At 44.6% G+C, this 144,179-nt stretch overlaps 1 protein-coding gene and 1 non-coding gene across 5 annotated transcripts; both read right to left on the bottom strand.

The window, feature by feature from the left end:
• Positions 1-65,730: 65,730 nt before the first annotated feature.
• Positions 65,731-113,595, bottom strand: ANKRD46 (ankyrin repeat domain 46). Of its 4 annotated transcripts, XM_038745483.1 has the most exons (6): positions 113,502-113,595; positions 95,001-95,213; positions 88,274-88,372; positions 83,806-84,148; positions 78,793-78,951; positions 65,731-67,447 (listed from the first exon to the last, which is right to left on the bottom strand). In XM_038745483.1, the coding sequence occupies exons 4-6, from the start codon at positions 84,114-84,116 to the stop codon at positions 67,231-67,233; spliced, it is 687 nt and encodes a 228-aa protein (XP_038601411.1). In that variant the 5' UTR covers positions 84,117-84,148; positions 88,274-88,372; positions 95,001-95,213; positions 113,502-113,595; the 3' UTR covers positions 65,731-67,230. The 4 variants fall into 4 exon arrangements, with proteins under 4 accessions (XP_038601411.1, XP_038601413.1, XP_038601412.1 ...); XM_038745485.1 differs by lacking the exon at positions 88,274-88,372; XM_038745484.1 differs by lacking the exons at positions 95,001-95,213; positions 113,502-113,595 and adding an exon at positions 93,155-93,234.
• Positions 113,596-126,155: 12,560 nt separating this feature from the next.
• LOC119928046 lies at positions 126,156-126,293 on the bottom strand. Its single transcript, XR_005451005.1, has one exon. It is a non-coding gene; the product is annotated as a small nucleolar RNA SNORA7 (small nucleolar RNA).
• Between the last annotated feature and the right edge of the window lie 17,886 nt (positions 126,294-144,179).

Genomic DNA, 144,179 nt, shown 5'->3' with positions numbered 1-144,179 from the left:
CAGCGCTTATGGGGTGCAGAGAACTGCACTAGACATCTAGGGGAGTATGACACTACAGAGTTGGTAGACACCTTCCTTGTCCACAACGAGCTTACAGTCAAGAGGACTGGGATGGTCCTAAAATAAACCTAGCTGGAGGCAAAGGTTAGAGGCAGGGAGACCAGTGGAAGAGGCCAGATCTGCCTAGAAAGTCACTTCATTTATTCACTGTACTAAGAGCTCGGAAGATGTACTGCGTGGCTCAGTGGAAAGAGGCCGGGCTTTGGAGTCAGAGGTCATGGGTTCAAATCCCAGCTCCGCCAACTGTCAGCTGTGTGACTTTGGGCAAGTCACTCGACTTCTCTGTGCCTCAGTTCCCTCATCTGTAAAATGGGGATTAAAACTGTGAGCCCCTCGTGGGACAACCTGATCACCTTGTAACCTCCCCAGCGCTTAGAACAGTGCTTTGCACATAGTAAGCGCTTAACAAATACCATCCTTGTTATTATTACAATACAACAATAGACATATTTTATTAATGATGTGTCTATATAATTCTATTGATCTATTTTGATGCTATTGATGCCTTTCTGTTTGTTTTGTTTTGTTGTCTGTCTCCCCTCTTCTCGACTGTGAGCCCGCTGTTGGGTAGGGATTGTCTCTGTTGCCGAACTGTACTTTCCAAGCGCTTAGTACAGTGCTCCGCACACAGTACGCGCCCAATAAATATGATTGAATGAATGAATAGTGGATTAAGCACAGGCCTGGCAGTCAGAAGGTCACTCCCCTCCTCTGCCGCTCACCTCCTCACTGGGCCTCATTCTCGCCTGTCCCGCCGTCGACCCCCGGCCCACGTCCTACCTCTGGCCTGGAATGCCCTCCCTCCTCACATCTGCCAAACTAATTCTCTTCCCCCCTTCAAAGCCCTACTGAGAGCTCACCTCCTCCAGGAGGCCTTCCCAGACTGAGCCCCCCCTTTTCCACTGCTCCTCCTCCCCTCCCCATCATCCCTACTCCCTCCCTCTGCTCTACCCCCTTCTCCGCCTCACAACACTTGTGTATATTTGTCCATATTTATTATTCTATTTATTTTATCAATGATGCGCATATATCTATAATTCTATTTATCTATTTTGATGTTATTGATGTTATTGCTTTGTTGTCTGTCTCCCCCTTCTAGACTGTGAGCCCGTTGTTGGGCAGGGCTTGTCTTTATCTGTTGCCTAATTGCACTTTCCAAGCGCTTAGTACAGCACTCTGCACACAGTAAGTCCTTAATAAATACGATTGAATGAATGAATGAACAGACACATTCTCTCCAGCCATCATTATCATCAGCTTCCCCGGGATATATTCTTCCTCTAGCCTTGCTAGGCTGAGCTGAGAGAATGATTAAACCCACTTGGCAAGAATGGTGTTGACAGGGTAAGGTTTCATTAGCCTGGAAGAGGAAAAGGAAGGTATTTTCACTATGGGCACCGTGACCCTGTTGATTGTGTAGCAATGCACTGGGAAGTCATTCTTGCCGTTGGCAATGAAGAGAGCATTCCTGTATGGTCTCAGATGGTCTCTCTTTCCCTCCCTCTGATATTAAACAGAAACCAAAACCTTTGAATCTTTTAAAGCGGATTAATCTAATTCATCTGGGGAAGACAAGACAGACAAATAATAAGTATGACTGTTTGAATAATTCTAATTAAGTGCCTACTGTGTTCAGGGCACCGTACTAAGCACTTGGAAGAGTACAATACAATCGACTTGTCAGTTAAGGGGTGCTCCCCCCCGCTCCTCTGTGATCACCCCAGAGGACTCCGCAAACTGAGCCCCCTTTTTTCTCTCCTCCTCCCCATCCCCCCAGGCCTACCTCCTTCCCCTCCCCACAGCACCTCTATATATGTTTGTACTGATTTATTACTCTATTTATTTTCCTTGTACGTATTTACTATTCTATTTATTTTGTTAATAGTGTGCAACTAGCTTTACTTCTATTTGTTCTGAGGACTTGACACCTGTCCACATGCTTTGTTTTGTTGTCCGTCTCCCCCTTCTAGACTGTGAGCCCGTTGTTGGGTAGGGACCGTCTCTATATATTGCCAGCTTGTACTTCCCAAGCGCTTAGTACAGTGCTCTGCACACAGTAAGCGCTCAATAAATACGATTGAACGAATGAATGAATAGGCAGACACGCTCCTTGCCCTAGCAGGGATTTCACAAACTAGTGGGGGGCTTACAGTTTTAATACACATGACAATAGACATTGAAGAGAGATTTAAACTCTAAGGCCCCCACTAGAGAGATTTCCCGGGGTGAGGTAGGGTAGGGTTAGTTGGAGAAAGCTACTTGAAGGAAAGGGGCTCTTGAAATTGCAGTTTGAAAGAAGGAAGCGAATAGATGAAGCAAGACAGAAGGAGGAGGCTGTTTAAGCCCTGTCAGTCACTGAGTGGCATTTGAGCTGTGCGAGGCATGCGAGGTGGTTTGGGCAAAGACTCAGAAACGGGAGAGGGAGGAAATAAGCATTAGTGGGTTTGGAAATGGCCAATCTGGCTATTCTGGAGAACACAGGGGGCAACTCAATGTCCAGTAAATGCTACTTTGTTCAGTAAGAATATTGGAGGGCAGTGGTGGCAGTGAAGAGAACATATTGATCTCCAAATTTAGAAAAATGCCAGCTGATCCCTTTTTGGTGGTGGGCATGCTAACATTTCCCCTACTTGTTCACCCTCCTGAATCAGCTGTGCAGTTGGATATGTACCCTTTAAGAACTTGTTATTCACCCCACCGTCAATACTGTCAGGACTTATGTACATATTTGTAATTTATTTTAATGCCAGTCGACCCTGTAATTTATTCATATTAATGCCCATCACCCCCTCTGGACTGTAGGCAGGGAACATGTCTACCAATGCTATAGTACTCAATTCTCCTAAGAGCTTAGTACAGTGTTTCTCAAGAAACTCCAGTGGCTGCCCATCCATCACCGCATCAAACAGTAACTCCTCACCATTGATTTTAAAGCGCACAATCATCTTGCCCCCTCCTTCCTCACCTTACTACTCTCCTATTATAACCCAGGCCGTACACTTCACTCTTCTAATGTCAACCTTCTCCCCGTACCTCTATCTCATCTATCTCATTGCCAACCTCTCACCCACAACCTGCCTTTGGCCTGGAACGCCCTCCCTCCTCAAATCCAACAGATAATTACTTTATACTTTTTAAAATAAATTATATATTTATTATTTAAATTACATTAGGATAATTTCAAGATCTGTAGGTAAGTGCTTTGTGGTTGCGGGTGGGATGAATATCAAATGTCCAAAGGTCACAGCTCCAAAGGCCTCAGTACTTCACCTTTCACGGGAGGTCAGAATTCCTTAGTGCTCCACAGTAAAATGGTTGGAGATGGGTTGGACAAGAAGAGTGTGGAGAGTGCTTAGCTTGGCCTAGTGGGAGGAACATGAACCTGGGAGTCCTGAGTTCTAATCCCAGGTTTGCCCCTTGTCTACTGTGTGACCTTGAGCAAGTCACTTCAATTTTTCTGTAAAATGAGATTTGAGACTGTGAGCCCCATGTGGGATGAGTAACCTTATTTGTTTATATCCACCCCTGTGCTTAGTGTAGCGCCTGGGATGTATTAAGTGCTCAACAAATGCCACAATTATTGTTATTATTATCTCAATCCTTGTCCCCACCTCTTTTCTCAAAGGACCATTCACCACCAAGGCAGTCCTGTTGCTCTAATTTTGATGAGTGATTGCCCAAACCACTCTTACAGACCCAACGACACTAGCAGCCAAAAACCAGAAGTTGACTAGAACCCGTAGCTTGCCGCAATTTAGTTCCTCCCCAACCTCTCTGATATTAATGGTCTTCCAAACCTTCTCTACCTCCAACACATTCCAGCTAAACATAATAATAAAAATAACTGTGGTATGTGTGTAATCACTATGTGCCAATAAGCACTGGGGTGGATACAAGCCAATTGGACACCATCCCTGCCCCACATGGGGCTCACAGTCTAAATCCTCATTTTACAGAGCAGTGAAGTGACTTGACCAAGGCCACACTGCTGACAAGTGACAAAGCCAGAGTTAGAACCCACGACCTCCTGACACTTTTCTCCAATCCTGCCATATCAGTTGACATTGAGGAAGCAATGAGTCATATAATGGAAAAAAACAAAGGGGGAAAAGTGGACTGCAAGGCAGAGGATCCTCTCTCAAAAAAGTTACATTAAAAAAGAGTAAGAGAAAGCCCATTTCCGACAGATTGATAGAATCCTCTTCGGCGATGCCTGTCTCTTCATGCCCGGGGCTTTTAAAAACACTTATATGTTCTCAGTACAATCTCCTCTCCACTGCTTGCAGTTATTAGACTAGTTCTGTCTATCATCAGTCCATTCCCCTGACCTTTTGATGGCTTTTTTTTTTTTGGTTACATCATCACAAGCCCCAGATCTAAAGAATAAGTAAGTTTTCTTCTATCCTGGAATTCACATAAATCCCCAGTAGGTCAGCTGGAGTGGTTTATGTAACTCTAAAACCAGTTGTGAGAAGGAATAGCTCTACTTTCATGTATTTATTTAAACTAGACTTCTTCTGCCAGACAATGATCTAAAAATATCTCCGACGTTAATGGAGAGAAGAGCTTCGGAAACTTTTCAGTCAGCCATCAGGGTTTCAGTGAAACCTTTTGTCTTCATCCTAGCCCTTTATTCATTCCATTCATTCATTCAATTAGTAATAATAATAATAATAATGGCATTTGTTAAGTGCTTACTCTGTGCAAAGCACTGTTCTAAGCACTGGGGAGGATACAAGGTGATCAGGTTGTCCCACGTGAAGCTCACAGTCTTAATCCCCATTTTACGGATGAGGTAAGTGAGGCACAAAGAAGCTAAGTGACTTGCCCAAGGTCACACAGCTGAGAATTGGCGGAGCTGGGATTTGAACCCATGACCTCTGACTCCTAAGCCCGTGCTTTTTCCAATGAGCCACGCTGCTTCTCCAATTGTATTTATTGAGCTCTTACTGTGTGCAGAGCACTGTACTAAGCGCTTGGGACAGTACAATATAACAATAAACCGACACATTCCCTTACAGTCTAGGGGGCGAGACAGATATTAATATAAATAAATGAAGTGCTTACAGAGTAAATTACTAAGGCTAGGAACACCCTCCCAAGCACTTAATACAGTGTTTTGCACACAGTAAGTGCTCAATAAATACAATCGAATAAATCTGATTGAATGAATGCCGGCGGGAATGAGGCTGAGTTGATGGTCTATGGACCACCTGTGAGTCAATCAGGTTCTCCAATAACTTATTCAATATTGGGAAGCAGCATGGCCTAGAGGATAGAGCATGGGCCTGGGGATCAAAAGTTCATAGGTTCTAATCCAGCTCTGCAACTTGTCTCCTGTGTGACCTTGGGCAAGCCACATCACTTCTCTGGGCCTCAGTTACCTCATCTACAAAATGAGGATTAAGACTGTGAGCCTCATGTTGGACAGGTCTGTGTCCAACCCGATTTGCTTGTATCCACTTCAGCGCTTAGTACAGTGCCTGACACACATAGAAAGTACTAAATGAATACCACAATTGGTGGTATTGGTGGTCATTTTCAATAGTAATAATTATGATATTTGTTAAGCACTTACAACGTGTCAAGCACTGTTCTAAGCACTGGTGTAAATACAAGCTAATCAAGTCGAGCACAGTTCCTGTCCCAATGATTCTTGCAGTCTAGATAGAAGGGAGAATAGGTATTGAATCCCCATTTTGTTATTATTATTATTCATAATATAGTATGAATAATATATTATTAATATATTATGTGTTATATATAACATAATATATATTGTTAAGCACATAGTAAGTGCTTAACAAATACCACAATTATTATTATTACTATAATTGTTGTTCATATTATATTATATAATTATAATTATATATAACTATATAAGACAAGACTCCTCCTCGGGAGATGAGCCTCACTTCACAGAGATCTAAGCCTCTGGACCCCAACATGGATGCTTCTTCTTTAGCAGCCTGTTGTGAGCTTCTTCCCCCCTGATTAACTAACCTCTCCTGCTTTTCCCAATTCTTCACCATGATTGGCAGTATTCCAATCAATCAATCAGCGGTATTTATTGAGCATTTACTATGTGAAGAGCACTGTAATTAGAGCTTGGGAGAGTACGGTACAACAGAGTTGGCAGACAGGTTCTCTGCCCAAGAGGAACTTACAGTCTAGGGAGGGAGACAGACTTTAATATAAACAAATAATTTATAATATATAATTGAAACCCAGATGAGATCACAAGATAAGGGCCTAGTAGTATTGTAGATTAGCTTGCCCCAAGAGAGGGGGTCTACAGGAATGAGTTTTAACCTGATTTAGCAACAGCTCAGGCTTCCTCCCAGCCCCCAGAAACACCTTGACACATTTTTTGTGACCCCTTGAGAGTGACATCCCCTCATGAGACATTTTTCCTCACTGATAAACAAGTTATAGTTTGGTCTAATTCTGGTTCCTACATTTGTGACTAATTGTAATTTATTTTAGTGTCTGTCTCCCCATCAGGACTGTAAGATTCTTTTGGGCAGAGATTGTGTCCACCAACTCTGTTGAATTATAATCTCCGAAGGATTTAGTATAGTGATCTGCAGAGAATATGTGCTCAATAAATATCATTGATTGATTGACCGAAAAAAGAACTGAGTTTTAAAGGACTGCCACAGGTAGGGAGTGGGAGGCAGAGGAAGAACCAGCGGAAAAAAACTAAGCACTGTGAGAAGTAGCATGGCCTAGGTGAAAGAGGATGGTCCTGGGAGTTAGAGGATGTGGGTCCTAATCCTAGCTCCACCGATTACCTGCTGTGGGACCCTGGGTAAGTCACTTCACCTCTCTGGTTCTCAGTTAGCTCCTCTGTAATATAGAAATTAAAGCTGTGAGCCCATGTAGGACAGGGACCATGTGCAACCTGATTAGCTCAAATCTACCTCAGCTCTTAAGATGATGCCTGGCATGCAGTAAGTGCTTCACATATACCAGGGAAAAAGCAAAGAATTTTTGAAGATCCTCCGTAGATCAGTGATTATGTTGTATCTGGAGAAAATAAAAAGATTTAAATTCATCTAAATCTTAAAAGTTTCAACAAAGAGATTCAGTGTTCCCATTGCGTTTCAGGAACTCTACTCAATGCTATGGGGATTTTCCCTAATTCAGTAAGGAAAAAGTAGACACTTCCCTTTTAGAGTGCACAATTTCATCTTGTACGTTGGCAGGATCCAATTGCCAACAGTCCCATCGTTTTCACTGTCAGTTCTCATCGAATCTCCTTGGGCGGCTCTCTCGGTGCCCTTCCAACCGAACTCAGGAGCATATTTTTACTTCCCCACTGATCTAATCGCACAGATCAGATGTTTTGTGTTTTAACCTCTCCCCAAATACATTTGGATCCCTTTTCTTGTACCTTCAAGCTGAGTATCTCAGAGACGGGTAGAGGAGAAAATACATCCAGTCTTAATCCCCATTTTACAGTTGAGGTAACTGAGGCACAGAGAAGTGACTCTCAGGCCTGTGCTCTATCCACTAGGCCACTTAATGACTCCTTTCTGATTGCAAAGGTGGCCCCTTTCATTAACAAGCCATAGCTGAAGTCGTTATGAATTAGTGTATATCTTTCAGATTTATCCACAGCTCAAATACCGGAAATACCATAAAACAATCATTTAACTTGTCTGTGCCTCAGTTTCCTTATCTGTTAAATAATAATAATAACAATGGCATTTATTAAGTGCTTACTACGTGCAAAGCACTCTTCTAAGCGCTGAATGGGATTTCAATACCTGTTCTTCCTCCTGCTTAGACTGTGGGCTCCGTATGGGGCAGGGAATTTATCTGATCTGATTATATTGTGTCTATCCAGCCTAGCACAGTGCTTAGCACACAGTAAGCACTTAATAAATACACCAATTATTATTATTATTGTTACAGGCCCTCTCCAGTACATAGTCAGAAGAAGGCTTTCCCTGTGTTCCTGATACTCCTAAGAAACCAGACTCATGCTCGGTTTATAGCAGAATTCCTGTAGCTGGGCACCCGCAGATTTGTTTCTTTAGGGCCCTTCCTTATCCCAAAGCCTCTGCTTTACATCAAACTGTAAAGTCCTGGGAATCCCCAAGAAAAGCTGCTCCACCCCTTCTCCTTTCTCCCCTTCATTCCGCTTTTGGGGAGGGGTGGAGTATCAGGGAAATGAAGGGAAATTCTGCTCAAAGTGTACCCTAACTTTAAAAATCTCAAAAAGCCGCAGATAAAATCAGAGATCTTTGACAAGAACCCCCAGCGTTTCATGCATTTTTAAAGTGCACATTTCAGTATTAATGAGGGAGGCTGGCATTTGCTCCTGAGATTTTAGTTGTGCTTTGCAAATAGCCTGTCTTCTAGTGCCCCTGCTAGATGGATAATTACTTATTTAAACTTGTCTTTTTTCTTTCAATAAAGATGCATTTTACAAATGATTTCCCTTCTTAGTACAATGTCTGTTAGCATCCCCCAGAGATAAAAACATCTGTATTGAAGTTTCTGTTGCCGGTCACATTTATTTCCGATTGTCCGTGCCATTCTGCTTCCCAAAGTCAACCTAAAAATATAAACCCAAGGTCATGGTCAGTCTGGAAAATACCCACTAAAGCACTATATCCACTCCTCTGCCAGAACAGGATGTTGTTTCCAGATAGAGGATGTTGATGCTCAAGTTTAGGCAAAAGGCTGAGAGAAGGTAATGCCAGAGAAATGGTCCCGCAGTTGAGTCAGGGTTTATTTCCCACACTAAGAAAGAGAGTTGCCAAGTCTTAAGTATTATGAAAAGCTGAGCAGCAAAAGCAAGCAACATATTTCCAGTTAAGAGGCATTCCAATTCCTAGCTTTTACCTGGAAAACTGGACCTTTCTTCCTTTCCTCCTGCCTTCATTCCCCAGCTATTTCCCAAAATCAGCCTTCCTGTTGGGAATCAGCTTGTTATGTGTACTCTTCCAAGTGCTTGGTACTGTGCTCTGCACACAGTAAGTGCTCGATAAATCCGACTGACAGACCGAATGACTCTCTCTTTACTTCACCTTTGCATATATGAACTCTCACATCATTTCCAATCTATTCTGTTTTTCTGGGAACATACTCTTATAATAATAATAATAACAACAATGACATTTATTAAGCACTTACTATGTGCCAAGCACTGTTCCAAGCGCTGGAGAGGTTACAAGGTGATCAGGTTGTTCCACGGGGGGCTCACAGTCTTAATCCCCATTTTACAGATGAGGTAACCGAGGCACAGAGAAGTTAAGTGACTTGCCCAAAGCTGACAATTGGCAGAGGCGGGATTTGAACACATGACTTCTGACTCCAAAGCCCATGCTCTTTCTACTAAGCCATGCTGCTTCTCTAAATAATAATAATGATGGTATTTGTTAAGTGCTTATTATGTGCGAAGCACTATTCTAAGCGCCGGGGTGCGGGGGGGATACAAGGTGATCAGGTTGTCCCACGTGGGGCTCACAGTCTTAATCCCCATTTTACAGATGAGGCACAGAGAAGTTAAGTGATTTGCCCAAGGTCACACAGCTAAGTGGCAGAGCTGGGATTCAAATCCATAACCCCTGACTCCCAAGCCCGTGCTCTTTCCACTGAGCCACGCTGAAGACTCTGATTTGTAAATAGATGTTTAATAAGTCTTTAACACGCACTGGTCAACTTTTAAATCATTGGATGCCATCTCATATTTTGAAGTAATTTTCTCCCTCAACTCAACAAAATTATAATAATAACAGCTGTGGAATTTGTTAAGCACTTACTATGTGCCAAGTACTGTACTAAGCGCTGGGGTGGAAACAAGCAGAACAGGACACAGTCCCTGTCCCACATGTGGCTCACAGTCGTTCATTCATTCAATCATATTTATTGAGCACTTAACTGTATGTAGCGCACTGTATTAAGCGCTTGGAAAGTACAATTCGGCAACAGATGAGACAATTCCTACCCAACACGGGCTCACAGTCTAGAAGGGGGAGTCTTAATTTCCATTTTACAGAGGAGGTAATTGAGGCACAGAGAAGTGAAGTGACTTGCCCAAGATGACACAGCAGATAAGTGGTGGAGCAGGGATTAGAACCCAGGTCCTTCCGACCCCGAGGCCTGTGCGCTATCCACTAGACTATGCTGTTTCTACTTTGATAACTTTAGAGCACAAGAAACAGCGTGGCTTAGTGGGTAGGGCACCGCCCAGTGAGTCAGAAGGAACTGGGTTCCAACCTCGGTTCCGCCACATGTCTGCTGTGTGACCTTGGGCAAGTCACTTCCCTTCTCTGGGCATCAGTTACCTCATCTGTAAAATGGGGACTAAGAGTGTGAGCCCCATGTGGGACAGGCACTGTGTCTAACCTGACTACCTTGTATATACCCCGGGGCTTAGAACAGTGCTTGGCACTTAGTAAGAGCTTAACAAATTCCATAATTATTATTATTATTAGAGTGCCCTTTCAGTGTGATAAAGCTTTCAGTGGTTGCTTTTATTTTTCACTAATGGGTAATATGGATCAATGCAGCATGGCATGATGGATAGAGCACAGGTTCTAATCCCAGCTCTGCCACCTGTCTGCTGTTTGGCCTTGGGCAAGTCACTTCACTTTTCTGTGCCTCAGTTACCTCATCTGTAAAATGGGGATTAAGACTGTGAGCCCTCCACCTGTTTTGCTTGTAACCACCCCAGTGTTTAATACAGTGTTTGGCACATAGGAGGCACTTAACAAATACCATAGTAATAATAATTATTATATAATAATATTTTATTTTATTTTATTTTAATATAATAATATTTTAATAATATATTAATTATTATTATTATTAATGTAATCCAGCCTCACCTATATATGTCGGGGAGGTCTGCAGTCCCCACTGGACCCTGAACTTCCCCAGTGCAATCCCAAGAAGGGGAAGCAGTGTGGCATAATGGATAGAGCTCAGGCCTGAGAGTCAGAAGGTCATGGGTTCTAATCCCTGCTCTGCCACTTGTCTGCTGTGTGGCCTTGGGCAAGTCACTTCACTTCTCTGGGCCTCAGTTACCTCATCAGTAAAACGGGGATTGAGATTGTGAGACCCACCTGGGACAGGGACTGTGTCCAACCCAATTTTCTTGTAATCCACCCCAGTGCTTAGTACAGTGCCTGGCACATAGTAAGTGCCATTATCATTATTATTATTATTAAGTGCTTAACAAATACCATATTTATTTTTATTATTATTATTATCTGTGGCACTTTCTCTCAGGAATACTTTCCTTTCTGGCAGCATTCCCAATCCAGCCTGTGTAGGATTAGAAGCTGCTTCCACTGAAGCTGCAGGAGATCAATTATCTAGTGATTGAATGTGAAATAATGGTTGACACACCGGCATGATTAGTACACGTTCCGAGCCTGACCTCAACTTCACCATTGTCCTCTGTGACCTTTGTCAAGATATTTCATCTCTAAAGATACCTAGTTTCTCACTTGCCGCAGGGCAGGAAAACTGTATTAACATGTTCTGTCAAATGCCTCAATCCTTTAACAGAAAGGCTGTGTATGTATAGCAAAATACTCTAGTGGTTAATGAATGAACCTCACATGTCAAATCAGGTCTACTTATGAATCAGAAAGGAAACTGAGCATTTTGCATTTTTGACATTATTTTCCAGTGCTTACATTTTTACAGAACAAGTGCGCCTCACGAAAAAGGGGGATTATGTTATTTGAAAATATGACTAGTCATGTAGTATGTTTTTCCCATGGAAAGTGTTATTATAATTACCGAATTTGTTAAGTGCTTGCTCTTTGTCAAGCATTGTTCTAAGCGCTAGGGTAGGTACCAGGCCATCAGGTCAGACCCCATCCCTAGCCCGACATGGGGTTCACAGTCTAAATTGAGATCTGTGCCCAAATCTCTGAAAAAATCAAATACCGCTAAATGACTGCTTGATCTTTATTAAAGTATTTTGAAACATACCATCCCGACTAACGGAGAAGCTGTAATATGATTACAGATCTATGAATGGCACATAGTTAACGCTTAATGAGAACCATAATTATTATCATTATTATCTAGGCGTTCTACATGTCATGGAGTAACTGTAACCTGGAGTTTGCCTGTTCGCCCATCACAGTTTCATTTGCAACAGGGTGCGAACTTATTCATTTTTAGGTCTCTTCACACATTCCAGCCCGTCACGGCCTTGTTCCAATGCCTAGAGAAAGTCTGGAGATACATTATCTGGAATGCTAGGGAATATAACTCTCCATCTATGATGGCACTCCCAGATGCTTCGGAAATATTGGCCCCGTGGCTATACACCATCGAACAATCATTTAATGGCATTTTTGAGCACTGACTTTCATTCATTCATTCATTCATTCGTATTTATTGAGCGCTTACTGTGTGCAGAGCACTGTACTAAGCACTTGGGAAGTACAAGTTGGTGACATGTAGAGATGGTCCCTACCCAACAACGGGCTCACAGTCTAGAAGGGGGAGGCAGACAACAAAACAAAATATGTGGGCAGGTGTCAAGTAGTCAGAATAAATAGAATTAAAGCTAGATGCACATCATTAACAAAATAAATGGAATGGTAAATATGTACAAGTAAAATAAAGAGAGTAATAAATCTGTACATACATATATACAGGTGCTGTGGGGAGGGGAAGGAGGTAGGGCGGGGGGGGATGGGGAGGAGGAGAAGAAAAAGGAGGCTCAGTCTGGGAAGGCCTCTTGGAGGAGGTCAGATCTCAGTAGGGCTTTGAAGGGGGGAAGAGAGCTAGCTTGGCGGATGTGTGGAGGGAGGGCATTCCAGGCCAGGGGAAGGACGTGGGCTGGGCGTCGACAGTGGGACAGGAGAGAACGAAGTACAGTGAGGAGGTGAGTGGCAGAGGAGCGGAGGGTGAGGGCTGGGCTGCAGAAGGAGAGAAGGGAGGTGAGGTAGGAGGGGGCGAGGTGATGGACAGCCTTGAAGCTGAGAGTGAGGAGTTTTAGCTTGACTTAGTACTAGGTGTTTTACTAAAGGCTTGGGAGAGTACAAAACTAGCAGGACAAATGGTTCCTGCCCTCGAGAAGCTTACAGTGGATAGACTGAAACAGATCCATAAAAGTCAGTTATGAAACTGAAGTGTTAGAGCAGAGGGGGAACCCCTATCTCTAACCTCATCTCCAATCTCACCACCTTGGGCTGCTGCAGTGGAAAGAAAAGCAAAGCCTCCTGGGATGTCTGTATATATGTATACCTGTATATATGTATATATGTTTGTACATATTTGTTACTCTATTTATTTATTTATTTTACTTGTACATATCCCTCTTATACTGTGAGCCCACTGTTGGGTAGGGACTGTCTCTATGTGTTGCCAATTTGTATTTCCCAAGCGCTTAGTACAGTGCTCTGCACATAGTAAGCGCTCAATAAATACGATTGATGATGATGATGATGATGATAGTAAGCACTCAATAAATACGATTGATGATGATGATGATGTCTGACATGCTGGATGAAAATCCAGAACTTTCCCAGCGATTCTCGGGTAGATAGGTCACTGATTAATAATCTAGATCAGACCAGTCCTGCCTCCCATGGATGAAGAGCCCTGTCTCTGAGTCCAGTCCTCTGTCCAGCTACTAACCCCCAGAAGTCCCAAAATGGAACTGTCATCACTAGCCATTAATAATAATTAATTAATAATAAAGCCCCCCTTTTCCTCCGCTCCCCCTTGTGCCCCATTACCCCGACTCTCTCCCTTTGCTCCCCCACAGCACTTGTGTATAAATGTACATATTTATAATTCTATTTATTCATATTAATGATGTATATATACTCTATATTGATACTATTAATGCTTGTTTACTTATTTTGATGCCTGTCTCCCCCCCATCTAGACTGTGAGCCCATTATGGGCAGGGATTGTCTCTGTTGCTGAATTGTAATTTCCAAGCGCTTAGTATGATTGAACAAATGAATTAATAATAAGTGTGGTATTTATTAAGTGCTTACTGTGGGCCAAACACTGTTCTAAGCGCTGGGGAAGATCCAAGATAATCAGGTCCCACATGGGGCTCCCAGTCTGAGTAGGAGGAACACATATTGAACCCTCATTTTGCAGATGAAGGAACCTAGGCTCAGAGAAGTTAAATGACTTGCCCAAAGTCACCCAGCAGGCAAGGGGCAGTTCCAGGATTAGAACTCAGCTCCTCTGACTTTTAAGTCTGTGTTCTTTCCACAAGGCCATGCTGCTTTTCTATTAGTTGTGTGGAGGGGGTGACCGAACTATTCTGGTTAGGTCTTTAAAAACTCCATGCTTCAGGAAGAAATATTAGACGATTTGTATAGATGATACCTGCAATCCAATAGCTTCTAATAGCTAAGGGACAAATGTAATACTCTACTACAGTTTTATAATGAAGACACTCCTCTGGCCACTCACTATTCAGTAAAGAGTTATGGCATTACTGCAGGGAGGTTTCACGTTTCTAAGACTTCATTACTTTCATGCAATATCCTGTAGGGTATTTTTCAGTGAGCTAGAATATGCAGTACTATTATAAATAATTAAAACTGAACTGCACTTTTTAGAAATAAGCTGAATACAGCCTATGTGATGCAACAGTTTACATGAGGATCTGTTTATTTGTTTTTTTTGTTTTGTTTTGTTTTTATTGGCATTTATTAAGCGCTTACTATGTGCAAAGCACTGTTCTAAGCACTGACTTACAGACTATGGCAGATTGCAATGAGGGTCTCCATGACTAGCTTAAATTTCAGGGGTCCTGTATCTTTTAATACGTTGAACAGCAGTTGCAAAATAAAGCTTTTCCCCTACAAATGAGCTTTGAGACTTAGTGATGTCCAGGCACCAAATGAGATGCCCAAGGGCAAAATGAATGGGATGTAAATATATAAAAATTATATTTGTTAACTGCTTAGTATGTGCCAAGCACTGTACAAATTGCTGGGATATGTATGCTGGGATAAGTACAAGATAATCAGGTCGAAAACAGTCCTTGTCCCACTTGGGCTCAGAGTCTTAATCCCCATTTTCCAGATGAGGTAATTGAGGTGCAGAGAAGTAAAGTGTGACTTGCCCTAGGTCACACGGAAGACAAGTAGCAAAGTCTCTTAGAACCCAGGTCCTTCTGACTCTCAGGCCTACATAATTTAATTTCATCAGCATAAACTCATCATGTTATCTGTATTTACTACAGTGCCTGCCACATAGTAAGCGCTCAACAAATACCATTATTATTGTTATTATTATTTCAGTCTTTGCTGACAGGCAATATAAATTGCTTATAAGGGTTTGCCTGTAAGGAAAACAAAATGTCAAGGCATTCACAGAGTCATTGGAGGAGATGAGCTAATATAGACTCTGATACCCATGAGCTTGGTCCCTGTTATATTGTACTCTGCCAGGCGCTTAGTACAGTGCTTTGAGCACAGTAAACGTTCAATAAATGTGACTGAATGAATGAATGAATGAATGGTCTCAGCTGTATGGGAGAGCCATAGACATTCTGTGTCCTTTGGAAGCAAGACTCGGGGGTCACTGGGCTGCAGTTTGCAGCCTCCCTAATCTGAATTCTGGATAATCTTAAAACCCCCAGTAACGCCTGAATCCATAACCAAGAAGTCAACTAATTATGACCTTTTAAAAAAGTGACATTAGATCATAACTTAATGTGTTCAGAGACTATGTCTATCGTGGTTATTTTTTCAGCTAGCTTTTTTAAATGAAATTGTACAAATTTATGATAAAAGCCATCTGAAAGCTAGGTATACCAGAATTTTAAATATAGGCATGTCTCAGAGACAGCTTTTAAAACACTTTCCAAACATCAATTCACCACTCACTTGGGAAACAGGTTTGCTAACCCAATTTTGAACAGGGAAAACTGAGGCCTGGAATATTGCCATTTATCAAAATTCCATAAAGGAATTTCAACTACTTAGTATAATGCTTTGCGTACAGTAAGCGCTCAATAAATACGATAGACTGATTTTTCTCAGCTGCCGAACTCAACTTGTTTCAGGTACTGACTCCGTTCCTTCATTTCTCTGAATCCATTTCTCAAAGCCCAAGTCATCATGAAGGAAAGGAAAATGGTTAATAATTAACCCCAACCATTAGAATTCTAATTCAGTTCTAATCCTACCCTTGTCACTTGTCCTCTGTGTGACCTTGGTCAAGTCACAACTCTGTGCCTCAGTTATCTGTAAAATTGGGATTGAGATTCATGAGCTGTGAGCCCACTGTTGGGTAGGGACCGTCTCTATATGTTGCCAACTTGTACCTCCCAAGCGCTTAGTACAGTGCTTTGCACACAGTAAGTGCTCAATAAATCGATTGATTGATTGATTGATGAGCTCTATGTGGGACATGGACTGTGTCAAACCTGATTAACTTGTGTCTACCCCAAAGCTTACTTAGTAATAATAATGATGGCATTTATTAAACACTTACTATGTGCAAAGCACTGTTCTAAGCACTGGGGAGGTTACAAGGTGATCAGGTTGTCCCACGGGGGACTCACAGTCTTAATCCCCACTTTACAGATGAGGCAACTGAGGCCCAGAGAAATGAAGTGACTTGCCCAAAGTCACACAGCTGACAATTGGCAGAGCTGGGATTTGAACCCATGTCCTTTGACTCCAAAGCCTGGGCTCTTTCCACTGAGCCACACTGCTTCACCTGGCACATAATTAGTGCTTAAAAATATTATAAAAAATTATCACAGTGAAATGTACAAACTTGAGACTGGGGCTCTGCTGAACTGCCCAAATAATAATAATAATAAATAAGGTACTTGTTAAGCATTTAGGAACTGTACTAAGCACTAGGATAGAGACAAGATAATCTGGTTGGAACCAGTCCCTGTCCCACATGAGGCTCACAGTCTTAATCCCCATTTTATGCCTGAGGAAACTGAGGTACAGAGAAGTGAAGTGACTTGCCCAAGATCATACAGCAGACAGGTGGTAGAGCCAAGATTAGAACCTATGTCCTCTCTACTCACAGACCTCTACTCTTCCCACTACGCGTAAGGCAGTTAGGCAAATTTGGTTTCTCTGGAGGCAGTGGTCATTCTGTGGTTCCTAAACCAACAAAATACAAGGAACACAATAACAAAGTAATAATAATTGTAATCAGTGTGGTATTGTTAAGTGCTTACTATGTTCCAGGTACTGTGCTGAGCTCTGTGGTATGTACAAAATAAGCTCCCTGTAGACTGTAACCTCACTGTGGGCAAGCAAAGTGTCTGTCACATTGTTGTGTTGTACTCTCCCAAGTGCTTAGTACAGTGCTCTGTCCAAAATAAGAGCTCAGTAAATACGACAGGACGATTGAGGGATAATCAGGTTGGACACAGTCCCTGTCCCACATGGGGCTCATGGTCTTAATCCTCATTAAGAGAAGCAGTGTGGCTCAGTGGAAAGAGCGTGGGCTTTGGAGTCAGAGATCATGGGTTCAAATCCCGGCTCCGCCACTTGTCAGCTGTGTGACTTTGGGCAAGTCACTTCACTTCCCTCAGTTCCCTCAGCTGTAAAATGGGGATTAAGACTGTGAGCCCCCTGTGGGACAACCTCATCACCTTGTAACTTCCCCAGCACTTAGAACAGTGCTCTGCACATAGTAAGCGCTTAATAAATGCTATCGTTATTACTATTATTTTACAGAAGAGGAAACAGGTCGAGAGAAGTGAAGTGACTCACCCAGGGTCTCACAGCAGACAAGTGGAGGAGGTGGGATTAGAACTCAGATCTTCTGACTCCAGGGCCCATGCTCTTTCCATCAGGCCATACTGCTTTTGTTTTATTTTGTTGACTGCTGTTATTTAACTTGATCCCACCAGGGTCCTCTTAGATTAAAAAAAATGAATTCATGACTAACTTTTCTAGAAACATCCCATTTAAAGGCAGGAGGGGGCAAAGAGAGAGGAGTACTACATACCGCAAGGATAGAAGCAGCATGGCATAGTGGATACAGCACCGGCCTGAGAGTCATAAGGTCATGGGTTCTAATTCTGCCCCTGCCACTTGTCTGCTAATGTGACCTTGGGCAAGTCACTTCACGTCTCTGGGCCTCAGTTACCTCATTTGTAAAATGGATATTGAGACTGTGAGCCTCACCTGGGACAGGGATTGTGTCCAACCCGGTTTGTTCATATCCACCCCAGCGCTTAGAACAGTACCTGGCACAGAGTAAGTGCTTAACAAATACCATATTTATTATTATTATTATAAAGGAAAGGATGGAAAGTTATTTTTATTTCCAATGTCACCTCTAGCCTACCACGCCTCCATCTCCACAGCTGCAGAATGGGGATAATAGCTGCTGTTCCCCTAACTACTTAATAAAGATACGGCGAAGGAGAATGAAGTAATGTCTGTGGAACAGCAATGTCGACATGAAGAAAAAAAAGTCCATTGTAAATTCCCCATCCCTGCTGGTGTGACTCATCCATCCTAACAGGAAGCCGAGGTGGGAGGTGGGGTTTGATGGCTGATCAGGGCTGATGGATATCTGGAAAGGGAAAGGGGAGGCAGGTTCCTCCTTACTCCCCCCGGGGCTAAAATGACTACTGAAAGCATGAGATGGAGAAAGAAGGTGCCGTATTCTGGGTGAGTGGGTGGCTTCTAGCTGCATTCCTTCTACTGCTGAGGGCCTTCTTGAAATACACGGCATTATCGTTGCCAAACCTCTTTAATTTTTTAAGCTCTCATGATCTCAGGCTGTTTGCTAACCTTGGAAACCATTGATGTTGAAAAGCAGAGGCCTGGGAATCGGAAGGAGGCCTTCTTGAAATACACGGCATTATCATTGCCAAACCTCTTTAATTTTTTAAGCGCTCATCATCATTATCAATCGTATTTATTGAGCGCTTACTATGTGCAGAGCACTGTCTCAGGCTGTTTGCTAACCTTGGAAACCATTGATTTTGAAAAGCAGAGGCTTGGGAATCGGAAGGAGCTGGGTTCTAATGTCGTCTTTGCCACTTGTCTGCTGTGTGACCTTAGGCAAGTCACTTCACTTCTCTGGGCCTCAGTTACCTCATCTGTAAAATGAGGATTACGACTGTGTCCAACCTGAATGGCTTGTATCTATCTCAGTGCCTGACGCGTAGTAAGCACTTAGATACCCTACAAAAAATTAGAGGGGGCATAATATTCAGCCGCAAATATTCTCTTCAGCCTGCAAAATTGGCCCCAGCCACTTTGACCAAAATCACTAGCTCCTCCTCCCTGTGTCACTGAGATAAGAAATCACAAGCATCTGCCCGTGACCAGTGTCATCAAGAGTTTCCTACACAAGAAGTCCCTGAAGAGTTTCCTAGGAAAAATAGGATAGTAGTAAAATAAAATAATAATAGTACGGGAATAATGTAAAAGGCGGAGCTTATCCATTTTCGCTTAAATGCACTGACTAGGTTATCCCATAAGCTCACCCTGCTTGCCCTTGTTCTCTGGGCACATCCTTCTTTTCAGAGCTGATTTAGAGCTTCAGAACAACTTTACATCCAGGACAGAGCCTTATGAGTAGCTCTACCATAGACATCTGTTTCTCCCAGTGCTGAATAACAGGCATGGCTCAAGATTCTGTATTCTGGGATGAGCGAACCCAAGGCATAATAATAATATAACAATGTAATATATTAACAATAAGTAGTGGCATTTATTAAGTGTTTATATGTGACAAGCACTGTTCTAAGCACGTGATAATCAGGTTGGACACAGTCCCCGTCTCACATGGAGCTCACAGTTCAAGTCGGAGGGAGAACAATCAGTGAATCAATCAATCAATCATATTTAGTGAGAGCTTACTATGTGCAGAGCACTGTAATAAATGCTTGGAAAAGAACAACACAGCAATATAACCGACACATTCCCTGCCCACAACGAGTTCACAGTCTACAGGATGAGCTCACAGCCTAGAGAACACACATTTAATCCCCATTTTACAGAAACAGAGCACTTAAATAACTTGCCCACGGTCACACAATTGGCAAGTAGTTGATCTGAAATAGAACTCAGGTCCTTCAACTCTCAGGCTTGTCCTCTTTCCACTAGACCAAGCTGCTTCCCTAACCTCTCAAACTAAGAGGGAAAAGTGAGGAAGATAAGGATCTTTAAAAACACAAGTGGTCCACTTCCACTTAATAAAGCTCTTAACCCTGAGAAGCTCGTTAAATAGGTGAGGCCTGTTAAATGGTCATCTGAGCCCTGCACCGATGTGCTTTCATTTCACCCCTGGCTCATCTGAGTCCATGGGGAGAGAAAGACTGGCAACTCCAAGATGGCTAAACATGTTGCTTTTGCTTTGACTGCTGCATTGCTACAATGTAGGGTGGCAAAGTGTTCCTAGCAAAATCTACAGTATATCATACCCCGACATTTCCGATAAGTTCAGAGTGCGGAAGAAAATACTGATGGCGAGCATCTCTGTTGAAGTATTGAAAAATCGACATGCTCAGGCTCATGAAAAATGCCTTTTTGCCCTCTCAGAAAGAACCCTGGCTCAACCTGCCTGTTCCTCAGACTTCTCAGCCCAAGTAGCTTGAAAGACATGGGTTGGGGTTGAGTAGGTGAGTAGAGGAGCGAGAGTGGAAAAGGAATACGGAGGTCGGCAAAGTTGGAGTAGTTCTGGAAGTGAAGTTTTAGGAGAAGCAGTGTGGCTTGGGAGTCAGAAGGGCCTGGGTTCTGATCCTGACTCTGCCTCCTGTGTGACACTGGGCAAGTCATTTCACTTCTCTGGGCCTCATTTCTCTCATCTGTAAAATGGGGATTAAGATTGTGAACCCCATGTGGGCCAGGGGTTGTGTCCAATCTGATTGTCTTGTGTCTACCCCAGGGCTTAGAGCAGTGCCTGGCAAAGTAAGCGCTTAACAAATACCACAATTATTATTATAAGGACCTGGGTTCTAACCCCGGTGTCTTCTGTGACCTTGGGCAAGTCGCTTCACTTCCCTGTGCCTCAGTTACTTCATCTGTAAAATGGGAATTAAGACTGTGAGTCCCATGGCGGGACAGGGACTGTGTCCAACTGGATTACCTTGTAAATCCTGGCACATAGTAAGCACTTGCCAAATACCACTAAAAAAAAGTGGAACCAGTAGCAGGCTGGGGAGCCCATTAAAGGGAACATAATAATAGTAATAATAATAATAATAATAACTGTGGTATTTGTTAAGCACTTATTATGTGCCAAGCACTGTTCTAAGTACTGGGGTAGATATAAGATAATGGGTTGGACACAGTTCCTGTCTCACATGGGGCTCACGGTCTTAATTCCCATTTTACAGATGAGGGAATTGAGGCACAGGCAAGTTAAGTGATTTATCTAAATGTCAACCAGCACCCGCTGTTGGGTAGGGACCGTCTCTATATGTTGCAAACTTGTACTTCCCAAGCGCTTAGTACAGTGCTCTGCACAAGTAAGTGCTCAATAAATATGACTGACTGACTGAATGAATGAATACATGGAGGAGCCGGGATTAGAACCCAGGTCCTTCTGATGCCCAGGCCGGTGCTCTTTCCTCTAGACCATGCTGCTTCCATAAAACACAAGAAATGTTGTTATTATCCCAGACCAATGGCCCGGTCCTATATTTTGTCCCTGACAGAGGTGATAGAATACTTGGTGGAACCATGGGAATGTTGCCCATCTTACCGTTCATCCAACATCCTCAGTTTTACTTCTGGCATCATACCATGGAAGACTCATCCATGAAATGTAGCCAACCCTTTCTTGAGCCTATTGATATTTTTGGCTGGCATAACTTCCTGTGCTTATATATTTTATAAGCGTCCCACTTGCTGTGTAGGGAAGTGTTTGCTTTGTTTGTTTGAACTCTCATTTCCCATCCTGGTATTGTGGGATTTGATGAACAACAAACGATCTACACCCTTCCTAATCTTGTACCCCTCAATCAAGTACTTCTGCACTTTCACTCTTCCAGACCGGAGTGCTAACCGTTCTGATCTCCACTCTCCCGATCACCTTGACTGCCCTTGGTTTTCCTGTTGTGTTGGGTTTTGTCTCAACAAATTATGAGATTGATTTCCCTGGCATGGTTTGCACAGAGAAGGGCCAGGTGTGACACCGTCTCATCAGTCTCGGTGGAGATGTCTCAGTGCAGATTTCTGACACCAGAAGGTAGATGCTTCGATTCAGTTGCTCTATATTAAATATGAATGAGCAGCGTGGCTCAGTGGCAAGAGCCCGGGCTTTGGAGTCAGAAGTCATGGGTTCAAACCCCGGCTCCGCCAATTGTCAGCTGTGTGACTTTGGGAAAGTCACTTCACTTCTCTGGGCCTCAGTTCCCTCATCTGTAAAATGGGGATTAAGATTGTGAGCCCCACATGCGACAACCTGATCACCTTGTATCCTCCCCAGCACTCAGAACAGTGCTTTGCACATAGTAAGCGCTTAAGAAATACCAAAATTATTATTATTATTATTCCTACTGAATGAAATCAAACCTTCTCCAGTTCGATTATGTTCTCCCTAAGGTGGCCCTCCCAGAACAGAACATAATGAGGATGCAAAGATATCACCAATCACTCCCAATCTCCTCTCATTCTGCAGTGAAAAGAAATATTGCCTATTTGGTGAGAGTCTCTTGGGGTTTGCCTCTATTGGTCCCCCAGCCTTATTTTGTCTACCAAAAGAGGACCAGAAGGTTACCATTGACTAACCCCTGCCTATCTTGCTTTGCTTCGTTTCTACTACAACCCAGCTTGCACTCTTCACTCCCCTAACGCTAACCTTCTCACTGTAACCTCGATCTCATCTATCTCTCCATCGATCTCTCGCCTACGTCCTGCCTCTCGCCTAAAACGTCCTCCCTCTTCATATCTGACAGTCACTCTCCCCCTCTTCAAAGCTTTAATGAAGGCCCATCTCCTCCAAGAGGCCTTCCCTAACTCTTCTCCCACTTCTTTCTCACTTGCTCCTTTTATTCATCTCCCATCTCTTATGTACATATCTGTAATATATCTGTATTAATATCTGTCTCCCCCTCTAGACTGTAAGCTGCTTGTGGGCAGGCAATGTTTCTATTACATTATACTCTCTCAAGTGCTTAGTACAGTGCTCTGTACATAGAAAGCACTCAGTAAATATGATTGACAGACTGACTGATGAGCATCCAATGGAGCAGTTAGATATATGAGTGCGGATAAGTATATATATGAGTACATATATATACCTGTATATATGTTTGTACATATTTATTACTCTATTTATTTATTTATTTATTTATTTTACTTGTACATATCTATTCTATTTATTTTATTTTGTTAGTATGTTTGGTTTTGTTCTCTGTCTCCCCCTTTTAGACTGTGAGCCCACTGTTGGGTAGGGACTGTCTCTATATGCTGCCAACTTGTACTTCCCAAGCATTTAGTACAGTGCTCTGCACACAGCAAGCGCTCAATAAATACGATTGATGATGATGATGATGATGATGATGATGGATGAAAAGAGCCAACGGAGAATTTGTCCGCACATCCTTCTTCCTTCCCCAAGATTTCAGTGAACTGATTTTCCCCCACCATTAGGAAATCTGCTCATCCTAACCTTATTTAGAGATGACAAATTCCAGCATCGAAGATAATGAAGAATCATTTTATTCCATTCTCAAACTGCCATAAATAAAATGTTCAAAGTACATGCATTTTAACTTGAACTTTTGACCTGTGCCAATTGAACTAAAGCTACAATAATTTAATTACCTGAATGGTAATCAAATTATTTATTCTAAGACTGATGACGAAGATAGGGTTTGCGGCTAAACATACGCATTGGACTACGGAATCGATGTTCGCTTGTGTTTGTGTTTTCATTTATCTCATTGCCGGGGTACGTCAGTTGAGGTTCAAACATAACTGGTAACAACAGCTATTGGAATTTTTTTAAAAGTCATTAAACTTAGAACAATTAAATACTTTAGAAAACTAAAGTTGAGTAATAATGAAACATTCTGATCGATCTGAATTAATTATTCTTTTATGAGATAATTCTATTATATAGTGCTTAGGAGCTGTTCTTTGCTATAGTTTAACTGCATTAGTTGCACCATAAATTTAAAAAAAATTCTCATGCTACTCAGTTAAACAGAAATTTAAAATTCAATTGTATCTGACCAGAAGCACTGTCTTGCTCCTGGAATTCAGTGACCTTCTGAATAATACTTTGATGAAATAATAAAATATAATTTTGGAACTCACTGTGGGCAGGGAACATGTCTGCTAACTCTGTTGGGCTCTCCCAAGTTTTAAGTACAGTGCTCTGCATGTAGTAAGTGCTCAGTAAATATCGGTACGAATCTCGACTCTGCCACACGTCTGCTGGGCTACTATGTGCCAGGAACTGTACTAAGCGCTGGGGTAGATACAAGATCAGGTTGGACACGGCCCCCATCCCACATGAGGCTCATGGTCTAAATTGGAGAGATTATTTAATCTCCATTTTACAGATGAGCGAACTGAGGCACAGCAAAGTGAAGTGACTTGTCCAAGGTCACACAGCAGGCAACTCACAGAGTGGGGATTAGAACCCAGGTCCTTTGACTGCCAAGCCTGTGGAAAGGCCCCGTTTCTTGTTGTTTGCTCCATATCTCTCTATAGCTGAAAAGATCTAGGGTTGCTCTCTGCATTGCCCCTCCATTCTGCGTCTTTCTCTAGCCCTGCCTTTCCCATTTGTGGTGAGTAACGTGTTCCTCTACTAAATGCTGAGAAGTAGCATGGCCTGGTGGAAAAAGCCCAGCTTGGGATGCAAAAGGACCTGGGTTCTCATCCCAGTTCCACCACTTGTCTGCTGTGTGACCTTGAGCAAGTCACTTCACTTCTCTGTGCCTCAGTTACCTCAACTGTAAAATGGAGATTCAATTCCTATTTTCCCTCTTACTTATACTGTGAGCCCCATGTGCGATAAAGATTGTGTCCCACCTGATTACCTAAATCTACTCCAGGGCTCAATACAGTGCTTGGCACATAGGAAGTCCTTACCTCATCTGTAAAATTGGGGATTAATAATAATCCCCAATCTTTTAATCTTTTAGACTGTGAGCCCACTGTTGGGTAGGGACCGCCTCTATATGTTGCCAACTTGTACTTCCCAAGCGCTTAGTACAGTGCTCTGCACACAGTAAGCACTCCATAAATGCAATTGATTGATTGATTGACTGATTAATAATAATAATGGTATTTCTTAAGTGCTTACTATGTGCCAAGCACTGTTCTAAGTGCTGGGATAGATGCAAGGTTATCAGGTTGCCCCAAGTGGGGCTCAAGGTCTTAATCCCTATTTTACAGATGAGGTAACTGAGGCCCAGAGAAGTGAAGTGACTTGCCCAAAGTCACACAGCTGACAAGTGGCGGAGCCGGGATTAGAACCCATGACCTCTGACTCCGAAACCTGGGCTCTTTCCGCTTGCTGCTTCTACGACTGTGAGCCCTATGTGGGATAAGACCTGTGTCCAACCTGCTTATCTTTGTATTCATTCAATCATATTCATTAAGCACTAACTCTGTGCAGAGCACTGTCACTTATATCTACTACAGTGCTTAGAATAGTTCTTGACACATAGTAAGCACTTAACAGATGCCATCTTTGACATCATCATCATCTTAACACATACCATTATTATTATTAGAGAAGCAGCATGGCTTAGTGGAAAGAGTCAGAGGTTGTGAGTTCTAATCCCGGCTCCACAACTTGTCAGCTCTGTGACTTTGGGTAAGACACTTCTCTGTGCCTGAATTACCTCATCTCTAAAATGGGGATGAAGACTATGAGCCCCACACGGGGTAACCTGATTACCATGTATCTACCCCAGTGCTTAGAACAGTGCTTGGCACATAGTAAGCATTTAACAAATATCATTATTATTATTAACATGAATAATAACAACAACAACAATAATAATAATAATAGTCTGCTTAGATGCCCCAATTGCAGCTGAATGATGCTGTCACCTCTTCAAAAACTGATCAAACCATATCCAGGAACATCTACTTGAAGGGAATTTTTGGTTTAGGGCCCTTTTTGCCACTGGTCCAATCAGTACCCTAACTGTACCCCAAAGTCTCACTCACTATGAGCAACAATACCCCGAATCCAAGTTCATGTTAGATTTCTCACGTAAGAGAAACGCAATGGGGGACCCACGGGAAAAAGTGAAGCTTTGCAGATTTCAAGTTCAACGGCTCAGCTTATTTATCCACCCAGACCATTCATCTGTATAAAGGTTTAGATTCAACCATATTAAAATTTACGACCAGGAATAGTCCATTCAAATCCTTTGGACGTTTATTCTGTTCTACGTCTTTCCCTGAACTTTCGATACTTAGCTTATTTTTATAAAGCTCTAGATGGAAATGGTTCTGGTTAACAGCCCTACCCTGCTCCCCAGAGAGTTTCTGCATATGTTCCCAGGAATTTTTATGTGGTGAAAATAGAGGGATTCGTGAAAGCAAAACCTTGAGGATGCCTTTAGGTGGAAGGATAGTTTCTTTTGATTATGCACACTATGAACTTTATGGGTTTTCAGAAAGCTTTAGCCCCAAACACTTTCCATCAGTGTTCAGTACAGTGCTGGTCAGAGTTTAATACATGTAGTAGCATGGAGTAGATAGAGCATGGATCTGGGAATCAAAAGGTCATAGGGTCTAATCCCAACTCTGCCACTTGTCTGCTGTTGATTTTGGGCCAGGCACTTCAGTTCTCTGGCCCTCAGTTACCTCATCATAAAATGGGGATTGGAACTGTGAGCCCCAGATGGGACAGGGACTGTGTCCAACTCGATTTGCTTGTATCCACCCCAGTGCTTAGTACAGTGCCTGGCAGATAAGTGCTTAACAAATACCACCATTATTATTATAGTGAATGCTTAATAAATGCCACAAGCATAGGTCTTGAGAGAGTACAACCTAACAGAGTTGGTAGACATGTTCCCTTTTTTTTTATGGTATTTGTTAAGTGAATCACCGTGGCCTAGTGGATAGAGCATGGGCCTGGGAATCCGAAGCACCATGGTTCTAATCCCTGCTCCACCACTCGTCTGCTGTGTGACCTTGGGCAAGCCATTTAACTTCTCTGTGCCTCAGTTTCCTCATTTGTAAAATGGGGATTAAGACTGTGAGCCCCACGTGGGACAACCTGATCACCTTGTATCCCCCCAGCGCTAAGAACAGTGCTTTGCACATAGTAAGTGCTTAACAAATACCATCATTATTATGATTATTCTCTGGCCTCAGTTATCTGTAAAATGGAGATTAAGCTGTGAGCCCCATGTGGGACAGGGACTGTGTCCAACCTGATTTGCATGTATCTACCCCAGAACTTACTACAGTGCCTGGCACATAGTAGGTGCTTAATAAATACTATCATTATTATTATTATTATTATGTGGCCGGCACTGTTCTAAGCACTGGAGTAGATATAAAGTAATCAGGTTGGATACAGTCCATGACCCACATGGGGCTCACCATCTTAATCCACATATTACAGATGAGGTAACTGAGGTACAGAGAAGTTAAGTGATTTGCCCAAGGTCACATAGCAGACACTCCCTGCCCAAAATGAGCCCACAGCTAGAGGAATTGGTGATATCAGTAATAGCCTGTTTGGGATAAGAAAAGTCACAGTGCATTTTGCACTGGCTTCAGAATAGTAGAAATCCACTAGATTGTAACCTATTTGAAGGAATGGATCATGTCTATTAGCTACATTGTACTTTCCCCGGCCCATAGTACAGTGCTCTGCATAGAGTAAGTGGTCAAAAGTCACTCAATCAATCCTTAGTACAGCACTGGGCATAGAGTGGGTGCCCAATTAATGCCACTGATTGATCAAAAAGGTTGCAGGGACACTTCCTCAAAGGACCAGATTGGTCCATGGCACACTGGGAAAATCCCAGGAGACCCTGTCAGTGTGGACCAATTTGGGCCATAACTGACTGTTAGCTGCTCATAGAAGCTCCTATACCTCCTCTCTCCTCCCCTCCCTCACTGCCATCTTCAACCCCTTACCCTTCAGCGTGGCCTTGCCCCCTGCCTTTATTCTTTAATTCATTCAATTGTACTTATTGAGCGCTTACTGTTTGCAAAGAACTGTACTAAGTGCTTGGGAGAGTACAAAATAACAATGAACAGATATATTCCCTGCCCACATTGAGCTTACAGCCTAATAATAATAATGATGATGGCATTTATTAAGTGCTTACTATGTGCAAAGCACTGTTCTAAGCACAAGGTGATCAGGTTGTCCCACGGGGGGCTCACAGTCTTCACCCCCATTTTACAGATGAGGTAACTGAGACACAGAGAAGTTAATTGACTTTCCCAAAGTCACACAGCTGACAATTGGCAGAGCTGGGATTTGAACCCATGACCTCTGACTCCAAAGCCCGTGCTCTTTCCACTGAGCCACGCTGGGGGATAAAGACATCATATAAGTAAATTAGAGATATGTAAATAAGTGCTGTGGGGCTGGGATGGGGATGAATAAAGGGAGCAAGTCAGGGAGACGTAGAGGGGAGTGGGAGAAGAGGAAAGTGGGGCTTAGTCAGGGCAGACCTCTTGGAGATGTGTCTTGAGTAAGGCTTTGAAGGTGGGGAGAGTAATTATCTGCTGGATGTGAAGAGGGAGGCATTCCAGGCCAGAGGGAAGAAGTGGGCGAGGGGTCGGCGAGACAGATGAAATTGAAGTACAGTAGGAAGGCTAGCATTACAGGGAGGAAGTGTGCGGGGCTGGGTTGTACTAGGAGAGTACTGAGAAGGGGTAGGAGGGCGATTGAGGGCTTTAAAGACAATTGTGAGGAGTTTTTGTTGGAACAGCATGTCTCCCCCATTTTAAAACGTCTCTCTTTTAAAAGGAAAGGCGCCTTCATTCCTATCCAAAATCCTAGAACGGACTGGAATCTCCTCTCCACCTTCTGGACCCACTTCACTCTGGCTTTTGACCCCTTCACCCCACAAACAGTGTTCTCTTCAAGGTCCCCGATAACTCCCTCCTAGCCAAGCCCAAAGGGTTCTCTCAGTTGTTTTTCACACCATGGACCGCTCTCTTCTCCTCAAAACACTCTCAGGGATGCAGTTTTGCTGAGCTGTGTCAGAAGAAACCGTTCGCTCATACTCACCACGAACCTAGTGGTGGAACCGGTGAGAATTGACGGAAAGTTTTCCTTCATGCGGGGTTTCATAAGAACAGAAGCCCCAGGTTTCTTTTTTTAATGGTATTTGTTGAGTGGTTACTATGTGCCAGGCGCTGTACTAATCGCTGGGGTAGATACAAGTTAATCAGGTTGGACACGTTCCATGTCCCACATGGGGCTCACAGCTTTAATCCCCATTTTACAGATGATGTAATTGAGACACAGAGAAGTTAGATGACTTGCCCAAGGTCATACAGCAGACAAGTGGTGGAGCCGGCACTCGAATCCAGATCCTCATGACTCCTAGCCCCCTCTTCTATCCACTAGACCATACTGCTTCTAACGGCAAATCTGTGAGAAATGAAGAGAGTTTAATTTATCAGTTTCATTCCAACTGTCCTACTCACTATCAATCTATTAGGCTCCTAATAACAACAAATAATATATTAATAATTTGAAAATTTTTCAGTTCAGTCCACGATCGAATGGATGAGTACTAAGGGGCTCATTCTCACGAGTGAGTTTGCCGAACCTAACTTAAAAATTTCCTCCCAAAGAAAAGGCAGCCCTTAATAAACAAAGACACCAGACCTTCAGGCTCTAGCGCTCTCAAATTCCCGAGGCCTAATCCATGTTGCTAAAAGGAGGCGGCCTCTTTCACACTGATTTTTAACAGCTTCCTGCAGGCAAACATCTGGAGAAACCAGCCTGCAGGCTCCCCTGTCAGCGGAATTCCATCGGTTCCTGATTAGCAACCCACAGGAACAGAGAGGGCAGAACTGACATTAAAGATATGCCGAAGCCCAGTCTCCAATGTTGCGATTTAGCAAGAGGCCATTGGAAGATGATAACCACCGGCAGACCGGCCTACTGTGTAGCAATCAGAAGTGGTTCAGAAGAGTGGAAGATCAAGAGCTGGATTAGAATCGTATCGGCTGCATCTTGAGGTGTCACAGTGTGGAACGGGTTTTTGGGAGCGTTTCGGCCTTTCCAAGTACACCCACACACAGATAGGAGCTCACCATGGGTAGCGTAATATTAAATACAAAGGACAGCTCCTTTCAGTGAATAATTTTCATGAATAATTTATCTCAGATTTTAATCAAATTGGGCTTTAATTTTCTAAGTGAGGTCTCTTCTCCCTTTGCTGTTTGCCGGAGGAGAGTGGGAAAAGGCTTTTAGCAATCTAGATCCTGATAATGGAGCCCAGGAGTTTTGCCTGAGACCAGAGTCCGCTAATTAGATCCTTCCCCGTTACCCTCTGACCCTGCTTGTGTGCATGGAATGTTTTTTCTCGAGGAACTGCTGTCGTATTTGGGGATACAAAATTTCCACCATCAACCTTCAGTCTGGAGGGGTCCTGTAGTAAGCAAGGCCCATAGATCATAACCTCCCTGTGGGAAAGGATCGTATCTGCCAACTCTGTTGCATTGTACTTTCTCAAGAGGCTTAATGCCATGCTTTGCACACAGTAAGTTCTCAATAAATGCCACTGATTGACTGATTGATTGCTTCGTAAAACCAGATTACCATATATCATCTCCAAATGTCAGTGAGAAAGGTTGTTAGAGACTGGAAACTGAGTGTGGTGGTGACAGGCCTGGCTAGAGGGATTGTGGGGTAATGTAGGTCACAGAGAAGCAGTGTGGCTCAGGGGAAAGAGCACGGGCTTTGGAGTCAGAGGTCATGGGTTCAAATCCTGGCTCCTCCTATTGTCAGCTGGGTGACTTTGGGCAAGTCACTTAAATTCTCTGTGCCTCAGTTACCTCATCTGGAAAATGGGGATTAAGATTGTGAGCCCCCCATGGGACAACCTGATCACCTTGTAACCTCCCCAGAGCTTAGAACAGTGCTTTGCACAAAGTAAGCGCTTAATAAATACCATTATTATTATTATTATTGTTGGTGACAGAGGCCACACTAGGCCTGGGCTGAGAAATGTTGACGGGGACTGGAAAACTTAGTGTCATAATCATAGGCCTGGCTACAGGAATTGTGGATAACGTAGGTCACAGTGTTGGTGATAGACAAGGAAGTTGAGTGACCACATTAGGCTTGTGTTGACAGTGACTGGATGCTAGGCAGGAAGGGTCTCAGCCCAGAGAGAGGAAGGAGCCACCAGTAAGTAGTGGGCTTCAGGACTCTGTTGTCTGTCTTTTTCCAGCTATTGGCCCCCGGGATGCCACCTTTGCCGATCTCTTCCATTCTTCTCTGAGGCCTGGGGAGGTCTTTCCCAATCTGGGAATGGAGGGGGAAAGAGAAGTAGGGGTGGGGTTAGCTCCTCAGGTTCCCCAAACCTTGGAATCTGGGACATTTCCCCCAACTCCCTCCGGAGTACGCCAGCCCTCAGTTTGCATCAAGAGGCTAAAAACACCCACTCCATCTCAGCCTAAAACAAGTGTCTCTTTTTTTGGAAAAACTCCTGCTTCATACAACAGATCCGAGCCTCATCAGGCAAACTGATCATGGCCTAGATTGGCCTTCATTGCTGAAGAGAGGCAAAATGGAGGTCAAGTTCCTACCCTGTGTAACCCTATGGCTATAACAGATTTGGTTTTCATTCTGAGTTATCTTGACCCACTTGGTCCAACCTGAAACGGGAATGTTGAAATCAGGTGCTCCAATCAGAACTCCAAACTGAGCTTTTACCTACAGGATCTAAGAGGATCCAGTTTTTCTAATGTTTTCCTAGGCAAACTTCACAAACAATACATGAATCACCACCTTCACATTTCCCAACTTCCTCTCCATTTAACACTACACAATACATTCAAACAGGAAGCAAAAGATGCCTGAGTCAATTTATATTCCCAAGGCATTATTCATTCTAAAAAGCAATGTTCTCTTTCCCAGTGACGTGTCATTTCTGTGATATTCCTGACCAACATTTTTAAGAGCTCACTCTTACCTCTGTATCTTGACATAAGCCATGCATGGCGTATGATTAGGAAATAAGTATTTTTTTCTGCAGTTTTGAATATTTGCTAAGTTCTGGAAAACAAAAACTCTTGAGGATGGTTTATTATCAGTTTTTGCACTTTGCAGCTTGAAAAGCTTTAGTCCCACGACATTTATATATACATCCGCAATTGATTTATTTATATTAGTGTCTGTCTCCCCCTCTAGACTGTAAACTCGTTGTGGACAGGGAATGTGACTGTTATGTTGTTGTGCTGTACTCTCCCGAGTGCTTAGTACAGTGCTCTGCACACAGTAAGTGCTCAATAAACACGATTGATTAATTTGTCCCAATTAATCAGTCGTATTTATTGAGCGCTTACTGTGTGCAGAGTACTCTACTAAGCACTCGGGAGAGTATGCTAAAACAGAGTCGGTGGACACATTTCCTGCTCGCGTACCCACTCTTGAATCAGTTGGGATTTCTAACTTACAGATCTGGCCCGTTTGTAAAAATCCTAATATATTGTTCAGGAAGGCTCAAGGAAACAGCTTCAGATGGCCTGGAGAAATAATGATCTTATCAGGTGGCTTTTAAAAATAATCATTCAAGCATGCTCGGCCCATCATCGTAAATCTGCCACCTGGCTGAAAGGAAGTTTGCAGAATGATTTTTCTGTCATACCACAGTTGTTTTTGAAAGGATGTGACTTCCCTGAACGCTTTCCAGAACATGTGCTGAAGAGTTTCTGCCTCTTGTGGCACTGACACCTCCCCTCTCTAGCCTAGAGTGGCTGTTGTCTAGTTTTCATGTGGGAAATGAAGGGGTGCAGCTGTCAGAGGAGAGAGGGTCAGTAATGGAGTGGCCAGTGTTATCGAGCCCCATCGTTCCACCTGATATTAGCCCAAGGCAGGCCTGAGGATTTGAGGCACTTAGCAAGGGACAGGCTTAGGGGAGAGCAGGGACAACCTAGAAAAGCTAGGGGTGACTACCAAACGCCACAGGCCCATCGCCGGACCTTCCTTGGGCTAGACTTGAGGGAGTAACTTTCAATGTAGCAAAAGTGAAGTTGAGAGAACGAAAATTGGAGGCCCGCTGCAATGGATTCAGGGAAAAGAAGTTTCATTCACCAGCTAAATTAAAGCAAGTGGATCAAACTCATTCATTCAATCATATTTATTGAGCACTTACCATGTGCAGAGCACTTGGGCTGACCTCAAGTCTATTAGGGGCTCGACCCTGAATTCATTAAGTGTGACCCATTTACTGATTCCCAGGGGTATTTTTTAGTCTAACAAAGCTCCTAAAGCCAGAGGTAGCTTGAAAAATTTTGAAACTGGGTTAAAATCTGTTGTTTGTGATTTTGGAAACTGTGGTGGGTGGAGGAGTCGGGGTAGGTGACAGGGGTGAGTGATTGCAACAGTCATGAACGAAAGAGTTCGCAATTGCTTCCTTAAAAAGGAATGAGCGTGAATAGAAACCGACCTCCCTATAAGTGGAGTTGTCCTGGAACCAGCGGTTCTAAGTAAGAATCCTATGTCTTTTGGTTTTTCTGACTTCCAAGGGAAATAAGAAGAAGGAAAATAATAGGTTTGCCAGGTGTCCCACATAAACAGGATTGTCTCCTACTTTATTGTCTTGTTCCAATTTCCCGGAAAACTTTGTCAGGAAGGATACAGAACAGTACTGTTTTAGAGTGACCCAAGTCAGATGAGGCAGTATCACAACTAGTGCCCCGTATTTTCAAAACCGAAATATGGCAATCGTCAGAGAGCTAACAATTCAGTGCCAGGAAGGAGTACGGGTTTAGCAACTTCCTGTTGACTTAGTATGTGAAGGTATCCGTGAAATGCAAATCATCAACAACAATGTTTAACTGCAGAACACAGAGGTGGGCCCTTGGGAAAGTACTGTACAGTAAAAGTAAATGAATGAATCTAATCTTGCCTCCGCCACTTGTCAGCTGTGTGACTTTGGGCAAGTCACTTCACTTCTCTGGGCCTCAGTTACCTCATCTGTAAAATGGGGATGAAGACTGTGAGCCTCCCGTGGGACAACCTGATTACTGTGTGTCTACCCCAGTGCTTACAACAGTGCTTGGCACATAGAAAGTGCTTAACAAATACTTAACAAATTATTATTATGTCCAAGACTGAGCTCCTTATCTTCCCTCCCAAACCCTGTCCTCTCCCTGACTTTCCCATCACTGTAGACGGCACTACCATCCTTCCTGTTTCACAAGCTCACAGCCTTGGTGTCATCCTCGACTCTGCTCTCTCATTCACCCCACACATCCAATCTGTTACCAAAACCTGCCGGTCTCACCTCCACAACATTGCCAAGATCCGCCCTTTCCTCTCCATCCAAACCGCTACCTTGCTGGTTCAATCTCTCATCCTATCCCGACTGCATTACTGCATCAACCTCTTTTCTGATCTCCCATCCTCCTTCCTCTCCCCGCTTCAGTCTATACTTCAGTCTGCTGCCCAGATTAGCTTTGTACAGAAACACTCTGGGCATGTTACTCCCCTCCTCAAAAATCTCCAGTGGTTACCAATCAATCTGCGCATCAGGCAGAAACTCCTCACCCTCGGCTTCAAGGCCGTCCATCACCTCGCTCCCTCCTACCTCATCTCCCTTCCCTCCTTCTCCAGCCCAGCCCACACCCTCCTCTCCTCTGCAGCTAACCTCCTCACTGGGCCTTGTTCTCACCTGTCCTGCCGTCGACCCCCGGCCCACATCCTTCCCTCTACTCAGTGGACACTTGTCTCTGCTTGATTCCCAGGCTACCCCTTAAACATCAATCCCTTGAAGTGTGAGCCCCATGTCGGACAGGGACTGTGTCCAACCTGATTGTCTCATATCTACCCCAGTGCTTGGCACATGAAAATAATGGCATTTATTAAGCGCTTACTATGTGCAAAGCACTGTTCTAAGCACTGGGGAGGTTACAAGGTGATCAGGTTGTCCCACGGGCCTCACAGTCTTAATTCCCATTTTACAGATGGGGTAACTGAGGCCCAGAGAAGTGAAGTGACTTGCCCAAAGTCACACAGCTGACAATTGGCAGAGCCGGGATTTGAAGCCATGACCTCTGACTCCAAAGCCCGTGCTCTTTCCACTGAGCCATGCTCCTTCTCAAGTCAGCACTTAATAAATAACACAGTTATCGTTATTAGTATTAACCACTTTTCCCTCTAGACCGTAAGCTCGTCATGGGCAGGGACTGTGTCTACCAACTCTATTGTATTGCGCACTCCCAAGCCCTTAGTACAGTGCTCTGCACACAGTAAATGCTCAAAAAATACCATTCACTGATTCTGTAGTCTCCCAAGTACTATCGAGAAGCAGCGTGGCTTAGTGGAAAGAGGATGGGCTTGGGAGTCAGAGGTAGTGGGTTCTACTCCCGGCTCCACCACTTGTCTGCTGTGTGACCTTGGGCAAGCCACTTAACTTCTCTGTGCCTCAGTTACCTCACCTGTGAAAATGAGGATTAAGACTGTGAGCCCTCCGCGGGACAACCTGGTTACCTTGTATCTACCCCAGTGCTTAGAACAGTGCTTGACACATAGTAAGCGCTTAACAAATGCCATCATCATCATCATCATTACTTACTGTAGGGTTTGGCACTCAGTAAATACCACTGATTGGCTGATTGAGCAGAAGACGACAATTAGCAGCTGCAGAGAACAGAGAATGTGTACTTCAACTGAGGCATAGGTGAGTGACAGAAGTAATAATAATCATCATCATAATAGTGATTTTTGTTATTTAAGTACTTACTATTTCCCAGGCACTGTACTAAATAATAATAATAATAATGATAGTATTTGTTAAGCGTTTACTATGTGCCAAGCACTGTTCTAAGAGCTGGGGTATATATAAGGTAATCAGGTTGTCCCACGTGGGGTTCACAGCCTTAATCCCCATTTTACAGATGAGGGAACTGAGGCACAGAGAAGTGAAGTGACTTGCCCCAAGTCACATAGCTGACAGGTGGCGGATCCGGGATTAGAACCCACAGCCTCTGACTCCCAAGCCTGGGCTCTTTCCACTGAGCCACGCTGCTTCTCAGGAAAATTAGCTGCCAACAATTGTACACATACAGCAAAGCAAAAAATCACAGATGCAACAGTTAAACGTAAAAGTAATAGCTGAATAAATTCATTCATTCATTCAATCGTATTTATTGAGCGCATACTGAGTGCAGAGCACTGTACTAAGCGCTTGGGAAGTAAATACATGGAATGGACAGCTATACCATACGTGCTACAGGCGGCCAATGGGAGGACATGAACACTATTTACATGAATGTCTGTCTCCCCGTCTAGATACAAGACAATCAAGTCGAACACAATCCCTGTCCCACGAAAGGCTCACAATCTTCATCCCCATTTACTGCACACAGTAAACGCTCGATAAATACAATTGATGAATCGATTTTGCAGTTGAGGTAACTGAGGCACACAGAAGCTAAGTGACTTGCCCAGGGTTCAGATAGGAGGCAACTGGCAGAGCCGGGATGAGAACCCAGGTCATCATCATCATCATTAATCGTATTTATTGAGCACTTACTATGTGTAGAGCACTGTACTAAGCGCTTGGGAAGTACAAATTGGCAACATATAGAGACAGTCCCTACCCAACAGTGGGCTCACAGTCTAAAAGGTCCTTCTGACTCTCAGGCCCGAGCTCTTTCCACTAGGCCAAGCTGCTTCAGCTTGTCTTGATCAATCAGTCAATCAGTGATATGTGTGGAGCACTGTACAATGTCAATCAGTGGTATTTATTGAGCATTTACTATGTGCAGAGTACTGTACTAAGCGCTTGGGAGAGTACAATCCAACAGAATTGGCAGACACGTTCCCTGCCCAAAATGAGTTTACAGTTTAGGGGAGGAAACAGGCATTACTTGACGAATCTTAATTGTCACTGGCCTCTGAGACTTGAAGTGGGTAGGACAGACGTGATAATCAGCGTGCCACAGAACGTATATAGTGGGATTTAAGGCCCATCAGAATAGTGAAACGAGCAAGCACAAGTCTGGGAGTCAGAGGGATGTGGGTTCTAAACCTGTCCCTGCCACATCTGCTGTGTGACCTTGTGCAAATCACTTCACTTCTCTATGCCTCAGTTACCTCCTCGGTAAAATGGGGATTAAGACTGTGAGCCCCACATGGGACAGGGACCGTGTCCAACCTAATTACCTTGTATCTGCCCCAGAGCTTAGAACAGTGCTTAACACAGGGTAAGCTCTTATCCAATACCACAGTTATTATTATTATTGGGTCTATCCCCTCCAAGAAAACTCCTGTCCAAGCAGTTCAGCCTTGGTTTGGTATCCAGGGAATGTTCTGTTTGTTGTTGTCTTGTATTCTCCCAAGCACTTAGTACAGTGCCCTACACACAGTAAACACTCAGTAAATATGATCGAATGAATGAATGAATATCCAGACAACCGTCAGAGGCAGGACTGTTCATTGATTAGGCTGAAACAAAGGCTTTGGGGACATTTCATTCCGGTTTCTTGATTCCCATCCAGCTGAGATACTGAATCATCATCATCAGTGAAATTGAGTGGGTACTGTGAGCAGAGCACTGCGCAGAACACTTGGGGAGAGTACAAGACAACAGAGTTGGTAGATACATTTCCCACCTACAATGAGCTTAAATCAACCACTTTGTCTTCTTCCTCATTTCTTTTTCTCCAGAATACTTCACATTTTGATTATCCAGCCAAAGACAAGTCATGAGTTGACCCTCTCTGATTCTTTTCTTAGAATTTATCACAAAAATGTCATAGCTTAGGGTTTTTTTTTCCAGATTTCACAATAGATCCTGGGTGAGCTCGTCAGAGCCTAAAACTGCAACTCGAAAGGTCATTTTAAACTTCTCACTTTTGACCTCAGTCAACAAACGTGACCCAATGGCCAATGTTTGTAGTTCCTATTAGCCTAGGGAAAGACTTAATAGCTGAATGTGAAATACTTAACCATTATCATTATCAAGTAACAGTGACATGTGACTGCAAAAAATCCCAGTCTGTGGAAGAAGAATGAGGTGTCAGCACTGACAGGAAAAAGAAAGCAATCATCTTCAAGTATTTGAAGAGTAATTATTAGGAGAATGTGGCTGTTTTCATCTTTTCACTATCAATCGATCATATTGACTGAGCACTTTTTATGGTAATTATTAAGTACTTACTATGTTCATGTGCCAGTATTATACAAAGAACTAGGTTAGATACAAACTAATCAGGTTGAACACAAGGCCATGTACCACATAATGCAAAATCCAAGTACATATCCCATTATATTAATCAATGAATCCTATTTATTGCACAATTACTGTGTGCAGGGCACTGTACTAAGCACTTGGGAGAATGGAGTATAACTTGTTGCCTGCCCCTCAAGAAGCTTATACTCTAGAGGTGGAGAAAGACATTAAAATAAATTATGGCTGTGTACATAATCAATCAATCAATCAGTATTTATTGAGTGCTTACTATGTGCAGAGCACTGTACTAAGCACTTGGGAGAGTACAATACAACAGAATTAGTAGACACGTTCTGTGCCCATAATGAGCTTAAAGTCTAGAGGGGGAGACAGACATTAATATGAATAAATAAGTAATTTATAATATATAATTGAAAGATATGTACATAAATGCTGTGGGTTTGGGGGTGGGGTGAATATCAAATGGCCAAAGGTCACAGATCCAAGTGCATAGATCATCAATCGTATTTATTGAGTGCTTACTGTGTGCAGAGCACTGTACTAAGCGCTTGGGAAGTACAAGTTGGCAACATATAGAGGCAGTCCCTACCCAATAGTGGGCTCACAGTCTAAAATGACACAGAAGGGAGAAAAAGCCAGGGGGAAAGAGGGCGTCCTCTCAAAGATGTCACCTTAATCGTGCTTTGAAGTTGGAAAGAGTGGTGGTCTGCTGTATATAATAATAATAATAATAATGGTATTTATTAAGCACAGAGGCACAGAAAAATGAAGTGACTTGCCCAAGGCCACACAGCAGACAAGTGGCAGAGCCAGAATTAGAAGTCAGGTCCTTCTAACTCTCAGGCCCATGTTCTATCCACTATGCCATGCTGCTCCTTCATAGAGAGCTCACAATCTAGAGAGGGAGATAGACTTTAAGATAAATTAGCAATGCATACATAAGTGCTGTGGGATTGAGAGTGGAGTGAATATCAAGTGCTTAAAGGTCACAGATCCATGAACACGGGTGATGCAGAAGGAGGAGGCAGTAGGGGAAATGAGGGCTTAATCCAGGAAGGCCTCTTGGAGGAGACGTGATTTTTAATTCATTCAATCGTATTTATTGAGCGCTTAAGGTTTAGAAGGTCGGGAGAGTGGAGGACTGTCAGATGTCCGTTAGGAAAGGTGAGGGAGTTCCAAGCCCGAGGGAGGGCATGAGGAAAGGGGTCAGTGGTGAGATACACGAGATGGAAGTACAGTGAGTAGCTTGGTTTTAAGCTTCAGAACTGCCTCCTACTCTGCTTGGGACTTCAGATTTGCTCAGCTGCAACTTGCAAAATCGTTTATGCAGGACGGTAAACAGTACTATCTATTGTCCCAGAGAAATGTGAGATTTGCCTTGTACTTCCTCCAATCAAGATGTTTCAAGGGCAAGGCCAATCCTTGAAACATCCAAACATAAATGATGCTTCCTGGGAAAGTTTTCATCTGTGTGTGAGTCCAGTTGCTTCACAGACTGCAGTGAGCCCACCCGTAAGAAGCTGTGAAGCTCCTCTCTAGCTGCTACCCGCTACATTTGTCCGCCAGGTTGAAAAAAAAAAACGTCCTGATTATTTTGAATCTTAGAAGGTTTGAACTACATCACTCAGCATTAAAAAATAAACTAACGCCAAGAATTTGGACGACCTTCCCCACCTCCCATCCACCCCTGCTGGCTGCACTTCACTAATATAGTGTGTCCGGCACTGGGAGATTAAGCAATGGACTCCTATCCTTTCTCCAGAGAGGCCCTTTCTCTTTCCAGCAGCCTTCTCCCTTACGGCAGTGAGGCTCGTATACCATTCTTTCATTCATCGATTCAATTGTATTTATTGAATGCCTACTGTGTGCCAAGCACCGTACTAAATGCTTAGAAGAGTAACACTATAACAATAAACAGATACATTCCCTACCCCAAATGAGCTCACAGTCTACAGGGGGAGTCAGACAGTAATATATCTAAATAAATAAATGACAGATATATAAATAAGTGCTATGGGGTTGAAGGGGGAGGGAGGATGAATGAAGACAGCAAGTCAGGGTGATGCAGAAGGGGGTGGGAGAAGAAGAGAGGAGGGCTTGGTCAGGGAAAGCTTCTTGGAGAAGATACGCCTTCATTAAGGTTTTAGTGGGGGGGCTGAAGAGATAGATAACTTCTACTTCCCAAGCGCTTAGTACAGTGTTCTGCACACAGTAAGCACTCAATAAATACGATTGATTGATTAAGGCTTTGAAGAGGGGGAGAGCAATTGTCTGTCTGATATGAGGAGGGAGAGCATTCCAGGCCAGAGGCAGGATGTGGGTGAAAGGGCAAGAGAGAAAAGATCAAGGTACAGGGAGAAAGTTAGCACTAGAGGACACACAGTAAGTGCTTAATAAATACAACTAAATAGATGAATGCATGCATTTCCATACGATAGAGCTGGAATTGACTCTGGGAACCCTGACTCAATTACAGCTTGATCATTTCCATTATAGTAGGGCCGAGATCTATCAATCAGTGGTGTTTATTGAGCTCTTATTGTGTGCAGAGCACTGTTCTCAGCACTAGGGAGAGTACAGTAGAGTTGGTAAACACAGTCCTTGACCGCTATCATCATCAATAGTTACGAATAAAGATGAAGGTGCCTGAAAAATAGACTGTCTTCCCATCACCTTAAGCTCATCGTGGTAAGGAAATGTGTCTATTGACTCTGTTACGTTGTAGTCTCCCAAGCGCTTAGTAATAATAATAATAATTGTGGTATTTATTAAGTGCTTTCTCTGTGTCAGGCACTGTACTAAGCACTGGGGTAGAGACAAGACAATCAGGTTGCACAGAGTCCCTGTCCCATATAGGGCTCCCAGTCTCTATCCCCAATTCACAGATGAGGCAACTGAGGCATAGAGCAATGAAATGACTTGCCCAAAGTCACACAGCAGACAAGTGGCAGAGCTGGGATTACCAAAGTCACACAGCAGACAAGTGGCAGAGCTGATTTAGAACCCAGGTCCTTTTGAATCCCAAGCCTGTACAGCAGCATGGCTTAGTGGAAGGAGCACGGGCTTGGGTGTCAGAGGGCGTGGGTTCTAATCCCGCTTCCACCACTTTTCTGTTGACCTTGGGCAAGTCACTTCACATCTCTGTGCCTCAGTTACCTCATCTGTAAAATGGGGATTAAAAATGTGAGCCCCACATAGGACAAGTTGATTACCCTCTATCTACCCCAGCGCTGAGAAGCAGCGTGGCTCAGTGGGAAGAGCCTGGGCTTTGGAGTCAGAGGGCATGAGTTCAAATCCTGGCTTCACCAATTGTCAGCTGTGTGACTTTGGGCAAATCACTTCACTTCTCTGGGCCTCAGTTCCCTCATCTGGAAAATGGGGAAGAAGACCGTGAGCCCCCCGTGGCACAACCTGATCACCTTGCAACCTCCCCAGCACTTAGAACAGTGCTTTGCACATAGTAAGTGCTTAATAAATGCCATTATTATTATTATTATTGGAACAGTGCCTGATACATAGTGAGCGCATAACAAATACCATAATTATAGGACCGCACTGCTCTGCACACACCAAGTGCTCAATAAATTTGATCGATTGATTGATGGACTCCCCAGAAGGGAGAGCCTCCAGCCTTGCGGGGGATGACATGAGGCAGACTTGATGATGTGCAATCAATTGGCAAAGAAGCTGGCAGATATCTGGGCGATGACGTGGAGGTTCCGAAGAGAAAGCAAGCACAGAAAAGGGAATTCACTGCACACCCTGTTAGAACCCGGGGAAATTCTTTCTCACTGCAGTTAACACTGTGTGTACTGTTCTCAGGAGGAAATGGGAATTTCCTTCTAGGAACAATGCACCACTATCTCTACGGGAAACCCGTAGGCAGCTTTGCGAGAAGAGAGGAGAAATTCACCCCCTTTCTTGCACCGATGACATACGTTTCCTGGTGTCACTGAACAACGTATGTGTACACACACTTGCACAAACATGCACATTGTCAGTCTGATTGCAAAATACCCTGAGTTGCCCTTGCCTAGGTGGTGACTGATTTCTGTCCCAGCCAACTGTTGCTATACCTCCCCCTTGAACCCTCTTGGAAGATCTGCAGGACCCTGGGGCGAAACAGAAAAAAAGAGAAATTAAATGAAGGTCGATTCGGCGGTGGCCGAAACCTGGGAATCTGGAGCGGAGCCTAGGCCTGGAAAAGGGGAATCAGTCACGAGTATAGCCGATCGTTTATTTGTTTATTCGGTTGTTTATTTGTTTATTCGTTCGTTCATTCATCCATTCCTTCATTCGTCCAACCGTCCATCCATTTATTCATTCGTTCGTAACGTTTTGAGCATTGCACTGGGCACCTGGGAGTCGAGTACAGTGTTCAAGTACATGAATGGGATCATCAGCTGCTGGGCCGGAAGAAGCTGAGGGGCTTTAGGTGAGAGACTAGGGCTTTTACAGCAGTTGATGCCGATTATGGGCAGCGAAGGAGAAATAATGGGGTGGTTGAAACAGACGTAGGAGGAGAGCGTGCTTGCATATTTCCCCTCTAATCTGTAATCAATCAATCAATCAATTGTATTTATGGAGCGCTTACTGTGTTCAGAGCACTGTACTAAGCGCTTGGGAAGTACAAGCTGGCAACATATAGAGACGGTCCCTACCCAACAGTGGGCTCACAGTCTAGAAGGGGGAGACAGAGAACAAAACCAAACATACTGACAAAATAAAATAAATAGAATAGATAGGTACAAGTAAAATAAATAAATAGATAGAGTAATAAATATGTACAAACATACATACATATATATAGGTGCTGCGGGGAAGGGAAGGAGGTAAGATGGTTAGAACCAGTGTGGCCTAGTAGAAAGAGCATGGTCCTGGGAGTCAAAAGACCTGGGTTCTAATCCCAGCTCAGCCACCTGCTTGTTCCATGTGTGACTTTGGAAAAGTCACTTAATTCATCTGTGCCTCAGTTTCCCTAGTGGCAAAATGGGGGTTCAGTCCTACTCTCTCTTCTATTTAGATTGTGAGCCTGATGTGTAGAGGGGCCACGTGTCTGTCTTAATTATCTTGTATCTCCCCAGGTGCTTAATACAGTGCTAGGAACATAGTACTTAATAAATACCCTAATAGTAATGTTGTTATTATCATTAATACACTCCTGGTGGGCAGAGATCATGCCTACCAACTCTACTGTACTCTTCCAAGCACTTAGTAGTGTTCTGCACACAGTAAGTGCTCAGTAAATATACCACTGAGAAGCAGGGTGTCTCCGTGGAAAGAGCCCGGGCTTGGGAGTCAGAGATCATGGGTTCTAACCCCGGCTCCGCCACTTGTCAGCTGTGTGACTTTGGGCAAGTCATTTCATTTCTCTGAGCCTCATTTATCTCATCTGTAAAACAGGGATTAAGACTGTGAGCCCTATGTGGGACAACCTGATCACCTTGTATCCTCCCCAGTGCTTAGAACAGTGCTTTGCACATAGTAAGCGCTTAACAAATGCCATCATTGTTATTATTATTATTAGCAAATACCATTATTATTATTATTTTACTGATTGATTGACATTGATATAGTGGGTAAAATCCTCCAACATTCATTCATTCATTCATTCAATCGTATTTATTGAGCGCTTACTATGTGCAGAGCACTGTACTAAGCACTTGGGAAGTACAAGTTGGCAACATATAGAGACGGTCCCTACCCAACAGCGGGTCACAGTCTAGACTGACTGTGGAGGAACTTGGCAATAGGGTCACAGGAGCAGAGGAAGCAGGAGAGGAGGAAGAGGAGAAGAGGAAGAGTACAATAAGCTTGATCTGTGGCTGAAGGCTGGCAGATTGGGTTAAACAGAGGATATGAAATCAATCAATCAATCAATCATATTTATTGATCGCTTACAGTGTGCAAAGCACTGTACTAAGCGCTTGGGAAGTACAAGTTGGCAACATATAGAGACGGTCCCTACCCAACAGTGGGCTCACAGTCTAGAAGAAGAAAGAAGCAAGATGATTCGGAACTCTCAAGAAGGTGGAAACCTGCAAGTAGTAATGACTTTTAATTGCAACCCCACTAGGTGGAATTCACTGTTCCAAGCTCTTGGGAAAGTACAACACAAGCAAGTGATATGTCTTGAGTAGCAGCGTAGCTTAGTGGAAAGAGCACAGGCTTGGGAGTCAGAGGTCATAGGTTCTAATCCTGGCTTGCCACTTGTCTGCTGTGTGACTCTGGGCAAGTCACTTAACTTCTCTGGGCCTCGGTTACCTCATCTGTAAAATGGGGATTAAGACTGTGAGCCCCATGTGGGACAACCTAATGACCTGTATCTTCTCCACCACTTAGAACAGTGCTTGGAACAGAGTAAGCGCTTAACAAATACCATCACTATTATATGTCTTGCCCACAAGGCATTCACACTCTAATAAGTAGGGAAGAGAGAGTGAGAGTGAGAGAGAGAGAGAGAGACAGAGACAGAGACAGAGACAGACAGACAGAGAGAGAGAGAGACAGAGAGAGAGAGAGCTTGATGCTAGGGAAGATCTGATTAGATACATCTGAGAGATTTCCCTCTTCCCAGTTTTGTTTTGTTTTTGGTACGTTGTAAAGTGCTTAGTTTGTGTCAGGCACTGCACTAAGTGGCAGGGTAGACAGAAGCTAATCAGGTTGGACACAGTCCATATCCCACATGGGGCTCACAGTCTTAATTCCCATTTTACAGTAGGTAACTGAGGCCCAGAGAAGTGAAGTGACTTGCCCAAGGTCACACAGCAGAGCTGGGATTAGAACTCAGATCCTGCTGACTCCCAAGCCTGTGGTCTTTCTACTAGGCCAAGCTGCTTCCCATTTCCCTCTGTACCTATCAAGCACTGGGGTGGCCTTGATTCATTTTCACTTTGTCATCATCATCATCAATTGGTATTTATTGAGCATACATTTTGTGCAGAGCACTGTACTGAGTGCCTGAGAGTATTTATTTATTTATTTATTTTACTTGTACATATCTATTCTATTTATTTTATTTTGTTAGTATGTTTGGTTTTGTTCTCTGTCTCCCCCTTTTAGACTGTGAGCCCACTATTGGGTAGGGACTGTCTCTATATGATGCCAATTTGTACTTCCCAAGTGCTTAGTACAGTGCTCTGCACACAGTAAGCGCTCAATAAATATGACTGATGAATCCTATGTAATGGTAATGAAAGGGGCTAACGTGGGTTGAAATCCTCAACGGGGATAGGGTAAGTCAACTTGGAAACAATTTTTAAAAAGGATTGAAACTAAAGCCCACATGTTTCATACTGGGTTTCTTCCGGCTTCTGGGACTCACTGCTTTCAGATTCTCACTGCTGAGAAATTTGGGAAAGGCTAATCAAGTAGTGAGGGCAAGCAGGCTTTTTGGTCGTTTTGATCAATCAATCAATCAGTGGTATATATTGAGTGTTTACTATGTGCAGAGCACTGTACTAAGTGCTTGGGAGAGAACAATACAATAGTGTTAGCAGACCAGTTCCCTGACCATAATGAGGTTATCAGTCAATCAAATAATGGCATTTATTATTTATTTATTTCTCCTAGACTGTGAGCCCACTGTTGGGTAGGGACTCTCTCTATATGTTGCCAACTTGTACTTCCCAAGTGCTTAGTACAGTGCTCTGCACATAGTAAGTGCTCAATAAATACGATTGAATGAATGAATTTATTGAGCTTTTCCTGCGAGCAGAACAATGGACTAAGAACTTAAGAGAAGACAGTACAGTAGAATTGGAAGACCTGATCCCTGCCCAAAAGCAGCTTATAATGATAATGATAATAATAATAATGATGGCATATGTTAAGCTCTTACTATGTACCAAGCACTGTTCTAAGCACTGGGGTCAATACTAGGCAATCAGGTTGTCCCAGTGGGGCTCACAGTCTTAATCCCCATTTAACAGATGAGGTAACTGAGGTACAGAGAAGTTAAGTGACTTGCCGAAAGTCATACAGGTGATAAGTGGCAGAGCAGGGATTTGAATCCACGACCTCTAACTCCCAAGCCAAGGCTCTTGCCCCTAAACCAAGCTGTTTATCATCTACAGAGAAGAGAAGCAGTGTGACTTCAGTGGAAAGAGCACAGGCTTTGGAGTCAGAGGTCATGGGTTCAAATCCCGGCTCTGCCAATTGTCAGCTGTGTACTTTTGGCAAGTCACTTAACTTCTCTGTGCCTCAGTTACCTCCTCTGTAAAATGGGGATTAAGATGGTGAGTCCCCTGTGGGACAACCTGATCACCTTGTAACCTCCCCAGTGTTTATAATAAGCGCTTAATAAATACCATTATTATTATTACAGAGGGAGACAGATGTTAAAATAAATTATTGATAATGGAAATGGTACAGTATAACCTTATACTGTGGCATTTCATGTTCTAGACTCTAAGCTCATTGTGGGCAAAAAATGTGTCTACCAATTCTGCTATATTGTATTCTTCCAAGTGTTTAGTACAGTGCTCTGCATACAGGAAGCGCTCAGCTGATACCATTGATTGGCTGATCGATTGAAGCAGCCCTGCAGAGAGTCTCCAAACCTGCCCTAACCCTTGACCAACCTTTCCCAAACTTCTCAGCAGTGAGAATCTGGGAGCAGTGAGCCTCAGAAGCCTGAAGAAACCAAGAGATAAGGGTCGTATATTCAATCCTTTAAAAACGTCCTATTTCAGTGAAAATTCAATAAGTTTAAGGTCCTGAAGCTAAAGGAGGAGCTAAATCAAAGACTAAAGGAATACAGATCCTCAAAACATTTTGAAGGTAAGAGAGAAGGTTTTCGTGGTGGGAAGAAAGTAATTTTTAATACTTGCCAAAGGGATGTTTCCAAATTTTAGGCAGAGCTTGCCTCTCCCCTGAATCCAGTTACTTGGCCATCCTCAGGAAGTGTGTGAAGAAGCTCGGTCTGCCCGCTGAGACTTGCCCGCTGAGACTTCCCGCGATAGCTTCTCAGCATCTGACCTTCAAAATCCTGTGAAAGCCATGAGAAAATGGCTATTAGATTCATTCATTCATTCATTCAATCGTATTTATTGAGCACTTACTGTGTGCAGAGCACTGTACTAAGCACTTGGGAAGTGCAAGTTGGCAACATATAGAGACCAACAGCGGGCTCAAAGCCTAGAAGGGGGAGACAGACAACAAGACAAAACATATCTAAAAAATAAAATTAATAGAATAAATATGTACAAATAAAATAGAGTAATAAATACATACAAACATAGATACATATATACAGGCATATGGCTTCCCACAATGAACTCACAGTCTGGAGGGGGGGGGGGGGGGACATTAATATAAATAGGTAGATAAATAAATAAATCAATTACAAATATACACATCCAGATTACAGCACGCCTGCTACAGGAAGGGACAAAGAGAATAAAGAAGAAATTTTCAAACTTCTCTGGATGACACGGTGTCTTTAAGGGACACCTGATATCTCTTAGAGGCCAAATAGTGAATCAAGAAAGAGGTTCAGGCAGGGTCCCAGAGGCCCCTTCCCAAATGGTCCCCAAAAGATACACAAGCTTGCTTTGCTTATGCTATTTGTTAAGCGCTTACTATGTGCCAGGCACTGTACTAAGTCCTGGGGTAGATACAAGCAAGTGTCCCACATGGGGCTCACAGTTTTAACCCCCATTTTACAGATGAGGTAACTGAGACACTCCTAGGCTCTTCCTGTAGTAGAATATAACAGAGTTGGTAGACATGCTCCCAATAGCGTGAATTTGCCCTGAATTAAGGAGGAGTGTTAAAAGGAAGGTGGAAGTTCAATGAGAATTGATTTCATTTTGAAATTGTAATAATAACAAATGTGGTATTTGTTAAGCCAAGCACAGTACTAAGGCCTGGGGTAGATACGAGATAATCAGGTCCCACACAGGGCTCTCAATCTAAGTAGGAGGGAGAAGAGGTATTGAATTTCCATTTTTTGGACATGGGAACTGAGGCACAGAGAACTTAATTGACATTGTAATAATAATAATAATGGTATTTGTTAAGTGCTTACTATGTGACAGGCGCTGTACAAAGCACAGGGGTGGATATAAGCAAATCAGGTTGGACACAACCCCTGTCCTATGTAGGGGCTCACAGTCTCAATCCCCATTTTATAGATGAGGGAACTGAGGCACAGAGAGTTATTCACTCTGCTCTCACTGGTTGGGATTCTAACTTTCTATGTCAACATGCAATGGGCCACGGAACCTATTCTAGATCTTCCTTGATAGAAGGCTTGAAGTCTAGTTCTCTCAAGAGGAATCACCTTGAGGTTAACCGACGTTTTGTCTGAGAATGGAGAGCCGCTTCCAAACAATTAACTACTGGATTTTTTGAGAGTTTACTGTGTGCAGACCACTGTACTAAGCACTTGGGAAAATACAACACAATAGAGTCGGTAGACATGATCCCTGCCAACACAGAGCCTTCTACACTGTAAGCCCATTGTTGGGTAGGGACCGTCTCTGTATGTTGTCCACTTGTACTTCCCAAGTGCTTAGTACAGTGCTCTGCACACAGTAAGTGCTCAATAAATAAGATTGAATGAATGAATGAATAATACTAATGGAGGCATTTCTTAAGCACTTATTATGTGCCAAGCAGTGTTCTAAGCGCTGGGGTAGATACAAGCAAATCCAGATGGACACAGTCCTTATCCCACGTGGGGCTCACAGTCTCAATCCCCACTTTACAGATGAGGTAACTGAGGTACAGAGAAGTGAAGTGACTTGCCCAGGGTCACAGAGCAGACACGTGGCGGAGTCAGAATTAGAACCCATGACCTTCTGACTCCCAGGCCTGTGCTCTATCCACTAAGCCATGCTGCTTCTCATCTGGAGGGAGAGACAGATATTAAAATAAATTATGGATAGAGGAAATAGAAGAGTGAAAGAATTCGCACATAAGTGCTGTGGGGCTGGAGTAATTATTGATGTGCTTTGCACCCTCGCAGAGACTGATGCAGAGAGAACCATGAGTAGAGGAAATGAGTGCTTGGTCTTGGAAGGCCTCTTGGAGGAGATGTGATTTTAGGAGGGTTTTGACGGAGCGGAGAGCGATAGGCTGTCGAATATGTGGGCTGTTTCTCAAGAACCTCCAGTGGTTGCCCATCCATCGCCCCGTCAAACAAAAACTCCTCACCCTTGGCTTTAAATCATTCAATCACCTTGCCCCCTCCTACCTCACCTCGCTACTCTACTACAACCCAGCCCACCCACTTCACTCCTCTAATGCTGAACTTCTCTCTGTACGTCTATCTCGTCTATCACGCCACCGGCCTCTCACTCACGTCCTGCCTCTGGCCTGGAATGCCCTCCTTCTTCAAATCCGACATAATTACTCCCCACTCCTTTAAGCCTTACTGAAGGCACAATTCCTTCCTGATGCCTTCCATAACTAAGGTCTCCTTTCCTCTTCTTCCACTCCCTTCTGCATCGCCCTGATTTGGTCCCTTTATTCATTCCCTCCGACCCAGCCCCGTGAGATTTATTTCTATATCTGTAATGTATTTATATTAATGTCTGCCTCCCCCTCTAGACTGTAAGCTCGCTGTGGGAAAGGAATGTGTCTGTTTATCGCTGTATTGTATCCTCTCTAGCACTTAGTACTGTGCTCCTCACGCAGTAAACTCTCAATAAATACAATTGAATAAATGAATAAATATAAAGGGGAGGGAATTCCAGGCCAGAGGGAGGACAAGAGTAAGGCCTCTAAGCGGGAGGATAGACAAGATAGAGGAACAGAGTAGGTTGGTGTTAGATTAGAGAAGGACTCTAGGAGAGAAGGATAACCTGACAAGAGGCTGACGAGGAACATATGACAGATTTCGAAGACAGACAGGGTTGGGACCGGGACTCGGCTGGGGCCGTGAAGGGGAAGGAACGGAAGTGGTGGAAGGGACTGGGAAACATTTGTGTGAAGGGAAAATATTTTTCTAAAGCCCTCTGCAAGGCTGAATACGTGTAAGAAAAACAGAGGGAGGGAGGTAAGACAGAGTGTCTGCCACAAAACCCCATCAGTGGGGGGAGAAGAGAATGGCCAGGTATTAACCAGATGGAACCGGAGGGTGGAAACTTGAATCACTCAGAGAGCTTCTGGGTGACACTTGCGGCTAAACACCTTGCGGAGATCTGAAGCCAACCAGGCCGGAGACTTTAAACAAAAGGCCTTTGCTTTTTAGAGCGGCGAACAGACGCACTTCTCGGCTCCGGAGAAGCATCCGCAAGGCGATTTTTCAAAGTCTGTCTCCCTTCCAGCAGGACTCGGAAGTTAGAAAAGGACAGGAGGGAGAGGCTGGCGAGGGATTTTTCACCACAGAGTTGGGCACGTTGCTTCAAATCTCTTGGAGGTAATGGGGCTTCCTCGAGCCTAGAGCGGGAGAGGAGAGCAGAAGAAAACAATGCTGAGAGTCAAAGGGGGAGGTGGAGGAGGAGGGGAAAAGAGAAAGAGGGAGAGCCAGGCAAGAAGGAATAAATACTGGTATCCAGCCTTTTTGAAAGAAGAGCCTAGCACCTAATGCAAGAGATGAAGTGTCTTACATGAAAAGCTCACATCCCAGAAAATGAGTCAGTTACAGAGACCCATGTTGTTGGCTACAAAATCCTTAATCATGAGAGCACTGGCTCAGGACTGACATTTTTTTATAGGACTATTCTTTGAGTTATAACAATAAAACAGCCTTTTTTGCCTTTGTTAATCCATTAGCAGGCTAATGGATTGGAAAGAAATAGAGGAAGAGGGAGAAATCTACCTAAAAGCAAGGCAAGAGCTCAGTTTGTGTAATTTTTCCCACTCGCTCCAGATCTTTCCATTTAAAAATTCAAAAAAAGCAGTCATCTGTACGCCAAAGGGAGGAGTCAACCTAGAACATAATCCTGACCACATCAATCAGAGGCCGTGTGGCCTAATGGATAGAACCTGGGCCTGGGAATCAGAAGGACCTGGGTTCTAATTCTGCCTCCACCACTTGTCCACGGTGTGACCTTGGGCTAGTCACTTCTCTGTGCCTCGGTGATCTCAGCTGTAAAATGGGAATTGACAGTGAGCCGCATGTGGGACATGGACTGTGTCCAACCTGATTAGCTTGCATCTCCCTCAGTGCTTAGTACAGTGCCTGGCACGCAGTAAGTGCTTAACAAATACCATTAAAAAAAATCGGTGGTATTTAAGGAACACTTCCCGTATGTAGAGCATTATACTAAAGCCATGGGAGAGTGCAGCATGGCATATTAGATAGAGCACAGGCCTAGGAGTCAGAAGGTCATGGGTTCTAATCCCGGTTCTGCCACATGTCTGCCGTGTGTGACCTAGGACAAGTCACTTCACTTCTCTGGGCCTCAGTTACCTCATCTGTAAAATGGGGATTAAGACTGTGAGTCCCCCGTGGGACAGGGACTGTGTACAACCTGATTTTCTTGTATCTGCCCAAGTGCTTGGCTTGTAGTAAGTGCTTAAAGAATACCATAATTATTATGATTATTATGGTACAGCATTCATTCATTCATCCAATCTTATTTATTGAGCCCTTACTGTGTGCAGAGCACTGTTTTAAGTGGTTGGGAGAGTACAGTACAGCAATACACAGTCACATTCGCAGCTCGCAATGGGTTTACAGTCTAGATTAGGAAAGACAGACACAGAACAGTGCTTTGCACATAGTAAGTGCTTAATAAATGCCATCATTATTCATTCAATCATATTTATTGAGCGCTTACTGTGTGCAGAGCACTGTACTAAGCGCTTGGGAAGTACAAGTTGGCAACAGATACAGACAGTCCCTACCCAACAGCGAGCTCACAGTCTAGAAGGGGGAGACAGACAACAAAACATATTAACAAAATAAAACAAATAGAATAAATATGTACAAGTAAAATGGAGTAATAAATATGTACAAACATATATACATAGGTGCTGCAGGGAGGGGAAGGAGGTAAGGGGGGGGGCGGGGGGGGGAGAATAATAATCATTATTATTATCAAAGAAATAAATAAAATGACAGCTATGTACATAACTGTTGTGGGGAAGAGAGGGGAGGAGAGCAAAGGGACCAAGTCAGGGTGAAGCAGAAGGGAGAGGGATTTGAGGAAAAGTGGTGTTTACAACAGAGTTGGTAGATACATTCCCTGCACATAAGGAATTTACATAAAATTATTATATTAACATCTGTCTCCCCTGCTACACAGTAAGCTCCTCAAAGGCACAGATTGTGCCTACCAACTAATAATACTGATTGTTACTATTATGGTACTTGTTAAGTACTGTTCTAAACTTTGGGGTAGATACAAGTTAATCAGGTAGGACACAGTCCCCGTCCCACGTGGAGCCCACAGTCTTAATCCCCATTTTACAGGTGAGGTAACTGAGGCCCAGAGAAGTCAAGTGACTTGCCCAAGGTCACACAGCAGGCATGTGCCAGGGCCAGGATTAGAATCCAGGTCCTTCTGACTGTTGGGCCCATACTTTAATCCACAAGGCTTCCACAACAAGAAGCAGCGTGGCTCAGTGGCTTTGGAGTCAGAGATCATGGGTTCAAATCCCGGCTCCACCAATTGTCAGCTGTGTGACTTTGGGCAAGTCACTTCACTTCTCTGGGCCTCGGTTACCTCATCTGGAAAATGGGAATTAAAACTGTGAGCCCCTCGTGGTACAACCTGATCACCTTGTAACCTCCCCAGCAGTTAGAACAGAGCTTTGCACGTAGTAAGCGCCTAGCAAATACCATTATTATTATTATTCCTTATTCTCCCCAACACTTATTACAGCGATCTGCACAATGTGCTCAATAGATACTATTGATTGATTTGAAAAGTAAGAAGGAAAATAAAGGAACTATATTCAGCCTGGTGAAGCAGCTATTAAATGGGTGTGTGGTGATTTTCCAAGCCCCTGAGGGCCACTAATGCAAAAGGAGGAGAAACTGGATAGGGTGATCCCAGAAATAATGGTTTCAGGCACTGTTTAGGCTGGACACTGGTAAACCAAACAAACTTCGAGACGAAAGCATTTTGGACACTTGGACTCTGGAACTCGAAGGCAGAGAGAAATCGTTCCAGCCTGCAGATCACTTAAAAATCAAAATATGCTCTCCCACTGAGTGGGCAAGGGAGATTATGGGGGTAGGGAAACTTTGTAACTGTCTTTTTTTAAGAGTGCCTTTCTTTAAGCAAAAACGCAGCTGCTTGCCCCCAAAGACTCGCCTTAGTCAGTTGCAAACAGCTATTTACGACTTCTTGGAATTTTCCAAACGAAATAACTTTTTTTTTTTTTCCAAACCCCTTGCTTCACATCTGAAATCCAATATCCATGGTGCCTGGAAACAAACAGCATTACATCATCTGCCGAGGGATTTGTCGTTTTAGACGATGATGTCCGCCGTTTGTTTGATCAGCCCGACGGGAATCCCATCCTAAACCGGTTAAAAACCGAGGAGTATTATGATCTAATGAGGGATATTTTTTTTCCCCCTTTTTTAACAACTCTGATAGGAGAGGGTGGGAGGAGTAGGCTAAGGAATCCCAGACAATCTGAAGGAACCACGGGGAACGGGAGGGGAAGGGCCAGAATACTAGGCCTGACAACTCCATCTCAGTGGTCAATCAATCAATCAATCAATCGTATTTATTGAGCGCTTACTGTGTGCAGAGCACTGGACTAAGTGCGTAGGCAACATTCCTGACGACAGGCTGGGCGAAAGAGGAGAAAATCAGGGGTGGAGAAGAGCACGGATTAGGTGATCAGAGCAATGCAGGTGCAATTCAGGAGCCCGGGCTTGGAAGTCAGAGACTGTGGGTTCTAATTCCGGCCCCGCCACTTGTCTGCTGTGTGACCTTGGGCAAGTCCCTTGACTTCTCTGTGCCTCAGTTACCTATCTGTAAAATGGGGATTACGACTGTGAGCCCCACGTGGGACAACCTGATTACCTTGTATCTACCCCAGCGCTTAGAACAGTGGGTGACACATAGCAAGCACTTAACAAAATACCATAATAATTATTATTAATTCATTCATTCATACAGTAGTATTTATTGAGCACTTACTGTGTGCAGAGCACTGGACTAAGCGCTTGGGAAGTACAAGTCGGCAACATATAGAGACAGTCCCTACCCAACAATGGGCTCACAGTCTAGAAGGGGGAGATAATTATAATAATTATCAATCAATCAATCATATTTATTGAGCGCTTGCTGTGTGCAGAGCACTGTACTAAGCGCTTGGGAAGTACAAGTTGGCAACATATAGAGACAGTCCCTACCCAACAGTTATGGTATTTGTTAAGCGCTTACTATGTGCCTAGCACTGTTCTAAGCACTGGGGCAGATACACGGTAATTGGATTGTCCCTCGTGGGGCTCACAGCCTTAATCACCATTTTACCGATGAGGTAACTGAGGCACAGAGAAGTGAAATGACTTGCCCAAAGTTACACAGCTGACAAGTGGCGGAGCTGGGATTAGAACCCACGACCTCTGACTCCAGAGCCCGGGCTCTTTCCACTAAACCACACTGCTATTAATATTATTATTCCAATCGCCAACTGGGTTGTTATCTTCGTGTCCGATACCAGTTACGGGAATAAGGTCCTTGGGTTCACGTGGGTCCATCTGTCTCCCACATACGAATCTCGCCAACTTCCATGGAGGTAATCAATTGACTGATCAGTGGTATTTACTACGCGCTTACCGTGTGCAAAGCTGTACTGAACGCTTGGGATCATACAATACTGTTTATAATAATAATAGTGATGGTATTTGTCAAGTGCTTACTATGTGGCAAGCACTGTTCTAAGCATTGGGGTAGATACAAGCTAATTAGGTTGGACACAGTACCTGCCCGACATGGGGCTCACAGTCTTCAACCCCATTTTACAGCTTAGGGAAATTAGGCACAGAGAAGCTAAGCAACCTCCCCAAGGTCACACAGCAGACAAGTGTCAGAGTCCAGATTAGAATCCAGGTCCTTTTTACTCCCAAGCCTGTGTTTTATTCACTAGGCCACGCTGCTTCCCTTAATGATGATGATGATAGTAATAATAATAATAATTTGGGATTTTTTATGTGCTTGCTATGTGCCAAGCACGTTTCTAAGCACTGGAGTATGAGAGCCCACTGTTGGGAAGGGACTGTCTCTATATGTTGCCAATTTGTACTTCCCAAGCGCTTAGTACAGTGCTCTGCACACAGTAAGCACTCAATAAATATGATTGATGATGATGATGATGATATACAAATTAATCTAGTTGGACACAGCCCCTGTCCCACATGGGGCTCACAGTCTAAGTAGGAGGGAGAAGGATTAACCCCCTTTTTTACGGTTGAGGAAACTGAGGCACAGGGAAGTGAAGTGACTTGCCTAAGGTCACGTTGCAGACACGTGACAGAGCTGGAATTAGAACGCATGCTCTCTGGCTCTTGCCAGTTACAATCTTTCAATCCCTGCCCTCCAGGTGCTTACAGTCCAGTGAGGATGACAAACATTAAATTACAGGTAGGGGAAGCAAACGAATTTAAAAATAAGTGCCTAAAGGCCAAGAACATGGGAGACAGGGTGAGTACTTACATGCTTAGGGAGTAAAAACTTAGGTGTGCAGGTGAGGCGGGGGGAGGAAAAATAGGATGGGGAGATGGGAGATTAGGCTAGGAAGGCTCCCTGGAGGAGGGATGATTTTAGCAAGACTTTTTTTTGATGGCATTTATTAAGCACTTACTATGTGCTAAGCACTGTTCTAAGCTCTGGGGAGGTTACAAGGTGATTAGGTTGTCCCACGTGGGGGCTCACAGTCTTCATCCCCATTTTACAGATGAGGGAACTGAGGCACAGAGAAGTGAAGTGACTTGCCCGAAGTCACACAGCTGACAATTGGCAGAGCCGGGATTTGAACCCATGACCTCTGACTCCGAAACCCGTGCTCTTTCCGCTGAGCCACGCTGCTTCTCCTTGTACTTGTACCCCTTGTACTTCTCCTTGTACTTCCCAAGCGCTTAGTCCAGTGCTCTGCACACAGTAAGCGCTCAATAAATACGATTGAATGAATGAATGAGCCCGCTGTTGGGTAGGGACCGTCTCTATATGTTGCCAACTTGTACTTCCCAAGCCCTTAGTCCAGTGCTCTGCACACAGTAAGCCCTCAATAAATACGATTGAATGAATTAATGAATGATCTTGGCTCTGCCTCTTGTCTTCTGTGTGACCTTGGGCAAGTCACTTCACTTCTCTGGGCCTCAGTTCCCTCATCTGTAAAATGGGGATTAAAAGCGTGAGCCCCATATGGGACTATGGACTGTGTCCAACCTGATTAGCTTATATCTATCCCATCGCTCAGTACGGGGACAAGCACATAGTAAGCACTTTAAAGATACCATAAGACAAAATAATGGAAAATGGTTAAAATAAATAATAATAATAATAATAATAATAATAACAATCATGATGATGATAGGTGTAGATATCTATGCAGTGCCAAGCTCCTCACCACTGAGGCTCTGATCCAGCATCAAATTCGGGACATTTCCCCCTTCCCTTCCCATCTGCCATTGTCTGGGAAGAGCCTGGCCTAGTGGAGAAGCAGCATGACTTAGTGGAAAGAGCATGGGCTTGGGAGGACCTGGGTTCTAATCCCAGCTCTGCCATGTGTCTTCTGTGTGATCCTGGGCAAGTCGCTTGACTTCTCTGAGCCTCAGTTACCTCATCTGTAAAATGGGGATTAAGATTGGGAGCCTCACAAGTGACAGGGACTGTGTCCAACCCTATTTGCTTGTATCCACCCCAGAGCATAATACAAATACCACAACTATTATTATTATCATTATTATTATTGTTATTATTATCATCATCATTAAGAGGCCTGCCCTATGGGACAGGCAAGACAGGCAGGAACTGGCCACAGCTCTGTGTTTCCTTAAGCTCTCCATCGTTGGGGCTCTGGAGTCCTTACCATGATGCCTCCCTCTTCCTTTCCTGCCTGTCGGTGCTGGGGAGAATAATAATAATAATAATAATTGGCATTTGTTAAGCGCTTACTATGTGCAAAGCACTGTTCTAAGCGCTGGGGAGGATACAGGGTGATCAGGTTGTCCCACGGGGGGCTCACAGTCTTAATCCCCATTTTACAGACGAGGTAACTGAGGCCCAGAGAAGTTAAGTGACTTGCCCAAGATCACACAGCAGATATGTGGCGGAGTCGGGATTCGAACCCATGACCTCTGACTCCAAAGCCCGTGCTCTTTCCACTGAGTCATGCTGCTTCTCTATAAGCCCTGTCCCCGGGGAAAGGAGGCAAGCAGAAGCATGTCTTCCCAACCCGTTACAACACTGGGAAGGGGCTGACTGTTTAGACCAAAGGGAGCATCAACAGGAGCATCGACCAGCTAATAGTAATAATAATGGTACTTGTTAAGCGCTTACTATGTGCAAAGCACTGTTCTAAGCACTGGGGGGGGATACAAGGTGATCAGGTTGTCCCGCGGGGAGCTCACAGTCAATCCCCATTTTACAGATGAGGTAACTGAGGCACAGAGAAGTTAAGTGACTTGCCCAAAGTCACACAGCTGACAATTGGCGGAGCCGGGATTTGAACCCATGACCACTGACTCCAAAGCCCGGGCTCTTTCCACTGAGCCACGCTGCTTCTCTGAGGTAACTGATGAGATGAGACGAGGTAACTGAGGCCCAGAGAAGTGAAGTGAAATGCCCAAGGTCACACAGCAGAAATGAGGTGGAGCCGGGATTAGAACCCGTGACCTTCTGATTCCCAGGACCGGACTCTATCCACTAGGCCACACTGCTTCTCCCTCACTGCAGCTATTTTACTGCCCTATTATCTTCTGTTACTGTTATTACACCATTGGTTCTTATGGACTTTCCCCAGTTATTAATTTCCTCTAGACTGTAAACTCTGTAATAATAATAATAATAATAATAATAATAATAAATAATAAATTATTCATTAGGCATTTACTATGTGTGAAGCACTGTTCTAAGCATCAGGGTAGATAATAATAATAATAATAATGTTGGTATTTGTTAAGCGCTTACTATGTGCCAAGCACTGTTCTAAGTGCTGGGGAGGTTACAAGGTGATCAGGTTGTCCCACGGGGGGCACACAGTCTTAATCCCCATTTTACAGATGAGGGAACTGAGGCCCAGAGAAGTGACTTGCCCAAAGTTACACAGCTAAGCGGTGGGTCTGGGATTTGAACCCATGACCTCTGACTCCAAAGCCCGGGCTCTTTCCACTGAGCCAAGCTGCTTCTCTAAGATGCAAGGTTACCAGGTAGAATCCAGGACCTATCCCACCTGGGGCTCACAGTTTTAATCCCCGTTTTACAGAAGATGAGACTGAGGCCCAGAGAAGTGAAGTGATTTTTCTGAGGTCACCCAGCAGACAGGTGGAGGAGCTGGGATAAGAACCCAGGTCCTCCGACTCCCAAGCCCGTGCTCTTCCGACTCTTCCGACACTTCCTTGTGGGCAAGGAACGTGTTTACCAACTCTATTATATTGTATTCTCCTAAGTGCTTCCTAACAGTACAATAAATAACATCCGATTAAATGTACCAAATAATCAGACATCATCATCATCATCATCATCATCATCATCAGTCGTATTTATTGAGCGCTTACTATGTGCAGAGCACTGTACTAAGCTCTTGGGAAGTACAAATTGGCAACATATAGAGACAGTCCCTACCCAACAGTGGGCTCACAGGCTAAAAGGGGGAACAGTCTAAAAGGGGGAATAATAATGATGGCATTTATTTTAGACTGTGAGCCCACTGTTGGGTAGGGACTGTCTCTATGTGATGCCAATTGTACTTCCCAAGCGCTTAGTACAGTGCTCTGCACATAGTAAGCGCTCAATAAATACGATTGATTGATTGATTTAAGTGCTAAGTGCAAAGCATTGTTCTAAGCACTGGGGGGATACAAGGTGATCAGGTTGTCCCACGGGGGGCTCACAGTCAATCCCCATTGTACAGATGAGGTAACTGAGGCACAGAGAAGTTAAGTGACTTGACCAAGGTCACACAGCTGACAATTGGCGGAGCTGGGATTTGAACCCATGACCACTGACTCCAAAGCCCAGGCTCTTTCCACTGAGCCACGCTGCTTGAGACATCTTATTCTCAATGAGTAGACTTCTAAGCAGGGCCGCATTTCAGGGTTTGGGGCAGTGAGGGAGGAGGAAGGAGACACATTGGACCGAGGATCCATGATCGTGGAAAAAGTGGAACTACTTTGTCACTTAATGGGTGGTTAGAGAAGCAGCGTGTCTCAGTGGAAAGAGCCCGGGCTTTGGAGTCAGAGGTCATGGGTTCGAATCCCAGCTCCGCCACATGTCTGCTGTGTGACCTTGGGCAAGTCACTTAACTTCTCTGAGCCTCAGTGATCTCATCTGTAAAATGGGGATTAAGACTGTGAGCCCCACGTGGGACAACTTGATCACCTTGTATTCCCTCCAGCGCTTAGAACAGTGCTCTGCACATAGTAAGCGCTGAACAAATGCCATTATTATTATTATTATTATTGTTATTATTATTATTATTACTATTATTATGTGGAGCTTGTTACCACAAGCACATGTACCAATGGAAAAAAACACCAGGAGGCTCAAGAAAGGTTTGGAGAAATTAATGGAGAAGAGTGATCAGAGGGAAAATAGGGATGTTGGTTCATTCATTCATTCAGTCGTATTTATTGAGTGCTTACTGCATGCAGAGAAGCAGCGTGGCTCAGTGGAAAGAGCCGGGGCTTTGGAGTCAGAGGTCATGGGTTCAAATCCCGGCTCCGCCAACTGTCAGCTGTGTGACTTTGGGCAAGTCACTTAACTTCTCCGGGCCTCAGTTCCCTCATCTGTAAAATGGGGATTAAGACTGGGAGCCCCCCGTGGGACAACCTGATCACCTTGTAACCCCCCAGCGCTTAGAACAGTGCTTTGCACATAGTAGGCGCTTAATAAATGCTATCATTATTATTATTATTATTATTATTATGCAGAGCACTGTACTAAGCGCTTGGGAAGTACAAGTTGGCAACATCTAGAAATGGTCCCTACCCAACAACGAGCTCACAGTCTAGAAGGGGGAGATAGACAACAAAACAAAACATGTGGACAAGTGTCAAGTCATCAGAATAAATAGAAGTAAAGCTAAATGCACATCATTAACAAAATTAATCGAATAGTAAATGTGTACAAGTGAAATAGAGTAATAGATCTGTACAAACATATATACGGGTGCTGTAGGGAGGGGAAGGAGGTAGGGCTGGGGGGATGGGGAGGAGGAGAGGAAAAAGGGGGTTCAGTCTGGGAAGGCTTCCTGGAGGAGGTGAGCTCTCAGTAGGGCTTTGAAGGGAGGAAGAGAGCTAGCTTGGCGGATGTGTGGAGGGAGGGCACGGTTAGGAAACACATCTACCAACTCTGTTAAATTGTGCTCTCCGGGATTGATTTTTGCATTATTCGCCCAGTCATTCAAGCCTATTTATTGAGTCCTTCCTGTTTATAGAACGCTGTACTAAGCGCTTGGTAGATTACTATACAACGCAGCTGGTAGACATGTTCCCTGCCCACAAGGAGCTTGTGGTTTAGAGGGTTGGCTGTTGTGGTCGCTTTGGTATTTTACGAGGCCACTGGTGACAGTATTTGTATCTTTGTTGAAATATAGAGCTGAAACGTGTGTACTGCAATTCTTAACACTTGTAAGCTCCTTGAGGGCAGGGATCACGTCTATCAACTCTGTTGTACCCTGCCAAGAGCGTAGTACTGTGGTTTGCATACGGCAAATGCTCAATACCACCGATTATTGTTGTATTGTCCTCTCCTGAGTGCTTAATGCAGTGCTCTGCACAGAATAAGCACTCAATAGATTCGACTGAAAGAATGAATTGATATCCTGTCCTTTTATGAGCTGAGAAGTGAGAATGTCAGCTGATAATGACAGTTCTACTGTGAAGAGATGGACATTCGTTGACAATGAAAATACAGTGGGAGAGCTTCATTCATTCAATCAAGGGTACTTTTTGAGCGCTTACTGTGTGCACAACACTGTACTAAGCTCTCGAGAGTGCACTAGAACAATAAGCAGACACAGTCCCAGCCCACAACGAGCTTACAGTCTAGACCAAATGCCATGGAAATCATGACTGTGATTGGTTTTCTACTATGGAGAAATTGCCAGAGGTTGAATTTACATCAATCAATGGTATTTAGTCATTCATTCAATCGTATTTACTGAGCACTTACTGTGCAGAGCACTGTACTAAGCGCTTGGGAAGTACAAGTTGGCAACATATAGAGGCGGTCCCTACCCAACACACGGCGTATGGAACACCGTAGTAAGAGCTTGACCCAATACAAAGGATTAAGTACATAAGATTCCTCCGGCTTTCTTATTAGCCCATCTTTCTGTGCAAATTCCATATTATTTAATAAAGAAGACAATGTCACGAAGGAGCACAAAAGACCAGTTGAGAGGATTCAAATTTTTCCCAGATGGTAATGTTATGTGGAGGGAAAATGTGCATAATGATAATCTGTTCTTTACGTTTCTGGCTTTCTCCAAATGGAATCAAATCCTAAAATCTTCCAGACTTATCCTTTTGTAATTCTGGTGTGGCTCTAGGAAAAAAATCTTAAAAGCATCTAACAATACTTGAAAAAAGCACCATTACTTTTGGGTGATTGCAGCTAAGAAATAGCTTAGCTCTTTTTGTCCTAGCAAGAAATTACCTTCTTCTTCTCCTTCCCCTCTACCTACACAATTCTCCCCTTCCATCAAGATGAGATTTTTTTCCCCACCATCTGAGATAATTGTTGGAGGAGTCCTGAACTACTCCAAACATAAAGCAAACGCCTTGGATCTATTATGTGCATGGCAAATGCTTCTCTAATAAAAACTCAAACAACAACCCTAGAATAACGTGCACCAGTTTTACGATGGGAGCGATGTGAAGTGCAATCATTACACATTTATAAATGATCTTTCTTGGGATGTAGCCAACAGCTCTGCACAAAACATAGGAAAACAGACTTCGATGTTCAACAGAAATGTTTGAGAAAGGCTTGAGGTTACAGATATAAACATAGACAGTGAATGGGGTTTTTGAAGTCTTGGCCGTTTTGTCGCCCTAGGGTTTGAACTGTATCAATAATATCTTAGCTTTAACAGAAAATTAGGTACCTGAGCCAAGTAAAAGACAAAAAGCTTGAAGAAACCGAAGCTGGAAGTTGGGTCAATTACTGAAAGGTGAAAAAACTAGTATAACATTGTTGGATAGTTAACCCTGAGAAGCAGCGTGGCCTAATGGTCAATATTATTATTATTATTATTATTATTATTATTATTATTATTATTATTATTATTATTATTATAGATGAGCCTGGGAGTCAGAAGGAGCTGGGTTCTAATCCCGGTTCTGCCACTTGTCTGCTGTGTGACCTTGGGCAAGTCACTTCACTTCTCTAGGCCTCCATTACCTCATCTGTAAAATGGGGATTAAGATTGTAAACCTTCTTTGGGACAGGGATAGTGTCCAACCTGATTGATTTATATCCACCCCAGCTCTTAGTACATTGCCTGGCACATAATAAGCACTTAACAAATACCATAATTATTATTAACCCCTGTAGCATGCTGATCTGTAAATTGTTTTCTCAAAGCATTTTGGGAGGCACTTTGCACTTGGATTTGCACCATTTTTTCACCCCACTCTTAGCCCCTCACCGGTTACGTTCCTCTCCATAATTTATTTTAATGTTTTTCTCCCCTTCTAGACCTTAAGCTTATTGTGGGCAGGGTACAGGTCTACCGACTCTGTTACGCTGTACCCTCCCAAGTGCTTAGTACAGTGCTCTGCACACAGTAAGCGCTCAACAAATACAGCCAATGAATTGACGGAGGCCAACCTATAACTGCCAAAGGAGAGAAACGGCGCTTGCTTGGAAATGCTTTATAGGAAGCGAAAAGGTTTTGCACTTAAAAATACAGCTGAAGAGGAAACTGGGTCTCTACCAAATCCCCAGTTGCTCAAGAAATGGATTGACCTACAGAGGATAGAGTAGCAGTATTTTAGGATTATGCCAGGGAAAGAAAGTCAGCTATACATTCAGCTTTTGTTCATTGTGAGGGTCACCAAAGACAGGGTTAAGAAGTTCTTTCTGCTGAAAGGTGTTGCTTCATGAAACAGGACATACCTGCTCATGGACTTCATTAATCTAAATATTTGCACACTGTACAACAGGTAGGCCCAGAAAAGCAGGTTATATTCTCATGGTCCTACTGAAAAGACTTCAAACTCCACACTGGGCCAATCTCCCTCCCCTCCTGCCCCCCGACCAAAAAAAAAATATTTCCATTGATTAGAACACCGAGACAGGCAGCAGCAGTGGCCCAGGTGTCTTTCTTTGCCCAGAAGGCCAGATGCCTGCTCTGCAACCAGAAACAACACACTGAGTTGAGGTAACTGAGGCACTGTACCAAGTATTTGGGTAGATACAGGCAGACCGAGCTACCCTCGACGCCGGTTTCGAAGTCGACCCATCTGTGTTCGAGATCCCCGAATCCTATCACATCCAAGGCAATGGTAGAAATATGCACCAGCAAGATGAGGATTATGAAATCCTGCAGTTTGCCATTCAGCAGAGCCTGTTGGAGTTCAATAGGAGACAACCCAGCTCGCACTCTCCGCTCCTGTGCCCCTAACCTCCTCACTGGGCCTCGTTCTCACCTGTCCCGCCGTCTACTCCCGGCCGACGTCGTCCCCCTGGCCTGGAATGCCCTCCCTCCGCACATCTCATCATCATCAATCATCAATCGTATTTATTGAGCGCTTACTAAGTGCAGAGCACTGTACTAAGTGCTTGGGAAGTACAAGTTGGCAACATATAGAGACAGTCCCTACCCAACAGTGGGCTCACAGTCTAAAAGGGGGAGACAGAGAACAAAACCAAACATACTAACAAAATAAAATAAATAGAATAGATATGTACAAGTAAAATAGAGTAATAAATATGTACAAACCTATATACATATATACAGGTGCTGTGGGGAAGGGAAGGAGGTAAGATGGGGGGGATGGAGAGGGGGACGAGGGGGAGAGGAAGGAATGGGCTCAGTCTGGGAAGGCCTCCTGGAGGAGGTGAGCTCTCAGTAGTGCCTTGAAGGGAGGAAGAGAGCTAGCTTGGCGGATGGGCAGAGGGAGGGCATTCCAGGCATCTGCCAAGCTAGCTCTCTTCCTCCCTTCTGAGGGCTCACCTCCTCCAGGAGGCCTTCCCAGACTGAGCCCCCTCCTTCCTCTCCCCCTCCCCCACCCCCCCACCCTACCTCCTTCCCCTCCCCACAGCACCTGTATATATGCTTGTACAGATTTATTACTGTATTTATTTTACTTGTACATATTTGCTATTCTATTTATTTTATTTTGTTGTCTGTCTCACCCTTCTAGACTGTGAGCCCTTTGTTGGGTAGGGACCATCTCTATATGTTGCCAACTTATACTTCCCAAGCGCTTAGTCCAGTGCTCTGCACACAGTAAGCGCTCAATCAATACGATTGAATGAATAATTAATGAATTAGGAAATATATGAATCCTAGGCCAAATCAAACGTTTCAAAGTTTCCAGAATGTTTTCACAGAAAAGGGGAAGCACAAAGTTTTCGTTTGAAAAGAGCCACTTAACCTCTGATTACCAAATGTCTGCGCTCTCTATCACTGATGTTGGTTCCCAGCAACCAAAGCCTTTGTAACGCGCTCTTAAACTGTTAGAGTTGTGTGAAAAACAGAATAGAGAGCATAAGAATTGACCCAGGAAACTTTCAAGGAACACAGGACTAAAGAAAAAATGCCCATTTGCTTTGCAGAGAGAATAATAATGTGAACATGTATGCAAAATTCTCAAATGCTTGGAAGAACACCACTCAGCTAAGCACTTAGAAAATGCAGGGAGTACGGCAAATCAAAGAACAAGTATCTTTGATACAGTCCGTCCAAGGAGATATAAAAAGATGTTCACTTTATGCTCTCCAGTCCTATAATTAAGCAATGAAGAAATACATTCTAAAAACAAAATGAATAAAGGTAGATATTGGCGCAGAAAGAAAACGGACTAAAGTGAAATACCATCTTTGGAAAATACACATAAAATAAAACACCCCATGCTTGGAAAACACATGCCACATTTATTGGAGATAGTAATGTATGCTTAGAATAGGATTACAGAAAGGATGTAATTTTTAAGGAAACATTAATTCAATATATTTGACAATCTATACTTTTTAAAAAGTGCAACATAACTGCATTTAGAAATGAATGCGATCTGTCAATTTTGCTTGCTATTTCCTGACTCTCCTCAGACTGACATACACCACGTTTCAGGGGTCTTACAAACCGGGGACTTAGGAGAAGGCTTCCAGCCTGTTATTTCTGTTACTGTTTCGTTTATGCCAAATGGAAGTTTTGCTTTCATTTACAGCTAACACAGAAACAAGAGTATATATACGAGCTTAATAATTCAGTAGAAATCTTCTAGAGAGGATAAAGCCATGTAAAAGAAGCAGCCTCAACGACATTTAGAAATACAAAACAGGAAAACTATATCAAAACATGAAAAGAGTATTAGAGAAAGGTGCCATTTTGACCAATGATAATTTCTAGATCTAGAAGTGTGACGGATTAGCCGTCTGTTAAGGAAAGAAAACTATTAATTTTTCAGTACAATTTTCTAGCTTCGCTCAGGGAGCGATGGTTAACAGGATTTCACACCATTCTTTGTTAACAATCTGATAATTTGATTCATTCACTCCGTGGTTATTAACAAAGTTGTTCCCTGATTGAGTGGAAAGCTGCAGGGGAAGGGAGAGCCTGGGAGCCGGATTTCAGTTTATATAGCATTGCCAATTAGAAAAACCTCATGATCTCCTCAATTGCTCAACTCTGTTAACTCAGAAATATCCCTCCAGTCGATGCTTTGTGAGAACCCCTGACACCAATGTGAAAAGTATGAGAATAACTCTAACAAGACTGCACATTTACCTCTGAACAACACAGTCCCCTTGTGCAGCAGAAAGAAATAACTTCCCCAAAGAGTTCTACATACAACCAAATACTCAGGTCCGCTTTTTCTCCTGTCATTAAAGAGAAAATGGGCTAAACTGTATTATTATGGATGGATTGAAGAGTTTGGAAGTCAAATGGTCAAAGAAACTGAAAAATGAGAAAAAAAAATGGTTGTTTTTGTGAGGCTATTATTCAAGCAAGTTGACAGCAAAAAAACACTTCATTGTCATAAAAAATTAAATAACTACAGTTTGACGATCAACTGTAAAGGAAATTCAAAAGGAAGGGCTGAGGAATGAAGTTTTCTCCCAAAGGTTTGCTTTGTCTGTGACTACAAAGGAAACACTTGAGTGCGCCTGAGTGCTTTGCAACATTACTGTGGTGTTACATAAAGATGTTTCCAGTTCAAGCTAAAAAAAACAAAACACCTTCTAGGGCCTCCTCTCACGCCCCTTGCCAGAAGGCAAGAAAAGTGCTTCAGAAGAGGAATCTCTCTCCAAATAATCGAGCCACTCTTCTTTTTGTGGAAGCTAAGCTATTTAGCCTTCTTACCGGGATACCATTTCTGGGTCAAGGGCTCGTGACTCTTCTCTTTCGTTCAAACGCTGCATTTGCATCGGCTGAGGCTGCTACTCTCAGACTTTACGGAGAAACTGGACATGTCAGAAGTGGCCTCAGATGCCAGTGGATGGTGAGTTTAAGGGAACACATTTCTCTCCGGGAAGGAAATAAAAGGCAAACCGTACGTACAGCTGCCGCTGACGTGCACTAGGGATTTTGAGACGCTTCAAACCAACCTGAGGCCTGGGTGAAGGTCATGGGCCTTAATGGACCAGTTCAGGCTGGTTTTCTACAAAGGGGAGAACGCCGCTGACATAGTAGGCGATTCCAAGAGACAGCAGAGCAATGACGATGATGAGGAGCAACACCCTCCAGAAGCCCAGATCCTCCACAAATTCTTGCCATGTGGTGCGGAAGCTTGAAAACACTCCTTCCCCTTGCTGCAGATTTGGATTCAGCAGGGAATGGCTTTCCATAGCACTGAAAAAAAGGAGTGGGAGAGTGTTATCAGTCGAGAAAACACAGGTATTCTTCGGGGATTCCTAGAAACCATTCACTCAATCAATCAATGGGTACTTATTGTGTGCACAGCTCTGTAATAATAATGTTGGCATTTGTCAAGCGCTTACTACATGCCAAGCACTGTTCTAAGCACTGGGGTAGTAGATACAAGTTAATCAGGTTGTCCCACGTGGGGCTCACAGTTTTACAGTTGAGGGAACTGGGGCACAGAGAAGTTAAGTGACTTGACCAAGGTCACACAGCTGATAAGCGGCGGAGTCGGGATTGGAACCCACGACCTCTGACTCCCAAGACCGTGCTCTTTCCACTAAGGCACAGTGTTTCTCTAATGGTATTGGTTAAGCGCTTACTATGTGCCCAGCCCTGTTCTAAGCGCCTGGGTAGATGAGAATCAGGTTGTCCCGCATTGGGCTCACGGTTTACATCCCCGTTTTCCAGATGAGGTAACTGAGGGCACAGATGATACAAGAGAATCAGGTTGTCCCGCGTTGGGCTCACGGTTTACATCCCCATTTTCCAGATGAGGTAACTGAGGGCACAGAGAAGTTAAGCGGCTTGCCTAATGCTTGGGAGAGTACAACAGAGACGGTAGACACATTCCCTTCCCACAGTGAGCTTACAGACTCGTATTTATTGAGTGCTGTGTGCAGGACACTGAACTAAATGCTTGGGAGAGTACATTACAACCGAGTTGGCAGACACGTTCCTGGCCCAAATTGAAGATCATTTTGTTCTTGCATTCTAGAATAATAATAATAATAGGCACTTATTAAGCGCTTACTATGTGCAAAGCACTGTTCTAAGCGCTGGGGAGGATACAGGGTGATCAGGTTGTCCCACGTGGGGCTCACAGTCTTAATCCCCATTTTACAGATGAGGTAACTGAGGCCCAGAGAAGTGAAGTGACTTGCCCAAGATCACACAGCAGACATGTGGCAGAGTCGCGATTCGAACCCATGACCTCTGACTCCAAAGCCCATGCTCTTTCCACTGAGCCACGCTGCTTCTCTAAATAATGATGGCATTTGTTAAGCGCTTACTATGTGCAAAGCAGTGTTCTAAGCGCTGGGGGGATACAAGGTGATCAGGTTGTCCCGCGTGGGGCTCACAGTCATCATCCCCCTTTTTACAGATGAGGTAACTGGGACTCCGAGAAGTTGTGACTTGCCCAAGGTCACACAGCAGACATGTGGAGGAGCCGGGATTCGAACCCACGACCTCTGACTCCAAAGCCCATGCTCTGTCCACTGAGCCACGCTGCTTCTTTAGAAGAATAAAGACCCATCCAAATCCATACACCATAGGGAAAGAAAGCAAAATCAGAGACATCCACCCCCAATTCAGTTGGCACTCCTAGGCCCTCAATCCCTCAGCAGTTTGGAAGGCACCGCTACAAGACTGTGAGCCTGTTGTTGGGTAGAGATTGTCTCTATCTGTTGCCGAATTGTACTTTCCAAGTGCTTAGTACAGTGCTCTGCAGACACTAAGCGCTCAATAAATACGACTGAATAAATACCAAGCCACCGAGTATTCAAAACATCACTCCTCCTGACAAGTTCTCCAAATGAAGATCCTGAAAAAAGGTGAATTGCCACTACTACTAATAAAAATAATAATAATTGTGGTATTTGTTAAGTGCTTACTATGTGCCAGGCACTGCTCTAAGCACTGGGGTAGATGCAAGGTTGTCAGGTTGGACACAGTCCCTGTCCCACATGGGGCTCATAGCCTTAATTCCTGTTTTATGGATGACGTAACTGAGGGCCAGAGAAATGAAGTGCTTGCCCAAGGTCACCCAGCAGACAAGGGGCAGAGCCGGGATTAGAACCCAGGCCCGTGCTCTATCCACTAAGCCATGCAGCACTCCCAGATGCGAAGGCCGAATATGCAGTAAAATCAAGTGCTTTCCCCCATCTGGAATCCGACTTAATGATTACATAAATGAAGAGGATAAAGTCTGACCCTTAAAACTGCATCATCTGGCTGCCCATACGCATTTTGTCTCTAGTTGGTCAGTCAATCGTATTTACTGAGCGCTTACTGTGTGAAGAGCAACCGTACTAAGCGCTTGGGAGAGTACAATACAACAATATAACAGACACATTCCCTGCCCACAACGAGCTTACTAAAACATACTGGGTTGTGGAACAATCAGAACAAGAGAACGAAATTATTTGCGGTGTGCTTCTATCCCACGTACAGAACTTAGTCTTAAGATCCCTGGGAAACGCCATTTCTCTGTAATGAAAATCCCCCAGGAAATGGAAAACATCTGAAACCAAGTTTAGAAAAGGGTCTCGTCAGTTCATTCGTTCAGTTGCATTGATTAAGTGCTTACTGTGTGCAGAGCACTGTACTAAGAGTTTGGGAAAGTACAATATAGCAATAAACAATGACCTTCCTTGCCCACCAGAAGCTTACAGTCTAGAGGGACGGGAGGCAGACATCAATACAAATAAATAAAATTACAGATAGATACATAGGTACTGTGGGGCTGCGGGGGATAGAGGGGGGCGGGAGAGCAAAGGGAGCAAGTCAGCGTGATGCAGAAGGGAGTGGAAGATGAGGAAAAGGGGGATTTAATCTGGGAAGGTCTCCTGGAGATGTGTCAGTTAACTTTTTCATAATCATAGATGCACTTATTCAGTATCAAAACTACCCGATTTTTCAGGTAGCCTATGCTTTCAGACCTCACAATCTGAATCTTTGTGTTGCTAAAATGGTCTGCTAGAAATCTTTATTTGGCTGGGGAGAAGGGGCTCTGCAGAGAGCAGGTGCTGGCTGGGAAGGGGAATCAATCAATCAATCGTATTTATTGAGTGCTTACTGTGTGCAGAGCACTGTACTAAGCGCTTGGGAAGTACAAGTTGGCAGCATAAATACATGGGAAGATACATGCATGAGGGAGAGGGAGCATACTAGGACAGGGCACGCCATTATATCTGTCCTTCCTCCAGCTGGGTACCGTCACAGTAATATCCACTCAACTGAACCGTTGGGGAAGCAAGGACGGAGGAGCGGTGTGGCCAAACGGACAGAGCACGGAACGACCTGGCTCCGCCACTTGTCTGCTGCGTGACCTTGGGCAAGTCACTTCACGACTCTGTACCTCAGTCCCCTCATCTGTAAAATGGGGATTATGACTGTGAGCCCCATGTGGGACAGGGGCTGTGTCCAACCTGATTACCTTGTATCTACCCCGGCGCTTAGAACAGTGCCTGACACATAGTAAGCGCTTAATGAATACCATAAAAAGAAAAGAAGCCCCGGCTCCGCCAGTTGTCAGCTGTGTGACTTTGGGCAAGTCACTTCACTTCTCTGTGCCTCAGTGACCTCATCTGTAAAATGGGGGATTGAGACTGTGAGCCCCACGTGGGACAACCTGATCACCTTGTAACCTCCCCAGCGCTTAGAACAGTGCTTTGCACATAGTAAGCGCTTAATAAATGCCATCATTATTATTATTATTATTATTATTAAAAGAAGGGGCAGATGAAAGATAAGCAGGAAGGAGCAGTATGGTGACACACCCTCAGCAGAGCCGACACTATCCCTGGACCCCGCTGGGCAAATGTTCAGGACACCTGGCCCTGGGGTGAGGTTTCAAATAACCAAATCTACACTAGAAAAACGTCAGTTTTCCAAAAACCTTACAAGTGAACAAACTAACGACAGGGACGGCTTGACGCCTGCCCTCCTTAACATCCATCCTCAGGCCTAGGGATATTCATTCATTTAATTGCATTTATTGAGCGCTTACAGTATGCAGAACACTGCACGAGGTGCTTGGGCGGGGGGGGGGGGGGGGTCAATATAACAATAAACAGACCCATTCCCTGCCCAAAGTGAGCTCACGGTCTAAAGGGAGAACATCCGTCCCTGCATCCTCCTTCTAACGTTCCTAATTTTTACCTGTAAAAACCTCTTGCAGATTTGTGGTCTGTCTCTGTGTCCCTGTCCCGTCCTGCAGCAGAACAGCTGGGGTGGGGTTACCCCGACGGGGGTCAGAGCTCTGCCAAGGACTCCAGCCAAGCTGGAGAAATGGAGAGGGTCTGGGGGCACGGAGCGGGCTTCTCGTCCACATGCAAGAGCCCAGAGAGACTAAGCTGTCTCCGGAGAGACTTTCTTCGGGGGACTCTGGTCTCTCCGGCCTAAGGCGGTCTCTTCCTCAGCCTGTGGCTCCCACAGATCAGTCCTCGGGCTCTGGGAAGCCCCAATCCATGCTGCCAGTATGAGCCGGAGTTGCTCTGTTGCACCTGCTATTCACCGGGCCCTCTCCCCTCCAGCATTTATGTACATGGCCGTATTTTCTTTATGCTATTTGTTAACACTTACTGTGTGTAAGGACTGTTCTGAGTGCTGTCCAAGATAAAAGTAATAATAATAATAATGGCATTTATTAAGCGTTTACTATGTTCAAAGCACTGGAAGTAGATCGGATAGAACTCCTACGTCCACTAAGTAGGAGGGACAACAAGGGAGAATACTTGGGAAGCAGCCTGGTGTAGTGGATGGAGCACTGGGCTGGGTGGCTAATCCTGGCTCCGCCACCTGTCTGTTGTGTGGCCTTGGGGGAGTCATTTCACTTCTCTGGGCCTCGGTTACCTTCCCTGTAAAATCGGGATTGAGACTGTGAACCCCACATGGGACAGGAACTATGTCCAACCCAATTTACTTATATCCACCCCACTGCTTAGTAGAGTGCCTGGCACCTAATAAGCACTTAACAAATACCACAGTTATTATTAAACAAGTATTGAATTCTCATTTTACAGTTGAGGAAACTGAGACACAGAGAAGTTAAATGACTTGACCAAAGTCACACAGCAAGTGGCAGAGCTGGAACTGGAATCCAGGTCCTCCGAATTCCAGGTCTGTGCTATTTCCCCTAGGCCATGCTGCTTCGTATTTATTTTTCGCGCTGCTTATTTTCAGGTCTGTCTCCCCATCAAGACTGTAAGGGTCTTATGGCCAGGGAACAAGTCTACCAACTCTGTTGCATTATACTCTCCCAAGTGCTTAGCACCTGTATATATGTATATATGTTTGTACATATTTATTACTCTATTTTGCTTGTACATATCTATTCTATTTATTTTATTTTGCTAGTATGTTTGGTTTTGTTCTCTGTCTCCCCGTTTTAGACTGTGAGCCCACTGTTGGGTAGGGACTGTCTCTATATGTTGCCAACTTGTACTTCCCAAGTGCTTAGTACAGTGCTCTGCACACAGTAAGCGCTCAATAAATACGATTGATTGATCGATTGATTAGTATGGTGCTCTGCAGACAGTAAGCTCTTAATATATACCAAGGACTGACTGATCGCACACATGAAGACCTCTCAAATCTCTGTGCCAATCAAGCTGACATGAGTCCTGTTGGGAAATCCAAGGTTCGCCTTCAGGAACCAATTCTGAAGTCAGAGCGCAAGGATATTAGCCCCAACTAATTTGGATCAAGAATGAATATTTCTCCCAGCTTGAATTGAAAAAAAAAAATCAGGTACTTCTGGTTTTAAAAAAAAAATTGGTTTGGATTTATAAAGTACCCCTGAAAAACCCAATCTTAATGTTAATGCTGTTGCCATGACTAAGTTAAAGTAGCAACAATTGCCTGGCAGGGAAATTCTCTTTTAATCACCCCTTGGAAAGTTTATTATTCATGCTTTATTTTTCCTGTCAAGCACCACACCGTACTGAGATTAAGCCTCACTGGTAGGCTGGAGTGTTAATGAGGCAGTGGGCCATAACAGGGGGGAAAGAAAGGAAAAGTCAAATAACAGCATTAAAATTGCTACATTTTTCTATTTTAAAATTTGCTCCTGCATCTGAATGGATGTTTTTATAAGCCAAAAAAAAGTGTAGGGACTAATCACGCTGAAAAATGCCAAAGGTTCCATTTAATGAGTACTTTAAAGGAATACAATAAATACTTCAAATTGAGCTGCTCAAAGCCTCCTGGTTAATGGGCAATTCATTCTTGAGGTAATTTTTTCAGACAAAGGTATCCTATAGATTTCCAGTACATAAAGCCAAATGCGAGCAATGAAGTCAAGATATTTATTATTAAATATTTGAGATATTTAAGGCTAAATGACAGCAGTAGATAGTTGAATCTATGCGTCTGCCTTGGTCTATTAGCTTCATGGTTTTACCCCTCATGATTTTCCATGGCAAAGAAATCTAAAATGACATCCTGAAAGATGGAAAAGTTTAGGAAAATTATCTCAAAGGAACATGTATCACAAATCCCTGAGGACCCTAATTCTTCTAGCAGAAACTAGGCACAGCATAATGTTATTTTAACTACTTTTATGCCATTCTAATTGCGGATCTCCTAAAGTGAGAGCTGCATTCTCACAGAATCCTGTTAGGGAAAACTTATGATGTAATTGTGGTATTCGTTAAGTGCTCACTATCTGCCAGGTACTGTACTAAGCGCTGGGGTGGACTCAAGCAAATCAGGTTGGGCACAGCCTCTGTCTCACGTGGGGCTCCTAGTCTTAATCCCCATTTTACAGATGAGGTAACTGGGGCCTAGGGAAGTGAAGTGACTTACCCAAGGCGACACGGCAGACAAGAGGAGGAGCCACAATTAAAACCTATGACCTTCTGACTCTCAGGCTCTAGCCACTATGCCAAGTTGCACTGTGAGCCCGTTGCCGGGTAGGGACCATCTCTATATGTTGCCAACTTGTACTTCCCAACCACTTAGTACAGTGCTCTGCACACAGTAAGTGCTCAATAAAAACGACTGAATGACTGACTGAATGAATGTAGTCCTTATCCCACGTCTGTCACTGTATGCATATCTCTAAACGCTCTGGGCATGTTACTCCCCTCCTCAAAAATCTCCAGTGGCTACCAATCAACCTACGCATCAGGCAAAAACTCCTCACTCTCGGCTTCAAGGCTGTCCATCGCCTCGCCCCCTCCTACCTCACCTCCCTTCTCTCCTTCTCCAGCCCAGCCCGCACCCTCCGCTCCTCTGCCGCTAATCTCCTCACCGTACCTCGTTCTCACCTGTTCCACCGTCGACCCCCGGCCCACGTCCTCCCCCTGGCCTGGAATGCCCTCCGTCCGCACATCCCCCAAGCTAGCTCTCTTCCTCCCTTCAAATCCCTACTGAGAGCTCATCTCCTTCAGGAGGCCTTCCCAGACTGAGCCCCCTCCTTCCTTTCCCCCTCCTCCCCCTCCCACTTCCTCTCATTCATTCATTCGTATTTATTGAGCACTTACTGTGTGCAGAGCACTGTACTAAGCACTTGGGAAGTCCAAGTTGGCAACATATAGAGACGGTCCCTACCCAACAGCGGGCTCACAGTCTAGAAGGGGGAGACAGACAACTAAACAAAACATATTAACCAAAAAAATAAATAGAATAAATATGTACAAATAGAGTAATAAATCTGTACAAACATATATACATATATACAGGTGCTGTGGGGAGGGGAAGGAGGTAAGGTCGGGGGGATGGGGAGGAGGGGGAGAGGAAGGAGGGGGCTCAGTGTGGGAAGGCCTCCTGGAGGAGGTGAGCGCTCAGTAGGGCTTTGAAGGGAGGAAGAGAGTTAGGTTGGCGGATGTGCGGAGGGAGGGCATTCCAGGCCAGGGGGAGGACGTGGGCCGGGGGTCAATGGCAGGACAGGCGAGAGCAAGGCACGGTGAGGAGATTAGCGGCAGAGGAGCGGAGGGGGCGGGCTGGGCTGGAGAAGGAGAGAAGGGAGGTGAGGTAGGAGGGGGCGAGGTGATGGACAGCCTTGAAACAGAGGGTAAGGAGTTTTTGCCTGATGCCTGAGTTATCCCCTTCCTCCCCCTCCCTATCCCCCCCGCCCTACCTCCTTCCCCTCCGCACAGCACCTGTATATATGTTTGTACAGATTTATTACTCTATTTATTTTACTTGTACGTATTTACTATTCTATTTATTTTATTTTGTTAATATGTTTTGTTTTGTTGTTTGTCTCCCCCTTCTACACTGTGTGCCCGCTGTTGGGTAGGCACCGTCTCTATATGTTGCCAACTTGTACTTCCCAAGCGCTTAGTACAGTGCTCTGCACACAGTAAGCGCTCAATAAATACAACTGAAATAAAATAAAATAAATAAATATGATTGAATGAATGAATGACTGTAAATTCCTTACAGGGAGAGATTGTGTCTATCAGCTCTGTTGTACAGTGTTTTCCCGAGCGTTTAGTACAGTGCTCTGCACACAGTAAGTACTCAAGAAATGCCATCCGCTGACTGACTGATAAGCCCGACCATTTCTTCTGATATTGTACCTCACTTTATCCAGGTAGATAAATGTGTGCTGGCTGAAAACTGTTCCCTAACTCTGCCCTCCCCTTCTGACTAAATACTGACTAAAATACTGGAAAATCATTCATTTGTTCATTCAATCCTAATGATCGATAAATAAATATTATTTATCAATCACATTACTATTATCAATATGATTGATAAATAACATGATACATATATCAAACTAAATAAGGGTATAGCTCTTGCGTCAGGTGGGTGCGGGAAAAGAAGGCTCGGAAATGTTTCCTAAGAAGAAGCAAGTGCCTAAGAAGAAATGTTTTCTGAGAAGCAGTGTGGCCTAGTAGATAGAGCCCGGGCCTGAGAGTCAGAAGGACCTGGGTTCCAATCCTGGCTCTGCCACTTTGTCTGCTCTTTGAACTTGGGCAAGTCACTTCGCTTCTCTGGGCCTCAGTTCCTTCGTAAGAATGAGGATTAAGACCGTGAGCATCCCCCCGTGGGACAGGGACTGTGTCCAATCTGATTAGCCTGCATCTATCTACCCCCGGCTTAGTTCAGTGCCTGGAACCCAGTAAATGCTTAACAGATATCATTAAAAAGAAAAAGAAAAGGAGGGTTGAAAAAAATTAAATATCTTTTTTTTTTAAAAAAAGCTACTGAAGATGAGAGAACTCACTGCCCGGGGAAACCTGGGCCAGATGGCACAAAGTCGAAAAAAGGGGGTGCCCACCTGCTTTGCGAATGTATTGCCAGGCACCTTTCCCTTCCAGCCACCTGCTTTCTCGGATCTCTCCTGAACGGGTGGGATGGATGGAGCAGAACTCTGCAGCATGGCTCGGAAGGGGGCACTTCCTTCCTCAGACACTGCCGATGGCCTTCTGTCACATTTCCATCGGGAGGGAGTGTTTGGCAGCCCACTGTTTTTGTTTTTAATGTGGGGGATCAAAGACAGGTTGGCATGGAAAAAAAAAACCTGCTTCCCTTCGGGAATACGCAGAAGGAAGACCCTTCGTTCTGCTTCCTCTTCCACTATTTCGTATTCTTACTTGTGGGTGGTCCGTTTTTAACGATCCTTTCTGAGGTGCTGGCCTTTGATATCCGAAGGACACTACGGCAATCTTGGAGTAATGAATGCGGTGGAAGTGTTCCACACAAATGTATGTTGGGGAGTGGTGGTAATGGTCTCTAGAGGAAATAAACTTGGAAGGCCTGGGGAGAAGGAATCTAGGAAATGAGGGTGGGAAGGAAAGGCATAAAGAAATGGACAGATGAAGGGAGAGATGTGGACCTTTAAGAACAACAACATTAAGGGAATCCCAAACTGGTCTAAAAAAGACTGAAAAAAACCACACACGGTACTAAAAACAGATACACTGCTTCTACTTCCAGACATCATCAACATATCAATAGTATTTAATACTAATTAATAATAATGATTACGGTATTGTTAAGCACTTACTATGTGCCAGGCACCGTACTAAGTGCTGGGGTGGATGCTAGCAAATAGGGTTGGACCCAGGCCCTGTCTCACGGTCTCCATCCCCATTTTACAGATGAGGTAACTGAGGCCCAGAGACACGAAGAGACCTGCCCTAGGTCACACAGCTGACAAGTGGCCGAGCCGGGATGAGAACCCATGACCCCAGATCCGTGCTCTACCCACTCTGCCAGCACTGACCCTGGGCACTTGGGAGAGCACTTGGCTTTGGAGTCCGAGGTCATGGGTTCAAATCCGGCTCTGCCAATTGTCAGCTGTGTGACTTTGGGCAGGTCACTTCGCTTCTCTGGGCCTCAGTTCCCTCATCTGTAAAATGGGGGTGAAGACTGTGGGCCCCCTGTGGGACAACCTGATTGCCTTGTAACCTCCCCAGTGCTTACAACAGTGCTTTGCACATAGTAAGTGCTTAACAAATACCATTATTATTATTATAAGAGTAAGCAGACACATTCGAGAGGGGCTTACAGTCTAGACACCCACAGCTTGTCTTATCCAATGGGGCAGGGCTGTGTTCCCTTTACAACCTGGCTCCCCATTAAGTCTTTACTTCCCTAAGAAAACCCCACCTTCCCAGGAAAAATATCAGGAAGAGAGCACAAAGGGTAGGTGCCTCACCAACTCACCCTGGGGACTGAACCTTCCTTTGTTATGTTGCTCAATCCGGGCATGGATTTACAGCTCTGTCTTTATCCCACTTCCTCCCAAAGCAGCCGGGGAAGTTGGGGGGAAAAACAAGAGGGAAAGAGTGACCCTCCCTCCTGCACTGTATTCCCATCCCAACACCGGGCGATGGACATGAAACCCTGTCAGCCTTTACATTACGACAACTTCACAGAAGCCTGGGGTTGAATGTCTACTCCACTTCTTCAGTGGAGAATACTCCACTTCCTTAGTGAAAAGCACTGTGCTGTGTGTTGGGGTAGATGCAAGCTAAGCAATGAAAAAAAGGTTCTATTTTAACTTGCTTTGTAGAGAACCAGTCCAAAACCCTGAGCAGCTTATTAATAATAATAATAATTGTGGTACGTGTTAAGCGCTTACTATGTGCCAGGCACTGTACTCAGCGCTGGGGTGGATACAAGCAAATCGGGTTGGACACAGTCCCTGCACCACATGCCGCTCACGGTCCAATCCCCACTTTAGAGATGAGGTAACTGAGGCTCAGAGAAGTGAAGTGACTTGCCCAAGGTCACCCAGCAGACAAGTGGCAGAGCTGGGATTAGAACCCATGACCTTCTGACTCCCAGGGCCATGCTCTATCTATTACACCATGCTGCTTCTCAAGCTTGGCATTTTAATAGCTTTTGATGATGAAAAGACAATTCACTCGATCGTATTTACTGGTCGATTCAATCGTATTTAACGAGCACTTACTGCGTGCAGAGCACTGTACTGCGCGTTTGGGCGAGTACAATACAATAATAAACAGACACATTCCCGAAGCTAACGAGGTAAGACAGAAGGAAAAGGTGAGTGCACGTTTCAAACGACACGAATGTCCCCGGTCATTTCTCATTTTTTTAAAGTTAATCTTCATTATTTCAAGTACCTTTCGCTTTCAGCCGTCTGCATGGTCTCCAGCTTGGAGTGAGCTCCTCTGTTAAATCCTTTCACCTCCTGCTCCTCCAAAGACTCCAGCAATCGGATGACATCTTTATTCACTCCCCTGCGCTTGGCCAGAACCAGGGGTGTGGCGCCTTGGTGGTTGCTAAAAAGACCCACAAAAATAAAAGCTTCAGGATCATCATCATCATCATCAATCGTATTTATTGAGCGCTTACTATGTGCAGAGCACTGTACTAAGCACTTGGGAAGTACAAATTGGCAACATATAGAGACAGTCCCTACCCAACAGTGGGCTCACAGTCTGAAAGGGGAAGACAGAGAACAAAACCAAACATACTAACAAAATAAAATAAATAGAATAGATATGTACAAGTAAAATAAATAAATAGAGTAGTAAATATGTACAAACATATATACAGGTGCTGCGGACAAGGGAAGGAGGTAAGAAGGGGGGGATGGAGGGGGGCGAGGGGGAGAGGAAGGAAGGGGCTCAGTCTGGGAAGGCCTCCTGGAGGAGGTGATGGGAACGGTGCTGTTCCTTTTGCACTAGACTGATTTCCTCTGTCTCAACTTTGTTGCTGACGTGTACTTTCCCAGCGGTTAGTACAGTGCTCTGCACAAATACAACTGAATGAACATCAACACAACATTTACTTTCTGTTGCCAGGGTGCCTCCACTGAGAGTTGGAGGTCAGTGACCACTTCGGTCTAGTCAAAATAAGCAGCTCCTTCTAACTGAATAGTCGATCTTTAACCTGAGAGCTGAATTGTTTAATCTACTAAGTTCAAGATACTTTTAAAAAACCCAAGAAATTTAAGGAAAGGAGTAAATTCCCATCAGCCAACAGCTTGTCAGGGGAGAGGGTAATGCTTGCTATATTTTGAAAGTCCAAGAGACCCAAACTCACTTCTGGATGCCATTTTCATTCTGCTGGGGTGGGAGCTTGGGGTAGGGGGAGAGGGAGAGAGGGAGAGAGGGAAAGAGGGAAAGAGGGAAAGAGGGAGAGGGAGAAAGAGAGAGAGAAAGAGCGAGAGAGAGAGAGAGAAGAATGGTCTAAGAATGAAACAGTCCTTGCTAAGAGCTTTTGCCAAAGAGCTACTTGGCCAAGGATTGCCTTCTTGAGAGAGAAAACACTACACATTCAGAAACAAATTCAAAAAAAAATCCCACCAAAGAACTGGGTCAGAGGGAAAACCAAAAGGCCACCTTGGGAGAGGGTAGGAGTGGTGAGAACCCCCGCCAAACCCAGCATTTTGGGCCTCTCCTTTCAGCAGAAGGAGGAACAAGTCAAGGATGCGACCTCGGCGATTGGGCCTGGAACCATTTAGTAAGGAGGGATCCTTATTGAACCCCTCCACCATATGCCTTGACTGGGGCTACACTAAGAGAAGAAATGAAACCCAGGGAAGCAGTGTGGTCTAGTGGAAAGAACACAGGCCCGGGAGTCAGAAGGGCTTGGATTCTAATCCCGGCTCCGCCACTTGTCTGCTGCGTGGCCTTGGGCAAGTCACGTCACTTCTCTGGGCCTCAGTTACCTCCTCTAGAAAATGGGGATGAAGACTGTGAGCCCTAGCTGGGACGGGGACTGGATCTGGCCCGATCATCTTGCGCCTGTCCCAGCGTTTAGGGCGGTGCTTGGCACACACCGAAAGCACTTACCAAATACCACAATCAGGGGAAGCACTTTGGCCTAATGGATATAGCACGGGCCTGGGAGACAAAAAGACCAGGTTTCTTATGCCGGCTCTGCCACTTGCACTAATAATAATAATGACGGCATTTGTTAAGCGCTTACCATGTGCAAAGCACTGTTCTAAGCGCTGGGGGGGATACAAGGTAATCAGGTTGTCCCGTGTGGGGCTCATTTTACACTTCTCTGGGCCTCAGTCACCTTATCTGTGTAAATCCAACCTGATTAACTTTATCTGCCCCAGTGCTTAGTATAGTGCCTGGGACGTAGTAAGCGCTTAAGAATACCATTTTAAAAAAAAAAGATAGTGAAAAAGGGAGCTAGAGGCCAAATTGCTTCGGGGTGAATCAGACCATGTGAGCAGAACTGTGAGTGCCGGGCTCACAGGCTGGTTTTTCCCACAACCGTCACTGACCAGTTTGGGGAGGCTCACCGAAACTGGTCTCCTAACCCAACAGGGCAGCTGCGCCTCAGGGGCAACCTGGCCAGACTGGATTTCATCATCATCATCATCAATCGTATTTATTGAGCGCTTACTATGTGCAGAGCACTGTACTAAGCGCTTGGGAAGTACAAATTGGAAACATATAGAGACAGTCCCTACCCAACAGTGGGCTCACAGTCTCAAAGGATTTAGTCAGGCCCACGTAAATCTCTAGAGCTGCAACTCAAGAGAGGTTGTGCGTCTGTGTCTCCTGAAGCCTGAACTGAGGAATAATTATCAGCGATGATCACCATGGTACTTGTGAAGTGCTTACTGTGTGCCAAGCGCTGTCTTAAACAGTGGGGTAGATACGAGTTAACCAGAGATGGACATGGGGCTCACACTCCCAATCCCCATTTTCTGGGTGAGGTAACTGAGGCCCAGAGAGGTGAAGTGACTTGTCCAAGGTCACGCAGCAGACAAGCGGCGGAGCCGGGAGCTGGCAAAAAAAAACCCACGCCATAGCGCTGTTTACAGAAAGGTGAGGGAACCATTTCTAGCCTCCACCAAGAGTGAGGAATCTAAAGGAGGCAGCTCGGGCCGGCCAATTCCCACGCCACCCCACCTTTTTGCCTCCTGTGGCCCCTGCAGAGACAAACCTACTGCTGTTTTGTTCCAATTCCAGAGCTCCACGGCCAAACAACAACAACAACAGCGTGGCTCAGTGGAAAGAGCCCGGGCTTTGGAGTCAGAGGTCATGGGTTCGAGTCCCGGCTCTGCCGTATGTCTGCTGTGTGACCTTGGGCAAGTCACTTAACTTCTCGGAGCCTCAGTTGCCTCCTCTGTAAAATGGGGATGATGACTGTAAGCCCCACGTGGGACAACCTGATCACCTTGTGTGTCCCCCAGCGCTTAGAACAGTGCTTTGCACATAGTAAGCGCTTAACAAATGCCATCATCATCATCATCAACAACAAGGAATATCAGATCTCCACCCAGCTGGGGCTTAAACATCCAGTCTCAATCTTAATGTAGCCTGACATCTCTCACACCCGGGGTTTGCCTATCAGTAATTAAGCAGCCACTTCCCTGGGTCATTAACATCTCTTGTTATTTTCACAAGTTTAAAGAAAAAATCTCACCCTGCTTTAGGATGTGCATTTCCAGAGCTGCTCCCTGCCTCCGAAAGATCCATTCATTCATCCAACCGTATTTACTCAGTGCTTACTGCCTGCAAAGTACTGTACTGAGCGCTTGGGAGAGTACGATATACCAAAAAACAGACACACTCCCTGCCCACAATGAGCGTACAGTCTAGAGATTTCTAAAAAGGATCACCTTGTCCAATATGCCATACAATCTGTCAAGAATTGTTCACCTGGGCAATGAAAGTGGTTCGATTGGGCAATGAAAACAATTCATTCAATTGTACTTATTAAGCGCCTACTGTGTGCAGAGCACTGTACTAAGAGCTCAGGAAGCAACATGGCATAGTGGATAGAGCACGGGCCTGGGAATCCGAAGGTCATGGGTACTAATCCCGGCTCCACCACTTGTCTGCTTTGGGACCTTGGGCAAGTCACTTTACTTCTCTGGGCCTCAGTTCCCTCATCTGTAAAATGGGGATTGAACCTGTGAGCCTACAGAAGGCAGGGTCTGTGTCCAACTCGATTTGCTTGTATCCACCCCAGCACTCAGTACAGTGCTTTGGCCTATAGTAAGCGCTTAACAAATGTCGTAATTATGATTATTACTACAATAAAATAAACAGTTACGTCCCCCGCCCACAATGACACTTACTGAGCGCTTACTATGTGCAGACCACTGTTTTAAGCATCCAACTAACACTCCACAAAATGAGGTCATCAGGGATGTAGGGGAGAAATTTGCTTTCAGAGGGGCTGGGGTGAATAATAATAATAATAATTACTGAGCATTTACCGTGTGCAGAGCACTGTACTAAGCGTCCGACCAGCACTCCTCAAAATGAGGTTATCGGGGAGGGCGGGAAGAGATTTGCTTTCAGAAGGGGCCGGGGGTGAATAATAATAATTATGGCATTTGTTAAGTGCCTACTATGTGCCAGGCACTGTACTAAGAGCTGGGGTGAATACAAAGCCTATCAGGCTGGACACAGTCCCTGTCCCGAATGGGGCTCACAGTCTCAATCCCCATTTTCCAGATGAGGTACTCAATGGAAAGAGCCCGGGCTTTGGAGTCGGAAGTCCTGGGTTCAAATCCCGGCTCTGCCACTTGTCAGCTGTGTGACACTGGGCAAGTCACTTAACTCCTCTGTGCCTCAGTTACCTCATCTGTAAAACGGGGATGAAGACTGTGAGCCCCCCGTGGGACAACCTGATCACCTTGAGAAGCAGCGTGGCTTAGTGGAAAGAGCCCGGGCTTTGGAGTCAGAGGTCATGGGTTCGAATCCCGGCTCCACCACATGTCTGCTGTGTGGCCTTGGGCAAGTCACTTAACTTCTTGGAGCCTCAGTTACCTCACCTGCAAAATGGGGATGACGACTGGGAGCCCCACGCAGGACAACCTGATCACCTTGTATCCCCCCAGCGCTTAGAACAGCGCTTTGCACATAGTAAGCGCTTAACAACTGCCATCATTATTTATTTATTACTTATCCTCCCCAGCGCTTAGAACAGTGCTTTGCACATAGTAAGCGCTTAACAAATGCCATCATTATTTATTTATTATTTATCCTCCCCAGCGCATAGAACAGCGCTTTCCACATAGTAAGCGCTTAACAAATGCCATTATTATTGTGAGGCAACTGAGGCCCAGTGAAGTGACTTGCCCAATGTCACACAGCAGACAAGCGGAGCTGAGATTAGAACCCGTGACCTCCTGACTCCACCCATGAACTTACCAGATATCAATTTTGAGTCCGTTGGAAACTAGGAACTGGATGGTATCCACGTGGCCGCAGAGGTGGAGGGCCGTGTTGCCCTGGTAGTCGGTGGCCAGGAGGTCGGCTCCAAATTTGTGCAGCAGCTGGCAGATGTCCACGTTCCCGCGGGCGGCGGCGAGGTGGAGGCCCGTCCGGCCCCGGCTGTCCCGGATGTTGGGGTCGAAGCCGCTCTCCAGGAGCCGCTTCGAGTAGTTCAGATCCCCGTCGATGCAGGACTGCAGCAGGGGCACGTTGGTTTGGGACGAGTCGTTGACGAAGACGTACGACATCGCGTGGCTCCCGGGAGCGAGGCCCGCCGCGCCTGCGGGGATAATGATAAAAATAATAATGAGGGTGGCGGTATTGGTTAAGCGCTTGCTATGTGCCAAGCACCGTACTAAGTGTGAAAAACTGCAAGAGCCGTGAGATTCCCTGCCTCTGTCCCGGAATACCCGTCCTCCTCATATCAGACAGATAAGTACTCCCCCCGCCTTCAAAGCCTTATTGAAGGCACATCTCCTCCAAGAAGCCTTCCCTGACTGAACCCTCCTTTCTTCTCCCACTCCCTTCTGCTTCGCCCTCATTTGCTCCCTTTATTCATCCTCCCTCCCAGCCCCACAGCACTTATGTATATCTCTTTAATTCATTCATTTTTCTTTAATGGCATTTATCAAGCGCTTACTATGTGCAAAGCACTGTTCTAAGCGCTGGGGGGATACAAGGTGATGAGGTTGTCCCACGTGGGGCTCACAGTCTTCATCCCCATTTTACAGATGAGGGAACTGAGGCACAGAGAAATTAAGTGACTTGCCCAAAGTCACACAGCTGACAAGTGGCGGAGTTGGGATTTGAACCCATGACCTCTGACTCCAAAGCCCGGGCTCTTTCCCACTGAGCCATTATTTATGTATATTGTTGTCTGTCTCCCCCTCTAGACTGTGAGCTCGCTGTGGGCAGGGAATGGGTCTGTGGTTGTCCTGCACTCTCCCAAGCACTTAGTACAGTGCTTTGCACAGAGTAAGCACTCCATCATATGACTGAATTCCCTTCTTCTTGCAACAGGTTAAAGGTATGAGCGCAAATTCTTTCGCTTCTCCCCTCCAACCCCTGCAAATGAATCAAAGTCCAGAAAATATGATAATTCTTAAGTCTTCTGATAATACTTAAGTCTTCCGATAACAACACTTTCTTTTCCTCTCTGCTGGAGCAAGAACCCACAGTGAAGTTACTCCAAAGGTCTCCTTCCCGGCCATTCATTCATTCGTATTTACTGAACGCCTACTGTGTGCAGAGCACTGTAGTGAGCATCTGGGAGACTACAATACAACAATAAACAGACACATTTCCTGCCCACAACGAGCTTCCATGCCCTCTCTGCCTGCTGGTCATTCGTTTCGTGGAAGGGGTCGGTCTCTGGGGCTTCACAATCCAGAGGCAAAACAGGCAAACTATGACGGCAAACGTTTGGAACTCAGGTTTATCCCAGCATTTCCATCATCATCAATCGTATTTATTGAGCGCTTACTGTGTGCAGAGCACTGGACTAAGCGCTTGGGAAGTACAAGTTGGCAACATATAGAGACAGTCCCTACCCAACAGTGGGCTCACAGTCTAAAAGAGAAGCAGTGTGGCCTACTGGATAGAGCACAGGCCTGGGAGCCAGAAGGTCATGGGTTCTAATCCCGGCTCCGCCACCTGTCTGCTGTATGACCTTGGGCAAGTCACGTCACTTCTCTGGGCCTCAGCTCCCTCATCTGAAAAATGGGGATGAGGACTGTGAGCCCTATGTTGGACAGGGACTGTGTCCAACCCGATTAGCGTGTATCTACCCTAATGCTTAGTACAGAGCCTGGCACACAGTAAGCCCTTAACAAAATACCACAATTAGTACCACCTTAATAAGCGGTCACCTTTAAAAACTCAAAGAAGGGAAGACTGAGCTTTCCATCTGGCCGGCTTCATTATCGTACCAGAAATAGTACCACTTAATCTAATAGGATTTCCTCTCATTTATCCGTTCCTTATTTACATCTCAACTTCCTCAGCATACAGCAGAGGCAACCAGAAAGCTTCTCTGGATAAAACAGCAAGGAGAACAACAGGTAAACCCTTTGGGAAGTTACTCTCCCTTTAGGGGAGACCATGGATCCCGCGTGGCCTCCAGAGTCTCTGAGATGCGGAAACACTGAGGAGAGCAATGAAAATGGCTCTCAAAAGTCAATCGTATTTACTGAGCCCTTACTGTGTGCAGGGCACTGTACTAAGCGCTTGAGAGAGGACGATGCAACGATAAACGGACACATTCCCTGCCCACAACGAGCTCTGTGCTCTCCAGCTCTCAAAAGCTGGAGAGCACAGAGGAGTTAAAGCTTGAAAATGACGAGAGTAGTTGCCAGCAGAAGAAGAGACCCGGGAGCAGCATTAAAACTCCCTCAAAGTAGTAAATGAGGTTTTGGAAAAAGGTAATCACGTAAAGAGACTGCGGGAGGAAATGGACTGAAATTAGGGGGAAGAGTTCAAGCTAGGTAATAAAAAGACCTTTCTCTGGTGAAGAGACTGGAGTAGATTACCTACGCCACTGGAAATCTTAAATAAAAGAACCATCTGTGGGGAAACATTCAGATACAATTGTGTTTGAAATGATGGCCTCAAGGGCATTTCCAGGTTAATAATTTTGGGATAATAAATTAATCTTTTATGGCGTTTGGTGCTATTCTGTGCTACATGCCATTTTTCTCAACTGTGTCTACTCTACCCGACGAGGTGATTTTTTAAAACCTTTCCCACCTAAGGAGAGACAACTGTTTAAGAAGGAATTTGTAACAACATTTCCTGTGAGCTGACTGCACGGCTGGCACTTCACTCCAACTCACATTGGACTATTTCCCACTATAAGGGAACAATCAAGCAATGGTATTTATTGAGGGCTTACTATGTGCACAGCACTGTATTAAGCACGTGGGAGAATACGATTCGGCAGAATTCACAGACAAGCTCCCTGCCTGTAATGGATTTACCGTCACCATAGCTCAAAACATTATTTTACGACACGGCTCATCACCAGACGTCTGGAGAGCTGGAAGGCTGTGTTGCACCAAAAGAATGGAGAAAACAGTGATGAAGAAACAATAACTATAATAATAATAATAATAATGGGATTTGTTAAGCACTTACTATGTGCCAGGCACTGTTCTAAGTGCTGGGGTGGATACAGCACAAGACTGGGAGTCAGAAGGTCGTGGGTTCTAATCCTAGCTCCGCCGCTTGTCTGCTGTGTGACCTTGGGCAAGACACTTCACTTTTCTAGGCCTCAGTTACCTCATCTGTAAAATGGGGATTGAGACTATGAGCCCCACATGGGATAGGAACTGTCCAACTCGATTTGCTTGTATCCACCCCAGCGCTTAGGAGAGTTCCTAGCAGATAGTAAGCGCTGAACAAATACCATCATTATTAAGAAACTCCTTCCCTGGAAGCTGGACTAAAGTACACTAAAATGCCTTCTGCACTTAGAACAGTGCTTGGCACGTAGTAAAGCACTTAATCAATCAATCAATCATATTTATTGAGCGCTTACTGTGTGCAGAGCACTGTACTAAGCGCTTGAGAAGTACAAGTTGGCAACATATAGAGACGGTCCCTACCCAACAGTGGGCTCACAGTCTAGAAGGGGGAGACAGAGAACAAAATAAAACATATTAACAAAATAAAATAGAATAGATATGTACAAGTAAAATAAATAAATAAATAAATAGAGTAATAAATCTGTACAAACATATATACATATATACAGGTGCTGTGGGGAAGGGAAGGAGGTAAGATGGGGGGGATAGAGAGGGGCACAAGGGGGAGAAAAAGGAGGGGGCTCAGTCTGGGAAGGCCTCCTGGAGGAGGTGAGTTAAGGTGAGCTTAACAAATACCATTATTATTATTATTATACAAGCAAATCGGGTAGGACACAGTCCCTGTCCCACGTGGGGCTCACAGTCTTGATCCCCATTTTACAGATCAGGGAACTGAGGCCCAGAGAAGTGAAGTGACTTGCCCCAGGTCACACAGCAGACAACTAGCAGGGCCATGATTGGACTCTTTGACTTTCCAACTCCCAGGCCCGGGCTCTATCCACTATGCCATGCTGCTTCTCCAATCTAGCTGGTGTTTCCTGTTGCAAAATAAGGAGAACTCTTGTGACCAGCAAGCTGGGATTCTTCTGAATACTGGAACCCACGAAAGAAAAGCCTTTCTTGCCTGTTGCCTAACCAGAATTAGGGTGGTAGAAATACATCTCGTATGTTCCCCTGCGTCCTTGAAAAACTCAGCTAGAATGGGCCCAAAGACAGATAATGTTTTCACCAGGGTCACAGCACTGAATCTGCCCTAAAGCAAGGTCATAACTCACTTTGAGGTCTCAAGAACCGTGCGGAAGCCGACAGAATAAAATGCTCACTTGTATGTATGAAAAGTAGATCTTTCTTTCAGTGGTCACTCGCCTGTCTGGATCTTCAAGATTGATTAACAAAATGCCCTGTAGAGTGCCAGCTTGGACCTACAATAAAAAGATAATTTGGTTGAAAGAAAGGTACAGCCTGCAAAAGAACCTGATTTTTTAATTATTATTATGGGTATGGTATTCGCTAAAGCGGTCCTGGTCAAACACGGCTCTAAGCATTCATTCATTCATTCATTCAATCGTATTTATTGAGCGCTTACTGTGTGCAGAGCACTGTACTAAGCGCTTGGGAAGTACAAGTTGGCAACATATAGAGACGGTCCCTACCCAACAGTGGGCTCACAGTCTAGAAAGGGGAGACAGAGAACAAAACATATTAACAAAATAAAATAAATACGTACAAGTAAAATAAATACAGTAATAAATACGTACAAACATATATACAGGTATACAGCGTTGGGGTAGATACAAATTAATTACGCTGCACCCGACATGGGACTCACAGTCTAAGTTTAATCCCCATTTGCCAGTTGAGGAAACTGAGGCATAAAGAACTTAAGTGACTTCTCCAAGGTCTCACAGCAACCAATGTGTTGGCAGGGTTGGGAATAGAAACTAGGTCCCTCTTCCTCCTGGGCCCACGCTCTTTCCACTAAGCCACGCTGCTTCTCAACTCCTCCAGAGACATATAAACATTTACGTTTCGGTGAAACATAGGTGTTTCTATATCTGGCGGGGCACAGGGGAGTTTTGAAAGAAACCAAGAGACAGAGGCCAGAGAGGTAGGAGGAGAGTGTCAGAGAGACCAAGGTTATAAGCGACTCTGTTAGAGTTTGCATGGAGACGGTCTCTGGTGACGATTCGTTCACATAGGGTAGAGACTGTCTCTATATGTTGCCAACTTGTACTTCCCAAGCGCTTAGTACAGTGCTCTGCACACAGTAAGCGCTCAATAAATACGATTGATTGACTGATTGAATAGCAGGTTCAGACAGGACTAGTAGGAGGATGACGGGGTGTCAGCTGGATGGTGCAGGGGGGTTGAGAGAGGGTTGTTTAGGAAAGGAAATACCGCTAGACGTTGGCATGCTCATAGTAAGCGCTTAACAAATGCTATCATTATTATATGAGAGTAAGCAGCTGAAGATGGCCATTGGGAAGAGAAAAAAGTGCGAGTGTTTTGGGGGTGTTTTCTGTGGTATTTGTTAATCAATCAATCAATCGTATTTATTGAGCGCTTACTGTGTGCAGAGCACTGTACTAAGTGCTTGGGAAGCACAAGTTGGCAACATATAGAGACGGTCCCTACCCAACAGTGGGCTCACAGTCTAGAAGGGGGAGACAGAGAACAAAACCAAACATACTAACAAAATAAAATAAATAGAATAGATATGTACAAGTAAAATAAATAAACAAATAGAGTAATAAATATGTACAAACATATATACATATATACAGGTGCTGTGGGGAAGGGAAGGAGGTAAGATGGGGGGGATGGAGAGGCAACAGTGGGCTCAGAGTCTAGAAGGGGGAGACAGAGAACAAAACCAAACATACTAACAAAATAAAATAAATAGAATAGATATGTACAAGTAAAATAAATAAACAAATAGAGTAATAAATATGTACAAACATATATACATATATACAGGTGCTGTGGGGAAGGGAAGGAGGTAAGATGGGGGGGTGGAGAGGGGGACGAAGGGGAGAGGAAGGAAGGGGCTCAGTCTGGGAAGGCCTCCAAAAAAAGAAAGCATTTTGGTATAACAACTAGAGAACTGGTAATGTCTTTCTCCATATTACAGTTACTAGCACTTACTACGTGTCAAACACTGTTCTAAGCGACGGGGGTGGGTGTGGTCCTCAAGCCACATGGGGCTCACAGTCAAGGTAGGAGGGAAAACAGGTAATGACTCCCCATTTTACAGTTGAGGGAACTGAGTCACTGAGAAATTAAGGTCCCACAGCAAGCAATTGATGGAGCGGGATTAGAATCCAGGTCCTCTGACTCCTAGGCCTGAGCTCTTTCCATCAGGCCACACTGCTTCTGTAAGATGTGTACCGCCAGGGTCAGAGGGGTGTGGATTTCAAAACCTGAACTTTTCGAGCTTCAAGATGACTGAACATCCTTATACATTCAGAGCATCTGGATTTGGGCCAGCTAGTCAGGGTTGCAGCATGGCTCAGAGGAAAGAGCCCGGGCTTGGGAGTCAGAGGATGTGGGTTCTAATCCCGGCTCTGCCACCCGTCTGCTGTGTGATCTTGGGCAAGTAACTTCACCTCTCTGTGCCTCAGTTACCTCGTCTGTAAAATGGGGATTAAGACTGTGAGCCTCACGTGGGACAACCTGATTACTCTGTATCTACCCCAGCGCTTAGAACAGTGCTTTGCACATAGTAAGCACTTAACAAATACCATTATTATTATTATTACTATTAATCCCTGGCACGATAATAATAATAATGGCATTTATTAAGCGCTTACCATGTGCCAAGCACTGTTCTAAGCGCTGGGGAGGTGACCAGGAGATAATAATAATAATAATGGCATTTATTAAGCACTTACTATGTGCCAAGCACTGTTCTAAGCGCTAGGGAGGTGACGAGGCAATAATAATAATAATAATAATAATGGCATTTATTAAGCACTTACTATGCACCAAGCACTGTTCTAAGCGCTGGGGAGGTGACAAGGCAATATAATAATAATGATGGCATTTATTAAGCGCTATGTGCCAAGCTCTGTTCTAAGCGCTGGGGAGGTGACAAGGCGATAATAATAATAATAATAATGGCATTTATTAATGGCTTCAGTACCCAACCAGAGCTGCTGATTCCTGTACTATCTATCTTAGTTCAATTACGCTGGTGTAGCCAACTTTCATCAGAGGATTTCAAAGTGCCAATATACTACATTCTTTAGGGGGGATAGCGTGGCCCTGTGGAAAAAGCCTGTGCCTGGGAGTCAGAGGACCTGGGTTCTAATCCTGGCTCCGCCACGTGTCTGCTGTGTGACCTTGGGCAAGTCACTTCACCTCTCTGGGCCTCAGTTGCACCATCATTCAATTCTCCTCCCTCCACTGTAGGCTGGGAGCCCCAAGTGGGACGGGGACTGTGTCCAACCTAATTATCTTAAGTCTACACCAGTGCTTAGTTCAGTGCTGGGCACATATTAAGCACTTAACAAGTACAATTGAAAAAAAATAATAAAAGGCACCATAAAAATGTTGATACACTCAGCCAGAAAATAACCCAAGCCAAACGCTTAGTACAGTGCTCTTCACATAGTAAGCGCTCAATAAATATGACTGACTGAATGAATGAATCTAAATTCACTACAGCTCACTGGCTCACCTTGGTCCGCGGCAGTGAAATCGGGATATCAGATGACCTCCAAAAATACACCAAGAAATAAGCCCTTGTGATAATAATAAACACTTTAGACTCTTCAAGCCCTAAAAAGAACCATAAGGTACTAATTTTTCAACGTTATCTTAACTCAGGTCCATAAGCCAAAGAATGGAAGAAATTGGGCTGGGCCTTAAACAAATCTATTTATAACTCTATTTATTTATTTATTTATTTTATTTGTACATATCTATTCTATTTATTTTATTTTGTTAGTATGTTTGGTTTTGTTGTCTGTCTCCCCCTTTTGGACTGTGAGCCCACTGTTGGGTAGGGACTGTCTCTATATGTTGCCAATTTGTACTTCCCAAGCGCTTAGTACAGTGCTCTGCACATAGTAAGCGCTCAATAAATAAGATTGATGATGATGATGATGATGAAATCTAGCTGGGGCCAAAAAATAAAAAAAAAGAAAGCATTTTGGTATAACAATTAGAGAACTGGTAATGTCTTTCTCCATATTACAGTTACTCGCTGCCGGTAAATGTTTATCACTGTGCCACTAGTAAGCGGGAGAAGTAGCTGGTGAAAATTTTACGAGCTGGTAACTAAATTTTGCCCATTTTTGGGGAACCTTTCTGCATGGCTGCTGAATCTTAATACAGCAAGAAGGCTGAAATAAAGATGGAATCCAGGAAAAGATGAGACCATTTTATGGTGCAGTGACAGATGAGTTGCAGAAAAAAATGATACAACAGTGACCACATTTAGCTGGCAGTTAAGCAAACAGTGATTTCCCCACTCCCAAGAGATCCCGCTGATCTTATTTTGATACTGTGCGTCCAGAGAATCACTTATATTTATCCTGTCCTTTTGTAATTACTTTAATTGGTACGGGGAGGGGTCTAATTGCGGCAACTGGAGATATTCAAACTGTTATACAACCACCGCGATTCAGATGTCTAAATCTTATCGAGCTAGGATGTGCCCGTTTGAAAACAGAAAAACCCAGCTTTCTTCTGACCAAAATTCCACGGCAATCTTATTTATTGTGGCTTCGCATTACGGTAGCCTGAGTCTACACAAATATAATCAACTCAGTTCCCCTGTAATGCAAGGACTGCCTTCCCGCAGAAGTCCACGTTAAGGAAAACCTGAGTTGTAGTACTCTGTGTCCAATGCTGCACCCACGCTCACAATAGTTTTGTTTTTTTTTTTTCCCCAAACCGCATCACGTTGTATCCAGAGAGACGTGGGTTGGTAGAAGAATGTTCTGGCGCATTCTCGCCAAAATGCGTTCCGGCAGAACTGAATTCATCTCTTTCGCTCGAAAGCGACCAGAGAACCGACCCAGAACGGGACTTAAATTTCACTAGCTATCACGAGACGTCTGCCCTTGTACCCTTTTGGGGTGGACGGAGGGAGAAGGGGCTGGGAAATCAATCTTCAGCTGGCCTGTGGTGAGCAGGATTCAGTTTTTTGACCGGTTGTACAAGGAAGTCGCCCTACTGAAAAGTCAACAAAAATTTACCGCAAATCTGAAGTCAACATAAAAGGAAGCAGCGTGGCGTGGTGGATAGGGCACTGGGCTGGGAGACAGAAGGTCAGGAGTTCTAATCCCGGCTCCGCCACTCGTCTGCTGTGTGACCTTGGACAAGTCACTTCACTTCTCTGGCCCTCAGTTACCTCCTCTGTAAAGTGGGGATCGAGACTGTGAGCCCCACATGGCACAGGGACTGTGTCCAACATGATTTGCTCGTCTCCCTCCCAGTGCCTGGCACACAGTAGGTGCTTAACAAATACCATCATTATTATTTGCTTAATTACAACTTTATTCTTTCACCAACACTGTATTGGGAACTCTTTAAGTGCTTAGAACTGTGCTTGGCACACAGTAAGCGCTTCACAGATACCATCATTAACTCAAGAAAATCCTCTGCAACATAAGCTGGATTGTCCAAGGGACAATGGGAAATGAATTCAATTAACTAATAAAAAAAGCTAAATGAGGAAACTAGTTTCTTCAGGTTAGTAGCATGCCCATCAAACAGTAGAAGTCAAAGAGAAAGTCACTACTCTTTCACCCACAGGATCAACCCGATATACTCGATCAATCGATGCTATTTACTGAGCGCTATTTACTTGTTGCCAACTTGTACTTCCCAAGCACTTAGTACAGTGCTCTGCACACAGTAAGCGCTCAATAAATATGATTGATTGATTGATGTGAAGAGCACTGCTGAAATCCCAAAATGAAAAGCGAAGCTTATATTCTATATTAGTCAACCAATGGTCACTCAGTGGTACTTGAGAACTTACTGTGTACTGAGCATTTGGGTGAGGACAACAGAGTTGGTAGATACGTTCGCTGCCCGCAAGGAGCTTTACGGTCTAGAGGGCGAGATAGGAGGCACAAATCAACCTGGGTTGGGGATCAATCAATCGTATTTATTGAGTGCTTACTGTGTGCAGAGCACTGTACTAAGCGCTTGGGAGAGTAGAATCCAACAGAGTTGGTAGACACAGTCACCCTCTAACTGTGAGCTCATTGAGGGCACGGAATATGACTGTTTGTTGTTGTACTGTACTCTCCCAAGCCCTTAGTTCAGTGCTTTGCACACAATTAGCGCTCAATAAGTAATAATAATTATTATGGCATTTGTTAAGCACTTACTGCGTACTGAGCGTTGGGGTGGATACAAGCAAATTGGGTTGGGCACAGTCCCTGTCCCACGTGGGGCTCACATTCTCAATTCCCATTTTACGGATGAGGGAACTGAGGCCCAGAGAAATGAAGTGACTTGCCCAATCAATATATATGAATGAATGAATGAACGAACACGTTCCCTGCCCACAAGGAGCGTCCAGCCTAGAGGAACAGTCAGCCTCCAGAGAGAGTCGGCACGGCTCAGGATGGAGACGAGACCGAGCCAGACCACATTCTTACCACCCCCGTTCTGTCAGTCGGCCAGTCCTATCTATGGAGCGCTTACTGGGTGCAGAGCACTATACTAAGCGCTCGGGAGAGAATATGGGTCTGTGGGGAAGTGGAGTCTCGCTGCGGCAGTGTGAGATACCTCATTTGCTTCTCACCCCTCTCCTGCAACGTCTGGTCTTCGAAGGACAGCCGGGCGCCTTTAATCGCCATGGCTCCCTCCTTCTTCCCTGCATTTCCGCTACCAGTAAATTTGTAAAACTTTCGGCCCTGGAGGTCGCCCCGCTTATGATTTTACTGAGAACAACCTAGTCGATACTGCGCGGCTTTAATTCCCGGCGAACTGCTTACGCCTTTTTAACTGAAAAACGATTCAGTCCCGTTTCCGATTTCACAGGAAGTGACTGGGTTTCTGTCCTCGCTCTTTCTAAATGAACCTTACCGGCTGGGCTCTCTGCCTTCGCTTCCCTCTCGCCCTCAGGAAATCCAGGAGCGCTAAATCGGGAATGCCGGGACTTGGTCGGAGGAGCCGTCCGAGACTACTGAAGTACTCTTCTCCTTACGGTACCGGAAACCATTTCGAGATTTAGGCGCCTGGAGCCTTCGACTGTTTGGGAAGCTTCTTTCGGAAGGTGGGAGCGCGGTCGCCGGGCACCTGATGGAAAGTAATTGTTTCTTTAATAAAGCAGCTTTTCTTTTGTTATATAATCGTAACCCTTCTGTGAGTCAGTGGTGCCACCCTCTGGCCCCAAAGGTTTCCTGTTCGGCTGCTGCAAACGGAACCGCGTGAAACTGGAATTGTCTTTGGCTTTTTCCCGGCTCCTTCACCTCACTTTTTCCCCAGATGGGATCCTAAGCAGATGATAATAATAATAATAGCATTTATTAAGCACTTACTATATGCAAAGCACTGTTCTAAGCGCTGGGAAGGTGATCAGGTTGTCCCACAGTCTTCATCCCCATTTTACAGATGAGGGAACCGAGGCCCAGAGAACTGAAGTGACTTGCCCAAAGTCACCCAGCTGACAAGTGGCGGAGACGGGATTTGAACCCATGACCTCTGACTCCAAAGCCCGGGCTCTTTCCACTGAGCCACGCGGCTTCTCCATTGGTGGGCAATGGGAAAAGCAAAGCTAAACTTCCACGACGCTTTAGCAAAGTATCTTTCTCTCCGTTAAACGGTTCACTTTACAGAAATCCCCGAATATCTCCAGACCGTAAGCTCATTGTGGGCAGGGAATGGGTCTACCTACTCTGTTGTATTGTACTCTTACGAGAAACTGTGTAAAATAAATACTTATTTATTTTACTTGTACATATCTATTCTATTTATTTTATTTTGTTAGTATGTTTGGTTTTGTTCTCTGTCTCCCCCTTTTAGACTGTGAGCCCACTGTTGGGTAGGGACTGTCTCTATTTGTTGCCAACTTGTACTTCCCAAGCGCTTAGTACAGTGCTCTGCACACAGTAAGCGCTCAATAAATACGATTGATGATGATGACTGTCTCTATATGTTGCCAACTTGTACTTCCCAAGCGCTTAGTACAGTGCTCTGCACACAGTAAGCGCTCAATAAATACGATTGATTGATTCTCTGTGCCTCAGTTCCCTCATCTGTCAAATGGGGATTAAGACTGTGAGCCCCACATGGGACAACCTAATTACCTAGTATCTACCCCAGCATTAGAACAGGGCTTGGCACATAGTAAGCACTTCACAAATACCATTATTATTGTGTCTCCCCCTTCTAGACTGTGAGCCCGTTGTTGGGTAGGGACCGTCTCTATATGTTGCCGACTTGTACTTCCCAAGTTCTTAGTCCAGTGCTCTGCACACAGTAAGCGCTCAATAAATACGACTGAATGAATGAATCAATAAGTACAGTGCTCTGCACACAGTAAGCACTCAATAAATACGATTGAATGAATGAATAAGTACAGTGCTCTGCAAACAGTAAGTGCTCAATCAATACCATTGATGATATTTATATATATACATACACGGATTCTGTACTATTTAACTATGTACACACACACACACACACACATATAATGCATATATAGTTTCAGGGTGTGAATGCATTTTCTCACTGTGGGCAGGAAACGTGTCTACCATCTGTTATACTGTACTCTCCCAACCACTTAGTACGGTGCGCTGCACACAGTAAGTGCTCAACAAACACCATGGAATGACTGATTTATTTTTAACAGCACGGAAATTCTCGGCAGAAAGAATCCTCCTGATCCTCTTTGACCCTCGAGCTCTTTCCACGATTTCTTTCCGCACAGGTCGGGGTACTCGGGGGCCGCATTTGCAGACTAAAGGGGCGCATGCATTGGGATGGCTCGCAGGGGCACAGTTTGACCTCGACTGGGGCGGTCTCAGCTCAGGCTTCTGACGTCTCAGGGGCACCGTGAATGTGGTCTGCTCACCCTCTTGGGCGTGACATCGCTTGGAGGCCAAACCAAACAGACCCTCCCATGCTCAGGTTTCCCAACACCTACCAGAAGAGTGTTTCCAAGTCGAGACTGAACCCGAGTGTGTGTGCCCAGCTGTCTGACACTTAGAGGCCTGAATCTGGCCTGGCTTGACCTCATTCAATCAATCACTCATATTTATTGAGCACTTGCAGTGTGCAGAGCCCTGTACTAAGTGCTTGGGAGGGTACAACTCAACAGCAATAATAATAACTGTGGTATTTAAGTGCTTCGCTATTTGCCAAACAGCCACATTCCCTGCCACAACGAGCTTACAGTCTGGAAGGGAAGAACAGCCATTAATACACATACGGATATGTACATAAATGTCGTGGGGCTAGGAGGGGGGATGAATAAAGGGGGCAAGTCAGGAAGACGCAGAGGGGAGTGGGAGAAGAGGAGAGGAGGGCTTAGTCAGGGAAGGCCTCTTGGAGGAGATGGGTCTTCAATAAGGTTTCGGAGTGGGGGAGAGAGTGATTGTCTGTCGGATTAGAGGAGGGAGGGCGTTTCAGGCCCAAAGGAGGACGGGGGCGACTGATCGGCGGCGAGACAGACGAGATCGAGGTACAGTGAGAAGGTTGGCAGTAGAGGAGTGAAGTGCGTGGGGTGGGTTGAAGTTGGACAGCAGCCACATGAGGTAGGAGGGGGCGAAGTGATGGAGGGCTTTAAGGCCAATGGTGGGGAGTTTCTGTTTGATGTGGAGGTGGATGGGCAACAGAGTTTCTTGAAGGGGTGGGGAAACATGGCCTCACAACCGGGGGGGTGGGGGTGAGACCTCACACAAGGGTCAACATGGGTAGGGACGGTCTCTATATGTCGCCGATTTGTACTTTCCAAGAGCTTAGTACAGTGCTCTGCACACGGTAAGCGCTCAATAAATACGACTGAACGAATGAATGAATATTCGGTGGACTGGTCCACAAGGAATCTTAGTACCAGTTTCACACAAGGACTTCCTCCCAGCGTGGCCTGGTGGAAAGAGCCTGGGGTCAGGGGAATCTATATTCTAATCCCAGCTCCGCCACTCATCTGAGGTATGACCCTGGGCAAGTCGCTTCACTTCTCGGTGGCTCAAGTACCTCATCTGGGACACGGACTAAATCCAACCAGACTAGCTGTATCTATTTCAGGGCTTAGTACGGTGCCTGGCACAGAGTAAGCATTTAACATATATCATAAAAAAACCTAAAATAAAAATAATACACAAGTGGACACAGAGAAACGGAGAGACACAAAAATATGCACATGTAGGTAGATCCACAGACACACGTTTGAATGTCCATAAAGCAGACCTCAAATGTAGCGGGGAAGTTGGGAGGTTCAGGGGGACACAAAGAAGAGAGAAAGGGAAGAGAGTAAAACTAGGGCAACAGGAAGACTGAAAAGGAGACATGTGAAGACACTGGAGAGAAGGAAAATCCCAGGTCGTCATCCGTGGGGAAATTACTAGATGCCAAATGCCTGATATTACAGCACAAAAGGCTTGCTGGCCATTAACGGATTTACAAGATCAAATTTTGGACCCTCACACAAGAGCATCAGAGGAAACAACTCTGGGAACGATCTGCTTGACCATTTTGTTCCTTCTTGTCAGTGTGGGATGCTTTTTTATTTAGTCCTCTCCAGAATAAAATGGCCATGACAAAAGACATCATCATATTTTATTTAACCAGGCCTGGAAAAACCCCAAGGTCCCACTCAACGGGCAACTAAAAATTGGGGCCTGGAGCTGAAAAACAGCAAAGACAGAGTTAAAAGTGGGAGAGTCGGGTCAGTGACTTGCAGGGAGCAAAGGACAGAGGAGAAAGGAAGCAGGTGGGGGGGAGGGGAGGCAAGTTAATAGAGTAAAAGACAACAACGACAAAAAAAAAGAGGGATAGTCAATGCCAGGGAGAGGCTAGAGAACAAAGGTGAAGGAATGGGTAAGGAAAGAGAGGCAGGATTGAGAGGCAAAAAAAAACTGGGACGAAAGAGTCGCGGAAGCGGAGACTGCCCCAAACTCCGTTATGATCAAGGGGGTGGAGGGAGGCTTTGGAAAAAGGGGTCTTGTCAGTCAGTCATTTGTATTTATTAACTGTTTACCATATGCGCTATGGTAACTATGGTAACTAAGAGCTTAGTACAGTGCTCTGCACACAGTAAGCACTCAATAAATACGATTGATTGAGATGCAGAGCCCTGGGAGAGTATGATACAACAGACACAATCCCTGCCCACAATGGGCTTAGAATCTAGTCTTCCTTCCCCTCTCCCCCTCAGCCCCGTCGCTCAGGCCATGGACTTTCCGCGGGGCCTTTGGTGACATCCATAGAGTCCTGCTGGGGCCAGACGCGGCTAGGGAGTCTCAATCCCATCCAAGGAGGTGAGAAAGGTGACAGTATTCTCGGGTGAAATTAACTGGAGACAGGTGAATAATAATAACAGCATAATAACAATTGTGGTATTTGTTAAGTGCTTACTATGTGCCAGGCAGCGTACTAAGCACTGGGGTGGATATAAGTAAATCAGGTTGGACACGGTCCCTGTCCCACATGGGGCTCACAGTCGTAATCCCCCTTTTACAAATGAGGTAACTGAGGCCCAGGGAACTGAAGTGACTTGCCCAAGGTCACCCAGCAGATAAGTGGTGGAGCCGGGATTAGAACCCAGGTCCTTTGACTCCCGGGGCTGTGCTCTATCCACTCGGTCAGGCTGCCTTCCATGACCTTCACCTGCTTTTCCAATGCGGTAACGAACGGCATTTAATGGTTACGGCATTAACGCTGTGACGAAAGCGACATTTCGCTGTCTCTTAAAGGATTAACTGTTCCGGAAATCTCCGTCTTGAACATTTACACGATCGCCTAGATTATTATATTTTAAATGTTCGGAGGCTGAATCTCATTTTATCTCCTACTTTTACCTGCAAATTCTCTAAGACACTGTGCCTTTCTTTATTGTTTGCACCCGCGTGGCTTGGTGGATAGAGCCGGGCTCGGGAGTGAGCAGGGCGTGGGTTCTAATCCCGGTTCCTCCCCATGCCCGCTGTGTGACCTAGGGCAAGTCACTTACCTTCTCTGGGCCTGTCACCTCATCTGCAAAATGGGAATTGAGAGCCCCATGTAGGACAGGGATTGTGTCCCACCTGATTAACCTGTAACTACCTCAGCACTCAGAACAGTGCTTGGCACATAGTAAGTGCTTAACAAGTACCGTAGAAGCAGCGTGGCTCGGGGGAAAGAGCCCGGGCTTGGGAGTCAGAAGTCATGGGTTCAAATCCCGGCTCCACCGCTTGTCAGCTGTGTGACTTCACTTCTCTGGGCCTCAGTTCCCTCATCTGTAAAAGGGGGATTAAGACTGTGAGCCCCATATGGGACAACCTGATCACCTTGTATCCCCCCCAAGTGCTTAGAACAGTGCTTTGCACATAGGAAGCGCTTAACAAATACCAAAATTATTATTACTATTATTACCATAATTACTAACTATTACCGGCTGTTAGAACATTTAATTTTGATCGGCGGCAGCTACACCAAAGGCTGGGGGACTAGAATAATAGTCTGCAGTTAGTAATATCAGACGGACAATTGTGGACATTGTGCTGGTGGACTGCAAAAAAAGTAAATGAATTAAACTGTGCCCTTTTGCGCTGGTTCTCAAGAGTCCCATTGTTAAAGGCAAGAGACAATAAAACTAGGGCTCTGTGTTCCATTACCACAGATGAAGGACACCTGCTAATAATCAGAAAACGGGGACCAAAGCCGGCACCCAAAGAGTAAAGTAACTTCTGCTGCGGAGGAAATGCCCAATAATTTGAAATATTTAATCATTTCAAGGCGTCTATAGTCATCTAGACTGTGAGCCCTTTGGGGGCAGGGATTGTCTCTGTTGCTGAATTGTAATAATAATAATAATTATGATAATAATGATGGCATTTGTGAAGCGCTTACTATGTGCGAAGCACTGTTCTAAGCGCTGGGGGGGATACAAGGTGATCAGGTTGTCCCACGTGGGGCTCGCAGTCTTAATCCCCATTTTACAGATGAGATAACTGAGGCTCGGAGAAGTTAAGTGACTTGCCCAAGGTCACACAGCAGATACGTGGCGGAGCCAGGATTAGAACCCATGACCTCTGACTCCCAAGCCCGGGCTCTTTCCACTAAGCCAGGCTGCTTGTAATAATAATAATAATAATGGCATTTATTAAGCGCTTACTATCTGCAAAGCACTGGTCTAAGCGCTGGGGAGGTTACAAGGTGATCAGGTTGTCCCACAGGGGGCTCACAGTCTTCACCCCCATTTTACGGATGAGGTAACTGAGGCACAGAGAATCAATCAATCAATCGGTCGTATTTATTGAGCGCTTACTGTGTGCAGAGCACTGTACTAAGCGCTTGGGAAGTACAAGTTGGCAACATACAGAGACGGTCCCTACCCAACAGTGGGCTCACAGTCTAGAAGGGGGAGACAGAGAACAAAACAAAACATATTCACTAAATAAAATAGATAGAATAAATAGAATAATAATAATAATAATAATAATAATGGCACTTATTAAGCGCTTATTATGTGCAAAGCACTGTTCTAAGTGCTGGTGAGGTTAACAAGGTGATCAGGTTGTCCCACAGGGGGCTCACAGTCTTAACCCCCATTTTCCAGATGAGGTAACTGAGGCCCAGAGAAGTTAAGTGACTTACCCAAAGTCACACAGCTGGCAGTTGGCAGAGCCGGAATTTGAACCCACGCCCTCTGACTCCAAAGCCTGGGCTCTCTCCACTGAGCCACGCTGCTTCTCTTGTACTTGCCAAGCGCTTAGCACACTGCTCTGCACACAGTAAGTGCTCAATACATACAATCCAATGAAGGAATGACAACATATCGGTGATTAAAAATGTCATCTTCTGAGCGCTCGAGAGAACTGGAAATTTGCTACAGAAAATTTAACACATTCCTCTCCCAGAGACGCTAACTGAAAAGCCTTACAGGTGTCTGCCCCTTTTCCTGCCCTCCGAACTCTTCACTCCAATCAATCAATCCATCAGTCGTATTTATTGAGCGCTTACTGCGTGCGGGGAACTGTACTAAGCGCTTGGGAGAGTACGACACCATAATATAACAGATACACTCTCCGCAGCATCTAGCTTTAGCTCTTCAGGGAAGCAGCACGGCATAGCAGATAGAACACGGGCGTGGGAGACGGAGGGTAATAATAATAATAATAATAATAATAATGGCATTTATTAAGCGCTTACTATGTGCAAAGCACTGTTCTAAGCGCTGAGGAGGTTACAAGGAGATCAGGTTGTCCCACGGGGGGCTCACAGTCTTCATCCCCATTTTACAGATGAGGGAACTGCGAAGTGAAGTGACTTGCCCGAAGTCACACAGCTGACAGTTGGTGGAGGCGGCATTTGAACCCATGACCTCTGACTCCAAAGCCCGGGCTCTTTCCACTGAGCCACGCTGCTCTGCCCCTTGTCTGCTGCGTGACCTTGGGCAAGTCACTTCACTCCTCGGGGCCTCGGTTATCTCTTCTGTAAAATGGGGATTGAAACGCTGAGCTACCCGTGGGACAGGGACTGTGTCCGTCCTGATTTGCCTGTATCCACCCCAGCGCTTAGTACAGTGCCTGGCACATAGTAAGCGCTTAATGAATACCGTGATTATTATTATTATTATTGTTATTCACGTCCTTCCAAATGTGCCCACCTACTCTTGGATTCCATCATCTCATCTCTGGAGCCCTGGATACTTTTGCGGATTGGCCCGGCTCCGCTCTTTGGCTGAATCAGGCGTATGAACTTCTCTGTGCCTCGGTTACCTCATCTGTAAAATGGGGGTTAAGACTGCGGGCCCCCTGTGGGACGGGGACTATGGCCAACCTGAGAGAAGCAGCGTGGCTCGGTGGAAAGAGCCCGGCCTTTGGAGTCGGAGGTCATGGGTTCAAATCCTGGCTCCGCCAATTGTCAGTTGTGTGACCTTGGGCATGTCACTTAACTTCTCTGGGCCTCAGTTACCTCATCTGTAAATTGGGGATTAAAACTGTGAGCCCCATGTGGGACAACCTGATCACCTTGGATCCCCCCCCAGCGCTTAGAACAGTGCTTTGCACATAGTAAGCGCTTAACAAATGCCATCATTATTATTATCATTAGCTTGTGTCTACCCTGGCGCTCAGTACGGTGCCTGGCAGTGTGGCCTACTGGGTAGAGCCTGGGAATCAGAAGGACCTGGGTTCTAATCCCGGCTCCCCCACATCATCATCAATCGTATTTATTGAGCGCCTACTATGTGCAGAGCACTGTACTAAGCGCTTGGGAAGTACAAATTGGCAACATAGAGACAGTCCCTACCCAACAGTGGGCTCACAGTCTAAAAGGGGGAGACACATGTCTGCCGTGTGTCCTTGGCCAAGTCACTTCACTTCTCTGGGCCTCAGTTACCTCATCTCTAAAATGGGGATTAAGAGCGTAAACCCCATATGGAACAGGGACGGTGTCCAACCTGATTACCTGTATCTATCCCAGCCCTTAGAACAATCAATCAATCAATCGTATTTATTGAGCGCTTAAACTGTGTGCAGAGCACTGGACTAAGCGCTTGGGAAGGACAAGTTGGCGACATACTAGAGACAGCCCCTACCCAACAGTGGGCTCACAGTCTAGAAGGGGGAGACAGAGAACAAAACCAAACATATTAACAAAATAAAATAAATAGGATATGTACAAGTAAAATAAATAAATACATAGAATAATAAATCTGTACAAACATATATACATATACACAGGTGCTGTGGGGAAGGGAAGGAGGTAAAAAGGGGGGATGGAGAGGGGGACGAGGGGGAATAATAATAATAGTAATAATAATAATAATAATAATAATAATAATAATAATAATAATGGCATTTATTAAGCGCTTACTATGTGCAAAGCAGTGTTCCAAGCGCTGGGGAGGTCACAAGGTGATCAGGCTGTCCCCCGAGTGCTTGGCTCATAGTAAGAGCTTCACAAGGCCCGTAATCGTTATTATTGCATATAGCAATAGTAAGCGCTTAACAAATACCATTAAATAAAAAAAGGGCTGAAATTTGGTGACATTAATGGAGGCCGGAATGGGGGCGTGGAATTCTCCCTCTGGGGTTGAGAAAGCAAGGAAGAAAGTAGGCTGTGTTGCCTCTGGTTGGGTAGGGACTGTCTCTATATGTTGCCAACTTGTACTTCCCAAGCGCTTAGTCCAGTGCTCTGCGCACAGTAAGCGCTCAATAAATACGACTGATTGATTGATTGATCTCCTGAAGGGAAAAGAAGGCTTGAACGTAACAAAGAGTCTAGCACGATACATTAAAAAAAAAAAAAACCAAGATCGCCCGAGACTGTCACTTCGTTGTGCGGAGGGAACGTGTCCACCAACTCTGTTATACTGTCCTCTCTCAAGCGCTTAGTACAGCGTTCTGCACACAGTAAGGACTCAGTAAATACGACCGATTGATTGTGATGGGTAAAAAATTCACCTGCTCCCTTTATCAGACATTGGCGATGAAGTAGAAGCAATCAGAGAAGCAGCCTGGCTCAGTGGAAAGAGCCCGGGCTTTGGAGTCAGAGGTCATGGGTTCAAATCCCAACTCTGCCACTTGTCAGCTGTGTGACTTTGGGCAAGTCACCTAACTTCTCTGGGCCTCCGTTACCTCATCTGTAAAATGGGGATGAAGACTGTGAGCCCCCCGTGGGACAACCTGATCACCTTGTAACCTCCCCAGTGCTTAGAACAGTGCTTTGCACATAGTAAGCGCTTAATAAATGGCATCATTATTATTATTAATTTGTAGCCAGACCCCACAGTGTGGGAGAAGGGCGAGTCAAGGAGTTGAAGCACCAGAGAGCAGAGATTTGGGGTTTTCATTCAATCGCATTGCGTGCAGAGCACTGGACTAAGCGCTTCATTCCTTCATTCATTCATTCAATCGCATTTATTGAGCGCTTACTGTGTGCAGAGCACTGGACTAAGCGCTTCATTCATTCATTCATTCATTCAATCGTATTTACTGAACGCTTACTGTGTGCAGAGCACTGGACTAAGCGCTTGGGAAGGACAAGTTGGCAACATATAGAGACGGTCCCTACCCGACAGTGGGCTCACAGTCTAGAAGGGGGAGACGGACAACAAAACATATTAACAAAAGAAAATAAACAGAATATGTACAAATAAAATAGAGTAATAAATACGTACAAACATATATACATATATACAGGTGCTGTGGGGAGGGGAAGGAGGTAAGGTGGGGGGGATGAGGAGGGGGAGAGGAAGGAGGGGGTTCAGTCTGGGTTGGGAGAGTATGATATGACTGTAAGCCCACTGTTGGGTAGGGACCGTCTCTATATGTTGCCAACTTGTACTTCCCAAGCGCTTAGTACAGTGCTCTGCACACAGTAAGCGCTCAATAAATATGATTGATTGATTGATTGATATAACAAGAGACAGGGAGCCTCATGGCTTAGGGGATAGAGCACAGATCTGGGAGATAAAAGGACCTGGGTTCTAATCCCAGATCTGACACTTGTCTGCTGCGTGACCTTGGGCAAGTCACTTCACTTCTCTCTGCCTCGGTTCCCTTGCCTGGAAAATGGGGATTAAGACTGTGGGCCCTATGCGGGACAGGGACTGTGTCCAACCCAATTACCTTGTATCTACCCCAACGCTTAGTACAGTGCCGGGCACATAGCAAACGCTTAACAAATACCACTTATCGTTATTATTATCACTACTGCGTGGCTCAGTGGAAAGAGCCCGGGCTTTGGAGCCAGAGGTCCTAGGTTCGAATCCCGGCTCCGCCACATGTCTGCTGTGTGACCTTGGGCAAGTCATTTAACTTCTCTGAGCCTGTTACCTTATCTGTAAAATGGGGATTAAGACTGTGAGCCCCACGTGGGACAAGCTGATCACCTTGTATCCCCACCATCATCATCATCATCATCAATCGCATTTATTGAGCGCTTACTATGTGCAGAGCACTGTACTAAGCGCTTGGGAAGTACAAATTGGCAACATATAGAGACAGTCCCTACCCAACAGTGGGCTCACAGTCTAAAAGGGGTTAGAACAGCGCTTAGAACAGTGCTTTGCACATAGTAAGTGCTTAACAAATGTCATTATTATAATTATTATAATTATGATTATAATATATAATATATTATAATACATTATAATATATAATGATAATATAATAATATATGATTATAATAATATATGATAATATTATTATTGATAATATAATATATTAGTATTATTATCATTATTATTATTATTATTATTATACATCCTGCCTGTCTTGGGAACTGGAGGGTTTCAGTCCCCTTGAAGGCTAAGAAGCACCTTTTAGACTGTGAGCCCACTGTTGGGTAGGGACTGTCTCTATATGTTGCCAACTTGTACTTCCCAAGCGCTTAGTACAGTGCTCTGCACACAGTAAGCGCTCAATAAATACGATTGATGATGATAAGAAGCAGCGTCGCTTAGAGGAAAGAGGATGGGCTTGGGAGTCGGAGGACATGGGCTCTAATCCCGGCCCCTCCACTTGTCTGCTGTGTGACTTTGGGCAAGCCATTTAACTTCTCTGTGCCTCAGTTACCTCATCTGTAAAATGGGGATTAAGACTGTGAGCACCCCGTGGGACAACCTGATCACCTCGTATCCTCCCCCAGCGTTTAGAACAGTGCTTCGCACATAGTAAGCACTTAACAAATGCCATCGTTATTATTAAGATGGGCTGGAACACTCCTAAAATGACCCCGAGAGCTATTTGCACCGGGGTTTAGGGTCGAGAAGTCCCAGACACTTCACAGACCCAATAATTCTGCAAAATGAACACGAGTGGGTTTGAACAAAGCTACATTTTAGACTGTGAGCCCACTGCTGGGTAGGGACTGTCTCCATATGTTGCCAATTTGTACTTCCCAAGCGCTTAGTACAGTGCTCTGCACATAGTAAGCGCTCAATAAATACGATTGATGATGATGATCTGACGCGACAGAGGATGGGAAACCCTCATTCGGTATATAAACTTGTAAAGCCAAGGAAACCATGGGCCAGAGGAATCTACATCACCCAGAACAGAAGCTGCTTCTGGATAATCTGACTTTTCCTTAGCATGTTGTGGGAAGAGAACGTGGCCGCTAATTCTGTCATACTGCACTCTCCCCAGCGCTTAGTACAGTGCTCTGCAAATAGTAAGCGCTCAAGAAATACCATTGATTGCTGGAATCTTCCTCGTCACTTGCCTCCTCCCGACCCAGCTCCAGGAACAGCCCTGGAGAATACAGAACACCTTGCCACCTGAATATATGTATATACGCTTGTACATATTTTTTACTCTATTTATTTTACTTGTACATATCTATTCTATTTATTTTATTTTGTTAATATGTTTGGTTTTGTTCTCTGTCTCCCCCTTCTCGACTGTGAGCCCACTGTTGGGTAGGGGACTGTCTCTATATATCGCCAACTTGTACTTCCCAAGCGCTTAGTTCAGTGCTCTGCACACAGTAAGCACTCAATATGATTGATTGATTGATTTCTGTGGGGCTCTCCATCCTCAAACCTATTTTACTTTAGTGTCTTCACCTAGCCAATCTTATTTTAAGATGGCTAGAGCTCCCAGTCTTTCAAAATGCACAATATCAGCAATAAAAATATTATCATCATCATCATCAATCGTATTTATTGAGCGCTTACTATGTGCAGAGCACTGTACTAAGCGCTTGGGAAGTACAAATTGGCAACATATAGAGACAGTCCCTAACATACAGTGGGCTCACAGTCTAAAAGGGGGAGACAGAGAACAAAACCAAACATACTAACAAAATAAGATAAATAGGATAGATATTACAAGTAAAATAAATAAATAGAGTAATATATTACTATATACAAAATAAAAACCAGCACGCGATTACCTTATATCTCCCCCAGCGCTTAGAACAGTACTTGGCACACAGTAAGCACTTAACAAATACCATCATTATTATTAATTACCCACGCAATCCAGTAGAGAAGCAGTGTAGTCTAGTGGATAGAGCATGGGCCTGAGAATCGGAAGGACCTGGGTTCTAATTCTGACTCTGCCGCTTGTCTGCTGTGGGATCTTGGGCATGTCACTTCATGCCCTTCATGTCACTTGGGCATGTCTCCCCCTCGTCCCCCTCTCCATCCCCCCATCTTACCTCCTTCCCTTCCCCACAGCACCTGTATATATGTTTGTACATATTTATTACTCTATTTATTTATTTATTTATTTTATTTGTACATATCTATTCTATTTATTTTATTTTGTTAGTATGTTTGGTTTTGTTCTCTGTCTCCCCCTTTTAGACTGTGAGCCCACTGTTGGGTAGGGACTGTCTCTATATGTTGCCAATTTGTACTTCCCAAGCGCTTAGTACAGTGCTCTGCACATAGTAAGCGCTCAATAAATACGATCGATGATGATGATGATGATGACTTCACTTCTCTAGGCCTCAGTTATCTCATATTAAAATGAGGGTTAAGACCATGGGCCCCCTGTGGAACATGGACTGTGTCCAGCCTGATTAGCGTGAATCTGTCTCAGGGCATAATACAGTGCCTGGCACAGAGTAAGCGTTTAATATCATTTAAAAAAATTATAAAAGTACAAGGGGTATTTCTCAATCAACAGTATTTATTGAGCACTTACTCTGTGCAGAACACTGGACTAAGTGTTTTGGAGATAACAATAAAGTAAGTACACGGGATCCCAGCTCTTGAGAATCTTACGATCGAGACGGGGAGACGGACAATAAAATCCATTACAGGGAGGAGGGAACATAAAGCCTTTCAATCATATTTATTGAGCGCTTACTGTGTGCACAGCACTGTACTAAGCGCTTGGGAAGTACAAGTTAGCAACATACAGAGACGGCCCCTACCCAACAGTGGGCTCACAATCTAGAAGGGGGAGACAGAGAACAAAACAAAAACAAAACGTATTAACAAAATAAAATAAATAGAATAAATATGTGCAAGTAAAATAAATAGCGTAATAAATTCATTTAATCGTATTTATTGAGCGCTTACTGTGTGCAGAGCACTGTACTCAGCGCTTGGGACGTACAAGTTGGCACTCGCTTATTGATTCATTCAATCATATTTATTGAGCGCTTACTGTGTGCAGAGCACTGTGCTAAGCGCTTGGGAAGTACAAGTCGGCAACATCTAGAGACGGTCCCTACCCAAAAGCGGGCTCACAGTCTAGAAGGGGGAGACAGACAACAAAACAAAACATATTAACAAAATAAAATAAATACAAGTTAGCAATATCTAGAGACGGTCCCTAAGTGCCACGGGAGGGATGGTTTGAGTATTCATACATACGTGACAACACTTATGTATATATATATCTACAATTTATTTATTTGTATTGATGTCTGTTCCCCCGCCTTGAGACTGTAAGACAACAAAACATATTAACAAAATAAAATAAATACAAGTTAGCAATATGTAGAGACGGTCCCTAAGTGCCACGGGAGGGATGGTTTGAGTATTCATACGTACGTGACAACTCTTATGTATATATATATATATCTATAATTTATTTCTTTGTATTGATGTCTGTTCCCCCGCCTTGAGACTGTAAACTCACTGTGGGCAGGGAATGTGTCTGTTTATTGTTACACTGTATTCTCCCAAGCGCTTAGTACAGTACTCTTCACACAGAAAAATGCTCAATCCGACTGACTGAATGAATGAAAGGAAGTATTGAAGTGGCAAGTGGGAAACAGGGTGAGGAAATGAGAGATTCATCGGGGAAGCAGGGATTAGATGGAGCCTGGATCCTTTGACTCCCAGGACCCTGGTCTCTCCACTAGACCACACTGAATCCTTCGCAAAAATCCAACCTTCGCACTGTATGAAAACTGGGTGTACCTTGGTTAGAGGTGTTTTTTTCTGGTATTTTTTAAGCACTTACTATGTGCCAGACACTGCACTAAGTGCTGAGGTAGATATAAAGTAATCAGGTTGGATACAGTCCCTGCCCCACATGGGGCTCACATGTCTTAATCCCCATTTTACCGGTGAGGTAACTGAGGCACAGAGAAGTGAAACGACTTGCTGCGGTCACAAAGCCGACAATAAGCGGGGCTGGGATTAGAACCCAGGACCTTCCGACTCCCAGGGCCCTGCTCTAACCAGGTCTCCAATCTGCCTGGAAGTATAAGCAAAATTTGACTGATGACCTTACACCTTTCATTCATTCAATCGTATTTACTGAGCACTTACTGTGTGCACAGCACTGTACTAAGCACTTGGGAAGTACAAGTTGGCAACATATAGAGATGGTCCCTACCCAACAGCAGGCTCACAGTCTAGAAGGGGGAGACAGACAACAAAACAAAACATATTAACAAAATAAAATAAATAGAATAAATATGTACAAGTAAAATAGAGTAATAAATACTTACAAACATATATACATATATGCAGGTGCTGTGGGGAAGGGAGGGAGGTAAGGCGGGGGGGATGGACACCTATAATTCGCACAAAAATGCTCCGCTCTCACAAGTGCTTGTGTGCCAACCAATGAAGAAAAATTCATTCATTCATTCATTCAATAGTATTTATTGAGCGCTTACTGTGTGCAGAGCACTGTACTAAGCGCTTGGGAAGTACAAGTTGGCAACATATAGAGACGGTCCCTACCCAACAGCGGGCTCACAGTCTAGAAAAATGATCTAAGCCTTTGAGCAGAACCATTGCAGCAATACCCAAATCTGACACTGTCATTATGGGGAATACTGAGGGTGAAACATGGAAAAATAAAGTCACCAAACCTCAGGAAATAGGAAAGCTCAATAGCAGCAGTCCATTCAATTAATTAATCAGTGGTATTTATTGATGATGATGGTATCTGTTAAGTGCTTACTATGTGCTGGGCACTGTACTAAGCACTGGGATGGATACCAACAAATCAGGTTGGCCGCAGTCCCTGTCCCATGTGGGGCTCACAGTCTCAATCCCCATTTTAGAGATGGGGTAACTGAGGCACAGGGGAAGTGAAGCGGCTTGCCCAAGGCCACAGAGAAGACAAGTGGTGGAGGGGGGGATTAGAACCCATGACCTTCTGACTCGCAGGCCGGGGCTCTATCCACTATACCATGCTGCTTCTGGGAGCAGTGAGTGTGCAGAGCAGTGTGCTGAATGTCTGGGAGAATACAACACAACGGAGTAGGGGAGCCAGCAGCCTGTCCCGGACCACCTCACTGGGTGGGTAGGTGGGTGGGTGGGTGGAAGGACCCGGGATCAAAAGGGAAGAGGAGGAGGAGGAGGAGGAGGGAAAGGGGGGGATGGGGAGGGACAGGAGGGAGGGATGGGGAAGCAGGGGAAGGGAGGGATGGAGGAAGGAGGAGAGGGAAGGGGAGGTTGGGAAGAGAAGGAGAAGGGAGGGCTGGGGGCAGGAGGAGAGGGAGGGATGGTTGGGGAGAAAAAAGGGAAGGGGGGATGGTTGGGGAGAAAAAGAGAAGGGAGGGATGGTTGGGGAGAAAAAGGGAAGGGAGGGGTGGTTGGGGAGAAAAAGGGAAGGGAGGGATGGTTGGGGAGAAAAAGGGAAGGGAGGGATGGTTGGGGAGAAAAAGGGAAGGGAGGGATGGTTGGGGAGAAAAAGGGAAAGGAGGAATGGTTGGGGAGAAAAAGGGAAGGGAGGGATGGTTGGGGAGAAAAAGGGAAGGGAGGGATGGTTGGGGAGAAAAAGGGAAGGGAGGGATGGTTGGGGAGAAAAAGGGAAGGGAGGAATGGTTGGGGAGAAAAATGGAAGGGAGGGATGTTGGGGAGAAAAAGGGAAGGGAGGGATGGTTGGGGAGAAAAAGGGAAGGGAGGGATGGGGAGGGCTGGGAAGAGAAGGTGAAGGGAGGGCTGGGGGCAGGAGGAGAGGGAGGGATGGTTGGGGAGAAAAAGGGAAGGGAGGGATTGGGGGAAGGGAGGAATGGGGCAGCAGGGGAGGGTCTCTGTTGCCGAATTGTACTTTCCAAGCGTTTAGTACAGTGCTCTGTACACAGTAAGCCCTCAATAAATAGGACTGAATGAATGAAAGGGGAAAGGAGGGCTGAGGGAGAAGAGGAGGAGGGAGGGCTGGGGAGAGAAGGGGAGAGGAGGGCTGGGGCAGGGAGGAGAAGGAGGGCGGGCCGGGGCAGGAGGAGTTGGAGGAACGGGGAGAGAAGAGGAAGGGAGGAATGGGGACAGAGAGGGAAGGGTGGGGTGGGGAGAGGAAGGGAGGGATGAGGAGAGAAAGGGAAGGGAGGGATGGGGAGAGGAAGGGAAGGGAGGGCTGGAGGAGAAGGGAGGGCTGGAGCTGGAGGAGAAGGGAGGGATGGGAAAAGGGAAGGGAGAGATTGAATGAATGAATGAATGAATGAGGGGTGGGGAGAGGAAGGGATGGGGAGAGGAAGGGAAGGGAGGGATTGAGTGAATGAATGAATGAGGGATGGGGAGAGAAAGAGAAGGGAGGGATGGGATTGACTGACTGAATGAATGAATGAATGAGGGATGGGGAGAGGAAGGGAAGGGAGGGATTGAATGAATGAATGAGGGATGGGAACAGAAAGAGAAGGGAGGGATGGGAGAGGAAGGGGGGGAGAGATTGAATGAATGAGAGACGGGGAGGGGAAGGGAAGGGAGGGATTGAGTGAATGAATGAATGAGGGATGGGGAGAGAAACAGAAGGGAGGGATGGATTGAATGAATGAATGAATAAATGAATGAGGGATGGGGAGAGGAAGGGAGGGATTGAGTGAATGAATGAGGGATGGGGAGAGAAAGAGAAGGGAGGGATGGGGAGAGGAAGGGAAGGGAGAGACTGAACGAATGAGAGATGGGGAGAGGAAGGGAAGGGAGGGATTGAGTGAATGAATGAATGAGGGATGGGGAGAGAAACAGAAGGGAGGGATGGATTGATTGAATGAATGAATGAATAAATGAATGAGGGATGGGGAGAGGAAGGGAGGGATTGAGTGAATGAATGAGGGATGGGGAGAGAAAGAGAAGGGAGGGATGGGGAGAGGAAGGGAAGGGAGAGACTGAACGAATGAGAGATGGGGAGAGGAAGGGAAGGGAGGGATTGAGTGAATGAATGAATGAGGGATGGGGAGAGAAAGAGAAGAAGGGAGGGATGGACTGAATGAATGAATGAATGAATGAATGAGGGATGGGGAGAGGAAGAGAAGGGAGGGATGGGGAGAGGAAGGGAAGGGACGGATTGACTGAATGAATGAATGGGGATGGGGAGAGGAAGGGAAGGGACGGATTGACTGAATGAATGAATGAATGAGGGATGGGGAGAGAAAGAGAAGAAGGGAGGGATGGACTGAATGAATGAATGAGGGATGGGGAGAGAGGAGGAGGAGGAGGAGGGAGGAAGGAGGGAGGAAGGCGTAGCGGAGCCGGCCCGGACCCCCGGGCCCCCATCCCCCCCCGGACACGGCCTGTACCTGCCCAGCACCGCAGCAGCGCAGCAGGTCGGCTGGGGGACCAGCAGGCCCGGGAGCCCCAGGAGCAGGGGAGGGGGACCGGAAGGGCGGGAAGAGCGGCCCTCCCGCTCGCGGGGAGGAAACGCGCCGAGCCTCAGCGACACCGACGCCGCCCCCTGCCGGGCGGAGGGACACGGCCGCCCCGCACAATTAGGCGTTCGTTCGTTCGTTCGTTCGTTCGTTCGTTCGTTCGTTCGTTCGTTCGTTCGTTCGTTCGTTCGTTCGTTCGTTCGTTCGTTCGTTCGTTCGTTCGTTCGTTCGTTCGTTCGTTCGTTCGTTCGTTCGTTCGTTCGTTCGTTCGTTCGTTCGTTCGTTCGTTCGTTCGTTCGTTCGTTCGTTCGTTCGTTCGTTCGTTCGTTCGTTCGTTCGTTCGTTCGTTCGTTCGTTCGTTCGTTCGTTCGTTCGTTCGTTCGTTCGTTCGTTCGTTCGTTCGTTCGTTCGTTCGTTCGTTCGTTCGTTCGTTCGTTCGTTCGTTCGTTCGTTCGTTCGTTCGTTCGTTCGTTCGTTCGTTCGTTCGTTCGTTCGTTCGTTCGTTCGTTCGTTCGTTCGTTCGTTCGTTCGTTCGTTCGTTCGTTCGTTCGTTCGTTCGTTCGTTCGTTCGTTCGTTCGTTCGTTCGTTCGTTCGTTCGTTCGTTCCATCGTATGGATGGAGCGCTTACTGTGCGCAGAGCACCGGACTGAGCGCTTGGGAATCAATCAATCAATCAATCAATCGTATTTATTGAGCGCTTACTGTGTGCGGAGCACTGTACTAAGCGCTTGGGAAGGACAAGTTGGCAACATAGAGGGACGGTCCTTATCCAACATTCATTCAATCGTATTGATGGAGCGCTTACTGCGCGCCGAGCACTGGGCTAAGCGCTGGGGAATCAAGCAATCAATCAATCAATCAATCAATCGTCTTTATTGGGCGCTTACTGTGTGCAGAACACTGGACTAAGCGCTTGGGAAGTACAAGTTGACAACATATAGAGATGGTCCCTACCCAACAGTGGGCTCACAGTCTAGAAGGGGGAGACAGAGAACAAAACAAATTAACAAAGTAAAATAAATAGAGTAAATTTGTACAAATAAAATAGAGTAATAAAAACGTACAAACATACACATACATATATACAGGTGCTGTGGGGAGGGGAAGGAGGGGTGAGCCCGTTGTCGAGTAGGGACCGTCTCTAGATGTTGCCGACTCGGCCTTCCCAAGCGCTCAGTACAGTGCTCTGCACGCGGTAAGCGCTCAATAAATATGACTGACTGAATGAATGAACACGCATCTCCACCAGTGCGGCACGCAAAATAATCACCGAATGGATCCCCCCAACCCCCGACAAGAAAATTAAACATGAGAACATTTTCTCTACATATAGACATATAGAGACAGTTCCTACCACTTCTCTGGGCCTCAGTTACCTCATCTGTAAAATGGGGATGAAGACTGTGAGCCCCCCGTGGGACAACCTGATCACCTTGTAACCTCTCCAGCGCTTAGAACAGTGCTTTGCACGTAGTAAGCGCTTAATAAATGCCTTTCTTATTATTATTATAGGGGGCTCACAGTCTTAATCCCCATTTTACAGATGAGGGAACTGTACTTGTGGCACCTGATACCTTTAACCTGTTCATTCTTACCTTCAGTCCAATCATGCACAGCTACTGTGATGTCAAAACCTCAGTAATGTTCAGTGTCAACAGGTTGGTTGAGAAGTTCCAGGCCCAGATCTGGAAATCTGGAAGGGGGAAGCAGAGAAAATATTCCGCATTTTAGGTGTCTCTGGGATGGCCACTGGAGGGAAGCATATTCCTAAAGACCCAACAGTAGAGAAGTTATAAATTAAGTCTTCAAGGGAGCTGGAATAATAATTAATTGTGGTATTTGTTGAGCGTTTACCATATGTGAAGCACTGATCTAAGTATCTGGGGAAGATATAAGATAATCAGATCAGACACAGTCCCTGTCCCACACGGGCCTCGCAATCTAAGTAGGAAGGAGACTAGGTATTGAATTTTCATTTTCTAGATAGGGTAACCGAGGTCCAGAGAAGTTGTGACGAGCCCAAGGACGCACAGCAGGCGTGTGGTGGTGGCGGGATTAGAACCCAGGTCCTCGGTCTCCCAGGCCCTTTCTCTTTCCATTAGGCAACGCTGCTCTTCTAGAAGGGAAGAGCCGGTCATTTTGCGTGTACCAAGGAGTTTACTGTCAAAAGTGTCTACCAACTTTGTTGTAGCGTACTCTTCCAACCACGTAGTACAATGCTCTGCACACAGTAAGCGCTCATGAACTATCACTTGTCTTAGGTAAGGGGGTGACTGGCTATTATCAGCCAATCAATCGACTTGGAGTCAGAAGGATCTGGGTTCTAATCCCAGCTCAGCCATTTGTCTGCTGTGTGACCTTGGGCAAATGACTTAACTTCTCTGGACCTCATTTATCTCATCTGGAAAATAGGGATTAAAACCGCCAGCCCAGTGTGGGAGGTACGTGGCTCTGTCCAACCTGATTAACTTGCATCTACCCAAGCACTTACTACTACATAGTAAGTGCTTGACAAATACCAAAAAAAGGAAAATCAGTATTTGTCAAATTGCTCTGTGGGCTGTTCCAAGTAGCAAACAGGTCAGAACTATCTTGGGAGACCTTCACAACGCAATGCATGGCTGGGTAAAAAATTCTCCTAGAGCAATTTCTATTCAGAATATTAACCCCCCTTGGGAGCTTACAGATTTGACTCGAATCCCGTTGCCTCGGCTTAAATATAGTTTCAAAAGTTGTGTGATGCGTTCCGTCAATAAGAGGCTTTAAAAATGAAGATGTCATAATCTTTCCCATTTCTGTATTTAAAGAAACAGGCAGCGAGCCGACTAATTGCTTTCCCTTCCTACCTAAGTAGGCAAAATTGTTCAAGTGTGTTCACTCCAGAAGGGTGATGCTCCACCGGTTATTGTTTGACGGTATTTGTGAAACAATTCCATATTTAATTGCTTTTTTAATAGCACGTATCCCCAAGCGGTCAGCTTTTGAAACAGACAGAAGATGCTTAATAACTGCAATTTCTTCCACTCCAGTCACTGATTTTGCTCTGCTGAAGATACAATGATGAAACCCCTTGTATGGTCCTCAAGCGGAACGCATCTACACCTTCCTCTCTGAGTGTTTGGAACATTTCAGCTCTTGAATTTAACTGTTTACCACATCTCTTTCCTCCAGGATCACTTCCCCAGGAAGGAAAAGTCTCTACGGTCAAAATGAGCTAAATGCACCTCTTCTCTTCCCTGCTTTGTTTGGCCTTGTTTCTACTCTGCGCATCCCCGACTGCAAATAAACTACTTCAACCCAGAACCAATTACTGTCCATGGTTACGGTGACAGATGGAAAATCCACTACTTCAGGTCAGGAGCGGCCAATTCTAGACTCCCAATATATACAATACACCCCACAAACCAGGACAGAGTACAGGTCTCCACGAGTCAATTGTTTGTAGCTTGTTGTGGACAGGGAATGTGTCTGTCATATTGTTATACGTACAATTACATTGTTATATTGCAAGCACTTACTATATGGGAAGCAGCATGACCTAGTGGATAGAGCACCGGCCCGGGAATCAGAAGGTCATGGGTTCTAATTCCAGCTCTGCCACTTGTCTGCGGTGTGACCTTGGCCAAATCACTTTATTAATTTATTTATTTTACTTGTACATATCTATTCTATTTATTTTATTTTGTTAGTATGTTTGGTTTTGTTCTCTGTCTCCCCCTTTTAGACTGTGAGCCCACTGTTGGGTAGGGACTGTCTCTATATGTTGCCAATTTGTACTTTCCAAGTGCTTAGTATGGTGCTCTGCACATAGTAAGCGCTCAATAAGTACGACTGATGATGAAATCACTTCACTTCTCTCAGCTTCAGTTCATTCATTCAATCGTATTGAATCATCATCATGATTATTATTGTCTTCTTTCATTCATTCATTCATTCAATTGTATTTATTGAGCGCTTGCTGTGTGCAGAGCACTGTACTAAGCGCTTGGGAAGTACAAGTCGGCAACATATAGAGACGGTCCCTACCCAACAACGGGCTCACAGTCTAGAAAGGGGAGACCGACAACTGAGTAAAACATGTAGACGGGTGTCAAACTCATCAGAACAAATAGAATTAAAGCGATATGCACATCATTAACAAAATAAATAGTAAATACGTACAAGTAAAATTAATAGAGTGATAAATCTGTACAAATATATATACAGGTGCTGTGGGGAGGGGAAGGAGGTAGGGTGGGGGAGATGGGGAGGAGGAGAGGAAAAACGGGGGCTCAGTGTGGGAAGGCCTCCTGGAGGAGGTGAGCTCTCTGTAGGACTTTGAAGGGAGGAAGAGAGCTAGTTTGGAGGATGTGTGGAGGGACGGCATTCCAGGCCAGGGGGAGGACGTGGGCCGGAGGTCGACAGCGGGACAGGCGAGAACGAGGTACAGTGAGGAGGTTAGCGGCAGAGGAGTGGAGGGTGCGGGCTGGGCTGGAGAAGGAGAGAAACGGGGATTAAGACTGTGAGCCCCACGCAAGACAGGGACTGTTTCCAACCTGATTTGCATGTATTCACCCCAGTGCTTAGTACAGTGCTGTGCACATAGTAAGCGCTTAATAAATGCCATTATTATTATTATTATTATTAAGTGCTTAACAAATATTATTATTATTATTACAGTGCTCTGCACACAGTAAGCGCTCGATAAATATGATTGATTGATTTGAAGGTCCAACCTTCTTCGATCAATGTCATATTTATAGAGCACTGACTGTGTGCTGAGCACTATACTTAACGCTTGGGAATGCACAATATGGTAGACTCGGCAGACATTATTCACTCATTCAATTGTTTTTATTAAGCATTTACTGTGTGCAGATCACTGTACTAAGCGCTTGGGAAAGTACAATACAACACTAAACAGTGACCTTCCCTGCCCACAGCGAGCTTACAGTCTAGAGCCGGGGGGGAGACAGGGTCTGCTGTGTGACCTTGGGCAAGTCACTTCACTTCTCGGAGCCTCAGTTCCCTCATCTGTAAAATGGGGATGATGACTGTGAGCCCCACGTGGGACAATCTGATCACCTTGTATCCCCCCCAGTGCTTAGAACAGTGCTTTGCACACAGTAAGTGCTTAACAAATGCCATCATCATCATCATCATCAATACATATGAATAAAATGACAGATATGTACATAAGTACTGTGGGGCTGGGAGGAGGGGGAAGAGAAAAGAGAGTAAGTCAGGGTGAGGCAGAAGGGAGTGGGAGATGAGATCCCTGCCCACAAGGAGCTTACACTCTAAGGGGGAGACAGACAACAAAATGTTTTATGTACCTAAGTGTGGAGATGCTAGGGTGAATTTCAGGGGACTTAAGGGATACTTAATGGAGTGCACAGAGGAAAGGGCAAGTGAGCTCAGTGTGGGCAGGGAATATGTCTGTTTGCTAATAATAAATAAATAATGATGATATTTGTTAGGTACTTACTATGTGCAAAGCACTGAGGTTGTCCCACGTGAGGCTCACAGTCTTAATCCCCATTTTACAAATGAGGGAACTGAGGCCCAGAGAAGTTAAGTGGCTTGCCCACAGTCAATCAATCAATCAGTTGTATTTATTGAGTGCTTACTGTGTGCAGAGCACTGTACTAAGCGCTTGGGAAGTACAAGCTGGCAACATATAGAGACAGTCCCTACCCAACAGTGGGCTCAGTCACACAGCTGACAAGTGGCAGAGCAGGGAGTTATATTGTCCTCTCCCAAGTGCTTAGTACAGTCCTTTGCACACAGTAAGTGCTCAAAAAATACAGTTGAATGAATAGGGGAAATTAGGGCTTAGTAAGGGAAGACCTCTGAAGAGAAATGTGATTTTAGGAAGCTTTGGAGGTGGGGAGAGTGGCGGTCTGTCAGATGTGAAGGAATTCCAGGCCAGAAGGAGGATGTGGATAAGGGGTCGGTGGTGGGATAGACAAAACAGATGTAGAGAGAGTAGGTTGGTGGTAGAAGAGGAAGCATGTGGATTGGGTTGTAGTAGGAGATCAGCAGGGTTAGGTAGGATGGGGAGAGCTGATTGAGAGCTTTAAAATCGATGGTAAGGAGTTAGTGTTTGATGCGGAGGTGGGTGGGTGACCACAGGGTTTTTTTAGGTGTGGGGCGATATGGACTGAGCAGTTTTTCAGAAAAATGATCTGGGTATCAGAGTGAATTATGAACAAGAAGGGAGTGAGACGGGAGGCGGGGAGATCAGCGGTGGTCAAGATGCCCTTAGTACCGTACTTGGCACACAGTAAGTGTTTAACAATCCCATCATCCTTATTATTACTATACATGTTTGGATCTGTATGGAAGCAGTTTGGAGGGAGAAATAAGGGCAGACTCTAGAGATTCTGTGAAAGTAGAACCAACAGGATTTGATATACATTGAATGCTTGGGTTGAATCAATCAGTCAAATGTATCGAGTGCTTATTGCATGCAGAGCACTGTACTAAGCACTTGGGAGGGTACAACAGAGTTGGTAGACTTGTACCCTGCCCAAAGTGAGCTTACAGTTCGGAGGGGGAAACAGACATTAATATAAATAAAGAAATTACGGAGAGGTACGCAAGTGCTGTGGGGCTGAGGGAGGCATGAATAAAGGGAGTAAATCCAAGTGCAAGGGTGATGCAGAAGGGAGTGGAAGAAGAGAAGCAGCGTGGCTCAGTGGAAAGAGCACGGGTTTTGGAGTCAGAGGTTATGGGTTCAAATCCCAGCTCTGCCAATTGTCAGCTGTGTGACTTTGGGCAAATCACTTCACTTCTCTGGGCCTCAGTTCCCTCATCTGTAAAATGGGGATGAAGACTGTGAGCCCCACGTGGGACAACCTGATCATCATCATCATCATCATCATCAATCGTATTTATTGAGCGCTTACTATGTGCAGAGCACTGTACTAAGCACTTGGGAAGTACAAATTGGCAACATATAGAGACAGTCCCTACCCAACAGTGGGCTCACAGTCTAAAAGGGGGAGACAGAGAACAAAACCAAGCATACTAACAAAATAAAATAAATAGAATAGATATGTACGAATAAAATAAATAAATAAATAGAGTAAAAAATATGTACAAACATATATACATATATACAGGTGCTGTGGGGAAGGGAAGGAGGTAAGATGGGGGCGATGGAGAGGAGGACGAGGGGGAGAGGAAGGAAGGGGCTCAGTCTGGGAAGGCCTCCTGGAGGAGGTGAGCTCTCAGCAGGGCCTTGAAGGGAGGAAGAGAGCTAGCTTGGCAGATGGGCAGAGGGAGGGCATTCCAGGCCCGGGGGATGACGTGGGCCGGGGGTCGATGGCGGGACAGGCGAGAGCGAGGTACGGTGAGGAGATCAGCGGTGGAGGAGCGGAGGGTGCGGGCTGGGCAGTAGAAGGAGAGAAGGGAGGTGAGGTAGGAGGGGGCGAGGGGATGGACAGCCTTGAAGCCCAGGGTGAGGAGTTTCTGCCTGATGCGCAGATTGATTGGTAGCCACTGGAGATTTTTGAGGAGGGGAGTGATATGCCCAGAGCTTTTCTGGACAAAGATAATCTGGGCAGCAGCATGAAGTATGGATTGAACCTGATCACCTTGTATCCCCCCAGCGCTTAGAACAGTGCTTTGCACATAGTAAGCGCTTAACAAATACCATCATCATCATTATTATTATTAAGAGGAAATGAGGGCTTAGTCAAGGAAGGCCTCTTGGAGGAGATGTGCCTTCAGCTTTGAAGGTGGGGAGAGAGATTGTCTGTTGGATATGAAGAGGGAGGGTGTAACAGGCCAGAGGCAGGACACGGACGGGCACGGAGTCAGCGGCGAGGTAGATGAGATTGAGGTACATGAGTAGGTTGGCAAGAGAAGAGTGAAATATGTGGCATGTGTTGGAGTAGAAGGGCAATGACGTTAGGTAGAAGTCTCTAGACTGTGAGTTAGACTAAGTCTAGACTGTGAGCTCTCCCAAGTGCTTAGTACAGTGCTTTCCACACAGTAATACCTCAGTAAGTACGATGGAATGAATGAATGAGGAGGCATGTTGAATGAGTGCTTTAAAGCCAAAGGTAAGGAGTTTGAATGAAGGTTGAATGAAAGAGATGAGTTGAGGATGCCTATAGGCTTGTGAGACAGGGAGGATAGTAGTGTTTTCCACAGTGACAGGAAACACAGCGAGAGGACGGGGTTCGGGTGGGAAGATAAGGAGTTCTATTTTGGATATGGTAAGTTTGAGTTATCAGCAGGACATCCAAGTAGAGACGTCCTGAAGGCAGGAGGAAATGTGAGACTGCAGAGAAGGAGAGAGATCAGGGCTGGCCAGGTAGATTTGGGAATCATCCTCGCAGAGATGGTAGTTGAAGCCATGGAAGTGAATGGGTTCTCAAAGGGAGTGGGTGTAGATGGAGAATAGAAAGGGATCCAGAACTGAACCTCGAGGGTTAGAGTTAGTGGGTGGGAGGGGGAGGAAGAGCCGGAGAAAGAGACTGAGAAAAAGCAAATTTCTTCTTCAAAACAAGAAATCATGCAGGAAACGCCAAGGTGATTAGCTCAATTAGTTCTTTCCCCAGTACTTATCACTTAAGCAGAGTAAGTCAGTGGCAAGATCCCAGGCTTGGGAGTCACAGGTCATGGGTTCTAATCCCGGCTCCGCCGCTTGTCAGCTGTGTGACCTTGGGCAAGTCACTTCATTTCTCTGTGCCTCACTTCCTCATCTGGAAAATGGGGATGAAGACTGTGAGCCCCACGGGGGACAACATGACTACCTTATATCTACCCCAGAGCTTAGAACAGTGCTTGGCATGTAGTAAGCGCTTAACAAATACTACATTATTATTATTATTATTCCCTGCCCCTCCACTCCAGTTCAGTTGCTTAATTCCTCTCAAACCAATCTCTCCCTCATTCTCATCTCTCTTCACGCCCTCCTTTCGGCCTGGAACATGGCCGCTCTGCCCATCTTCCAGGCTCCATAAAAGAGCACATCTCCTCCAGGAAGCCTTCCCTCGTTCATCATTTCACCCGGTATCTGCCACCGACTCTGACTTCAGCACTCCTGGGACATCTGAGCACTTGGGTTATTCACACACCCTTCGCTCTTACTGGGTACACAGCACTGTAGTAAGCGCTGGGAGAGAATACTGTGGAAGCACTATGGTTAAGGCCCTGCATTTGACCCTGTTTCTCTCTGAGCTACCCGAGAAGCAGTGTGGCTCAGTGGAAAGAACCCGGGCTTTGGAGTCAGAGGTCATGGGTTCAAATCCTACCTCTGCCGCTTGTCAGCTGTGTGACTTTGGGCAAGTCACTTCACTTCACAGGGCCTCAGTTCCCTCATCTGTAAAAAGGGGATTAAGACTGTGAGTCCCCATGGGACAACCTGATCACCTTGTAACCTCCCCAGTGCTTAGAACAGTGCTTTGTACATAGTCAGCGCTTAATAAATGTGATTATTATTATTATTATTATTACCCCTCTGACCAAGGCTTGCTTTACCACTCCCGGTGTGCCTGATGACTTGATCTATTCAATCCAAGCCTGGCTATTTGACTGACTCAAATCGAGTAGCTAAGCTTGATTTGAGACAAGATGAAACTAATCCCTTGAGTTAATCGATAGCCCAGGCCCTGCTTATCAGCGGTATCAGATCAACTAGAACAAAACAGGTCCAGGGCCTAACGGAAAATGCCTGAGGGGCTTACTGCTTTCTATCCTAAAGTATTTCTCTTATTTATTCATTCATTCATTCAATCATATTTATTGAGCACTTACTGTGTGCAGAGCACTGTACTAAGCACTTGGGAAGTACAAGTCGGCAACACATAGAGATGGTCCCTACCCAACAATGGGCTCACAGTCTAGATAGGGGAGACAGACAACAAAACAAAACATGTGGACAGGTGTCAAAATCATCAGAACAAATAGAATTATAGCTATAATGCATATCATTAAGAAAATAAATAGAATAGTAAACATGTACAAGTAAAATAGAGTAATAAATCTGTACAATTATATATTCTTCTGATCATTATGAATGCTATACCAACAGTCGATAAAGAAATTCTGTAATGCTTGAAGCTGAGCTGGCCTTGACTAGCAGAGGAATCTCTCCCTCTCAAGCAGCCTGGCTCAATGGAAAGAGGCCGGGCTTTGGAGTCTGAGGTCATGGGTTCAAATCCCCACTCCGCCACTTGTCAGCTGTGTGACTTTGGACAAGTCACTTAACTTCTCTGGGCCTCAGTTCCCTCATCTGTAAAATGGGGATTAAGACTGTGAGCCCCCCGTGGGACAACATGATCACCTTGTAACCTCCCCAGCGCTTAAAACAGTGCTCTGCACATAGTAAGTGCTTGATAAATGCCATTATAAATTAAAAAAAATAAATTGCCTCTCTCTCCCTACTAGTGCTAAAGGAAGTGGTAGCAGTAACAAACTTTTCTCTGACAAAGCCTTCTTAAACACAATGCAGAGTCTGTAAAGTTTTTCTTTTAGTACAAAGATGAGAATTAGACACAGTTCCCATCCCTCGGAGAGCTCACAGTAGAGGAACACATACTTTATTGCCTCTAAACTGTATCTTATTTTAATGTCTGTCTCCCACGCTAGATTGTAAGCTCCTTGAAATGATGGTTAAACGTTTTCTAAACCACGCTGAGGAATAGTGTGGCCTGGTGGATAGAGCCCGGGCCTGGGGGCCGAGGACTTGAGTTCAAATCCCAGCTCTGCCACTCATCTGATGTGTGACTCTGGGCAAATCACTTAACTTCTGTGCCTCAGTTACCTCATTTGTAAAATGGGAATTAAGACTGTAAGCCCCACGTGGGACAGGGACTGTGTCCAATCCAATTATCTTCTATCTACCCTAGGCTTTAGTACAGTGCCTGTCACACCGAAAGCACTTGAGAAATACCATTTAAAAAATCAAATTGACAGTGATTCTCGCTGATCAGTAGAGAAGCAGGGTGGCTAAGTGGAAAGACTGGTAGTCAGAGGATGTGGGTTCTAATCCCGGCTCCGCCACTCATCTACTGTGTGACCTTGGGCAAGCCACTTAACTTCTCTGTGCCTCTGTTACCTCATCTGTGCCATGGGGATTAAGACTGGGAGCCCTATTGTGGGACAACCTGACTACCTTGTATCATCCCCAGCGCTTAGAACAGCACTTGGCACATAGTAAGTGCTTAATAAATACCATTATCCAGCAATTAGAACAGTGCTTGGCACAGAGTAAGAGCTTAATAGATACCATAATAATAATTATTATTATTATTGTTGTTATTATTATTATTATTATTATTATTATTATTATTATTATTATTATAGAGGCAGGCTGGGGCCTGGGTGAGAATGAGAACATGCCCAAGGCGGCAGAGGAGAGGGAATCAGCACATACACATCAAACAACAGAATACACACAAATATATGAATTAAACACTTCTCAAGATACTCAAAGTAATTCAGGTAATGTTACCATCTGCCTGTTTCCGCTAAAGGGAAGGGTCAACCTGGTGAGGGGCTGTCAAGAGAGTGGGGGGCATGGAAGGGTGGCCAATACTTCAAACTTCATTTTAAAGATTTAAATTTTACATTTTACAGGTGAAGCAGCGTGGCTCAGTGGAAAGAGCACAGGCTTGGGAGTCAGAGGTCATGGGTTCTACTCCCGACTCCGCCAAATGTCTGCTGTGTGACCTTGGGCAAATCACTTCACTTCTCTGTACCTCATCTGTAAAATGGGGATGAAGACTGTGAGCCCCACGTGGGATAACCTGATCACCCAGTATCCCCCCAGTGCTTAGAACAGTGCTTTGCACATAGTAAGAGCTTAACAAATGCCATTATTATTATTTTACTTTTTTGTATTTTTTTAATCCATCACCCTTGGCATCTTAATGGCTTTTTAATTCCTGTTCTACTAGTGTCTGGCTCTTGATTAAGGCTTTAGCATAATAATAATAATAATAATAATATTTGTTAAGCACTTACTATATGTCAGACACTGTCCTAAGCGCTGGAATAGATGCAAGCAAATCAGGTTGGACACAGTCCCTATCCTGCACGGGGCTCCCAGTCTTAATCCCCATTTTCCAGATGAGGTAACTGAGGCCCAGAGAAGTGAAGTGACTTGCCCAAGGTCACACAGCAGGAGAGTGGAGGAGCTGGATTAGCACCCAGGTCCTTCTGGCTCCCAGGCCCGTGTTTTATCCACTAGGCCATGATGCTTCTCAAGTGATCAAATAGTATTTATTAATCAATCAGTAGTATCGGTTGAGCACTTACTGTGTACTAAAAGGGCATGGTAACGTACAGGGACACGATCCCTGCCCTCAACGAGTTTACATCCAAGTTTACAAAAGGAGCAGACGCAAAAGTCAATTACGGGTCTTGTCTTGTCTTCTGCTGTTGAGTTGTCTCCAACCCATAGTGACCCCATGGACGTATCTCTTCCAGAACTCCCCACCTCCATCTGCAATCGTTCCCACAGTGTATCCACAGAGTTTTCTTGGTAGAAATACGGAAGTGGTTTACCACTGCCTCCTTCCGTGTAATAAACTCGTGTCTTCACCCTTGAATCTCTCCCAGGCCATGGCTGTCACGGGTGAATTTTGATTTGTAGCAGATTGCCTTCCACTCGCTCGCCACTGACCAAGCTAAGAATGGACTGGATAGGTCTCTGCTTGACTTTCCCTCCCATAGTCGAGACTGGTAGAGGACTGGAAACTCTCCAGGTGCAACCCTGAGAGGGGCAGTTATGGGTAGGAGAAGACTTATTGTGTGTGCTTCACATGGAAGAGATTGGGTCTGAGAGAGGATAGTTAGGCCAAGAGAAGAAAATATCTACATCCACGAGGGAAAGATCTTGTGGGCAAGGAACGTATCTACCAACTCTGTTCTATTACACTCTCCCAAGCACTTAGGACAGTGTTCTGCAAACTGTAGAAGCTCAATAACTACCACTAATGATGGACTGAGGCAATACCAATCTTATAAAAGACAATGAAATCAAAGATTTGCTAAATAGTGGGGATTTTCTGGTTCTAGGATTTTGAGAAGTGGTTTTTTTTTGGCAGATGGAAGACTGGTGAGAAGAGGATGGGTGGGGGGAGCAGAGAGGGAAAGAGCTGAAGCTAGAGCGCTCAGACTCTTTTTTAAAAAGCAGAAATTGAACCAGGGTAGTGTCAGGATGGCCAATAGAATAATAATAATGATGATGGCATTTGTTAAGTGCTTACTATGTGCCAAACACTGTTAGAAGCGCTGGGGGGATACAAGGTAATCAGGTTGTCCCACGTGGGGCTCACAGTCTTCATCCCCATTTGACAGATGAGGGAACTGAGGCCCAGAGAGGTGAAGTGACGCCCAAAGTCACACAGCTGACAAGTGGCGGAGCCAGGATTAGAACCCATGACCTCTGACTCCCAAGCCTGGGCTCTTTCCACTGAGCCACACTGCTTCCTTAGAATTGTGTAGATGTATCTGTTTCTGGTGAGACACATTCCTACCTGCCTGCGAGTTGTGAAAGGATATTGAATCAGGGCAGTTTTATTAGATACCCAAAAAACTCCTCTTGAATAGCAAGTTGGCAAATAGTAAATTCCATTTTTTGTAAAAACTTAGGTCCCCTCCCTTAACTCCATAAACTTTGGACTGCTTAGTACGTTAACTATTTCCCAGCACAGATACATCAAATGACAGAATACACACAAATACATGAATTAAACATGTCTCAAGATACTCAAAGTTGATGCTCTTGTCATTTATTTATCAAGTAGAAGAGTTGTATATTTCAGCAGAAGATTGTTAACATGATTTCCAGGACTGGCTTCCACATTCAAGACCTTGATTTTATATTTCCATTATTAAACTAGTTTGCAACCCTGAGTTAAAGGAATGTTTGGAAGATCTCATAGATTATTTATACCACCACCTAGAAAACCTGAAGTTATTGACTCCAATCCCAAGCTAAGTCTTTATATTAGTCATCATAAGTATTGGAAATTGGATTAAGGACCAAAATCAAAAATGACACAGGTGATTGGCAGTTTAGGAGCACTCCCAAATTCTAAACCGTGTGACACAATGATGGACTCTTGTCAGTTGAAAAAATGCTACTTTCGTTCATTCATTCATTCAATCGTATCTATTGAGCGCTTACTGTGTGCAGAGCACTGGACTAAGCGCTTGGGAAGTACAAGTCGGCAACGTATAGAGACGGTCCCTACCCAACAACGGGCTCACCGTCTAGAAGGGGGAGACAGACAACAAAACAAAACATGTAGACGGGTGTCAAGTCGTCAGGACAAATAGAATTAAAGCTAAATGCACAGTGCAATTTTGCTTGTTTACCAAATTCAGGCTTGTGGCCAGGGAACGTGTCTACCGACTGTTATATTCTACTCTCCCAAGTGGTTAGTACAGTGCTCTGCACACAGTGAGCACTCAGTAAGTACGATTGATTCATTGATTTATTGATTTCCCCTCAAGGACTCCATCTTCTGTGCTGGAGAGGCGTGGATATTCTCTGCTGCCTCTAATGAGCAAATTTAGAATTGGGAAAATTTTTGTCTTACCGCATCAGACCTTTATGCCAATATACGTTTCAATTTTAATCAGTCACTTTGCTCTTCAAACATTAAATTTCACCATTCCAACTGGCAACCTCTGGTTTCCTTGGATTCTTTGTGCACCGAGTGCTTTGGCATTTTTACAGGATTTATATTTTAACTACTGCCTTTTTTTATTGTGACACTTCATTCATTCAATCGTATTTATTGAGCGCTTACTGTGTGCAGAGCACTATACTAAGCGCTTTCATTATTCCTCACAACACTGGAGATACTCTGAGGAGCTGTTACACAGACATGTGATTTAGAATGAACCAAACACATTTCAGCCTAAAACCGGTAATGCGATTGTGTGTTGTGACTTTTTAAGAAATCCCCATAAACTCCTTTTCACTGTCATTTTTCCTCAAAATTATAGACACCATGGATCTACAGTGAATATTTTAACCTATCATGGATACATGGAATAGTGAAACTTCAAGATGAAAATGTTACCCCTCGTCCCAGAAATTGGAGCATAAAACTCCCTTCACAAATTAATGAATTAATGGAAACCCTATTATTTCTCATTTCACCATTTCATGAAAAAGGCGGGAAATGTAACCGCTTGATTTTTCTCAAAGATCTTCCTCCCGTATTGTCTCAAATACACAGTCATCTTCAATGGCTTTACACGGATGAGTTTTGCTCATCCTGGATAAAATGCCGGAATAGTCTATCTGCAAAAAATTAAAGGCAGGGTTGTATCAGAAGAGAGCTTCACTATGGGGGCAGTGAACTCAAATCTGCCATATTTTGAAGAGGCAAGTAAATTTCATTTCACGGGCTCTACGTTCAGGAGTGGTATATAACTCACAAGTTATAGAATATGATGGTTCCCAACTTCTCTGTTCTCCCCAGCCCTAGGGAATGGGACTTACAATTAAAATTAAAATTCCAGAGCATCAATCTCACGAACTGTACCAAAATTCCGCCCCTTTTAAAGGGCAAAAAGTCCGTGAAGGAAGATCCTTCTGCCAACTCTGTTGTATTGTATTCTCCCAAGTGCTTAGTACAATCTGAGGAGCAGTGTGGCCCTGTGGGAAGAGCACAGACAAAGGAGTCAAGAGGATCTGGTTTCCAACCCCAGCTCTGCCATTTGTCTGCTGTGGGACCTGGGGTGAGTCATTTCCCTTCTCTGGGCCTCAGTTTCCTCATATACAAAATAATAATAATATAATAATAATGACATTTATTAAGTGCTTACTATGTGCAAAGCACTGTTCTAAGTGCCGGGGAGGTTACAAGGAGATCAGGCTGTCCCACGGGGGGCTGACAGTCTTCATCCCCATTTTACAGATGAGGGAACTGAGGTTCAGAGAAGTGAAGCGACTTGCCCAAGGTCACACAGCAGACAGGTGGCGGAGCCGGGATTCGAACCCATGACCTCTGACTCCAAAGCCCGGGCTCTTCTCCACTGAGCCACGCTGCTCCGATACCTGTCCTTCCTCCTATTTAGCCTCTGAGCCCCAAGTGGGACCTGATTATCTTGTATCTTCCCCAGTGCCTGGCACATAGTAAGCACTTATTTTTATTATTATTACAGTGCTCTGCACATAATAAGTGCTCAATAAATACTACTGAGTGATTTTATTGAACGATTGATTTTTTTAAAAAAAACCTGGCACATCAACATACATTCATTACTATCATGCTCCCGTCTTTTCGTAACTTCCATTGCTAGGTTTTTCCTAGAAGAAGCGTGGCTCAGTGAAAAGAGCACGGGCTTTGGAGATAGAGGTCATGGGTTCAAATCCTGACTCCACCAACTGTCAGCTGTGTGACTTTGGGCAAGTCACTTCACTTCTCTGGGCCTCAGTTACCTCATCTGTAAAATGGGGATTAAGACTGTGAGCCCTACGTGGGACAACCTGATCACCTTGTATCCTCCCCAGTGCTTAGAACAGGGCTTTGCACATAGTAAGCGCTTGACAAATGTCATCATTATTATTATTGTTATTATTTTCCTTCGAAACCAAGTCGAATTATTGCAGGAGCTTTCTTACAAAAAAAAAGTTGGAAGTGCTGGTTGAAAAGAAAGCTCGTTCTTTATTGCATCTCTTTATTTTTTCCCCAAATTTTCCTTAGCTAATCAAATCATGTTTTAGCTAATTGTGTGGGATTTGATATGTCTGTGTAGGCTGGATGGCAACACATTTCAAAAGATGCACTTTGTTGGGTTGTCATCCCAATTAACATTCTGCAATTAAACAATCAATCCATCAGCGATATTTACTGAGTGCATATGTATGCAGAGCACTGTACTAAGCAGTTGGGAGAGTACAATACACCAGATTGCCTGCCCACAATGGGCTTACAATCTTGAGGGGAAGGCAGACATTAATATAAATAAGCTCTGGATTCATTCAGTCATTCATTCACTCAATCGAATTTATTTAGCACTTACTGTGTGCAGAGCACTGTACTAAGCACTTGGGAGAGTACTTTATAGTAATGAACAGACACATTTCCTGCTCACAAGCCTACGGTCTAGCGGGTTTTACCGTCTAAAGGACAGGACGTTAAGCTCATTATGGGAGGGCAATGTGTCTACTAATTCTGGTGCAGAGCCCACAGTGCTCTGCACATAGTAAGCACTCAGTAAATACCATTGATTGATGATTTCTGTGGGGCAGAGGGAGGGGTGAATAGCAAATGGCCAAAGGGTACAGATTCAAGTGCATAGATGATGCAGCCAGGAAGTGCTCAATAAATATAATTGATTGGGTCTGACTGGTCTTTCTCCAGCATTTCTTTTAGACTGTGAGCCCCTTTTAGACTGTGAGCCCACTGTTGGGTAGGGACTGTCTCTATATGTTGCCAACTTGTACTTCCCAAGCGCTTAGTACAGTGCTCTGCACACAGTAAGCGCTCAATAAATACGATTGATTGATTGATTGATTGATTTCTATGTCATATACACCCTCTCCTCAACACTGTGGGACTATTTTTAGTCCAGAACAATGGGCATAAGGTAGGGAAAAAGGGGATGCTATTGGGATTGTTAGAGAGAGGCCTTATCAAACAGTCATATTTATTGAGCACTTACTATGTGCAGAGACCTGTACTATGAGTCTGGAAGAGTACAACATAACAACAGGGTTGGCAGACACATTCCCTGCCCACCAGGAGCTGACGGTCTAGGGGGGTAAATGGACATAATAATAATAATAATGGTATTTGTTAAGTGCTTACTATGTGCAAAGCACTGCTCTAAGCACAGGGGGTATACAAGGTGATCAGGTTGTCCCACACGGGGCTCACAGTCTTAATCCCCATTTTACAGATGAGATAACTGAGGCACAGAGAAGTTAGGTGACTTGCCCAAAGTCATACAGCTAATTGGTGGAGCCGGGATTTGAACCCATGACCTCTGACTCCAAAGCTCGGGCTCTTTCCACTGACCCACGCTATGAAAATTAATTACGGATAAGTGCTATGGAGCTGAGGATGGAGTGAATATCAAGTGCTTAAAGCGTACAGACCCAAGTGTGCGGGTGACAATCTTCAAGAGCGCGGGCTTTTCTGGGGACAAACAGGATGGGGCATGACTTGTACGTCCCAAACGCTTAGTACAGTGCTCTGCACACAGCAGGTTCTCAATAAATACCACTGACTGATTGATTGAAAGATGGGAGTTCATGACATATCCCTGGAAGTAGGTTGATGTTTGTAAGGCAGAGAGATGAACGGCTTGTTGAGATACATATTTTTACTCACAGACCTGGCTTTGTTGGCTTTGGGCTTTCTTATGTTCTCTCTGTTCAGGGACTTCAATCTGCTAAATAGATTAGAAGGGTTTTAGTCAACATAGCTCAGAGCAAACAAGCATATTGGCAAACAAGCATACAGCCAGTTGATTTATCATCATCATCATCATCAATCGTATTTATTGAGCGCTTACTATGTGCAGAGCACTGTACTAAGCACTTGGGAAGTACAAACTGGCAACATATAGAGACAGTCCCTACCCAACAGTGGGCTCACAGTCTAAAAGGGGGAGACAGAGAACAAAACCAAACATACCAACAAAATAAAATAGAATAGATATGTACAAGTAAAATAAATAAATAAATAAATAGAGTAATAAATATGTACAAACATATATACATATATACAGGTGCTGTGGGGAAGGGAAGGAGGTAAGATGGGGAGATGGAGAGGGGGGACGAGGGGGAGAGGAAGGAAGGGGCTCAAACTGCATGTTTCTCCTTCTGTGATGCGGTTAAGGTTGCTGACAGAAATTCTCAGCCTGGAATCAATCAGTCATATTTATTGAGCACTTATAATGTGCAGAGCGCTGTACTAAGTGCTTGGGAGAGCACAATATAGCGGAATGAGCAGGTACGTTCCCTGCCCACGATCTTGTACTGGGCAAGGCTGGCGGGCAGGACCTTGGGGAAGAAAGGAAGGGGAGGGGAGTGTGGCCTGGGAGAGCGTGAGAACAAGGGCCTGAGAGTTAGAAGGGCCTGAGTTCTGCCACTTGTCTGCTGTGTGACCTTGGGCAACTTACTTCACTTCTCTGGGCCTCAGTTACCTCATCTGGAAAATGGGGATTGAGAATGTGAGCCCCACCTGGCACAGGGACTGGGCTCTGCAACTTAACTGCTCTGTGACTTTGGGCAAGTCATTTTATTCATTCATTTAATCGTATTTATTGAGCAGTTACCGTGTAAAGAGCACTGCGCTAAGTAAAGTACGGTACAGCAATAAAGAGAGATAATACCCGCCCAAAACGAGGGCATAGTCTAGAGTTGGGGAGAAAGACATCAATACAAGTAAACAGATATCAATATAAATAAAATGACAGATACATAGATAAGTTCTGTGGGGTGGGTAGAAGGGGAAAGAGCAAAGGGAGCAAGTCAGGCTCTTTCCTGTCTCGCTGACGACCCCTGGCCCACATCCTATAAGAGGATGGGCTTGGGATTCAGAGGTCATGGGTTCTAACCCCGACTCTGCCACTTGTCAGCTGTGTGACCTTGGACAAGTCACTTCACTTCTCTGTGCCTCAGTTGCCTCACCTGTAAAATGGGGATGAAGACTGTGAGCCCACGTGGGGCAACCTGATTACCTTGTATCTCCCCCAGTGCTTAGAACAGTGCTTGGCACATAGTAGGTGCTTAACAAATATCAACATTATTATTATTATCCTACCTCTGGCCTGGAACTCCCTTCCTCCTCAAATCCACCAGACAATGACTCTCCCCCACTTTAAAGCCTTACTGAAGGCACATCTCCTTCAAGGGGCCTTCCCAGACTAAGCCTCATTTTTCCTTCACTTCTCTGGCCCTCAGTTCCCTCTTCTGTTAAATGGGGACTGGGAATGTGAGCTCCATAAGGGACAGGGACTGTGTCCAACCCAATTTGTTTATATCCACCCCGGTGGTTAGTACAGTGCCTGGCACATAGTAAGCCCTTAACAAATACTACAATTATTATTATTAGTGCTGATATAATGGACCTCACATGCTTCCCCATTTTTCCACAAAAAGCCCCTTCTTCCATGTACACAACTTCCCCTTGTGATAGTTTTTACTTCCAGTTGGAATCAATCCATTAGCTTATTATGTGCAGATCACTGTACTAAGCGCTTGGGAGAGTACAATACAACAGAGTGGGCAGACACATTTCCTGCACCTTTCTGATTTTTCTCTGACTTTTGAATAGTACATGAATACTAGAGTCTCCCAACTCCTTGGAAAGACTATAAGATTTGGATATCGTATGTCAAAATTGAATGAATGAATGAATAAATTAATTAATTCAATCATATTTATTGAGCGCTTACTGTGTACAGAGCACTGTACTAAGCGCTTGGGAAGTACAAATCGGCAACATATAGAGACGGTCCCTACCCAACAATGGGCTCACAGTTTGGAAGGGGGAGACAGGCAACAAAACAAGTAGACAGGTGTCAATACCATCAGAATAAATAGAACTATAGCTATATACACATCATTAATAAAATAGAGTAGTAAATATGTACAAATAAAATAGAGCAATAAATATATACAAGTACTGTGGGGAGAGGAGGGGGCAGGGCAGAGGAAGGGAGGGGGTTGATGGGGAGGAGGAGAGGAAAAAAGGGGGCTTAGTCTGGGAAGACCCTCTGGAAAAATATGGAATGCTTCACGAATAATTCCAATACTAAGGTAAGTCTGACGACTGAGAAACACCAATGTGGCTTTCAAATGCTCCTTGCTTATCCACACAATTAAATACAGCAGGTGAATGAGAAGCAGCGTGGCCTAGTGGAAAGAACACCAGCCAGGGAGTCTGAGGACTTGAGTTCTAATTTCGGCTCTGCCACTTGCCTGCTGTGCGACTTTCAGCAAGTCACTTAACTTCTCTGTGCCTCAGTTCCCTCAAAAAAAAAATGTCTCTGGAACAAGGGTGGAGTCCAGAGATCCTCTGGAGTAACGGCCTAGGTTTGGGGGTTTGGTCAGACTTCCATTCATTCATTCATTCATTCAATCGTATTTATTGAGCACTTACTGTGTGCAGAGCACTGTACTAAGCGCTTGGGAAGTACAAGTTGGCAACATATAGAGACGGTCCCTACCCAACAGTGGGCTCACAGTCTAGAAGCTGGCAACTTTCCACTGTGCTGGGCCTGCTACAAAGCATGGAGCATCTTGCCCTGTCACTGAACACCCCCTTTATAGAGGGTGCAAATCTTTTTTTTATAGTATCTGTTGAGCATTTACTCTGTGCCAAGCACTGTACTAAACACTGGGGTAAATATGAGCTCATCAGGTTGGACACAGTCTATGTTCCACACAGTCTTAATCCCCGTTTTACAGAGTAGGTAACTGAGGCTCAGAGAATAATAATAATTATGGTATTTGTTGAGCATTTACTCTGTGCCAAACACAGTTCTAAGCTCTGAGGTAGATATACAAGTTAATCAGATTGGACACAGCCCTTGTCCCACATAGGGATCCCAGGCTTAATCCCCATTTTACAGAGGAGGTAACTGAGGCTCAGAGAATAATAATAATTATGGTATTTGTTGATCACTTACTCTGTGCCAAACACAGTTCTAAGCTCTGAGGTAGATATACAAGTTAATCAGGTTGGAAACAGTCCTTGTCCCACATAGGGATCCCAGGCTTAATCCCCATTTTACAGAGGAGGTAAGTGAGGCTCAGAGAATAATAATAATTATTATTATGGTCCTTATTAAGTGCTTACTATGTTCCAAGCACTGTTCTAAGCTCTGGGGTAGATACAAGTTAATCAGTTTGGACACGGTCCCTGTCCTACATGGGGCTCACACTCTTAATCTCCATTTTACCGATGAGGTAACTGAGGCACAGAGAAGTGAAATGACTTGCCCAAGTCACCCCACAGACAAGTGGTGGAGTTAGGATTAGAACCCGGGACCTTCCGTGGCCACATGTCTGAAGCCAGTCCTGATTCGAATCAACTTGTGATGTCTGTTTCTATTTACTGGTCAACGTGTGTTTGTTCCAGTGAACCGAACACGTGTTTTCCATCTTTGTCAAACACAACCTGAACCACCGCCCACCTTCCATTTAGGGAAAAACGTGGCAAGGCCAAGTGACAGAGAAAAAAAGGAGGAAGAAATGTCCCCAAATTAAAACAATCCATACCTGTCATTTTGTTTTGTGCCATTTTTTCAGTACACAAAAATTAAACATCTGTTTCTCAGTGTTTCATCAAAGAGCTTACTTTCAAGTTGCTGGGGCTAACCAACCCTAATGCCTGAAACTAAAGTTTCTGGTTTAATTAAAAACAGCAAATAAGCACTAGCAAGGTCCTAGGATACCCTTTAAGCATATTTAGTTTTCCGGGGAATACCACAAGCGGCTTTTATTTCTTCCGATTCTTGGTTAGTATTTCCTCTGAATAATTTCGGTGATATTTTTTCTCCTTTTTTCTAATTACCATGGCAATACCCAGGGGTGCATCTATTGCAATAGTAATTATCAATGTGTTTAGTTATCTCTCTAGTGCATTTATTTAACATCTAATTTTAATTATCTCTTCATAAACCGTTTGAGCCTTTTACCTTTAGTGCAGTTGCCTGAAGCTAACTGAGATCATTAACTTTCAGTTCAGCCTGAAATTCCTTCTTTTCTCCTTGTCTTCCCCCAGGGTCCCTTCATCCAGCTTCATCTGTCACTGGGGGCTATTTGGTGATTTGGCACTGGTCATTCAGAGCATTCTCAAAATCCTTCTCAGACAGACTGTAAGATCTGGAAATCCTAACCTGTATGCCCATCCTATCCCGACTGGATTACTGCATCAGCCTCCTCTCCGATCTCCCATCCTCCTGTCTCTCCCTACTTCAATCCATACTTCACGCCACTGCCCGGATCGTCTTTGTGCAGAAACGCTCTGGGCATGTTACTCCCCTCCTCAAAAATCTCCAGTGGCTACCAATCAACCTATTTATTTTATTTTGTTAATACGTTTTGTTTTGTTGTCTGTCTCCCCCTTCTAGACTGTGAGCCCGCTGTTGGGTGGGGACCGTCTCTATATGTTGCAAACTTGTACTTCCCAAGCGCTTAGTACAGTGCTCTGCACACACATTTTACAGAGGAGGTAACTGAGGCTCAGAGAATAATAATAATTATGGTGTTTGTTGAGCACTTACTCTGAGCCAAACACAGTTCTAAGCTCTGAGGTAGATATACAGGTTAATCAGGTTGGACACAGTCCTTGTCCCACATAGGGATCCCAGGCTTAATCCCCATTTTACAGAGGAGGTAACTGAGGCTCAGAGAATAATAATAATTATTATTATGGTCCTTATTAAGCGCTTACTATGATCCAAGCACTGTTCTAAGCTCTGGGGTAGATAGATACAAGTTAATCAGTTTGGACACAATCCCTGTCCCATATGAATGAATGAATATGCCAAAATTGAATTCCAAAACTGAGGTGCAGTTTGACAATGAAGAAAAACCACTGTAGCTTTCAAATGCTCCTTGCTTATACACAAAATTAAATACAACAGAGCACGGGCCTGGGGGTCAGAAGGACCTGGGTTCTAACCCTGACGCTGCCACCTGTCTGCTGTGTGACCTTGGGCAAGTCACTTCACTTCTCTAGGCCTCAGTTACCTCATCTGTAAAATGGGGAGTAAGACTGTGAGTCCCTTTTGGGACAGGAACTCTGTCCAAACTGATTAGAACAGTGCCTGGCACATGGTAAGCGCTTAAGAAATACCATTTAAAAAATAAAATGAGAAGCAGCATGACATAGTGGAAAGAGACCGCCAGGGAGTCAAAAGACTTGGGTTCTACTTGTGGCTCCACCATTTGCCTACTGTGAGATTTTTGTCAAGTCACTTCTCTGGGCTTCAGTTCCTTCACCTGCAAAATCTGTCAATCAGTGATATTTATTGAGTGTTTACTGTGTGCAGAGTACTGTACTAAGTGCTTGGGAGAGTACAATATAATACAGTTATTATATTGTTATATTACATTATATCATATATCATATCATATCATATTATATTATATATTATATTATATTTTTATATTATATTATATTATATTATATTATATTATATTATATTATATTATATTGCATTGCATTACATTACATTATATTATGTTAGATTATATTACATTGCATTGCATTACATTACATTATATTATGTTATATATTATATTATATTATATTATATTATATTATATTATATTATATTATTATAATCATATATTATTGTTGTCTGTCTCCCCCTTCTATCATCATCATCATCAATCGTATTTATTGAGTGCTTACTGTGTGCAGAGCACTGTACTAAGCGCTTAGACTGTGAGCCCGTTGTTGGGTAGGGACCGTCTCTATATTTTGCCAACTTGTACTTCCCAAGCGCTTAGTACAGTGCTCTGCACACAGTAAGCGCTCAATAAATACGATTGAATGAATGAATGAGTAAATACGAATGAATGAATGAATGAATGAATGAATGGAGTTGTATCCTGGAGATTCAATACCTGCTTTCCCTCCTACTGAGACTGTGGGCCTTGCTTACATTGTATCTACCCAGGGCTTTGCACATAGTAAGCACTTAACAAATAGCACAATTACTATTATTATTATTATTATTATTGTTAAATGGAGTTGTGGATATATTCAGAATTCTCAATCACTGGTAACTTTAAGGACCACCCAATTACATTTGTCAAGGGTAATGAATGCCTCAAACAATGATATTCCAACTTTTCACTGGAAGCCCAGAGTTCCAGAATTCATTTATTCAATCGTATTCATTGAGCACTTACTGGGTGTAGAGCACTGTACTAAGCACTTGGAATCAATCTGCATATCAGGCAGAAACTCCTCACCCTGGGCTTCAAGGCTGTCCATCACCTCACCCCCTCCTACCTCACCTCCCTCCTCTCCTTCTCCAGCCCAGCCCACACTCTCCGCTCCTCTGCCGCTAATCTCCTCACCATACCTCGTTCTCGCCTGTCCCGCCATCGACCCCCGGCCCACGTCCTCCCCCCGGGCCTGGAATACCCTCCCTCTGCCCATCCGCCAAGCTAGCTCTCTTCCTCCCTTCAAGGCCCTACTGGGAGCTCACCTCCTCCAGTAGGCCTTCCCAGACTGAGCCCCTTCCTTCCTCTCCCCCTCGTCCCCCTCTCCATCCCCCCCATCTTACCTCCTTCCCTTCCCCACAGCACCTGTATATATGTATATATGTGTGTACATATTTATTACTCTATTTATTTATTTTACTTGTGCATATCTATTCTATTTATTTTATTTTGTTAGTGTGTTTGGTTTTGTTCTCCGTCTCCCCCTTTTAGACTGTGAGCCCACTGTTGGGTAGGGACTGTCTCTATATGTTGCCAACTTGTACTTCCCAAAGGCTTAGTACAGTGCTCTGCACACAGTAAGCACTCAATAAATATGATTGATTGATTGACTGATTGATTGGAAGCATACAATAGAACAATAAACGGACACATTCCCTGCCCACGATGATCTTACAGTCTAGGGGGAAGTGGCTTTAATTTCTTAAGAAAAACGTGGACAATTGCAGATTACTCCCTCCCCACAGCTTCTGCCTGGATAGCCAATCCCAAGTCAGTATTCCCCAGGCCTGGAACAATGCAGAGGAGTTGATATTAATAATAATAATAATAATAATAATAATAATAATAATAAAATAACAATAATGTGCTCATTAAGCACTTGTTACATGTCAAATCCCTCTCAGGCTGGCACCTGGAGAGTTTTCAGTTCCGTACCAGTTTCTGCTAAGGGAGGGAGAATCAAGCAGAGGCATACCCACTCCATTCCCATGGCTCAGTGGAAAGAGCCCGGGCTTTGGAGTCAGAGGTCACGAGTTCAAACCCTGGCTCCACCAATTGTCAGCTGTGTGACTTTGGGCAAGTCACTCAACTTCTCTGTGCCTCAGTTCCCTCATCTGCAAAATGGGGATTAGGACTGTGAGCCCCCCGTGGGACAACCTGATCACCTTGTAACCTCCCCAGCACTTAGAACAGTGTTTTGCACATAGTAAGCACTTAATAAATCCCATTATTGTTATTATTATTCCTAGCTTGGCCAGTGACTGGCTAGTGGAAGGCAGTCTGCTACAAGTCAAACCTCACCTGTGCTGGGCAGCAGCGGCATTGGGAGAGAGTAGAGGGTGGAGACCCGAGTTGACTGCGTGGAAGGAGGCAATGGTAAACCAATTCCGTATTTTGATCAAGAAAACCCTATGGATACACTACCAGAATGAATGCAGAAGGAGAGTGGGACGTTCTGGGAGAGATGGGTCCATGGAGTTGCTATGGGACGGAAATGACTCAACAGCATAAGACAAGACAAGGCACATCAAGCACCGTGCTAAGTATTAGTGTTTAGGCAAGATAATCGAATCAAACATAGACTGTGAGCCCCATGTGAGGTTGGGAAGAAGAGGGAGGGAGAACAGGCATTTTATCCCCATTTTACAGGTGGGGAATGGCAACAAAGAGAAGTTATGTGACTTGCTCAAGGTGACACAGTCGACACTAGAACCCCGCTTTACAGTTCCATGCGCAAATTCCAAAATCCACTTGGGGAGGGGATAGCACCATCTCATCTTTCTTAGAATTGATAAAATATTTTAAAAGATAAAAAAATAGGCCGGGGGAAATATGAGAAGCACACAGAGACCTCAAAGACTAAATGTGCAATCTGAATTTTTTTTATGGTATTTGTTAAGTGCTTAGTATGTGCCAAGCACTGAATTAAGCAGCGTGGCTCAGTGGAAAGAACCCGGGCTTTGGAGACAGAGGTCATGGGTTCAAATCCCAGCCCCGCCAACTGTCAGCTGTGTGACTTTGGGCAAGTCACTTAACTTCTCTGTGCCTCAGTTACCTCACCTGTAAAATGGGGATTAAGACTGTGAGCCCCCCATGGGACAACCTGATCACCTTGTAACCTCCCCAGCACTTAGAACAGTGCTTTGCACATAGTAAGTGCTTAATAAAAGCCATAATTATTATTATTAAGTGCTGGGGTAGATACAAGCTAATCAGGATGGACACGGTCCTCGTTCCACATGGGGCTCACAGTCTTAATCCTCATTTTACAGATGAGGCAACTAAGGCACAGATGAGTGAATCAATCAATCAATGGTATTTATTGAGCACTATACGCAGAGCACTGTACTAAGTGCTAGGGAGAGCACAATACAATAGAATTTGCAGACACATTCTCTGTCCACAGCGAGCTTACAGTCTAGTGAAGTGAATGCTAACTGTAAAATGAAAATGTCCTAGAGATTCCCAACTCCACAGCAATTATATCCATATCTGTAATTTATTTATTTATATTAATGTCTGTCTCCCCCCTCTAAACTGTGAGCTCGTTGTGGGCAGAGAATGTGTCTGTTAACTGTTATATTGTACTCTCCCACATGCTTAGTACAGTGCTCTGCACACAGTAATTGCTCAATAAATAGAATTGAGTGAATGGATGAATGAATGCACTTTACAAATCCAGAGAGTGAATTCTGTTGCTCTTCTTCCATTCAGCATCCTAACAAAAAGATAACTAGGATTTCCATTGGGTTCACTCTACTCCTCAGCTATTAAGTGCATTTCCTGCTGTAACAAGAGATCTACATTTTATCCATCCAGATGTGAGAGCACTTTTCCTTTTAATGGGAATACTTGGGCCCCAAACATTAAAAAAGTCATTAACTTAAGTGCTCCCATCCTGTTTCAGAGGTTGAATTTTATCACTCTTTTAAAATGAGCTTCCTCCATCCCTTTGTTGTTTTTGATTTGCTCCTTTACAGAATGGTGGTTGCTATTTCTGACCTTATATTCATTAAACTCCCATCATTTACAACCTGAATACTCTAAATTAAATAGTTTTCCCCTGAGGAAGAAATATTTGCTCTTCTAGGAGGCAGGAAAATGAGTAAGAAGAAAGCATAGTCGTTCCCTAAGACGTAACCTGGGGCTTCCAAAAAGGGGCAATAATAACATAAAGTACATACTCTTTAACTACATTTACATTTTACTTTAAGAAGTTATTCAAAATTGAAATGAAAAATTCATAATGTGAAAAAATTGCGAAACACTACAACTCCAAATTGGAAACACCGAAGTTCAATCAGAAGTTAAAAAAAAAGCAACAAAAAACTGGAGACTTTTCAGGTTGGTTTCAATGAAGGCATATTCTGTCTGTCACTAAATCCTGCTGAGTTTTCCTTTTCAACGTTTCCAAGATCTGCCTCTTCCTCTCCATCCATATGGACACCATACTCGACCTGGCACTGGGCATATTTACTATCGCATCAATTATTTTTCCCGGTCTTCATGCCTTCCGTCTCTTCTCTAATTTACACTTTGCTCTGTTGTCCAGATCATGTTTCTAAAATGTTGTCCTGCACCCATCTTTCCATTCCTCAAGAACCTTCAGTGGTTGCCCATTTCTCTCTGTGTCAAGCACAAACTCTTGGCCGTTGGCTTTAAGGCATTTCGCTCTCTTTTCCCAATACATACCTGCTCACCCTCTTCATCACTCTCAAGCTAATCTATTCACTGGTCTTTGTTTTCATCTCATGTCCTTCCCCCAGTTGGGAAGGACACCAACTGCCCTTCTGATTCGCCCAGACCACAACTCTCTTCAACTTCAAAGCACTTCTTATGTTACATTTCCTCCAAGAAGCCTTCATCAGTTAATTTCTCTTTCCCCCCGGTTCTATCGCCCACTTCCCAAATCACCACTTTAACACTTTTGCACCAACTATGCACTTACAAACTCGTAACCACCCATTGCACTTTTGTATGGATGTATGTATGTATGGAGTATGCATGAGAAGCAGTGCGGCTTAGTGGAAAGAGCACAGGCTTGGGAGTCAGAGGTCATGGGTTCTAATCCCAGCTCTGCCTCTTGTCAGCTGTGTGACTTTGGGCAAGTCACTTTGCTTGTCTGGGCCTCAGTGACCTCATCGGTATAATGGGGATTAAGACTGTGAGCCCCACATGGGACAACCTGATTACCTTGTATCTACACCTGTGCTTAGAACAGTGTTGGGCACATAGTAAACACTTAACAGATACCGATGATGATGATAATGATGACAACCTGATCACCTTGTATCTACACAAGTGCTTAGAACAGTGCTTGGCACATAGTAAGCACTTATATACCGTCATGATCATGATGATGATAATGATGATGATTATTATTATGTACAACTTGACACCTAGTAAGGGCTTTACAAATATCAGAATCATCAATTTATAGCCAATCACATGTATTGAGTGCTTACTAAATCATAATAATAATAATGATATTTGTTAAGTGCTTAATATTTGTCAAGCCATTTAATAAGCATGTGTCAAGCACTGGGGTAGATACAAACTAATTAAATTGGGCACAGGCCCTGTCCCACATGAGGCTCACAGTCTTAATACCCATTTTACAGATGAGGGAACTGAGACACAGAGAAGTGAAGCCCAAGGTCCCACAGCAGACAAGTGGCAGAGCTGGGATTAGAACCCAGGTCCTTCTGATTCCCAGGCCCGTGCTCTATCCTTTAAGCAATGCTGCTTGCTGTGTAGAGAGAACTCTACTAAGCACTTGGGGGAATACAGTACAGCTGAGTGGGTAGACATGTTCCCTGTCCACAATGAGCTTACAGTCTAGAGAGGGAGACAGACATTAAAATAAATTACAGATATAGAATATGTGCTCTGGGGCTGAGGGAACGGTGAATAAAGAAAGTGTAAAAATTCATGTGCAAAGGTGAAGCAGAAGGGCGAGGGCATAGGGAAAATGAGGATTTAATGAGGGAAGGCCTCTTGGAAGAGATGTGATTTTAAGTAAGGTTCTCCTCATGGGCAGGGAACATGTCTATCAACTCTGTTGTACTATACTCTCTCCAATGCTTAGTCCAGTGTTCTGCACGCAGTAAGTGCTCAATAAATATCCTTGATGATGATGATTTTAATATTCCATGCTTAAATAGTAGGGAATATTAAAATCATCATGGTCAATTGTATAACACTGACTCATTGATTGCCTCCTGCTGTCGAGTCATCTCCGACCCATAACAACGCCATGGACACATCTCTCCTTGAACACCCCACCTTTGTCTTCAATTATTCTGGTAGTGCATCCAGAGAGTTTTCTTGGTAAAAATATGGAAACAGTTTACCATTGCCTCCTTCTGCGCAGTCAACTTGAATCTCCGCCCTCTGCTCTCTCCCATGCAACTGCTGCCCAGCACAGGGGAGTTTTGACTTGTAGCAGATTGCCTTCCACTCTCCAGACACTGGCCAAGCTAGGAACGGAATGGGAAGGCTTCTGCTTGACTCTCCCTCTGTAGTCGAGACTGGTAGAGTCCTGGAAACTCTCCCGGTGCGACCCTGACAGGGGCCACTAGTCATATGTACGTCTATTTCCTCCATTGATCTGTAAATTATTATCGTGTCTTTTTCCCCTGCTAGATTTTAAGCTCCTGTGGGCAGGGATCATCATGATTATCAACCCCACTGTATCTTCCCAAGATCTTACTACTGTCCTCTGCAC

Source organism: Tachyglossus aculeatus, chromosome 4 (genome assembly GCF_015852505.1).
Source record: "Tachyglossus aculeatus isolate mTacAcu1 chromosome 4, mTacAcu1.pri, whole genome shotgun sequence".
NCBI classification, from domain to species: domain Eukaryota; kingdom Metazoa; phylum Chordata; class Mammalia; order Monotremata; family Tachyglossidae; genus Tachyglossus; species Tachyglossus aculeatus.
This window is presented reverse-complemented; position numbering and strand designations above follow the sequence as displayed.

What these genes read in the sequence shown, in the direction of transcription:
- ANKRD46 (XM_038745483.1), bottom strand. Translation starts at nt 84,116, where the DNA reads ATGTCGTACGTCTTCGTCAACGACTCGTCCCAAACCAACGTGCCCCTG. An exon ending in GGACTCAAAATTGATATCTG is followed by an intron (nt 78,952 to 83,805) that starts GTAAGTTCATGG and finishes GGGTCTTTTTAG; the next exon opens with CAACCACCAAGGCGCCACAC. An exon ending in CAGACGGCTGAAAGCGAAAG is followed by an intron (nt 67,448 to 78,792) that starts GTACTTGAAATA and finishes CCTTTTTTTCAG; the next exon opens with TGCTATGGAAAGCCATTCCC.